Here is a 135735-nt window from a genome sequence, read left to right as displayed (position 1 = left end):
TAAGATGAGGGTACACCAGATTTTGGTTCTGTTCTATTGACAGTGCATAAAAACAGGTGAATTCAGACTTGAATCGCTGTAGTTTCTTGAATTGAAAGCTTGTGCAATTTGTCTCTCTCTTAAAATAAGAAAAAAAATCTTGTTCGCCTGCCGGGATTTCATGTATACCATTGTTGTAGCATATTACTAGTAATTCTAGCTCAATATTAGCTGTAGTATCTTATTGAGAAAATGTTAGATATGTTTTCATAAAATAAGAATAATTTTCTAGAACAAAACTTGCTTGTCAAGATTATTTGATTTTTTTTAGACAAAAAATAAGAACACTATCCCTGAAATAAGATTTTTTTTTTTTTACTTTCTTAGAAATCCTGTTTTGCAGTGTCAGTGCGTGTCTTCAGGAGGGCCTGACTGTAAACCTGAGACGCTCTGGATGCAGATCCCTTTTTTCTGCGGACACGTTTCAGAGTGCTGGTGAGAGAGCGGGACTGACTGCTCATGGCTGCTTCCTGATTGCTTTGTGAAGGTTCACTGGACACTGAATGACACTCGTAACCACAATCTTAAACACCCTCTGATCTTATTGTTTCTGTCCATTTTCTGTGGTAAAATATGCTTAATTTCATTTTAAGAAATTCACGATGATTGTTATATGTCATACAATGCATAACATAGTTAATATAAAAAGAGACATTTACTGTGAAAGGTAATTTTGGCTTCCACTACACAATATGTTATTTTGATACTGCCTGCATGTACGTTGACATCAGATTGCAGCTGGAGATGATGGAAGCAACACAGTCTTTTGTGAAATCGTTGTAGTTACCATCCTCCTCAAACATGGGACAACACAGCAGACAAATACACAGAAACACAACAGTAACGTCCCTACAGTGGACAAAACCTTGATCATCAGACCTTGCCATCCTCACTCCCAGCCTCGTGGCTCATTCAGTCCCCAGTTTCTGGGGGCTCGTCCGGTTATGATTAAAGCTACACAAGCAGTTTTACAAGCCAGATTATATGCATTCATATTATAGTACATATCCACTAGACTATATGTAAGCAGAATCGCGAGGAGATGGCCGACAAAATCCAGAAGATCTCCGGCCAGACGCAGCACTGAGGGCCGAGCTCAAGAGTCTGAGGGACGTCTGCGGCGAGGAGACGGAGAAAGCCCAGGTACCGGCGGCCTCCCGCAGCAGCAGCAGGCCACTTCCTGTTCCCACGCTGACGCCTTCCTCCTGTCCCCTCCAGGCCATCTACAACACCCTGTCCGCTGCCATGGACAAGCTCCACCAGCGCATCGAGGCTCACTCCAGAGACCTGAAGCTCGCCGCCGCCAAGATGTCTGCAAACATCTGAGCCTGTTCACTGTTCTCATTGTTCTCACTTTCAGAGCCTGATCAGACGAGGGGGCTTCCACAGTCTGACAGCTCATCTCTTTAATGCTGTTTTGTGTTCTGTCTAATGATTAATAAAGACAAACCAAGTCAACCATGTGTTGGGAAAAATTCTTTATCATTTGTGTTCATATTTTTCTCATGAAAAGTTTGTCGACATGCCGACTCTTCTGTTTTCCTGATCAGCCCAGCCTCTTTGGACTTCAATCTAGAAACACATTTCCACTCTGATTTCACTGTAAAGCTGATGCTGCTGCATGACGATGGAGAGAAAAGAACTGAGGCGAGCTGACGGGGTCAGAGGTCGTCCTCATTCGGCCCCCCGCTGCTCCTTGATCCGAGGCGGGCCGGAGCCTGCTGGACCTTTTGAACGTGGAGACCTGAGTCTTGTAGTCCTTGATCTGGGTCCTGGCCAGACGCAGCTGGTTGATTTCGCCGATCAGAGTCGTGTTCTGCTGGACAGACGGCCGTCACATGTCAGGAGATGAAACTCCAGCGTTTAAAGGTGCAGTACATCACATTTTCAGTCAAAAAAAAAAAAAAAAAAGAAACAACGTAAAACTATGTAAATGCATAGCTTGTCTTTTTTTGTCTATTTACAGATGTGACGTAAATACATCAGCTTAACTCCTGGGACAACACACAGGTTCAAGTTTTGCTTTTACAAGCGCTCAAAACTTGTTCAGTAATTTAATTTCCACAACTACAAATGGTGCTTCCACAGGTGCTCAAACCTTAAAAGTGTTCAAGTAGAAAGGAACACTTATCCACCTCAGCTACAGTGTCCGCCGCGCTGAAACTCTCCCAAGAAGACGCTTGGACATGCTGAGGACACCCAGGTCGCTCGCTCACATGCTGCACTGCTCACTGGGAAGGCTCTGGCTATCTTGCACAGACGGAAAAGCTCCTGGAAAACATATTGTGTCACATATTTTAAATTGATTTTGTATTAAGATTTTCTATGTTTAGGTCTGGGGTTTTCACACACACAGACACACACACACACACACACACACACACACACACACACACACACACACACACACACACACACACACACACATACACACACACTGGAGAACTTCAGTCCTGCTTCACCACACCTGATCGCAGCGAGGAGTCTGATTCTGGGCCTCCCGGGAGCTTCTCAGTAGATCCAGGCAGACATCTCCCAGGGGGGTCCGCTTCTGCCATGTACCATGAGACAAACATCAATTCAACTTTTTACTGACATGATTAACAGCTAACTGGCAAGTAGTGATATAGGGGGAGGCGGTTCATGAATAATAACCTTCCTGCTAAATTTGTTATCACTTCAAAACGCTAGTCACAACTTTAAAGGATAAAGGATGCTGTCGTCAAAATGTTGAAGCTCTGAGTCTTCTTGTACTGAGTCGTGGTCTTTGAGGCCCAGATGCTGGGGAGGGGAAGGGCTCCCACTTGAAGCAGGGCTCCAGGACTCCAGGGTTCCAGGGTTCCAACCAGAGCCAAGCTGTTCCTGGTCTTGGTCTTGTTTAATCCCACCACAGAAAACACACTGCATCTGCATTGGAGTGGGGCAGGACCAGGACCATCCCTGTGATGGGGGCAAACTTCTGGGACAGGTTTAGCCCCTTCATCTATGAAGACTGGACAAAGAACAGAGGGAATCAGCTCTTAAATGTGACTGTTTTCTTGTTTTCCTTTCACTGAATCAGCAAACAACAAAGCTGTTCTTGTTCTGTCGTCCTGAGGCTCTGCTGATCTTGATAAAACCTGTTCCCTCTTTCCTCCTGCCACTGGCCCTGTCTTATCAAACCTCATGTTGGTTTATTTAACCTACAGGAGTGGACCAGTGACTGTCTCCTAACAGGTTAATATCACAAACAAGTGTGTTGCAATCCCCCTTTTTTAACATGTGAAAACAAATCGTTAACAAGTGACCATAAAACTGTTCTTAAGTTCTACACATAAGACATGAATTACTGAATGCATAGTAACTGTAGAGATATGTCTGTCTAGTTTTATTTGACCACATTTCAGCTTGCAAACGAACTCACAAGAACAACAGCTGTATCCCAAAACTGATAAACAATAGTGAATCCTGCTCTGGAGTCCCTGATTGATCAGCATCGATACAGACCAGATGGTAGCAAGGAGCAGGCTGGGAGGACGGAGTGAAGCAGCTTCACTGATGAAGCATGGAACCCTCCGAAGAGTGTCCACAAAGCGCTCAAAATGCCTTAAAATGTTCTCACAACACACATAAACGAATTAGAAAATGTAATTATAACTTTAAGAGCATAAATACTGAAAACACACATACCTGACGGCGTTAGTTCATCTCTTCACGGCCTCTGAGACAAAACTAAACGATCGCGAGTTCACAGGCTGAACAGGTAGATCACAGATCACTTTTGAGCCGAAATCTAAAACAAAGTCCCTGAAAAGACATTTCAGCGGGAGAAATGGAGGATGTGGCGTGGGAGCGTGTGAATCCGGCCAATTCGTGACAGTTGGCAGCAATTAAAATATATATTTTTATATTTAATTACCACCGCAGAGTGTCGTAAAATACACCCACTTCTGCGCATGCGCGGGGCGTTGACGCATGCGCAGAGGCGTCTGGTACGGATCGTGTTCCGGTACCGACAGGGTCTGCAAGCAGTGGGAAAGGCGTCTAAAAAGGCGATGGTCAGCGGGTCGCAGACACGGATCGACCCACTAGTTGCAGTGGGAAGTTTCTCTGTCACGAGGACAGCCGGGACGCGAACCCGGACCTCTCGGCTGAGAGGCAGATGCTCTACCACTAGACTATCGCTCCAATTGTAAACAAAGGACGCTTAAGATGAGGGTACACCAGATTTTGGTTCTGTTCTATTGACAGTGCATAAAAACAGGTGAATTCAGACTTGAATCGCTGTAGTTTCTTGAATTGAAAGCTTGTGCAATTTCTCTCTCTCTTAAAATAAGAAAAAAAATCTTGTTCTCCTGCCGGGATTTCATGTATACCATTGTTGTAGCATATTACTAGTAATTCTAGCTCAATATTAGCTGTAGTATCTTATTGAGAAAATGTTAGATATGTTTTCATAAAATAAGAATAATTTTCTAGAACAAAACTTGCTTGTCAAGATTATTTGATTTTTTTTTAGACAAAAAATAAGACCACTATCCCTGAAATAAGATTTTTTTTTTACTTTCTTAGAAATCCTGTTTTGCAGTGTCAGTGCGTGTCTTCAGGAGGGCCTGACTGTGAACCTGAGACGCTCTGGATGCAGATCCCTTTTTTCTTCGGACACGTTTCAGAGTGCTGGTGAGAGAGCGGGACTGACTGCTCATGGCTGCTTCCTGATTGCTTTGTGAAGGTTCACTGGACACTGAATGACACTCGTAACCACAATCTTAAACACCCTCTGATCTTATTGTTTCTGTCCATTTTCTGTGGTAAAATATGCTTAATTTCGTTTTAAGACATTGACGATGATTGTTATATGTTATACAATGCATAACATAGTTAATATAAAAAGAGACATTTACTGTGAAAGGTAATTTTGGCTTCCACTACACAATATGTTATTTTGATACTGCCTGCATGTACGTTGACATCAGATTGCAGCTGGAGATGATGGAAGCAACACAGTCTTTTGTGAAATCGTTGTAGTTACCATCCTCCTCAAACATGGGACAACACAGCAGACAAATACACAGAAACACAACAGTAACGTCCCTACAGTGGACAAAACCTTGATCATCAGACCTTGCCATCCTCACTCCCAGCCTCGTGGCTCATTCAGTCCCCAGTTTCTGGGGGCTCGTCCGGTTATGATTAAAGCTACACAAGCAGTTTTACAAGCCAGATTATATGCATTCATATTATAGTACATATCCACTAGACTATATGTAAGCAGAATCGCGAGGAGATGGCCGACAAGATCCAGAAGATCTCCGGCCGGACGCAGCACTGAGGGCCGAGCTCAAGAGTCTGAGGGACGTCTGCGGCGAGGAGACGGAGAAAGCCCAGGTACCGGCGGCCTCCCGCAGCAGCAGCAGGCCACTTCCTGTTCCCACGCTGACGCCTTCCTCCTGTCCCCTCCAGGCCATCTACAACACCCTGTCCGCTGCCATGGACAAGCTCCACCAGCGCATCGAGGCTCACTCCAGAGACCTGAAGCTCGCCGCCGCCAAGATGTCTGCAAACATCTGAGCCTGTTCACTGTTCTCATTGTTCTCACTTTCAGAGCCTGATCAGACGAGGGGGCTTCCACAGTCTGACAGCTCATCTGTTTAATGCTGTTTTGTGTTCTGTCTAATGATTAATAAAGACAAACCAAGTCAACCATGTGTTGGGAAAAATTCTTTATCACTTGTGTTCATATTTTTCTTATGAAAAGTTTGTCGACATGCCGACTCTTCTGTTTTCCTGATCAGCCCAGCCTCTTTGGACTTCAATCTAGAAACACATTTCCACTCTGGTTTTACTGTAAAGCTGATGCTGCTGCATGACGACGAAGAGAAAATAACTGAGGCTGGTTCTTCAGCCGATCCCCGAGCTGACGGGGTCAGAGGTCGTCCTCATTCGGCCCCCCGCTGCTCCTTGATCCGAGGCGGGCCGGAGCCTGCTGGACCTTTTGAACGTGGAGACCTGAGTCTTGTAGTCCTTGATCTGGGTCCTGGCCAGATGCAGCTGGTTGATTTCGCCGATCAGAGTCATGTTCTGCTGGACAGACGGCCGTCACATGTCAGGAGATGAAACTCCAGCGTTTAAAGGTGCAGTACATCACATTTTCAGTCAGAAAAAAAAAAAAAAAAGAAACAACGTAAAACTATGTAAATGCATAGCTTGTCTTTTTTTGTCTATTTACAGATGTGATGTAAATACATCAGCTTAACTCCTGGGACAACACACAGGTTCAAGTTTTGCTTTTACAAGCGCTCAAAACTTGTTCAGTAATTTAATTTCCACAACTACAAATGGTGCTTCCACAGGTGCTCAAACCTTAAAAGTGTTCAAGTAGAAAGGAACACTTATCCACCTCAGCTACAGTGTCCGCCGCGCTGAAACTCTCCCAAGAAGACGCTTGGACATGCTGAGGACACCCAGGTCGCTCGCTCACATGCTGCACTGCTCACTGGGAAGGCTCTGGCTATCTTGCACAGACGGAAAAGCTCCTGGAAAACATATTGTGTCACATATTTTAAATTGATTTTGTATTAAGATTTTCTATGTTTAGGTCTGGGGTTTTCACACACACACACACACACACACACACACACACACACAGACACAGACACACACACACACACACACAGACACACACACACACACACACACTGGAGAACTTCAGTCCTGCTTCACCACACCTGATCGCAGCGAGGAGTCTGATTCTGGGCCTCCCGGGAGCTTCTCAGTAGATCCAGGCAGACATCTCCCAGGGGGGTCCGCTTCTGCCATGTACCATGAGACAAACATCAATTCAACTTTTTACTGACATGATTAACAGCTAACTGGCAAGTAGTGATATAGGGGGAGGCGGTTCATGAATAATAACCTTCCTGCTAAATTTGTTATCACTTCAAAACGCTAGTCACAACTTTAAAGGATAAAGGATGCTGTCGTCAAAATGTTGAAGCTCTGAGTCTTCTTGTACTGAGTCGTGGTCTTTGAGGCCCAGATGCTGGGGAGGGGAAGGGCTCCCACTTGAAGCAGGGCTCCAGGACTCCAGGGTTCCAGGGTTCCAACCAGAGCCAAGCTGTTCCTGGTCTTGGTCTTGTTTAATCCCACCACAGAAAACAAACTGCATCTGCATTGGAGTGGGGCAGGACCAGGACCATCCCTGTGATGGGGGCAAACTTCTGGGACAGGTTTAGCCCCATCATCTATGAAGACTGGACAAAGAACAGAGGGAATCAGCTCTTAAATGTTACTGTTTTCTTGTTTTCCTTTCACTGAATCAACAAACAACACAGCTGTTCTTGTTCTGTCGTCCTGAGGCTCTGCTGATCTTGATAAAACCTGTTCCCTCTTTCCTCCTGCCACTGGCCCTGTCTTATCAAACCTCATGTTGGTTTATTTAACCTACAGGAGTGAACCAGTGACTGTCTCCTAACAGGTTAATATCACAAACAAGTGTGTTGCAATCCCCCTTTTTTAACATGTGAAAACAAATCGTTAACAAGTGACCATAAAACTGTTCTTAAGTTCTACACATAAGACATGAATTACTGAATGCATAGTAACTGTAGACATATGTCTGTCTAGTTTTATTTGACCACATTTCAGCTTGCAAACGAACTCACAAAAACAACAGCTGTATCCCAAAACTAATAAACAATAGTGAATCCTGCTCTGGAGTCCCTGATTGATCAGCATCGATACAGACCAGATGGTAGCAAGGAGCAGGCTGGGAGGACGGAGTGAAGCAGCTTCACTGATGAAGCATGGAACCCTCCGAAGAGTGTCCACAAAGCGCTCAAAATGCCTTAAAATGTTCTCACAACACACATAAACGAATTAGAAAATGTAATTATAACTTTAAGAGCATAAATACTGAAAACACATACCTGACGGCGTTAGTTCATCTCTTCACGGCCTCTGAGACAAAACTAAACGATCGCGAGTTCACAGGCTGAACAGGTAGATCACAGATCACTTTTGAGCCGAAATCTAAAACAAAGTCCCTGAAAAGACATTTCAGCGGGAGAAATGGAGGATGTGGCGTGGGAGCGTGTGAATCCGGCCAATTCGTGACAGTTGGCAGCAATTAAAATATATATTTTTATATTTAATTACCACCGCAGAGTGTCGTAAAATACACCCACTTCTGCGCATGCGCGGGGTGTTGACGCATGCGCAGAGGCGTCTGGTACGGATCGTGTTCCGGTACCGACAGGGTCTGCAAGCAGTGGGAAAGGCGTCTAAAAAGGCGAAGGTTAGCGGGTCGCAGACACGGATCGACCCACTAGTTGCAGTGGGAAGTTTCTCTGTCACGAGGACAGCCGGGACGCGAACCCGGACCTCTCGGCTGAGAGGCAGATGCTCTACCACTAGACTATCGCTCCAATTGTAAACAAAGGACGCTTAAGATGAGGGTACACCAGATTTTGGTTCTGTTCTATTGACAGTGCATAAAAACAGGTGAATTCAGACTTGAATCGCTGTAGTTTCTTGAATTGAAAGCTTGTGCAATTTGTCTCTCTCTTAAAATAAGAAAAAAAAATCTTGTTCGCCTGCCGGGATTTCATGTATACCATTGTTGTAGCATATTACTAGTAATTCTAGCTCAATATTAGCTGTAGTATCTTATTGAGAAAATGTTAGATATGTTTTCATAAAATAAGAATAATTTTCTAGAACAAAACTTGCTTGTCAAGATTATTTGATTTTTTTTTAGACAAGAAATCCTGTTTTGCAGTGTGAGTGCGTGTCTTCAGGAGGGCCTGACTGTGAACCTGAGACGCTCTGGATGCAGATCCCTTTTTTCTGCGGACACGTTTCAGAGTGCTGGTGAGAGAGCGGGACTGACTGCTCATGGCTGCTTCCTGATTGCTTTGTGAAGGTTCACTGGACACTGAATGACACTCGTAACCACAATCTTAAACACCCTCTGATCTTATTGTTTCTGTCCATTTTCTGTGGTAAAATATGCTTAATTTCGTTTTAAGACATTGACGATGATTGTTATATGTTATACAATGCATAACATAGTTAATATAAAAAGAGACATTTACTGTGAAAGGTAATTTTGGCTTCCACTACACAATATGTTATTTTGATACTGCCTGCATGTACGTTGACATCAGATTGCAGCTGGAGATGATGGAAGCAACACAGTCTTTTGTGAAATTGTTGTAGTTACCATCCTCCTCAAACATGGGACAACACAGCAGACAAATACACAGAAACACAACAGTAACGTCCCTACAGTGGACAAAACCTCTAGCATCAGACCTTGCCATCCTCACTCCCAGCCTCGTGGCTCAGTCAGTCCCCAGTTTCTGGGGGCTCGTCCGGTTATGATTAAAGTTACACAAGCAGTTTTACAAGCCAGATTATGTGCAATCATATTATAGTACATATCCACTAGACTATATGTAAGCAAGCAAGCAAGCACTCAAATAAAATGTAAGATTTCCCACAAATCCCCCTCTTGGCCAAAAACAGATTTTAGGACAACAAAATTAACATTCCTGCAAAACATACATTTCTGCATGGTCTGCAAGCATGTCTCCAAGTACATAAATTAATTAATAAATAAAGCAATGTTCAGACAAGCAACAGCTTAAGACAAAATGGTGTGATGAGTGTTGATACTCAACTGCCTCGGTGGACACCTGACTTCCCACAGTCCTCTCTTCAGGTTAGGAGGCCGGTGTGTCCTCTCCTCCAGCTATGGAGCTCTTCAACCTAGAGAGGCGAGTGTGACAGATGTGATACCACTTGGGTGCTTTCTCCTTCAGTCAGACAGCATGGGTCGTCCGGGCTGTCACTTGGAACGCTCCGTCCCAACAGGCCTCTGTCCACCCCCTCTTGGGTCAGCGCAGGTCCACAAATCCTAGATTCACGTCCTACTCCAGGTGGTCATTGCGATCAGGACCAGCCTCCTGGTCCTGGAAATGGTCTTCCGGTCTCTGGTTCCAACAGGGTTAGGAAGGATAGTTAAACTGAAACACACACGCAGGCGTGTGAGCGTGGCTCTTTTCTCAGCTTTCTTTGAAGGAAATTAGTTTCTTATGTTTATCAGTTTTGTGTGTGTGTGTGTAGCTGCAGAAGGAGCTGAAGAACCTGTGTGTGGAGGAGGGCCAGCTGAAGCGAGCTCTGGACATGAAGCTGAACATCCGGCGGCAGAAGAAGGAGGTGAAGGAGGTGCTCGGGTACGGGCCTGCTCCTCCTCCGCACCGCACGCCGTCCACCGCGCTCACACCCCCGCTGACCTGAGCCGCTCTTTCAGCCAGTGCACCCACATCCACCAGAGGCGCGAGGACATGGCCGACAAGATCCAGAAGATCTCCGGCCAGACGCAGCAGCAGCAGGCCACTTCCTGTTCCCGCGCTGACGCCTTCCTCCTGTCCCCTCCAGGCCATCTACAACACCCTGTCCGCTGCCATGGACAAGCTCCACCAGCGCATCGAGGCTCACTCCAGAGACCTGAAGCTCACCGCCGCCAAGATGTCTGAGCCTGTTCACTGTTCTCATATGTTCCCACTTTCAGAGCCTGATCAGACGAGGGGGCTTCCACAGTCTGACAGCTCATCTGTTTAATGCTGTTTTGTGTTCTGTCTAATGATTAATAAAGACAAACCAAGTCAACCATGTGTTGGGAAAAAAATTCTTTATCACTTGTGTTCATATTTTTCTCATGAAAAGTTTGTCGACATGCCGACTCTTCTGTTTTCCTGATCAGCCCAGCCTCTTTGGACTTCAATCTAGAAACACATTTCCACTCTGGTTTTACTGTAAAGCTGATGCTGCTGCATGACGACGGAGAGAAAAGAACTGAGGCTGGTTCTTCAGCCGATCCCCGAGCTGACGGGGTCAGAGGTCGTCCTCCTTCGGCCCTAGCCTCCTCTGTTATACAGGCGCTCAGCTCCGCAGTTGCCGAGAAAATGCTAGGTAGCTATGCTAAGCGACCCCCGATGGACAATAAATGCATAACTTGGACTACATACGGCCAAATGTGCAGGTAAGAGGCAATTTTTTTTTGTTTTTTTTTTACCGCAGTTTGAAAAAGCGATCTTGCTGTTGGCTGTTCTGTGGCATTTTGTGGCGGACTCTGTGGTTTTAGAGGGCTTTGAGTGCTGTGGTTGTAATCAGCGGAGTCTCAGCTTTCATATGAGAGGCTGTTTGTGTGAATTGTATCATGTTTTATAGCGCTATAATCAATATTTCGGCGAGTGGGTTGACACGGTCACGAATATAGTTCATAATTCATTTAGCTCGTGTTTGAGCTGTGTTTGGGGTGTGTAATAATGGCTGATATATTCGGTTAGCCCAGGTTCTGCTGTTTAATTTGAGGGTAAGCATCATGACATTCTGTCAGAAATAATGCATATTATTAGACAATCTCTGAAATGTTTGCTGTCAGGCCCCCAATTGGGGGCCGCTCGGGCTTAAGGGGTTTTAAAAGGGATATTTCTGTGTACATTTAGGTTCAAGCATTAACAAGTGCAGTATTGAGCTTTTTGTGAGTTGGGACTGTCTGTTTTCTCCCTTGAATCCATGTTTGGAGCTGAGCAGAAGGCTGAAAAGACTGTAGAAGCAGTTTGAAAGTTCCTTCACTCGTCTGGGCTTGATGTGAAAATATGAAGCAATGAATGATCTGTGCCTGTAGAGGGCAGCAGTACGCTTCGAGAGGAAGAAGAAGAAGAAACGGACACAGGACAGTGCAACGGCTGGTGAAGAAGGTTGTTTGAGCGTATTTTGTCCCTTTTTTCCATGCTGTGTGATGGAAAGTGAAGGGAAAAGCCCTGGTTTGTGATGCTTATATCTCTGCTCCGTATTGAATGGTGTGAGGTTGGGTTAAAGTTTGGAAGACTTGGTTGAAGGGTTTGTTGAAAAAGTTAGGTGTGGGGCTCTTAGGGACCCTACCCCCCACCATCCGCCCAAGAGCTTTATCCCACACCCAGTTCAGCAGCCCCCTTGCCACCAAGGGTAAGACAAGCTGTCTAGTTGCCGCATACAATGCCAGACACGCGGTCTGACACTTGTATGAAACAGGCTAACAACCAGACCGGACTGCTGGACAACCTGGCAATGTGACTGAGCGCTATTTAACTAGCATGTAATGGAGATGGCTCTGACTCCCGGTGGGACCACGTCCAAAAGTTGGTGAAAACCCCACCAACCGAGTCCTGTCAGGTCGCTGAGAGGATTGTGACAGAGATTTCACATCATCTGGCACACCTGCTCCGGTTCCGGTCACACCGCGACCCATTCTTTCGCACGTGTTCAGGTGCATGACGGGAAAGATTGACGTCAGAGAAAGCTGATTGGACGATTGAAAAAAAATCGCTTCCTGCTTTTCACCGCACCTTCTAGTGTTTTCTTTATCATTATCATTTCGATTGAAGGCACAGGCAGTCGGAGGATTTCTGCGTGATGGAGCAGGAGTCCACACCTGGTCCTTGGACATGTCCTTGGTGGACATTCCGTCCAGCACTGCACAGGACTGGGAGCTCGTCTGGGAGAAAGAAACGGCCCACGCGTCGTACTGACTTGACATGATGACTCTGGAGAGTTTTCTCATTCATTCCTCTTATGCATGCTTGTTGTTTTGATTCTGATATTTCGATGCTTAATTGTTCATTTCACTTCAGAATAAGTAGAGTTTTTTCAGCTGTCTTAGCTATTTCAAGTGCTGTTTTTGTTGTAATTGTTACCACAGTCACGTGAGTATTGTTTAATTATGTAATATCTGTTTAAAGGCGCCTTAAGGAGTTTGCACGTTTTATGCGAAACAGCGCCCCCTGCAGGCCTTGGGCGTAATGCAGCTTAGTGAAAAACTCGTCCCTGTGACTCGCGTGCACAGAAGAGGGGGACTCCGTCTTCGCTCGTTTAGTAGCGCTCAAGTAAGATTTAAGTTTCTTTTACCTGGAGGAGTCTGTGTGGAGCTGTGGCAGTGCTAGAAGCCAGTCTGTTCTTACTTTCTGGAAGCTCCTGCTCAGTTGTTGCTCACTCAGCATCTGGCGGAGTAATGGCGGACATAATGAAATCTCACCAGCTGGAGCGCGCATTACGTCATTCCTTTCAAATTCTCCCCCAAAAAAAGCTGCAACTTTCAAGTGACAATTTAGCGCTGTTAGAGGTACTTGTAATGAATTTGTCAGGGCACATTGTACACATCATTAAAAATGTGTAACATATTTATGGTGGAAAATAAGTATTTTTAAGGTTGTAAAACTCCTTAATGCACCTTTAATTATGCAATATCCAATTAAGTTAAACCATTTATTTTATATATTACATTTTCTGAGAGCTTCTCTGAGCTCCAGAGCTGCAGCTACAGCTTTATTGTGCTGTCTTATTAGCAAAAATATCAACTGAGAAATTTCATTGAAAATCTTTTATTAATTTGCAGTGTCACCACAGCAAAGCCCCCCCCCCCCCCCCAAAAAAAGAAAAAACACAATGCATTAAAGGCATAATATACATACAACATAATAGAATTTGTTCTTTTTAAACGTATGTACCTTCAAATAATAATGACAGTAATTTAACACATATTAGTAATAGTTATTTCTTAATTAGGTACAAACTTTGGCTGGACTTTTTGGTGTGATGTGCATTTATGCCTCGGTTAATGGGTTAATGGCTTCCAAACAGAAGAGGCACAGAGCCATGGGGGATGAGGAGTGGGTTTCTCGCCTGCCAAGGTTTGCTGCTTCCAGCGTTTGGCCCTCTGAGGCAGGAAACAGTGCAGCAGCACGCCAAAAAAGTGGCATGATCTTTACGTGAAGGTAAAGTTGGACAGAATAATCAGCATTCAGTGTGCATTTGTTAAGAATAAACTTAATTAAACAAAAAGTGTGAGGCATTATAAGATAGATTCAAATTGTATTCTGGATTGAGAAATGCCTGATGCAGCTGAGGGGACAATCATCTTTGTTTGGCCAGGTGTAAACATGTAGCTGCAGTTTCCATGAAAAGAAGGTATTGTTAGTATCTCATGAAATGAATGTGTGCAGGTGTTTTACTGTGTATGAATGAATTCCTTTTCCTTCCCTGTGCTCTTGCAGCCTTCCAGCAGTGTCCCGGTCACATCCCCCAGCGCTCCAGATCATCCAGCTCCATCAGCAGCATCATCTGGACAGACTGCTCCCTGGCCCTCTTTGACTTCGGCATCGGTGAATATTAATGATATTACAGGTGTTGGTAATGTGAAAACTCATTAATGTTGCTTTACTGCGTGATGAAAGAGGGAACAGGAAACGGGAGCTGATTGAGGAGAAAAACCGAAGCACAAGGCAGTTTGTCTGCCATATAAAAGTGGCTATGTCTTTAGGCCACTGCTTCATGGAGGTGAAAATAACTACACAGCATACAGTCAGTGAAAGAGGATGAGTTATACTAGCAGTTTGCCTGTGAGTTTTTGTCAGTTTTTTGGTTATGTTGATGGCAGGTTACTGTAACTTTTGGACAGCATTGTTCTGAGTTTTTTCTCCCGTTCAGAACAGTGTGGACCAGAGCAGTCTGGAGAGAGGAGACGATGGAGATGGAGGAGGTGATTCCATCACATGGGATTCAGGCTGGTGGAGTATTGTGGGCTCCACACGGAGCTGCGAAGGCTTTGGAAGCCTACAAAGAGCCAGAAGACTTATGGGCAAGGTTCCTATTAGTGAAAGTGAAGATTCAATCAGGCATGTGTTTTGTAAGGCAAAGACTTGCCGTTCATGAATGTAAGGCCAATTTCTAAATATCAGTGTGAACATTTTTTAAATGTTTGTGTTCTACGTGAACTTTTAAGTATTTCTATCTGTCTCTTTTGTTTGTTTGGTCATTTCTAGTCTGCTATAATGTCAGTTTTGCTTGTGTGTTTTTTCAGGAGACAACCATAAAATGAACTCAATGTCAGAAGAAGCACAACACAGACTTATCCAGGAAAACACAACAAAAAATAATAGGACTGTGCATCTATACTGGTCTCTAAAATCAATTGATTCATTTGCCTTTGATTCAATTCAGTGACACATCACTGCAGACCTGCCAAACTGGACACATTTTGCATGACGGGTGTGCAGATTCATATCAAAATACGCTGGTATGATTTATCTCTCTTTAAACTTCACAAAAAGCCAGCGACATCTGTGATTTCAGCTGTACACCTGATGTAATAATGTCTGTAATCAGCATACATCGGTGGATGTGGCAGAACAACTTGAACCAATCAAACTGGAACCAGCGGAGAATCCCATGTCAAACGGTGTTAGCCCATCAGCCCCGCAGGTGGAGCTTTCCCAACTCCATTCCTCTACTCAGGGTGCGTGTTCCAAGTGGTAAATTGTGTTTGTGTGTCACGTCATGGGTCACAGTTGCTCTACAAGTTGTAGCCCTTGCAACCTTTTTTTTTTCATTTCTTCCTCACCTTTAAACAGGGGGAGGAGTGAGGCAGAAGTAGGCAGGTTACAAAATCTTACATCAGTATTGACATTAAATGTACTCAGCAGCCTTGAAAAACATGGGACAGGAGGAAGACAATGGTTGAGTCCTGCCCCTTCCTCACAAAATCATATCATCATCAATAGAAAAACAATTTTGTTATTCAATAGCCTGGGTTTTTTTGTTGACTGTTGACGTGCAAGATGATATCCCCTCACATAAAAATGATAGTTATTTTATCACAGCCAAAACCTGCTTTTTCTCAGCTGCTGTTGTATATCAGGACTTACTCATGTGTATGCACTTCACCTTTTCTGTATGTACTTTCAGATTAAGAATGAATGCGAGAAGTACAACTTCACAACAACTGCTGAACTGAGTGGCTCTGAGGAGGAACTACCAACAAAGAGGAAGGCAAAAACAACAACAACAACAACAACAACAACAACAACAAAGATTTCCTGAATACCAATTGAGTATGCTGCGCAACTTTACAGCTCACAACTTTCATTTCATCCACAAGTTTAACCTTTTTTGAGGCCGCCTTCTTTTTGATCCACGTGACAGACTCCATCCCAGCACTCTGGCCAGCTGCATTTTACATTTAATAAGCAACGTTTCCAAAATGATGTCCTTTTACATGGCAATGGCAGAAAATTCTGGAAACAGTGTAGTTCTCCTGCAGGGCCACTCGTTGCTGTTGATTGGTTTTGAATTGAAACCGAACAGATGAAGATGATTGCTTGTCTTGAGAAAAATACTTCTTGGTAAGGAATCCTTTGCGGAGCAGGTGGTCCTGTGGCTGACTGAGGAGCTGCACCATACGCCTCATCTGTAGACAGAATCCACACACACCTCACACATCTCAGCTGAGGTTCTTGGTTCCCACCAGCTTTGGGATATTGTGCTGGAAGAAGCAGACCTACCATCTGATATTCACAGTTGTTAACAAGGGTAGAGGAAGACAGCGATGCAGTTGGATAGATGGTGAAAGCACACACCAGTCGTTCTTCAGGAGGGGCACAGGTAATGGAGACACATTAGAACAGAGATGTGAGAGAGACACTGACACTGCTAATGTGCATCCATGTGTCCTTTGCTATGAAAAATATTGCAGATGATTCAACTGACCCTGATGCATCTGTTTTATAAATAGTGTCAGTGAATCTAACAGCTAGTGAGCTACAGGTTCAGTGAACAGCCTCTTCATTGGATGAGGTTCTTCAATTGGATTCATAGTTCTTCCCTGAAACCAGAAGAGGGCGCCACGACACCTTATAGTGAATCCATACTGTCTGACAGCTAGCAACATCCTGCCTGCTATGAGGTTTGGAGGGTTGTTAAGAGACCGACATGTAACAAACGCACCAAATATAGCAACTGGTCAATAATGCAACAAGATGCTGAGCACAAAATGTAGAAACATTTTGCGTTATAGGGCAGACAAAATGTTTTCCCATAACACGGTCAAAATTTTATCACATCACAAAGTGAGTCAATAATGTATAGATTAAATGAGAGGGAGAGAGAGACAGACAGAGCTTTTTTTCTTTTTGGTATTACCCAATCACAAAGCCATTAAAAGTGTTTGCAAATATTGACTGATTGTTTCAAAATCACAAGACCAAATATAAGGAAATGTTAGAGAGGACACAGTTATTGAAAAGAGCATTTTTGTTGTTTCTGCAGTTAATTTGTATTTTTATTTATTGTATTTTTTTTTGTTTAGTTCCGTTTATTTTTCTAGATAGTGACAACTAGTTAGTTAAACCTTTATCTAGAATATTTTTCTTGATATTGTGGAAAGCAGCTTAAAATGTTCCTAAATGGACCAACGCGCTTTGTTTGGTTGGTTATTTGTTTGTTGTGTTTTATTTGAAAAAACATTCAGTCTTACAATTTTACCTGAGGTGAAGCCAGCCATGACTCCTCTACACCGTTAGAGGGCGGCAGTAAGCGTAGCTGTCTTCCGCCTGCCAGTGAGTTAACCGAAGAAGAAATACTGCTCTTTGATTGGCCCTTTACTCTCGGTGTTTGTCACGTGACGTTCAAAATGGCCGCCAGTGGCCCTGGTAGAAGTCACATAGAGCTAAAATTTAAAGTTTTCATTAATTAATTCATCTTGGAGCAAATTTCCGTAAAGTTTGTATTCGTTATTAATCCCACCTTGTGTTCAGGGTTTCACAGTATATGTGTTGTCGATACTTGTAGGCAGCAGTTGGCTGATCTGGTTCTCTCTTTCTCCATCAACTCTGCTGCAAACTCGGAAACCACTTAACATTATGATACTGATGTTTGAAATCTATTTATAGAGTGCGTACAGCACTTACGTAGAGTAAGTACTGTATGTAAGATAGACCCCCTTAGGGCTTTCAGATCTACCTGGGTTGTTTATACGAAATGAGCGTGTAATTATATCTGTGAATGTGCCATGTTTTTTGTCTGTGTGAGTTTGTAAAAACATACAAAATGCATAAGAAAAAGGAGATTGTTTTTAGTCATCTTTCTGGTATTTTGTACCTGAAAGCCATTAAAATTGGTCTCATATAGATATTGTAGTAATTTTCTGTCATAATTATTTGTTTTGGGAAAAATGATTTTTTCATCATGTACATGCTGCACCACGACAAATAAAATCTTTAAAGTTCAAATTTTAAGGTTATTATAGCACTTTATTACAGGTCCAACCCACTCAGGATGAAATTGGACAGTATGTGGCAGACAAAATTAAATGTATTTGACACATCTGCCTCTAGCAGTTCAACCCAATTTCAAAGATCTACATTTATTCCCTCTTCAAGCATGTTTTTGAAATGCACTGTGGAAAACAGTTGTAAAGGAGCAAATGAAATGCCTACAGTTTAAGTGCTTGGGAGAACTTTCTCATGAACAACATCACAATTTCGACACAATCTGAGTATAAGAACATTTTAATATTTATTCACATTAGATTTACAACTTATAGTGTATGCTGACAGTTACTTATAAACAGGACTGGCAATTCAACTTATTTTGTACATCATTTTACAGTATCAAATGGATGTTGTAGTAGCATCTTTAGCTTTGCCTCATACTTATCGGATTTTCTCGGGGAATATTGGCATTACTGATCAGGAAAAACAAACATCCATCTTTACTCTAAGGCTACAAAAGCCATTTTTTGCATACACAAGTGCTTTAGCTCAACGTCAGTGATGACAAAATGAACACTGGCTGTCAGTGATAGTACATATAAAATGCATATATTTTCTGCATACACTGTACACAATTTGACACATGATGATGTTGACCATGATGTAGAAATTGATATAAACATGGGCCTTGAAAAAGTTCTGTCTTATCCTACATTACTGGACTTTTTTGTCTTTGTCAGCCACCACTTCAGACAGGTCCTCTGGTTGTATAGATTTCACTTTGCTCTCCATTTCCGTCACCCTCTGCTTCATCCTCATCTGACTGGAGGTAAATTCAGCCATTAGTTGCGCAAACTTGCCCTGCATGACATCGAGGTTGCCCTGCAGTTTGGTGATCTTTTCCTCGAGGTCTTTGGGGTCAGCGCCAGCATTCGCGACTGCCTCATCGATCAGGTTGTCTTTCATCAGGATGGCTTTCCCCTTCTCCTCTAGAGCCTTTTTGGCTTCTGGATACTCAGTGAGGGCTTCCATCAGATCATCTTTGGACAGGGCAAAGAGGTCAGAGTAACCCACACTTCGGATGTTGGCTGTTCTTCTGTTGCCGGCTTTACTGCCCTTGATTCCTAAGATACTGATTTCCCCAAAGTATGCGCCATCACTGAGGACTACAAACTGAGTTACCCCATCATCGGCCACCACAGCCAGCTTCCCTTCTTTGATGATGTACATCTCCCGGCCAATATCTCCCTTCTTACAGATGTAATCTCCAGGACTGAACACTTGAGGTTGAAGCTTGAGCACCAATTCAATCAAAAGACCAGCCTCACAGTCCTGGAAAATTCGCACTTTCTTCAGTGTATCCAGATGGACGTTGATGGCGATCTCAGCCCTTAGCTTGTCGGGAAGGTTTTTCAGCACTTCCTTCTCATCACAGGTCTTCTTCTCAGTCCACAGGTAGTCAAACCACTTGATGACTCTGGCCTCTAGGTCTTTGGTGACCTTTCGAAACTGCATGTACTGCTTTATGGAGTCGATCTTGGCCTGGAACTCTGCACGGGAGGCATTCATGTTCGAAATCATGGCACCGACGTTACCGACGATACTAGCAAAAATCAGCACACCTGTGAGGAAGTCAGCAATTACAAAGAGAAACTCAACATCTCTCACTGGTGGAGGGGTCTCTCCGATGGTGGTGAGAGTCAGTGTGGACCAGTATAAGGAGTAGATGTACTTTCTTGCCAGGCGGCCATGCTCTGGGTGGCTGATATTGGGGTATACCCAGGTGTCTGTCCCAAAACCAATGGTTTTTGAAATAGCAAAAAACATACAAGCATTCCAGTGAATAATAACCAGGATATAAAGTACAAGATTACTGATACGAAACATGTTGGGGAAGCTTGTTCTGGTTTCAGTCCGCTCAAAGAATTCAAAAAGCCTTGATATTTTGCAGAGACGATTGAATCTGAACTCCGGATTGTTGAATCCATATCTGAGAAACAGCAGATCGGTGGGAATCATTGAAATCATATCGTATTTGAACTGAGATGTCGTCCGGTATTTAGCTCTCAGTTTTGATGACTCTTTTACCAGCAGGCCTTGTTCCAAGTAACCTGAGGAACAAAGACAAAAATTAAAAGACAAATTCCAATCAGCCATGTACAGATAATGATAAACAGATGTTTTCAACAATCTGACCTGTTCTTGATCGGACAAACGTGTCTCCATAGTAGATGAGGTCTGAAGTGTAGTCTAAAACTATCCAGAGTTTTGTGTACTTGTCCTGGAGTTCATTAAAGCAGGCCCTAGAAGAATGCAAGACACAAAACAATAGTAACTCTACAACATGTCAAGTCGATAAAACTTAATGAGTGAAAGGAGATATTACCTTGTTACAATCATCATCAGGTTATAAAACACTGGACCTGCAATGACTGTCAGCCATCTGTAGTACTGGTCTGTGGCTGGATCCATAATCCACACCTCTTTCCTGCAAGCAAACCAACGTGAAATAATGTTGCTACAAGTGTACGTTAGATTTTGCAGAACACAGGAGAGTCAAGGGTTTCTTTCTGTAGCTGAGTTTTACCAGCAGCCATAGATCTCATGAAGTACTCACGGGGGCTCCTCTTTCTTTTTATCATCTTTCTTATCATCTTTCTTGTCGTCTTTCTTCTCGTCCTTCTTCTCGTCTTTCTTCTCATCTTTCTTTTCGTCTTTCTTCTCATCTTTCTTCTCATCCTTCTCATCTTTCTTCTCTTCTTCCTTCTTGTCCTCGTCTTTCTTCTCGTCTTTTTTCTCATCCTTTTTGTCATCTTTTTGAATCTCTTTTTTGTCCTCCTTTTTGCTACGGATAACAAGTTTAGTTTTGAAGGAGTTGCAAAGGACGACGGTGGTCTACGAGGGACTGTTGGGGGGCTACCAGTCTACACGAAGAGGTGAAGGAGGGAGCTATTTTATAGTTTTTCTCTTTTTCAGCTTTGTTGGAAGGTCTGATGCAGGTTAACATCTGTCCAGCAGATGGTGACATGCTACAAGTATATCAGCCGCATGGAGGACATTTGTGTACTTTGTCTCTTAAGAGCCCACATCACAGCTTACAACAGCAATAATACGAAACGAACAACCTTTAAGAAAACCAAGCAAAAGGGATATTTCTGTCTAATGTAGGAGCCAAGTGGGATTAAATGGCAGGGAATCTGGTGCTAATAGTTTTTCTTTAGTTTTCAAAAGACACCACTATTGTCATAGTCAAGTGTTATTTTTCTAAATAATAACAGTCTACATTTCTATTTTTCTACTTTTTGACAGAAACGTACACATACACACTTACTCGTCTGTGTTGTTGCAATTGTTCATGTTGTACATGGCTAGTGGCCATTTATTGGCAAGACTTGGGGAAGAAACAAAGGCATATTTTACAGGTTAAATTGTTGACCATTTTGATGTTCCAGTTCCAAAATCCAAACTTATATTTCAGTGTTTGATTTTCAATCCCTAGTTAAAGTTCATTCCTGACAATTTATCATGAACAGTGCCCAATATTTAAGTATTTAAGAGACAGGGAGTATATCCCTACACCAAAGCAAATGACGAGACCTCGTTGATTTTTTTAGATCCTTTCAGCCAAAGATTTAGTTTTAATAAGCACAGGGAAAATTTCGACTTGATTTCTCAGGTCAGTGCCGGTGCAGCTGCACTGTGCTTACTTTCTCTTACGGAGTGTGTCGTTGTTGTCCACAGACGGGGCATTGCTGTGTCGACTGGACGTGACTTTGAGCTCAGGGCCTCTGAAACGCTCGAGGAAAGAGTCATGTCTCTCTTCTTCAGGTTTCATTCTGTGAGACGCCCAATTCCGCAGCATGAAGAAGAAGTAAGACAGTCTAGAGGGTCAGAGGAGGCAAAGCAGCACAAAGTGACACCTATCTAAACTACACACAGTACAAGGTCGTATTACAGAACATCAAATGCAAGCCTGTCAAAGTCATTTCAGCACAGTCACGTGCCGCATGCAGCCTATTTTGAATGTAAGCAAATCAGACCAACAAAATTCTGGCATACTAATCTTATACATTAAGAATTTATATTCTTTGCCCTTGTTTCAGTTATAAAGCTATCCTTAAAAAAAGACATGTAATTATATTTCTTTTTACAAGACCTTAGAAAGTTTAATCTTTTAAAGAAAAATAAGTGTAGTTTCAACAATATGACATTTGTGAATGATGTCTGCTGATGCAAAAGGCAACTAAATGTCTCCAATGTTCCACATTTTGCACTATTGACTATGGGTTGTTATGCATATTCTCATTTGTCCAGGCATAAAGTATCGTAAAGCAAACCTAATCAGGTCAGGATGGTTTTGATGTTTATGCTACGTTCGGAGGACCATTTGTTGATCCATCCCTGATCTTTGAGCTCGGCTCATTAGTATCATATTCTGTCTGCTACACTGAAATCATAAATATATACATCACAAACAGAAGTAACTTTGTGAAAGCATTTCTGTTCGGCACCCAGCCTGTATGCTGGACAACTCTGATCTAAGTACTGGTAGATGTTCGTGTTTACAATGTGACTGTGAATAAACCACGTAATCAAAGGTTGTAAACATAGAGGCTGATCGAATTGAAGAAAGTCTATCATTGATTAAATGGATCAAAAGATAACATTATTGTAAGAAAACATTAAATAACAAGCATTTAATTGCATTAATTTTTCCATAATGTTCACAAGACAGAAACACTGTCTTTTTTAATCTCTTCATCACTCCAGCATTTTTCTTCCTATTCAAAACATTTTAGCTTCATTTTTCAAAGCCCTAACCCTAACCACCAGATCAAACATTTACATATGTGACAAAATACTTATGAAAAACAAAAAACTCTGGGATCATTTGGGAACATAATCACAAAAGTATGACTAACAATAACAAAATCATACAGTTCCTTTGAGTTGTTCAGAAACGCAACAACTGTAATTATTTAAGTCATAAACTAAAGGATGCTTTTCTTAACTTCAGTCTCAGTGAAGTCTTTTTTCTAAACAGGTTGCTGTGGTTAATCTGTGTTTTTCACTATATCTTTTGAGCTAAAAGTCATCGTCTGGTCCAAAACTTGATTCAGTCTGAATCAATCAACAATTTTTTCAGTCTCTATTTGCTAAATGCACATTGAGGTATACAGCTTTTGTCTCAACTAATTCCCCCAATGATTGAACATCTGTAAACATTAATCTCAACAAATCCATCAGGAGCTAAAAAGCAATTTTGTAGAATTGGTTATTTTCTGCCAGACCTCTCTTTTGAGGAAAAAAAGTTCATCAAAAAGTAACAATATGATCTCTGTTTCCTTCTATCTATTATGATGAAAACAGGGAAGAAAAGGTGGCCTTCCATCCTCTCAACATTTTTAAGCTGTTGGGCAGTAAATCCTTAAAGCCTCATCATGAAAAGTACTGTCACCCAAGACATGGTGTTTCCCTGTATATAGCCAAGTGGTGAAATCCTTCAGCCTTTACAAACTGTTATTTCTGCAACAAAAACTACATCACGCAATTGCTAATGCAAACATGAAGGTGTGTTACACCCTTTGCTTGTACTCTCAGCTGTCTCATACATGCTGGGCTGAGGTCTGACACTGGTATGTGTAGTTGAAGGAACGTCAAACCGATTTAGAGGATGTTCATCACCTAACATTTAAAAAAAAATCAAATGCAACTATTATGGGAATTATTTCACTACTTAAGTAGTCCGCTACTGATCAACAGTGCTACAGATGCCTACCTGGCCATGGCTCCGGCACCAGCAAATGAGTCTCTGTGAGACATTGCAACTTCAGAGTTGTCCTCACAAAATGAGTGATTCCTGCAAAGCAGCACATGTAGAAACATTTACAGTGACCAGATCTGGCAATACTGCCAGTCAGGCAAAATTCAGAACACAACAACAGTCAGAAAGTGGTAAAAACAGACAACGCTGTGATGGTTTGGGAGAATTTGTAGCTCCTGCTAGTGTTGCTGGAAATCTCAGACCTGCTGTCCCCATTTTCGATGACAGCTAGCTCATCATCGGACGTGTTGTTGGACAGCCGCTGTCTGGACAAACGGGAGGTTTCACTGCAGACTTTTGCCATCTCGTCCAGCCTGGCTCTGCTGGCCCTGAGATCACCGATACAGAGGAATCAGTCAGACTGAAATATCAAGGCACAAAAACTTATGTTTTCTGTTAGTCTGACTGCAAAAGATCTTCCCCCCTGTAATCAAATCCATCAATGATGACCAGTGCTTTTATTGCATTGTCTTTGTTCAAAAGTTTCAATTTAATCGAACATGCAAACCCAGTAATGCAATAATATTATCAAATCTTACCAATGGATCCTAAATCACCATATTTAATATGAAGCATGTTTTTATCGTCATGTCATAGCACATTAATCTATTTACATCGGACTTGTGTTTATCTACCTCTTTTATTTAAGCATTTTTTCCATTAATATATAATGATGATGTTTGAATGGTGACATGCATCTCATGCTAAGTTAAGGTATGGTTACACCATTGAATCAAATCTTTTTTCTTTAAAAAAAAGGCCTGACTCAGGAGAGTCTTGGTGTGTTTACTGAGCGCCACTTTTCCCAGTCTGTCTGAGAGTAGCACCTAAAAATAAACCCTGATTATGTCCTTAAACTCTAAACAAGATCAGTGCTCTCTCTCTGTGAACCATCAGCTGGCTCTAAAATAACTAATCTTGCAGTGCTAGAGTGTACTGTACCTGCTATGTTGGGTGATGTATGCAGCAGGTTAAGTCTATTAGGACACCTCATTAGGAGCAGGTACAGGTACGTGGCTGAGGAGGGACAGTCTGGAGAAACATGCAGATCTGCTGCCTCAGGAAAAAAACAGCTTTGACTGAAAAAAACTACTGTGAGGCAGTTTTTAAATATTTATGGTGCTTTTCCGAGCGCTGATGTCCGAATACCGTTTTCGTGTGTCGAGACAGTTAAAGTTATTAATGTCGCGTATTTATTCATTTATCTATGTGTTTGGTCTGGTCTAGTGGTAAATAATGACTCGCTGATCTCTGGGAAGCACCGATGGTTGTAACACGTGCACTCCTCCAGATTAGTGCTAATACCAGGGAGTTAAGCAACCCCCACTAAATCAAATCACTCTGGCAGAACTGCCAAGAAGCTGATTGCTTGAAGGGTGACAAAAGGTAAAAGCCAGTGTGTGTGTGTGTGTGTGTGTGTGAGTGTGTGTGTGTGCACCAAACACATTACATCATCATCATCATCATCATCATCATCATCAAGCTGCAGACCCTGACCATCAGCACTTGTTAGTAAAAGTTAACACTTTATAGACACTCCTTGGAATACACTTAAATTGACTGTTTTCACTCTTGCCTGATGTTTGTGGCACTTTTAACACTTGCTTTATTGTACTTTTGTGATATTTTAAACTAAACATGAATTGCATTCATACATGCTGTTTATATAGAATAAAAAATATTTTGGTCAAGCTGAGTAAAAGGACAAAGTATTTCAAGATTATAGTTTTAAAAAGTCTCACTCTGTGTTTCCTTTAAAAGCTCTCACATCCTGTTGTCTCATGATAAGCACTACGTGGTACTACTGTCCTGCATAAAATGTGCTGTTTTGCAGAAATACATTCTGCAATTTTTATCAAGGTTCATTCGAAAAGAACAAGAATAAAATACAAACTTTACTCTACTAGTGGTGTGATGTTGGTATCTGCTGGTGCATCTTAAACAATTATGAATTGTTTTGTCATTTCCTAAACATATACAATACAAACATTTTAGGCACTTTTTTATTTTTTGGTGTTAACCTCTTAACTTGAATAAAAGTCTGATTTCATGATATCAAATATTTTGAGCTACTATATATTGGGTTTACACCTCTTACAAGGTACACTTAATAATTTAAAGTAATACATTTAAAAGTTTCCAATTTGAAAATTAAGTCCACAATATTTGCAAGTTTCACACCTGCTTTGGGAAAATTAGTTTTCTATTATATTCTAAAACAACTGTACCTCTATGTTCTGTTATTTTCAAGCTTAGTAGCTTTTGTTTCTATTAAACTGCATTTTTGTGAAGAAACTTTTTGGGAAGGCTGTCACTGCACAGCATAGTGTTATTTCACAGTGCAAGGAGGAGATGAAACAAAGGTCCTTCAGCAAACGTACTGGATACTACAGTGTCTGTGCAGGAAAACTCTGATTTGAATGTAGTGAGGGAGAAATTGAAGGAAAACACTATATGAGTTATCAGCTGACGGTAAATCTTTAAAAATGTATGGTCTCTGTAGTTGTTACGGTATTGTTTCTTCTGTTTGATGGACTTTTTCCCCCTTGAGATTAGCTCTCTGTGGCACACATGGCTCAAGGCTGACTAAGAGATTTATGTCTTGGGGTCAGGTCTCTATATGTCTCCCTATGAGTGTCCTGTCATTAGTATTTTTTTTAAATGAAATATAAAAAAACACAACAACTAACAAATCTCTTCTTAAATCAAACAGGTATAAACTTAATAGGATAGCACTATAATTGAAAGCAGCTCGATGCAAACTGTACACACAGGCATCCTGGAGTTTTGTTAGATGTTTTAAGTTAAACCTGAATAAAACTGTCATTGAGTTGAGTGTTTCTGCTATGTCCTGCCTCACTGTAGCCACATATCCTTAAAAAACCAGATTTTTTCCAATAAATTCAATCTTCCCTTCAAACTACAGTAAAACTGTCTGATAGAAGAATGAAAGCAGTCACCTGTTTGAAGCCTTATTCAGTTTTTCAAGCTGATCAAAGCATCAATCCATCCATCACTCCTGCGATACAATCCCATTTTTCAAAATACAAAAAAACAAAAAAAACAAAAAACAAAAAAATCAAGTCAAGTAGTTTCTCAGTATTTTGTGGTCGGTGGTATTTGATCCAGCAGTGTAATATCCCCTCTTATTCCCAGTGTGCAGTCACCCGAAGAGTCGGTGCTTTCTGTCCATGATTGTCTCAGGAGTCTGTGCAGCGTGAAGACGGAGCTCAGGGAGCTCTGAGGAGCAGATCAGACTCAGAGGAGGGGGAGGAGTTCTGCCCATGGCTTCACCTGCCCTCACTCTGGTCATATCAGCACTCATCAAATCACTGCATGCTTCCTCACACACGTGCATGTGCATCTCACTGGATGTTTCATAGGTATGGAGGGTGTGTTTGAAATGAGGTCCATGCCTCGCACCATTTAACAACTATGCAACGAAACTCACACTGACTGAGTATTTAGAAAGCGTTCAATGATGAAGGCCGGCTTGCTCGAACTCAGTTTCATTTCTGAAGCGCCAGAAAGCAAGACCGTCATCTAAAGACACCTTTACAAAGGAAAACCCAACAACTGACCACCTGAGCAACCATGAGCAGCAGTGGAAAGAAATAAATCTATTTCAACAGGAAGAAGCCTGCAGAACTAAACTCATAGTAGACTTTCTGCAGAACCAGACTCAGAGGAGACTTTCTGTAGAACCAGACTCAGATGAGGACACTTGCTCTTCCGTTTGGGGTTCTGGATTAGAAAGAGAGGAAAGGACAGAACAGAGACAGTTGGATTGTGGGTAAGGGTGACACAAACAAAAACCAACAGATTGTCAAAGTCATAGATTCACTCGCTGCTGACATGATGGAGGCAGGAGCTTCAGAAAAATTAAAGCTAGGGTTGGCGATTTGAATGAGATGCATTTTTTTAAATACTGGTTAAAATGATCTTTATGACCCGATGGGAAGCAATTCATAGCGTGTGTTTAAAGTGGTTTGGAAAATATCCGCTATCTACAGCAGGAGTAAAACAGGAAAAACAGCAACCAATAGTCTTGAGGGGACACCTTTTTTTAAACCAATCAAATCCCTTCGCCGTTCGACCTGCCCCCTGCGCGTACATGTACCCGTGCACTGACCCTGGTTCAGTGCGCGCGTAGAAGGACGGAGCGTCGTTGCAGAATGGCGGAGAAGAATGTTTGGGGGTTTACTTGCCGTTGAGTGCGCCATAACTTGGCGTAGTGCAAATAAAGAAAAACGAAGAAACGAAGCGCCGAGGACAGGTTATGCCAGGAACGCACTGGACACGGAAGCGCTGCGCGCACCGCGCACACCGCGAACGTCTCCGTGTCTCCGCTCCCAATGGGAGCTCCTCCAATGGGGTGGGAGCTGGGCGGAGCTAGCTAGGCGGAGCCTTGGGGAGATGCTACATGCTAACACTAGTTTTCCAAGATCGCCAACCCGAGCTTTAATTTATATCACTATGATTAAAAAATCCTGACATCATAATTCATTTCATCAAAGAGAATCAACCTTGCAAACTGTACAAATTACACTCATCTTGTTCATCTCTGTTACCCTTTTATCCAGTTCAGGGTCAGAGGTCACTTCCGCCAATCCCATCTAACAACGAGCAAAAACAGGGTCCACTCTGGACAGGTCGCCAGAGACACAGTCACAATCACACCCACAACGGACTCACATTAACCTCACGTGCATGCTGGAGAAAAGCCATGCATGCATTGGAATAACATGCAAACTCCACATAGAATGTCCCAGATTAGGGTGGAATATGAAGAAGGTAGCCACTACACCACCACGCTGCCTAAACATGTAATTATTAAGAATGCACCAGGTCTGAACTGTTTCAGTAACAAACAGGACAACACTGTGAGACTCCAGTCCAGGCATTGCTCATCAGGAGCCTCTGTGACATTGCTTAGTAGAAGCTGACCGGTGAACACAGGTTTGCAGGTTCAAATCCTGCAGCTGACAGATCCTTGACCTCAGTGGCTCCCAGGGTGCCCCATAGTGGTTGCTCACTGTTATATAAGGACTTTTCTCTACATGATGAATTTTGGTACAGATGCTGTTTCCTTTTCGGTGTGCATGTTGCTTTATACTTACTTTGTGTTGCTGTTTTTAATCTTCCTCTGTTACTGTCTGTTAGCTATTACTGTTCAAAACTTCAGTTTCTCCATAGTGGGATGAATAAAGTCTATCTTGTCTTATTCTGTGCATCTTCCTTTGTTCTGCTTCATCAGGTTAAAGCATCTTAGGTCTAAAAGAAATACTGATTTCATATGTACTTTTCCTGCTCGGTACGTTGAAGAAAAAGCTTTTCCATTTAGTCCTGAAACTGTGTGAACTGGGAAGGTTAAACAGCTCATCCAGACATCATGTGGCTTTGGACTATGGTACCTGAATGGCCATGTTATAGTGAATTCAGCCACTGGATGAGCGGTGAGAAAGAGAGAAGCATCATTGGCTCACCGTACAACCTCAGCGCCCCCCGCCCCTCTGCACATCACCTGCAGCCATAAGGTTAAAAGAGAAATCCCTCGGCAGTATATGGAGCTGCGCCACTAATCCCAGCTTTGACTTGAGTGCCTATTTCAGCCAACTAATGCCCCCTCACTTAAAGCAGTAGAACATTTTCCCTTTTGTGCTGTTATCACATTAAATTAATGCTCAGTTAGACACAGTCTTCTCTGCTGTCATTTCAGCATGAAGTATGCGACTACCTCCATATGCACTTAGATATGTATGTTTTTATTAGATTGTTGATACAGATTCATGTAATATTAGATTTGAACAATGCAGCTGCTGAACCTGCTGATGTTTCTTTTGTTGTGGATCTATTGTCATAATAAACCGAAGGGAGTAAGCTCAGGTAATGGACTTTAGGATTGTCCTTGCTGAGAGTGGGTTTAGGGCAATCCAGATATACAGAAAAGGTGCTTATGCTGTGCACAGTGAGCTGCTGGATAGTGGCCTTATTAGTCAAACCAACTGTCACAGACAACACCAAATACGCACGAAAGCTTCATTCAAAGCCAGTATAGATAATAAAGAATTGATTATTATTCTTTTCACCATCTGTTAAAAATAATAATAACACAAACACGTTAGAATCAGTCCCGCAGAACAGTGATCTGTTGAATCTGTCTTCATACATCTGCCAGAAAGCACGAGGGTTTTACTGCATCCCATCAACCCAACTTACCCTTCGGTGCATTTATATCATGCATGTTAGATTGCCTTTGTCAACCAGTGAGCCTCTTATCCTCGTAATTCATTATTCTCAGCCGTTCAGCAGGGAGGTGAAGGCCTGACCAGCTGGCTTTCTCTGAGATGGAACAAAAGAAGAAGTAGGAGAAGAAGGTGAGGATAGTGCTGAAAGATGAGAGACGTTCAGAGTTATTGCAAAGCAGCTAATTTTGATTAAATTTGGATACAATTGGAATTTACTTTTGTGAAAGCATACTTCACAAATACAGACAGACAGAGTGAGTAGAAAGGTGGACACATGCACACACAGGTAGACGATATTTTATGGAAGACCTGCACTTTGAAAGAAAAGTTTTATTGACTTAGCAACATCATGAATGTCTGGATGTCAGCAGCAGGAAAAGATAGCAGAGGCATGAATCGAAGAAAGAAGGAAGAATGTTGTGAGGATGTTTATGAAATAGCTTCATCTGAAAATACAATCTTTAAGAGTTGTCTGCTGATCTTTTCTAATTATTGGAGGTACTTTACGGTCTTTTCACAGACACACCGGAAACCGTGGCTGGATGGATGCATCGCTGTTGAAGAAAAATACAATGTTTTGGGGTCAGCAATTTCTTTTTTATTTTACTTATGGCTCAAAATGAATGCAGTGGACAGGTGAGAACGTAGTAGCATGAAACTGCCAGACAAAGCTGCTCCCCAGGCCCACAGCCAAAGCAAGCTCTCAGCCAGGACAATGGGACAGTGTGAGCAGGTTGTGTGTACATGCGGAATTAACGAGCCACACTGCAGACTCACCCCGATAATCAAACAGGATTGTTATTCTGTTTTCAGCTCATTGTCTGCAATCAACTGCTGAAGTGCTTGTGGGAGGGTCAGTGCGTGGGGAGGAGTTTCAAAAAAAGACTCAAAGAGAAGGAAATTGCTGCCTCCAGCAGCTAAATAAAGCACCGCTAAAATAAAGCACAACAACGGCAAAAATCAAATGATGTGCAAAGCTGAGCAATGGGCATGCCTTAGAGATAGCACTATATTTATATTACTGAGACTTTCAAACATCCAGTATCCAACCTGAGGCCTGAGCAGCCTGTAAGGAGGATGCAGAGATCACAGCTGTCAAACTCAGGACAAAGAACACTATAATAAGATGGTGTTTTAGCATCTTCAAAATGAAGGTCACTGCTTTTTTTTTTTTTATCCATTTACAAGGGTTTTTGTGTCTAACAGCGTTTGGCTTCACTGTAATGTTCTGCTTTTATCTGTTTTTGTAAAGTGATCAACCCTGTGTCGCACAGGTGTGTGAGGGATTAATTAATTGCTGCCATGTTGGTGATATTCCATGAGATGTTATATTGCTGCTCATCCTTTCAGCAAGCAGAGCTATTGTGTCTGCATGGTGGCTAATGTGTGTGCACACCACTTCACGGTGTTGCTGCACAGATGGCGTTATCCTGAGACGTTCCTTGGAAGTCCAGAGTCCAGACTGCACTGGTCTATTAGTGCTGCATTTTTTCACAGTGAAGACGAAGCTCAAAGCATGAAAGCATAAAGAAGGGCTCAGACTCAGACTTGTGTCTCATCTACGGTCCAAAACAGACCAATAACGTGTTTAACAGCAAAAACCCTGGAGGATATCATGAGCATTCCTGTGATTTAAATTAGAGCACAAGCGCCGTAATGAGCAAGCCCTCAGATGCGTCTGGGCAGCCAGCGTCAGCTTAAGTGTGTGTGGTCCCGCTGTGAGTCCTCTTGAGCTGATGAGCTGCGCCCTGTCGGATGATTGCTTGTGCCTCATCACCCTTATATTCCAAACGGCGATGGAGATGATTTCTCATACGCCAAACACTCACCCCGAGTTGCCATAACAACCTCAAGGACAAAATTGTGAGTCTTTGCCAGAGTCAGAGGGGGGAGGGGGGCGAGCATCTTTAATGAAAGCCTACTTGTTGCTTCCCATTGATTTGTTTCTGTGTTTGTTTCCTAGTCCTCTAAAAAAGTAGTCGTTTTGCCTGCAGGATAATCAATAATCAGTCTCTCGTCAGCAGCAGTGGCTGAGCACAAGCACCAGTCTCTATCACATTTGACATTCATTTGTAAATGTTGTGATTTGTGCTGCATGTGATTGGCTGATCAATCCTTTTATCAGAGACCTACACAGAAAACTAACTCAGGTTCACCTGGAAAACTTGAGAACGGAGAGGGTGCTTTATCAGAAAGAAAACACAGGCATTGTCAGGCGTTAGTAATGTTCATCAGCCTTAATATTGTAATCATTGTCAGATAAAGTGAAAAACACTGGGTTTTTTTCCTACAGAGGCACAAAGAGCCAATAAAATGATTAAGTTGGTTAAAATAAGGAAAGTCTTCACTGAATAAGACTTTAGGTCTTTAAAACGGCTATGTGGGACATTTTTTTTCAACTGGAGAGTTTCTCAAATTCTTGAAATGTTTAATGGGCATTGATTCATTCTCACTGGTGGTTTGCACACTGCTCCATTCATATCATCACACTGAAAATACAAGAAGATCTGCAGTTTCTAAAACAGAAGAGTTGCTTGTTATCATTTCATAATTACTTCTTTTTTTAATTTCTACGCTAAGACTTGACATGAGAGCCTATTTATTATTTAATTTGAGAGGCTTTAAAGTTACTAGTTTCTACTGATTGTCAGAGATTATTTATTGGTTGTTCTTATGCTTGTTTTTCCTCTGTACAGGCTTTCTTGAAATGACTGTGATGCATTTTCCACTATAGAAATCAATTGAATTGTTTAGCCCAAAGGATATTTATCTGAAAATGTGCATTTGGTTCAGAAGATGTGTTGAATTTTGTACCCATGAAGGAGGTGAATTTCCAGGGTCATTTGAGTACATTGAGGACGTAATAGAAGTAATAAGTTTTCATAGTCTTGATGTATCACTTTTTTTTTCTTTTTTTTTTTTTTTACTTCAGCAACATAACACTCACAAAATGTTGTATAACTGCATAAAATGAGGTTGCGCTGCGGCATTGTATCTTTCATTAGATTTAGAGTGGGGACTGCTAAGATTCTCTCCTCTGAGGATCAAAATCAGGACCAGTCTGCCCTCTGCAGAACATTTAGGAGATTACACTTCCTGGCCCAACAATGGCTTTCCTGCAACTATATGGCTTTTTTTTTCTTCTGTTTTCTGTCTCATACAAAGCTAAGGATATCTATGCATAGCAGTATTGATTCGTGAGTGTTGTGTCTACCTAATGTAATTATCAAAAATACAGAAAAAAAAATCAGTACCAAGTCCAAATATCAGGAACCTTACTGTCAGGATCCCTTTTGTTTGATCCCAAAAACAATGCTTTCTTGTCAGATTTTAATTCATTTTTTTAAACCAGATGCTGCTCAGTAAAGGTTTGTTGGTCTACCACACAATAACATCTGTACTAACAGTACATTATAATGTTAAAACCACTCAGCGGTAAATGCAATGTAAAAAGTGCATCTATTGCTACCGATCGCAGAGTGCAAATTAATCACACCGCAAGAAAATGTTCAGTCAGTATTACTTTATAAGCTAATCTATATATAATGTAGGCTGTTAAATTTGGAAATCGCTCAGAACGTGCACTGTGTGAGTGTGTCAGTCCAAGCTTGTTTCAGACTCATTGGCTCAAACAGAAGCACGTGTTGAACACACACATCAGCAAAATAACCCCGGTCTTCAGTCTAGAACTGTCTCATATTCACTTCATCCCATTAACAACAAGAAAAAAGCAGCTGACATTAATACTGACTTGGTAATAAAGTTAGATGGATTTGCAGAGCAGATCTTGGTCTCTGGAGGTCTGGAAGACAGAAGGTCTTTGGTCTGTCGTTCACTTCCTGGATCGTAATGGTTGTCTCTCATCACATGAGGAATTTAGCCTCAAATATAACATTTATCAGTCCTAATCCATTTAAATCTGTAGCCAAAGCAATCCCCAGACCCATCATGTGATTAGTCAAAGACATTTGATCTAACTGTCCTGTCATTCATTTTCCTGAGCTCCAAAAGCAGAAGCAATACTTTCACATCTTAAATGACGTGAACCCATCAAGTGCCTGAAAACTGAGCTCTGGTGTCAAAACAAAGCAGTTTGACTGGATGGTCATGATTGGCTCTTTCCACAGATTCCTCCAATAATCTCCATCCTTTTTGGACTAATGATAGACTGTAAGAGTAATGACTCCCTGGGTGATTAGAACTAACCTTTGGTCAATGTTTAATTCATGAATCAATATTCCTGAATGGAAAACATAGTTTTACTGCTTGATGATGAATTTCCTTCATATATGAAACCTTCTGTCATGGAAAATGAAATGTAATGAAATGACTTGGCAGGATTGAGAACTATGACTGAGAAAATAAAGCTGGCTTTTTTATTTTTTGGTAAATATGAGACTTAGAAAAGCGCTTTTATTGCACGTGTCACCTGACAACAATACATTTTCAATTGCTCAATCACACTTCCAGGGCAAACTTGTGTATTTTTCTGTGAAAGAAGCTGAATAATATCCAGTGAGAAGGAGCTGCTGACATATATATGCGTGGTGAGTGGGGTGTGGTGCCAAAAAGTGATTCCCTGCCATAAAGTGATTTCCGGTCCACGGACAGCTGAAAAGCGCAGCTTCTGTGGCTCTGCGGCAGTCTTAATCGGGCTCAAACAAGTTTGTTTCTGATCATCCAATGATGTTTATTTGTGTTTGCGGCCCTCTGAGGCAGGAAACAGAGCAGCACCACGCCAAAAAAGTGGCATGATCTTTATGTGAAGGTAACGTTGGACAGAATAATCAGCATTCAGTGTGCATTTATTAAGAATAAACTTAATTAAACAAAAAGTGTGAGGTATTATAAGATAGATTCAAATTGTATTCTAGATTGAGAAATGCCCGATGCAGCTGAGGGGACAATCATCTTTGTTTGGCCAGACGCAAACACGTAGCTGCGGTTTCCATGAAAAGAAGGTATTGTTAGTATCTCATGAAATGAACGTGTGCAGGTGTTTTACTGTGTATGAATGAATTCCTTTTCCTTCCCTGTGCTCTTGCAGCCTTCCAGCAGTGTCCCGGTCACATCCCCCAGCGCTCCAGATCATCCAGGTCCGTCAGCAGCAGCATCTGGACAGACTGCTCCCCGGCCCTCTTTGACTTTGGCATCGGTGAATATTAATGATATTACAGGTGTTCATCGGCTCAAACAGAAGCACATGTTGTCTCACAGAAACCTGACAGTGGACATTCCTGCATGATGTAAGGTGATATGCGCTGTCAAAAATGTGTTCCTGGATGTTAGTGGAGATGTTGCCTCTCGCTCAGCCTGTTTCCACTATGGCTTAATTTATCTGTCACCCAGGCAAATATCATAAACGTAAGTAAACATCCTCAGGGGTACAACCATTGAAGTTCTCATTCAAGCAATAATCTCATCAACCAGTCTCAATTCATCCATCAAGTACAGAGTGAAACTATCTCAAACGACCACGAGTTACAACAAATGTCTCTATTTCATTTATATAGCATCAATTCAAATCAGTTAACTTGCTTATAGAGTAAAAAAGAAAAAAAAAAAGAAAAAGCAACAACAAGAACTACATGAAAACAGCATTGTTCATTACCGTGCACAAAATCATCTAATTTATCCCTGTAAGTCATTTTCAGAGTAATCATAAGAAAAATCTGCAAAACTAGAATGAACTGCCGATGCTCTGTGAGCAAGTATTGACAGGGGGCTGATAATGGCAGCAGGTGTTGCAGCCAGCAGAAAACAACCAACCTTTGTCTTCTTTATCAAACAACTCTGTTTACTTTTCTTATCTCACAAGTGTTCTTCAGTAATATAGACTTACAGACTCTTGTTTATCTTTCTTCACCCTTCAAAAACCTGTAAAATTAAGTTTTTGCTAACAAGCTTGTCTCTCTTCTTTTTTGTGACATGACCCAAAAACTGAAACTTGCACCTCAGGGTTGAAGTGGATGACTTCTTCTTCTTCTTTTTTTTTTTTTTTTTTGTGAACCACAAACAGAGCAGGAAGTCAAAGACAGGAAGAAATTCAACCATCCTAAATAACAGCAGATTTTATCATCCTCTATAGGGTCCCCAGTCTGCTCTTATCTTAGTTCATCCTCTCTTTTGTGCATGAACACCGCTCCTCAGTCAACCATTAACTATTACTCTACTTTCATTTTACTACAAATGCATGCTGTGCTGTTAATTCTCAACAGCTTTTTGCAATATACAGCAAAATGGTGCAGACATTGTTAAATGCAATACTTATCGAAGGCTGCAATCAACATCTAATGCTGCTTGTGATCATACTGAATATTCTCTGTAGTGAATGGGACAAGAGGAAACACGGCTGTGACCCTGGATAAGGGTAATCAGTATAAAAACAAGTGATTTGCATTGAATTAATTACTTCTCTAATTGTACATATTGTAGCTTTACTTTTAACATTTTAATTCTGACTGTCACTGTGTCTACACCTCAGTGTGTAGAGTTTGCTAACAAGCATGTGTGTTTGCAGGTGTGGGTTTTGCCCAGGTCTGTGTCCTGTTGTCAAAAAGCATGAGGGCGACGTTACTGGTAGCTTGAAATTGACTTTATATTCAACCATTTTTTAAAAGTTTCATTGCCTTTTTCAACTTTGTTTAGACCAATTTCACCACTTCTTTCGTCATTTTTTTGACAAGTGAGGATGTGACACAAGTTTGAGTGGACAAACTATGGAACTTTTATTGAAGACGTACATTTGTCACCACAAAATGGGAGATGATAAAGATGAGCAATGATGAGATAACATGTTTTTCGTCTAAATAAGTAGTTGATAGAAAGACCTGGAAGAAGGGCCTACGTGCAGCACGTTCTCCAGAGGGAGGGATTACAGACCCCCATGAGGTTAATATGTGACTTTTTTGTTTTAAAATATGCAAGCCTGTGTGTGTGTGTGTGTGTGTGTGTGTGTGTGTGTGTGTGTGTGTGTGTGTGTGTGTGTGTGTGTGTGTGTGTTCTCGTATTTCTATCCTCGTTGGGGCCAAATGTCCCCACAAGGATAGCAAAACGTGGAACGACGTGCCTTGTGGGGACCTTTTTCCGGTCCTAAGTAGGAGAAACAGTGTTTTCTTGACCATGTTGTTGTTACTGAAAAAAGTAAAAGTGCAAAAACATTTCTTTAGGGTTAGGCTTTGTTGTGGTGTGGGTTAGGGTTAGGGTAAGGGTCAGGGTTAGGGGCTAGACATGAATGGGAGTCAATGGAAGGTCCCCACAAGGATAGAAATACAAGACTGAGCGTGTGTGTGTGTGTGCCCTGTCCAGCCATGTCCTGTCTTCTCCATGGCCATCACCCTGCAACTCAACATTGTGTTTATAAAATCTAAAAACACTTCATTTACAGGAATCGCTGCCTTTTTCTCATCGTATCAAACCATTTTGACCTTCTAGCAGTTTCATTTGTTGCATTTCGTTTGTCACTTGAACTTTTCGTCGTTCGGTGACGTGTTTCGGATGCCATGCAAAATTTTGGTGAAATTTTTCACCTCATAATGGAAAATAACAGATGTGAACAATAGTAAAGGTGACATAAACTATTGAGTGAATGAGAGGCTGATCGGGAGCCGCTGCAGAAGGGCCGACGTGCAGCACGTTGTCAGCAGTGATGGCTTCCAGGCCGTTTGTTTGTGTTATAAATGTCAAACCAGAGGCAGATCCTTAGGTAAAGACATTCATTGGTGACTGAAGGAGTTTTATGTGCATGTGTTAGACTGACTGTTTGCTCTTTGATGAACTGATGACTATTTCAGAATTTAAAGTGGCTTTTTCCAGTTGTCACCTTTTTGCCTTTGCACTACCAGCACAGAAGACTGATGAATTAAATGAATTTCATGATCAGCAAAGAATAACTGAAACATCATAGCTGACAATTAAAAGGTTTAACTTATTTCAGGATTCATTTGATTTGCATTATAGCTTGGTTCTTAAATGACCCTCCAGAAATGCATAATCGTGTTAAAATGAATGTCGTCGCTGTGAATTGAGTTAATAGCGATTAATTAATGTAAAGAAAAGAAATAGAACTCAGACAGTTCTGAATCTCACATGAGTGCAGTTTTTTTTCTTTCATTTCATTTTGCTTTCATTGAGAGATTGTTTTTTCAGCTCTGTTTAGTTTAGGTGAATCATGAGGATCAGATGCTTCATTCGAAGCTTGAACATGTCACAGATGTCGTCTGGTGGCTGTTGTTTTGGACGGTTCTGCTAGTCAGAAGTGAAGAATAAGTTCCTCGTCAGTGTTACAGATCCCCTGCTAACTGTTATTTAAAGTTTGGATGAGTATGATTGGTTTTCAATGGTGCTATTATTGATTTTTGAAGTAACAGAGTGTCACTGTCTACATCAAAGACAGTTTTCAAACTGAAAAAAGTCACGTAGAGCCACTTCTCTGCTTTAAAAATACACCTTAAACCAAATACTCCAACAGTGTGCTGAAGAAACCAGGACTTAGAGGGAAGAAACAACGTCCAAATATAAGGAAGAATAAAGTAACTTAATGATGCTTAGAGAGATTCAATGTCTCCATGATATTAAGTTGGTCTGCATGGCACTTTTTCTTTTAAGGCAAAACAGAGAGTAAATTTTTTCTTTTTGCTAATTTCATTCCCAATTAAGACACTCTGGTAAGGAATGCTTTACTATATGGGCTTAAATCTGCCTTGAAATGCAAAATAACAGAATTTTAATCAAGCAATTCAAAATCCATTTAATCACAATTAACTATGGAAATGTGATTAATCACAATGCAAAAAAGAAATCATTTTTAGACAGCTCTAGTTACAGTTCCATTCAAATGCATATGAAGAATCTGAATTAACGGTTCATGAAATAAACAAATTCTGCATATTTGGAAAATGTTTGAAGCAGAGCTGTAAAACAGAACCATCCTGCCAGGGGATCCAGTCCGGCTCACAGCTATTTACTAAGTTTCGTCAAGTTAATTTAATGATACCGGCACTTTTGCACCTTGAAGAATACGATTCTGTGAAATGGAATACTGACTGAGACAGTGAAAAATGCACATTTGAAATATCAGTCAGCAGCTTCAGGACATTAAGATTGGCTTATTGTTCCTAAACTGCCAATACTTTGATGTACTTTTATATGAGTGCATTTTCTACATGTACAAGTCAGCGGAGTAACTTAACTTGGTTCCTTATATCTCCTATTTCAGTTTGTATTGTGGTCAAAGACGGTTCAGCCGGGCTGGATGTTCACATCCATAGCCAGCACCCTACAGTCCGAGATCAGGTTTATAAAATTTAAACACGCCATTTAGGAATGTGTGACTTTTTCTTATTGTATTTAATCGTCATTTTCTGTTTAAGCAATTTAGCAGTTGCAATAGTGGAATTTCTTCTTAGCAGTTTTTGTCATTTTCACCTTTGCTTTGTTTTGTTCTATGACATGTTAGGAAGTAAAATTTCACTGATGTTTTTTCAATAGTAAAGATTACATAAAACGCTTATTGTTAAAGTAAGTAGTTGGCTGAAAGCCACTGAAGAGGGGCCTACGTGCAGCACGTTCTCCAGAGGGGTGGAATACAGATCCCCATATGGTTAATGGGTGACGATTTGTTTGTAGGTATGTCTGTTTGAGTGAGTGTGAGAGAGGGCTACAGACTCTATAAGGTTAATGTGTGATTTATGTGTGTGTGTATGTGTGTGTGTTTAGATATGTTTTTCTCTTTCTCTCTCCCAACATGTGCATGTGTGTGTGTGTTTGTGTGTGTGTGTCTTGTGGGTTACAGATCCCTATAGGGTTAATTTGTGACTTATAGTCTGTAACCCATTACTCACAGAGAGCAAAAAAGTTAAACGTGACTGCTTCCATTTATGTTTGTGTATGTGTGTGTGTGTGTGCGCATGTGCATGTGCATGTGGGCATGTGTGTGCATGTACGTGCATCCCGTTGTGATGGACTGCTAATCTTAGCCTGTGTTCGAGAAGCCAGAGGAGCAGGGCAGTCTGGAATCACATGTAGAAACCTTTGTAAATGTAATATCATTTCTAGGAGTTATTGAAGTCATGATGTAGAGTATTACATCATTCAGTTCCAGATAACTGTAAAGAATGTGTTTGTGCCTTTGTAGATCCACTATGATCTATAACTTGTAATGCACATGTGTAAATGACGCATGAACATGTGTAAACATTGCTGAAATGTGAAATGTGAATGTTTTGCTTTAAAGTGCTGTTTTTCAACAATAACAATTTTACATGACCAGTTTTAGTACAACAGAACAAGTATAAAATAAAGACAAAAAGCAGAAAGCAAGAAAAGCGACATTTCATGCTCTGGGTTTTCAATACATTCAGTAATCATGTTTGTTTTTGAGAAAATGTAGTGCTTGAAGTCATTATGATAAGCAAAAAGCCAGCTTTTTCCAGTGTTTGCAACATTGAGTGCCATACTTTGACATCAGGAATAAAATATTTATCAGGCAGGTAGAACTGATTATTTGCATACATTTAACAGATAGTCAGAATAACACATTCTCCCCAAAAAAGATTAATTCATACCCATTGATTCAGGGCATTCATTACAGACACTATTTCACGTCAATATCTTTCTTAAGCCTGAACTTTAGCAGAATATATTTTCTAGATCAGTTTAAAACACATTTGTTAACTTCAAACAAATACCTCTTCTTTATGGAGGAGTCAACCCCCCTTTCCACAAATCTAATATGAACCAACAGAGCGAAGCTCTAACCTCTTTTTGGAACATGACTCTCAGACAGAGTGATTGGACACTCAGAGTTCCCCTGCAGATGTTTCTGTTATAATTTAACAGGTTAGTTTGTAGACATCAAGCCTCTTTTGGCATTTAAAAAGCAGAATTACACTCCAAACATGGCCCCAAACACTCTAGTATACTATTCAGGAGATACAGGAACATTGAGCCTTTTAACAAATTCTTTATATGGGAACAAAATAATACTAAAAAGTTGATCAATCCATGTGGTGCTGCTTCGAAACCAATTTTCCATGTCAATAGATTGGCGTTTGTACAAAATACAGTTGTTTTTCCAAATCCTTAAAAAAACAAAACAAACAAATAATTAATTTCAGACGTGACGGACCAATACAAATACACACACTTTCAAAAACTACAACTAAAATAAATTATCAAAGCATTGGCTGGCTAATCGATGAGTTCAGTGAATCGGTTGACCAGGCCACGCCCCCTGTTCGGAACGAGCCGCAGCGGCCACGCCCACTGACGCGTCACCTCGCGAGCGGAAGAGGAAGGTTAAAAGACGGAGCGAGGCCGCCGTCCTGCTCGGTAGTTAGCTGCCGCTGCCCCTCAGCTGAGCGTTTCTTCACGGATATGATTGACAGAGTCAGCAGAGGTGCACACGGGCATGTCGGCGCACTCTCTCGGTTGTTATCGTAACGGGAAGAACCGCAGCATGGTCAGCGGAGAAAGAGTTTGTCACCGTCCGCACACGACAGCGAGGATGTCGTGTGCGGGATTATTGAGGATGTTATTTATTGCTTTCATTCACACGACGCGGGCAAACAAACAAGGTTTGTAACTTAGCTCGGCTGCGTTAGCCGGCGCTAACTTCCGTAGTAGACGTTTCCACGAAGTGCTGGCAGAGGGTTAGCCTTGCTTTCAGAGGAGCTTCAACTTTTACTCGGGCTAAGTCCGCTAGCGTGTCTGGGCTGAACTGTGACCGTGTGGAAGGTTTCCGAGCTCGGGGCGGGAGCCGCAGGTACTTAGCCCCCGCTGTATAATGTGGCCTCAACGGCTGACAGCGGCTGTTGGCTCCGTCCGTAGCTTGTTGTCATGTAGTCCATGTAAGGCTGAGTTGAGCTAACACTCCGAGAACCGGGAGCCGTTAATAGCGAGGCACAGCCGCTGGTTAGCATTACAGATGTGGGCTCCCGAGCCGCACTTCCTCAAACTCGGGCTCATTGTGAGGTTTGGTAAACGTGGCTGGGTCCCTTTTAATTTTCAACCCGGGCTGTTTATCCTGCGGTGTGGTGATCGTGTCAGGTCACGGTGACAAGCGGACAGTCTGCCTGTCATCCCCGTCCAGGGTAAACCCTGTCGGCTCCCAGCCGGAGCGCCTCTCCTGCTCCCTGGGACTTGTTTACTTTAGCTGCCTGCAACACGCTCCCAAACCCTGGACGAGTTCACTCCCGGTGTTCTGTACCTGCAGAACAAACTTAGTCCCTCTGCAGCAAACCCTCACAGGCCTGCATCAGCACAACTGACAGGCGTGCTCCAGAATTCACACACAAACTGGTTTTCTCAAATGCCAAAATGCATCAGGATTATGTACTTATGCATTTTGTAAACTATTGGGATGTGTTATATTTTTCAAGTAAAATGTCCTAATAAAATCTATTCAATAGTCGACTGACGTAAGTTTTTTTTTAGCTTTATTATCTGTATTTGGAGGAAAATACTGATAGAGCATCATTCTGGTGTGTGCTGATCAGGACAAACACGGCATCTTGCATCTTAGCCGTTGGGGAACTGTGATAAATACTCTATTTTCCAGTTGTTTAACCTCCAAATAGCCACCTGTTCAATGCAGAACATAAACAGATACTAACCCTCATTAGTTGAGAGGGCATAACTGCTGCTTTGTTGAAAAATGTTTGTTTTCTTGCTAAAAAAGGATCATCTTTGAATGTGTTGACTTTCTCTTTGTCTACAGAGCTTGAGTACATTGCTACTTTCACTATGTGTTGTCTGTTTGCTGGTGTATTGATGTGGAGTGGGAGGGAGACTTTGTTTTGTCTCTTGCTCTGGTCTTGGTGGGTTAGGGATGATAGTAGCTCTGTGTAGTCCCAATAGATATGGGGAAAGAAGCTAGCAGCAGTACATACCGTGTACCAATGTTTTTCCTTCAAGCTTGAGAGAGGAAAAAAAGTGGAAACACTGTTTTGTCTTCTGTACTCTCAGAAAAGCTACTTAGTGTGAGGAAAAAGTAAACTTTGTTTCCAGTTCTGTTTCTCATCCCTGCTAATCGTGTTCCTTGTGACTGATTTCTGTGTTGATTAAACAAAAAGTTTGATTTGCAGCTGACTAGTATGAGTGTGAAATCACTCTAAAGGCTAAATTCAGCACAATTTATATATAGTTTTTGTAAACATTGTTCCTGAAAATAGTGCCTTTAGAAGCCCTTTGAAGCCTTTAATCACACTCTTTTAACAAAAAAAAAGCAGGAGGGGGGTTAGATGCTGTTGAAGAACTCTGAAGTTTAGTATTTCAAAGCATGCATGGTGTAATCAGTCATGTCCCTTTTACTTGTCACAGCCTTTACTTAGCAGATTTTTTTGGGGGGTAATTGTTGTGATGAACTGTGTTATATATTCAGACGGGGTGGGATCAGTGTCTCCAGGTAAAACATGTGTCATTAGCCTGCTCGTGGCTCACTTCACTGTTCGCAGCAGCGTTCATGGTGGCTTTCAGATCAATATTCAAATTCCTGAGTTTAATGGTGTTGTGCATTGCTTCAACAGAGTCATTATATGTCATTGTTTTCTGACAGTCTACAGGCTATTTTGTTCTCATTTACTAGATCAATATACTGACTGATTGCACTGGTTTTAACTTGAGGTCTGCCACGGGCAGGGGGATTGGAGTGTTGTGGCTCTCTTTTTCCCCCCACTAGTGGGTTTTGGCTGCATTAGAGGTAAACAGTGCCATTTACATAGGAGAAAAGAAAACCCACTAATGTTTCTTGCTCCAAATAGCAAGGAGGCAAACGTTTTTGCAGACTACATCTTCACTCATTTTATGAAATGGGTCTATTAATGGGAATTGTGTTGCTGCTGGAAATCTGCTCGAGTCCTTCTTTTTAATGACATCTCATTCAGTGGCTGTACAAGCTTTTGAGACTCATAGTTAGTGTGAATCACATTGCTGTTTTAGCACTGGACATCCGATAACTCTGATGCTGTCATTACTGAAGATATGCAGTTCTGTCACAGGCCGACAACTTTTGACATCCTGAAATCGGCGTGTACACAGCAGCAGGTTGGCCAACGAGGTTACTCTGTGGGTGCTTAAACCTCTGACTTTTTTCACCAAAAGTATAGCAGAGGCTGGACACCGATCTCAGGTGCTCTGTCTGTGGTCTGCTGCAAGGGTCCAAAAGATTAAAGTTCAGAAAGGCAGTTATCTTTTGTAAGTTATATTACTGTGTGGTTCGGGAAGATATACAAACTGCTAACTGATGAGTTCTGCTTTAGAAGATTTGGGAGATGTCTTGAGCAAAAAAACAAAACAAAAAAAAAATTAACATTAAAAACATCCCACTGAGCTGTGGTTTTAACTGTTTCAAATTGAGCTACAGCACAATTAGCTGCTGTGTTAATGAGTGCAGTACATAATGTCGGTCTGTGACCTTTCTGGTGCCTCAAAAGACACTTTGCGTTGCAAATCAATAGAAGTAGGTTAACTTTGTTTGCGCAATCCCCACCCTGCAAATGAGTTTTCCTTTGGTTTGAATTTTGTCAGCTTTTTGTTAGTTACAGCTTTGAAGTTATTGTTTTGAGAACTGATAGAAATTTGACTCATGCTCCTCTTTTTGTGTTTGCAGCATTCATTCAGTCAGACACAATCCTAGAAGTTCTACATTTCGGTGAGGGAAGCCTTCTACAGGTAAGGATTTTTTTTATTGTGGCCACTGAAATGGTCTCATGACTCACCATGAACACTTACACCATCAGAGTGAGATAAAGATTAAACAAGGCTGATTACAAGTGTGTGTATAACGGTTGTGATCGACTGATGATTCATCAGTTGAAGTTTTAATTATGACTAAGTCTGTCACTTCTCTTTGCAGGCAGAATCTGACATCGACTTTAGTTTATATCATCAACAGAGGTAGGAAATGTCTTATATTTCCCCAACAATTGTTTAATATCGAATAATGTATTTGTTGCATTCTTTTTTACTGCTGTCCTTCTAAAATGAGCAACTTTGCCATGGAGAGCAGAAAACTCCAAACATGTTGTGGCTCCAGCCATGGGACCAAACGGAAGGGACTACTTTGTTGAGGTTAACATAACCGGACAGGAATTTTTACAAAGCGTCAGTTAGAATGTGTGTCTCTGAGTTGGACGCAGAGACAGTCGTGGCTTGAACTCGATGGGCTCTCTGAATGGCACTCACGTTTTCCTAGCCCTCGTAAAACATGCTGTAAGCCACAAGAGTTGTCAGGGAAACTGTTCTGTCACCTGTTGTTGGGCCAAGCCACAGCGCACCCTGCCCCCTTTGCTCGCTCCTATCTCAAAGATGTCCGCTTCGACAGTGAGAGTATTGAGCAGACGGAATAGTCTTGACGCCTGGAGTGCAGACACTCACTTGGCTCACCTGACTGGTAAAGTTGTGTTGAAAAGAAATAGATTTTGTTTTCCGCCCACCTCTACACATACAATCTTTTTTTAAATGGGGCTTACAGTAGATGGACCCTTGTCACCCATGTTTTCATATATAAAATGAAATGAACAGTCATTTTGAAGAGTGTTTACATACAGTTCTCTCAAGATAAAAGCCACTGGAGTCAAATCTCCGGGTTCAGATTAGGTTCAGAAGGTCAGAATCTGGCCAAGGAGTGACAGGTGCACCTGTCCTATTTAAACCCCTGACATTTAGGCTCCACATCTCTCTTTATCCGAGTGTGTGGGGTCATCATACTGAGGTTTAAAGACCCCTCTAAAAGCAGGTTGTGAATCTTTCAATCTGGCAATGGATGAGAAAGTTTCTGAAATGACTTGTAAATAATGACTCCAGTGAGAAGCAAAGTCTTCTGCAACCAGAACTGCTACCAAAATAACACTTTATTGGGACCTTTAGTTGACGTTTTAAGCATTTTTAAAGTTAGCCTATATAACTGATTATGTGCATAGGTCACAAAGAAATTGTTTTAATTTGACCTGCTTTTTTTTAGTGTATCATCATAGAATGTTGGATAATATCCATATATATCCATAATACAAGATGTTCAGCTGAGTTCAGCCAGTGCAGCTTTACATCATTTTGATAGCAGATAAAATAAACATTTTCTGATAATCTATTAAATGGCTAAGCTTCACTGTGGATTAAGTGCTTGATGCTGAACACATTGTATGCTGGTGAAGGCTGTTTCTTTTGGTTTCACTTAGTCCAGCAGAATATTTTCTCAGCAGGGTGATTAGTCAGTGTTTTCAGAGACCACTGTTGGACTGTGTCCATTGGGTGGAACAGCTCAACCAGGTAGGCATAGTGACCATGGTGTCAAGACTCATGAAACTTTTTGTTTTTAAAATAGTGTTTTCTATGTTTTTTTGTTTCCTGGGGGCAGACCTCTGTTTGTACAGCCAGTTCTAATCCCTGAAAGGGTTATCTGGCTAGGGCATGAAGTAACCACTCCCTCAGCGAGGTGGGTGAGGAGAGTTTGGGGGGGTTGATTTGCAGTTTGATTATTTTGTTTTCTGCTTTGGCTTTCTCTCTCTCTCTCTCTCTCTCTCTCTCTCTCTCTCTCTCTCTCTCTCTCTCTCTCTCTCTCGAGCATTTTAAGGCTTTTCAGAGCCTCTTCGCTCGTCACCTTGGGGTTTACCTCATGACGATGTGCGTGTGTTGACGACCCTCCCCCTTCCCAACTCTGAGATACTCCAATTACACACCGACATTCAACACATTAGCTCTGAAGTACAGAATGAAAAGTGTTGCAGAGTTCACAGCCAGGATCCATCTGAATCCTTAATCCCAGAAGAATTTTGTCAGTAGTTGTTATATTAATGAGAGTAGCAAGACGGGCCGAGAGATGACGGATTAAACCGCGTGAGTGAACACTGAGCGCACCCCAGGGGAAAGAAACCTATCCTATCTCTTGCAACTTCGGCTATTGGAGCGCAGAGCCGTGGCTATTGTCTGCTAGCTGTAGACGTAGGCTTGGTAGTAAATGGGTGAAATTGATCTGTCAAATTGTTTGACTCCAGGGTGTAGTTACATGTGAGGAATGGCATCAGAACAGGGACGGGGAAACAAATAATAAAAACAAAAACTCATTGTGGGATATATATTTTTGCTTTGTGTACCACATCTCACAGTGTTTCTGTATATTCGTGATAAAATGAGCATGCAACTTTCAGATGCCACTAAAGGAAGTCGGTGCCGTGTCGCATTTTTATTGGTGATGAACTTCCCTGTTGAAGGGATTTACATAAAGGCTCTCATTACACCGCTCTGTTGTGCATTACCTTCAACAATGAGGCAAGTTGAGGACAACCCCTTTTATTAAGATACCCATGTGGCCAGACAGGTTTGGTAAGATATGTGAGCATGCGGGTTGAAGATCATCATTTCGCAAAAGTTACTGGACGGATCGCTGTATTGTGTCGTCCTTTCTTCTTCTCCTCCTCTCCTCTGTCTATGGATTTTCATGAAGAGTTTACATATGGAAATACTGAGCTGTACGCGGGAGTGGTCCCCCCGGCAGTCTGACACGCTGAGAAAAAACCCTGGAATTAGACAGCTCTGTCTTCTTTTGTGTGTTTAACCTCTCCGGTTGTTTGAAATACACACAAACATGGGTAGTATTTTTTACTGGCTGCTTCTGCTGCTGTCACACCTGCCTGTCTCCTGCAGCGCGTCCCCACACCGTGGGAACTGCCGGCCTATACGATTCGAACCTCCGATGTTGGACTTTCACGAACAGTGAGTGTCATACTCCTACATTTCTTTAGGTGACGTGTGGTCTTGTTTTGGACGCTGAGCCACTCGGTGAAGTTTTTGTTCTGCATGACTTTCCTCTTTGAAGTTCCCAGTGGATCATGCAATTTGTAGTACTGTTCACGCAAAGAAAAACTTCCTCTGAGGCTACAGATGTCAAGACGTTTCAGCATTCTATGTAATGTAAAAGCAGGTCCTTGCTTCACCTGTACCAGATTTATTAGACCACATTCCAGGCTGCTACAGGGTGCACACCCAGCTTTATGGCCCATTACCAGGGTACAGATTTTGGCGTATAGGGTTGAGCTGCTGTATCATAGCTATCTCAGCTTGCTCCACAATAAACAATTCACTTTATCAGCTCTGGATGCTTTGAGGGCATGAAAATAAAACCTTGAGAAGTTGTCACCCCGTCGCTAATGTGACAGGAATGATGGGTGAGAAATAAATTGCTCTTCTCTTTAAATGAGCCCACATATAGACGCTCAGCTTCACACATGAATGGTGTTAATGATATTTAAATTGGCGTCCAAACTTTTGTTCCCCTCTCACACTGAACACGCAGTAGCATTTGTGGTTGAGCCAAGCAGACTTCCCTATTGTATTTCATGACTTTGTGGCAGAGGGGATTGTGTCAGCCCTGTTCCAGTGTATCTTCATATAACGCTGTAAAACACAGTCACCTAAGAGCTGGAGAATGAAAAGAGTTGCTTTAGGCTTTGATGAACAGTATTTAAGTAAAAGTATTGTCATTTTCATTTTGTATTAAAAACTTTGGCAGTGAAACGATCCCATTAAGCTGAGGTTTACGCTAAACCTGTTGATCAACCTTTACGACTCAGCCCATCCCCTGTTTGATATGAATCATTTTCCAGGGTTGAGTTTAATTTTTTGTTGAGTGATAGAACTGGTAATGTGCAACATCACACGCCCATAATGTCAGACCAGCTTCATGCAGAAAGTAGATTTCAAGCAGATCCGAAATGACGTTATGGTGCTGGGTTTACTCTGGTCACACCGGACATGAACATTCAACATGCTATATGTCAGAAAACGCAAACACTGTAGCAACACGTTGAAAGTTCTCTTCAATGTACTGTTGCTGTCTTTTCAAAGTGTCATCTTCCTCCTTCACAGGCCTGTCGGAATGCCAAAAATGGAGAAAGTTTATTTACATAATCCCAGCGCGGAAGAAATTAGTTTGATATCTATATCTGCAACAACAGCGCACTTCCATGCATCGTTTTTCCAGAATAGGGTAAGTACCAGTCAGTTGAAGTCTGCTCATATTAAAAAATGTGGCACCACCTTTTTTTTCTCTCCTTTTTAAACGGGTAAATGAAACGGGTCTTGATCTTGGATCATATGGCTGTGTGCTGATCTCGCCTTGTCACCAGATGTGTGTGCCTCACGCTCAGTTCTTAAAAGTCAGTGTTTTCACTCCACCAGTTGTTGTAAACACTCCCGCTAATCGGAAAACACAGAGCATTCTTTTTTTTTTTTTGTGCCATCATAGAACAAGAAACCGTCTGCATATAGACGCTGACAACCCGGGATGTGTCACCGCAGTGCCTAATCTCTGTCTAGCTGCAGTCCTGCAGCTAAATGAACAGAAAGTGTCAGGATACATTTCTGATAGATGAATTCAGCACAAGTTTGTTGCAATAGAGATGTGTCTGCAGAGTCTGTTTGGCACAGAGTGTTAGAATTCCAAAAGTGGGAGAGTAGGGGGTAACTTGTGATAGCCAGCTTGGATAAGTATCAAAACGAGTTCGGCTGCTGGTGGGTGGATGTTTCCCACAGTCTCCAGGTGCACGTAGCCAGCCTGTCCTTGGCCCTGCGCATCCCTTGCTTATCAGACGCTGTGTGATTACAATTAGTCCCGAATATCTGAAATCATTTGCCACCGAGTACAAAAAATTGCTTTTGCAGCAAATGATGAATATTTATCTCTCTCGAAACAGAAGTTACAATGAAATAAATTAAAATGGTCAACATGACGTTTCCAGGAGATGGAAATAACAAGTACGAAAGGAAATGGTTTGATTTTGAACTCATAAAGCTCTTTAACATTTTGACAGTAAAAGAGCAAACCATGTACAAAGAATGTAAACTGTGGGGAAAAATAGGGCTTTTTTTTTATCTGCAAGTTTTTAACTGGTAAATATTGGTCTGATCTAAGTTTGTCATTGTTTTCTGAGAGCGATGGGTGTGTGTTTGTCTGAAGTTGTGTCTGCTACTAATTGTGTTTGTATAATATGGCTGACACATGGGCGAGTACCTTCTTTATTTCTCTTTGAGTGGGAAAGCCTATTCAGGGGCCGACTGAACTGACACACCATGTACTTGCTCAAGGGAACGTTTTCTGCAGGTTGTGTCTGTATGGTGTCGGGTCATGTGTTGAGAACAGCTCTGTGGTTGTGAAAACATGGACCAAGCAGCAATGCAGCGCGCAGAGTTACGGTTTTACTCTATTACTAACATTGTTGTGGACGTCTTATGAACACAAGCATATTTTATTAACTTGTGTATTTGGTGGAGCTGTTAGAGTGAATTTAATACTCATTAAGATAAATCATCTTATTTTCTCTTAACATATTGTCTGTTCTATATATCATAATACATCCTACGCTAAATCCTTTGAAATGTAGCGCTTAGTTTTAGAACAGACTACGGAGATTAACAAGGTTCAGGGAGCTATTGCACTTCCTTATACTTGTAAGTATTAGAATAACTACTCTGATGATGTGAGATTATGATCTGCACACACACTCTGTAGGATGGAAACTGCCGGTGTGGTTTTTGAGTTGACCTAAGGCTAGTTTGTCACAGGATGTGTGAAGAACAGCTTTCTTTTTTTTTAAATTTAATTAAGCATGCACAAGTTCCTATCTTCAGGGGAGATTTGTATTCTTATTACTGGCTAGTTTGTTTTTATATTTGGAAAAACAGAGAAAAGTTGTTTTTTTTCCCCTCAGTTTATTCTTTTGATATCTAAAACTATCAAGCTCCTGTTTTGAGGACTAAAGCTGCAAACTATATTATATGTTAAATCTGTTTGTGACGAATCGTCGTGTAATTTCTCATCCTCCAAACAGTTTTGCTATTATTTTGCTTAAAAATCATGTTCCAGCTGTGTGCTTGATGGTGAAATATTGAATTTTATGGGTTTTTTTTGTTCTGTTCTTCATCATTTATTCTGCCAGTGTATTGCCGTGCTTGCCAGTGTGGATGCACTGGTTGTGTGGGAACCCCAAAGTTCATGTCCAGGACTTTGAAAACAAAATTCGTCGAGCTCATTACTCAGTTTGCCCTTGTGTGATTTAGTTTGTGGCAGACGGAGCATGAAGGGAATGCCTGCTGATACGAAGTGTTTTCAAGTAGCAAGAAATAGATTATCTTGTAGTCTGATCAATAGTGAAACATTTGGTGTGAAAATGTGCAAACGCATGCGAATGTATTTCAACTTCTTCTTTCACTTGTGGAGCATAAAGTGTGACAGAATTATTTTATTTTGCAGAAAGTCCAACAGCTTGTGAAAAATGCACTTTAGAATTATGATTTCATGATCACAATTCTTATTCAGCGCTTGAATCGTCATGATACATGAGGGTGTACAGTACGGTGCTACCACAGACGAATGGTTTTGTCACACACAGACACATTTCAGACACAAACTATGTTGAATTTTCTGGGCACCTCAATGCAGTATTGTCAGTCATTACAACTTCAGTACCCACATTTTCTGACAGTGCTTGATTGAAAATTTTGACTTTTGTTTTGAAAAATCACTTTACCCATTGAATTGGATTCATGGATTTGAAGAAAGAGCACAGTCTCCTCTCTTCTCTCTCTTTTGTGCATTATGTAAGCGCGCTCTGCCTATAAGCATAAACTGTACATTTGCGAGCTTCTGCTTTTGTCGTATGCTCATGGAACTGTGAATGTTGCGGAAGTATTTTAGTGGAACGTGCTGCAAAAAAAAAAAAACTTTAAACAACCCCTGATTCAGACCACTGCCACCACCAAAATGTCAAAGCTGCCATGGAGCTGTGATGTTGTCACAGCAGAGGCCTCCTAGAGCCAGGTGATGAATGTAAGCGTTGAGATCGTTTTAGGTTATTATCCGAACCGTTTGTAGTTCAGGAAGTGCAACTAACCGCCGACATCTGCTCTGTTTGAAGTGTTTGCCGTACCACCTTTAACCCGTTTCATCTCCTCCCTTTTTTTTTTTTTTGAAATTCTTTTTAACAGATAATTCCACCAGGAGGGAACACGTCATTTGATGTTGTGTTTCTCGCACGAGTAGTTGGGAATGTAGAAAACACTTTATTTATTAATACATCACATCATGGAGTGTTTACGTACCAGGTACAGAACTTTTTTTTTCCTCCACGTGCAAGTCGAGTTTGTAATGGCCGCAAGATGTAGCTAAAATTGCTTTTCTTACCATGAAGGTTTTTGGGGTCGGCATTCCAAACCCATACAGACTGCGGCCCTTCATAGGAGCCCGAGTCCCAGTAAACAGCAGCTTCTCTCCTCTGATAAACATCCACAATCCCTTCAGTGAGCCACTGCAGGTACTGTGAGCGTCAGTCACACTCTTGACAGCTACTTCTGCATGTTGTAGGTTAATTTGTGTTCCATCTCCGTGCCACGACTCTAGGTTGTTGAGATGTACTCGAGCGGTGGGGATCTGCATCTGGAGCTTCCTACGGGCCAGCAAGGAGGCACTGGAAAGTTATGGGTAAGCTCTAGTCGGATTTTGTGAATAAAAGGGGCTTATTGTCCTTGAGGCATCCACATCGAATAATAAAAGCCCAATAAATCCCCTTTAAGTATTAAAATAGGCTTCCTGTTCACCCCTTTTGACCCTCCCTCTCCAGGAGATTCCTCCCTTTGAAACGAAGGGGGTGATGAGAGCCAGTTTCTCATCGAGAGATGTCGACAACCACACAGCTTTCATCAGAATCAAAACCAACGCTCCCAACGAGGACCAGTTCATCATCCTCCCGGTGGAGGTGGAGGTCACATCAGGTGTGCTGTCAAACCTCACCGATGCATATTCTCAACTGACCAGCTGACGTGATTCAATTGTTTTGAGACACTCAACCCTGGCAGCACATTTTGATTTTCCACTTTTCCAACACTCATGCTTGTTCACAGCTCCTGGCATATACTCGTCAACAGAGATGCTCGACTTCGGTACTCTTCGATCGCAAGGTAGGAAGTTTCAGAAGAAGAAGCCACATTTTGATGCCTTCAATGTCTGATACGTAATCCCTCTGGGCCTTGTTTTGATTCTCTCTCCCGTCTTCGCCACAGATCGTCCCAAGCTCCTGAATCTGCACCTTTTGAATTCTGGAATGAAAGACGTTCCAATTACGGTACGGAGAGTACGCTTGACTTTCAAATGCTAGCGTCACACAGTCGTCGCATAATATCGCGTCACTCTTTGTGCTGTTTTTCAGAGTGTACGCACAACACCATCAAATGAAGCAGTGACAGTAGACTTCAAAGCAGTTACACTCAAAGCCGGAGAGAGCAGATATACCAAAGTCGCAAGCATAAGTTTTGATGGTGAGTTTGTTTTTATAATTCTTGTGGTCTATTGTTCAATATTTACTAAACACAAAATTGTGCGAAATCTTGAAAGTATAAATGTTGTGGATTCTGTTGAGCAGTAACACATGGTTTGGATTTAAATTACATCTGCCTAAAGTGTCTAAGAGAAGCCATTTTGATTTGACAGAGTGAAGTGGTTTTCAAAAAGACTCCGTTTTTATACTTAAAAGATTTTAATCATGCTCATTCTCCTATTTTTATCCTGCGATGTCCTCAATGCTTGCTGTTTCACTATTGCACAACTTCCTGTTGCGGGGGGGCCTTGTGCCCTTTTGCAGCACTTTTATCTGATCTTTTCATCTTGTTTTTCTGCTGCAGCTTCAAAGGCAAGACGACCGTATCAGTTCTCTGGTAAAATAACAGTAAAGGCAAAAGAGAAGACGTATTCCAAGCTTGAAATCCCGTACCAGGCGGAGGTTTTGGAAGGGTGAGCGGTTGCATGGATGTGCATTGATTGACGGCTGCTCTTGTCTGAGACTGTATGGGGCTTGACTAATGTGCATAATTTTCTCTTGTGACAGCTACCTGGGCTTTGACCACACAGCAACCCTGTTTCACATCAGGGACAGTCCCGTGGACCCGGTGGACCGGCCCATCTTCCTCACCAACGCCTTCCACTTTGCCATCTGCATACACAACGTGTCGCTGCCAGAAGAGGCCAAAACGATGTTCAACGTGAGCAAACTGACGTTACCAGAGGTCAAGTTGAAGTCAAACACAGCCTGAAAGCAACAAAGTGACTGAGTTGAAGTTTGATTTTGTGTTTTAGGTGCAGAACTTCAGTACTCCCATCCTCATCCCTCCGCACGAGTCGCGCTACATCTTCTCCCTCCTCTTCCGGCCCGTCCGACCGTCCATTCACATCGACAGCAACATCCTGCTCATCACCAACGCATCCAAGTTCCACCTGCCGGTCCGTGCCTACACTGGCTTCTTGGAGGTACGGAGTGAGAACATCTTAAAACTGCTAACACTGAGCTGAGCTTATAGATTTTCACTGTTTATATCCTCAGGTAAAACCTCAGTATGGTTTTATTAACTCTAATTCTATATGGTTCGCGCATCAAATTTTTTTGCAATAATTATTTTTGGAAAAACAAGGTCGGTGTGGCTCTTCAGCCATTTTTACACACATTTAAGGATGGCAAATAAATTTGGCTAAAGACACTCACCAGTCTGTTGGTCTAAATGGTTAAACAAAGCAATGTGTATGACATTTTGCTCATGTTTTGGTTTTTAAAAGGAAAGCCCTTGTTTCAAGGTGAAATCACCCGAGTTTGAAGCACCGTGGAATACAGTCCTTGTTTATGACTTTCTGCTCTGGTAGAGACAGAACTCAGTCAAAACAACGTTTCATTTTGTAAAAACATAAGGAAAATCTCTCCAAAGTAGTAAATATTATCATTCTAACTGCATTTTAACAAGGTGTCCCAGGCTGATAGGCAGTAGTGGGCGAACTGGGTGTTTTTTGTTGAAGATGTCCGGCGTTGTACAAGAAGTTTCTAAGGACGAGCAGTTCACAGGCTGGAGAAGAATGATTGAAATTCCTGGCAGCACAAACACCATGACAATGAAGGAAATTTAATCTCCATTTGTAACAGAATGTTTTCAAACACATGAATTTATGTTTCTGGTTTTAATATTATTTTAAAAGTTACCAAGTCTGTTGTGTTTCACAATTTTATAGCAAGTTACAGGAATGAGGAATGTAGCATCTGTGCTCTGGTAGTAGATTTAATAGTTTAATTGGTGCACACCACAGCTAACAGCTAGTTAGTGTTTCAGAGTTGATCTGCGACTCAGGCTTGTTTCAGAATGGCGCTCACACAGTTGTCAGACCTATGGGGAAAAAAAAGAAAAGAAACACTTGGGTAGGTTTGGATAGTAATTCTGGTTTTGTGTTTTTCTTACAGCCCCTGGTCTTGCCTCCCAGTCTGAAGGAAAACCTCCTCGACTTCGGTGTCCGCAGTGCAACAGACACCAGCAACATCATATTTGTGGTGGTCAACAGTAACCCCATAGAGGTGAGAAGGCACGCCGGCTTTAAAACACGTGATGTTTTAAAGGTACAAACTTTATTGGTGATTTAGAAGAAAGTCCCTCAGCACAGATCACAATCGTGCACTCGTCACTGTTTTTTGTTTCCCAATATAGCACTCAACTAGTTGAGTAAGGTGTTGCTTACTCATTCCTTTGTCAGTGCTGACGTGTGCTTTTAAAACAGTTTGAGCACAGCTTAATCATAATGCAACTGAAGTTTTTTATTGTGCTGTATTTACTTATGATAGACTGGCTGAACATTGTGTGACTTCTACTATTACTTTATTCACAAAGCACAAAGACTGCTTGTCCTGGGGGAATGATACACTTTAGTGTTTTCTGTCCTCCAGCTGGAGATTAAGTCCTGGCTGGTCACTGGGGACAGTCTCTCCATGGAGCTGCTGAAGACAGAGAAAGGAAACACGACAGTCGCCCTGAGTCGCATGCGAGAACTGCAGAACACGTCAGCTTCCCATCACAAAACGGTAATATAGCCACGGCCTCTTGCCTGAGCTCACCGGGGGACACGTTTTATATTATTGTTCACAGTGTTATGATACGTAATGACAGAAACACAAAGCTGATTACCAACTGTCTTTCAGTGTTGACTGTGCGAAAAAGTTTATACTCAATTAGTCTGATCATTTCATTTCATTTACGATCAAATGTTAAGATAATTTCTTATGCTCTTTCTAGCTTTTGTTTTTATGCCTCATCCCAGGTTCAGCGTCATTCATTAGTGTCACTTTGTTGAGATTGCATTGCATATCCACACTTCAGTTGATGAGAGTGTATTTACTCTCTTTACAAGTTCAATCATGAAAGTGGATCATTGGATATCCTGAAGTTTTGTGTGAAGCATGGGAAACCGCTCTCTTCGTCATGTTTGTTTTACCAAAGAAAGCCATAAAGATAACTACTTAATTTAGGTCAATAATACCTATTTGTTATCTTGCTCGCTGCATTGCTCTAGAGGTTAAGTCATTGTCTGAACGGAGACTTGAAATGGCCACAGAGATCAGCGGCAGCTTTCAACCTCTCCAAACAAAAAGCTGCTGTCAAACATTGAACAAGTGATTCGACGCTGGGCTGGGTGCTGCTTCGGCTCATTACCCGTTTCCCACCTAACTAAACACCCAGCCCGCGTGAAGTAGGTCACGCATGTGTTTGTGAGTGACTTTAAAAGTTAATAATTGCAGCGGATAGTTGGTGTGAGGACTTTTGAAGTTAAGAGAGGGGAGTTGAATGGACCAACACCCTCATAAAAGCCTGGTCAAAAGGTTCGTCTCCTGCCAACATAGCCTTGTTTAGCTCAGTAATAGTACGTGAAGATTTTTATTAGAAGTGTCATAATGAACCTGAAGTTTGGTTTATTGTTGGACTGATTTGTATTTATTGTTTTGTTTAAACATGATTTTTTTTTATTATGTTTTTAAGTGTTTTATCACTGAGGTTCTTTCATGCTGCTGTTATGCAATAGTGTCCATAAAAGTTTAGTGCAGGAACTGTAGACAGAGATTGAGGCCTTAACTCAGCACATTTTAATTATCTCTGTTGTTGTTTTATTCATGTCAGCAGAAATGGCCATTTAAAAAAAAACAGTAATACTCTGAGAAAACTCAGAAATGTTTGCGAAAACCTTTGGAAATTATTAGTTGTAAAATATGTTCTTTAATTGGTTTTAATGTTTTGTGGACTTGCAGCGCACTGGGAGCACTGTGTGGTTTAGTGAGAGACCTGCTGTAAAACCCAGGCTGTAGCTCCTCCATAAACACTCAGGCCGCCCCGCGGCGTGACAGGAAGGGCTCCAATACAGCGCCACATATTAAAGATTCACTAAACTAGAATTGTTTGCACGTGAAAGAAGGTGCTACATCAAAGCTTTTCTTGAGGTTTTGGTTGACAATATGAAATGAAGATTTTCCCTAATAAATAAAACAAGTAGTTGACTTTCATCCAGATATTTGTTCTGCATCAGAGCTATTTTTAATGTGCATATGCCTCTGTATGATGCAGACTGCAGCAGAAGTACAACGTGCTGCAGATTAGATAACTGAGCTCTGTGTTTTGAGAACATTTAAAAGTGAATAACAAACCTTGGTTGGTTGTTTTCTAATTGAAATGTGTTTGACCATGAAACCAGCTATTTAAGCTCACTGGCCTGTCTCGGGATGCAGCAGAGGCTCTGTGTGTTCGTGGGGATAATTCTCTTACGTCCTTGTTGCGTTGAATTAGGCTCTTTGGAGCTGCAGCATCGGATGCTTTCCTCAGTTAGTGATTCTGTTGCTTAAACAAATCAGCAGTAAACATCAGTGAGAGAGAACTCATGTATATCATGAATATAAAAACCTTGTTCCAGGTTCGTGGAATTGATGGCAGCAATGTTACAATGGCTATACTTCAGTTATCTGCAGGTTTCCTGTGACCTCTGTGCTCTGAGCAGGAGCGAAGCCAGTTTTCATTCACGCTTGTGCTTCGCACCCACAGGTGATTTTAGGGTCGGGTTATTATGCAGCCTTCAGAGTGACGCTGGTGGCCAAAGCGCTGGAGGGCATGTACGACGGAGCCATACATATCACCACCGATTACGAGGTCGGTATCGTCCGGTTTTAGACAGGAGCCGCCAAACTGCTTCAAGTCTAATGTTGGTTTCTCTCTAACTTCCAGATACTGACGATCCCAGTGAACGCTCTGATCGCAGTGGGGACTTTAAACAGCTCTCCCAAGCACATCGTATTGCCACCTTCGTTTCCGGTACGTAACCTCAACCCAGAAACATAATTTCACACCAGTTCTGCCCCGTGGTAGAGGAAGTGAAGTTTCTGAGGAACTTCCTGTAACAAACCTGAGGTGTTATATTTCACTGCCAGTCTTTATGTGTGTATATATTTTCTTCTTCTTCTTCAGGGGAAAGTCGTTCACCAAAGTTTCAGCATCCAGAGCTCCTTCACACAGAAAGTGAGGCTCCAGCAAATCCGCTCGCTCACAGAGGACATTCGGTTCTATTACAAACGGCTCCGCAACAACAAGGATGAGCTGGAGCCTCGTCGTAAATCAAAAGTAGGAAGTCTTCATGAGGGGGAGGAGGGGAAAAAAAAAAAATTTGTTCTTAGGGACGCACACTTAATTTTATTTCTCCATGTTTTCCAGGTGGCAAATATTTATTTTGACGCCGGTTTGCAGTGTGGTGATCACTGCTACGTGGGCCTGCCATTTGTGCTTAAATGTAAGTGTATTTGGTTTATTCTGTTTTTGTGCTTGTGACATTCAGGTGTCGCCTGACTGAAGCCCCATTCTGACTGGATTGATCTGCCTCCAGAGAATGACTCTGAATCACATATCACACAGAATATTACAGACCTGGCTTATTTCAACCCCCAGTAGAGTGGCGATTACTGCTGATACCATTTGCTTGTTGTTAAAACTGACCCCACTCACTGGACCATGACATTCCAATAATATTTACTATTACAGAACACAGAACTGCAACAATTACTCCCACTGGGACCATTCTGATGACATGTCCAGGACAAAACTGAAACCTTGTTTGTTGGCTGATACTGGACTTTCAGTTTTAAGATGAGTTCATCTGAAACCAATAACATACTGAAAACCCAAAGACAGCTTTAAGACAAACTCTGCCATCTGTTGGTTCTTGTCATTTCCTGCCACCGTGGAACGAGTGTTATTACTGGAAAGCCTTAATTGTTCTTTGCCTGACGGTGAAAATGCCTTTGGTGACTTCAACACACCTGGTCTACCGCAGATTAATTCAGGCAGCAATCAGTTAAATCTTAGTACAGCCCAGTTGATAGTTCGCTCCCGACCATTCCTTGTACTGTTAGTTCCATCCGAATGGGGTTTGCATGTCAGAATTGGTGCATTAAATATGCTCCTTTGTAATCCCCAGCGGAGTCCAAACCTCACGGGCTGGCGTTACAGGAGGACATCTGGGATGCTGACGTAGACCTTCACCAAAAACTCCTCAGACGATGGAAAGAGCTGAATCATCTCTCAGGACATAAGTGAGCCCCGCAGAAATTAGTCGAGCTGTTTGTTTCCCATTGTCTGACCCTCTGCAGGACCTGACCAGATTTCGTCTCGCTGCAGGGTTGAAGCAGTCTTTGAAGTCAACACAGACCTACAGAAAAATGTGCAAGCTCAAGTAACGGCGCACTTGATGTGGCCTTCTTTGGTCAACTCTTCCCAGCGAATCACATTTCCTCTAACCAACACTAACAGCTCTTCGGTGAGTAGGAAGCGTCTATTTGTCCCGTTAACATCGTCACAATCACCTCGGTTTGAGCTCTTCAGCACCGAGACAAACCTGGGCACTTGTTGACGTGAAGTTGGGACTGTAGTAAACATGGTGCCGACAGTACTGTTACAACAGAAGCAACCATTTTCTCAGGCTGGCAATCTTAAGAATCATGAAAGTGCAGCATTTAATGTGACATGGAAATGGGAAATCACAGCACATAGCTGGTCTCTGTTAGTCCGTCTACAACACTCATGGTTTTATTCACACAGCTGCTGGTTGAAATGTGATAGTAAGCATCCCAGTATAATCACATTTAAACAATATACTTTACATTGAATGCATTAATTTTACAATGCAGTTTATTTTTATTGATGTAGAATGTGTGAATATATTTGCTATAAAGTAGTAAATGTATACATTTCACTGTTCAACTTGCACACATGCTATAATCTATGGAGAAATCGCAGCAGTTGTCCACTCTAACTGGCTGTGGTGTGATTGTAGGATGAGGAGGTAGTTCTTCAGAACCCCGCAGACGTCCCGGTCTACGTCCAGGTTCTCCCCCTGGCTCTTTTGCCCAATCCTTCGGTCTTTTCTGGAAAGCTAGCTGACAGGTGGGGAATCGGAGCATGTTCATTTCTCTGCTTTCCGTCTTAACTTACTTCCACTGAATCTACCTGTTCTGATCTCTCAGGTTGCCATTGGGAAATTTGTCAAATATCAACATTGACCCAGCCACACTGGAGTTCCAGGTCCACAGAAATCAGGTGAGTGAATCGCAATTGATGTCAGTCGCTTGGGAATTCAGGGAATTGGTGCTGATCTAATCGGTCCTCCTGCTCGTGATTGAGGCAGCACGATGTGGAAGCTGTTTGTGTCTGACAGAGCCTCCTATTGTTTGGCAGACAACTCTGTTAAAGACCAGCGCAGGTTTCACAGAGGGTTCAACCAGACCTTTTGTGTACAACCTCCTCCTGCTGCCAGGAGAGGTCAAGTCCTTCAGCGTGCGCTTCACTCCTGTCAGCAACCACAGCGTCTCCTCCCTCCTCATCGTCAGGTAGCCCCACCGTCCAGCTCTTCCAACGCAGCAGTCCCCACCTGAAATATGCATGTGTTTGCTGAAACTCCGTGCTTTTTATGTGTGAAGAAATAACCTGACGGTGATCGACACCATCGTGCTTCACGGTCGAGGTACGACCGAGAGTCTGAAGGTGGCCGGGAAGCCGCCGGGACAAGGCAGCTCTCTGAGGTTCAAGATGACTGAGGCCCTGCTGAAAGACTGCGCAGAGAGTGAGTCTGCCACTGGATCACATTTTCAAGCCCTCTCACTCAACTTGCATTCTTAGCATGCGCTAGAATTCGTTTTGTTATTCCACAACCTGGAAAGAAACTCGAATATCTGGAGCGACCCGCAAATCAGGTCCCACCAACATGGAGTAGCACAGTTTGTTCACAATGCACCTGAAGTATTGTGGGATTAGTTTATTTATTCACTTTACTGAAGGAAAAATAGCTCTCATAGATTTGTGACAATGTCATTTTTTATTCAAGAAAAGTAGCGATAAGAAGCATGTGAAAAGTGGGAGAGGGTCACATATTTGTAGGATATTACTGACGTGAGGCCGTTTCTTTCCAGCACATGCAGTATCTTGTGATACAAAGTATTGTTTGGTGAACAGACCTTGACTTTGCCAACTACACTAGAAGAACAACGGAAAACCAAGTCCCATGCACTTCCGTTTGTAATTATTTTCAGTGCCTGTGTTCTCGGGGTTAGTGACAGGGTGAGAGTAATACAAGAAAGGTAATGACTGGCTGATTGTCCAGCCAGTGAGATGCTGAATTCTTATATGCTTTTGAAAACAGATATAGAAAGTAAGAATGATGCTGCCTAAAGCAGAAGGATCCAATTCTATAATTATGTATAACACAATGAAGTCAAACACACTTCCGTTCTGAAATGACTTCGTACAGGGTTCATTTCAACATTTGTTTTTACATGCATTCCAATGTCTCCCGCCAAAACCGTCAGTTGAGATTCTAACCTGAAGTTATCATTCCATGTCTTTCAGAAACAAAAGTCAAAGAGCCAAACTTCACCCTCAAAAGGACCTTCAGAGTGGAGAACACGGGGCTGCTTCCCATCACCATTAAATCAGCAGAAATCAACGGGCAGCCGTGTGAAGGATACGGATTCAAAGTTCTCAACTGTCAAGAATTTGCACTTAAGCCAAACACTTCGAAAGACCTCATCATACTGTAAGCAAACCAACTCCCGCTTTTCTTCATCCTTGAGCGAGGAACTGCGTTGCGTGTGTGTGCGCTTGCGTGTGCTCATGTGTGTTAGTTCTCCCCATCACCCCACAGCTTCTATTAATACTTGCTCTGGGCCCCTCAGACTGAGGAAGCCTTCAGTCAGAAGATGAATCGCCTCTCTGTCTCTGCAGCTTCTGCTCCTTGGTCTCTGCTTTCTTTTCTTTTCTTTTTTTTTTTTTCAGCCTGATCTGAACGTTTTAATCACCTCTTCTGCTTCGAACATGCACATATGCCCTCTCAGTGCACTTACTGACTCATTTCAGGCAGTAGTAAAGGTTTACGTCAATGTTTTGCTGCAGTCAAGTTTTACTCACAAGTCCCTGGAAATGAAATGACTGAAATTCTGTCTCCTCCCTTGTGGATCAGCGCGTTGTCATGACTGTCGTTGCATATCCCAGCCACACAGACCTCACTCACTGGCTGCACAGGTGTCCATTGACTCCTTAAAGTTGTGAATTCACTTGTTGGCCTTATAAGCGGGGCTGTGTAACTTCGGAAGGGAGAACGTAACCTCTTTGTTCACCTACTGTTTAAATGCACGCCAGTGTATTACGCGGCTGTTAATGTTGATATCTCTAGTGTCGACTCGGTTGCAGCATTGCATGCAGCCCAGTCGACCTTTGACCACAGGTGAGATTAAAAGCAGTGGCTCAGGGAACTCCTTTGAACCCTCGGCGGAGTGAGTTCAGGAGAATCTCATTTTATGTAGAGCCTTTTGTGTTATGTTATGTGGCTTTCCCTGTAAAACCGTGTTCTATTAGGACACTGTCGTTTTATCAGGAACATTACCAGAAACACACAAGCTTCAAGCCTCTGTCTTAAGGAAACAGTGGAAACCAGTTCTCCTCTAAATGCATTTCAGTCAGATTGGTTCACTGGGTGCACGGTTCAGGAAGCTGTGCATGTGTCCTCCTGCAGCTTTGGGACCAAAGTGGAGCTCTCACCTAAGTTTAGTGCAAATTTATTCTGGTAATTGAAGGAATATACTTTTATTTATTCTGTAGAGCAACAGCAACTCTAAAATTAAAGCCCGGTCTTTTTTGTAAATCAAATTTAGTGGAAAAAAATGTAGTGAATAAAAAATAAACGCACAAAAATGACAAAAATTTCTTGGTAATTGTGAGCAACACGCCTAAAATAACCTTAAGCTCAAATAACAAAGATTGCAGCTAAAATAATAAACTGAATTTAATGACTCCTGCTTTAAAAAAAAAAAACTGTCACACTGGTGCTTTTCTTACCAAGACAGATGAAGTGAGAAACCTCACAGCCTGATTTGAAAACCAGCAGCGAGTAGCTGAGAAAACGTGTGTGTGAGTGTGGCTCAGACACACTCGGAGCCACACCCGGCTGCACTGACACAACTCCCGCTCTGGATGAGCTCACCTGCTGCAAACAGCTGGCAGTTCAGGTTGAAAGGCTGCATGCTAGTGGAAAATCACAACATGCCAACCAACGAGAGCAGGGAGCTGATTCAGGTGTGTGTGTGTGTGTGTGCGTGTGCGTGTGCGTGCGTGTGGGGTTTTTTTTCTCCCTGTCATGGAGGTGTGGCGTAGTTATGCCACGTTGCTTTACTCATTCACTTGGCCAATGGCTGCCCGCTTCAGGAGAGGAATGAGGTTTGACGATGTGGGCTGTCGCCACACAGAAGCAGCGCCGGGTCATGCTAATAAAATGTGACTTTTTTTTAGCTGCTGCTGCCGCCATGCTAACTTCCCAGCTTTTCTACCAAACTGTGTTTAGCGTCTTCATCGATGCTACTGTCTCCAGTTCAAAGGAAGGTGGAGGGAGCTGTCGGAACAGCCTGTGATGGTTTTGTTTTGTTTAGCCAGTCTGCACAGTAAACACACCCAACAAGTGACACACCGGAAAAGAATGAGCCTGCATACTATCAGATCCAACTTTTTTCAAAGTCTACATCAAGTATGTGTGTTTGTGCCGTGTAACACAGCAAGATATATTTGGGGGGTTTTTTTGTACTCGTAGCCTGCAGCAAGAGGACTTTTGCTTCATAAATAGCAATTAGACAATCAATCAGTCTTCATCCCAGACAAAAGGCCTTTGAAAACAACCACACCTTGTCTTTTTTTTTTTTTAAACTAAATACGTATTGTGGTGCATCAAACAGCAGGTAGACTGTGACAGTAGAGCGTGACGACTCCCAGATACCGCAGCAGCTTCGTCCCTCGGCTCCGCATCCACCAAAGTGTCTCTTGTCTCATCCCTGCCGTCAGGTTTACACCCGACTTCACCTCGTCTCGAGTGATCCGGGAGCTGAAGCTGGTGACATGCGGGGGCTCTGAGTTCGTCTTCGTCCTGAACGCCTCCTTGCCCTACCACATGTTGGCCACGTGTGCAGAGATCCTGCCCAGGCCGAGCTGGGAGCTGCAGCTCTACATCGTCGTGTCTCTCATCATGAGGTGAGCATTGCTCTGCACACAACATGCAGTCAGGCCTCCCTTTGGCAACTGGTTCGTGTCTGACGTTTTTATTTTTTTCTTGCAGTTCCATGTTTCTGTTGGTGATCGCCACAGCCTACCTGGAGGCTCAGAGCATATGGGAGCCTTTCAAGAGGAGAGTTTCTGTGGAATCCAATTCAACGCTGGAGACTGGGAGACCCTTTAATCTCAGGGACATTGGGCAAATTCACAGTGACTCCAAGTAAGTGGCCAGACAGACATACACAGCCGTAATGAAAAATCTCATCAGCGTGAAATGAATTTTTAATGACTAATATCTAGAGTGATAAAAATTTAAACAGCAGTTGTGACCTGTGCAGCTGGAGCTTCCCTTTAAAGTCAATAATTAGTCAGAGTTTCCACCCTTTTTGCTGGACGGTTTGAGCAACAAGTCACGCAGGAGTCTTTGTTGACTCTTTGCTTCGAGTGTCCTCACATTCTCAGGTCACACACAAACGTTTCTGTAGGCCAATGAAAAGGATTGACTTTGTTTCTTTATAGCTGCACTCATGGGGGGTTAAAGATGCTTATGATTGTTTTCCTGGTGGTAGAAGCCAAACTCCTTTCAGACTCGATAATGTGTGCGTGCGGATCTGCTCACATGCAGTGGTGTTCATACATTCACAACGTCTTAGAAGGAAGAGGCAGGTTTTCTCTGACCTTGCTTTGAGCTAGCTACTTTCCTGCTTCTTTGTATTCCTCGCTAGTTTTTTATTTTGAATTCCATTTGGATGCCTTTTTAGTAATTAAAATGGAATACTGTGTTTTAGTCAACTTTCAGTGATTTGACAGGTGTAATTTAGTAATAAATTGGAGCAATCACATCACTGACAGCAGCTATAATGATTTCCTCGTGGTGGCAAAAACAAAAGAGCAGGAGTTTGGGGCAAAATTAGACTGAATAATGACTGAATGTATGAGATGGAGAGATTCGGAAAGAGAAGCTGAGCCGACTTCTCCATTCACACTCAGGTTGAACGACTACAGCGACTCGCAGCAGAGCTCCAGAGGGTTATACACGTCCAACAACGGAGCGGCGCGCGGCGGTGGGCGACAGAACAACAGCCGCACCCTCTCAGACCCCGACGGCCACGACAAGAGGTCCAGGATCGGCTTCGGCCGCCCATCTATGCAAGCGACCTCCTCTCCGCTGACCAAAGGAAGTTTGAACTCGGGCCCCGACGGTCTCTCCGGCGCCTGCCAGTTGACCAACCGAAAAGCTCGCAACCACAGCAAACAGCAGCTGGACCTCCAGAGTCCAGCTTTAGCGGGGCCGTCGGCCCCTCAGAGAAACCTGTGTGCCGAGGATGCCGAGTATAACAGCCTGGTAGGAGCCATGGACAATGACCTGGACCGTCCAGACTCACTCAGCACTGAAACTGTACAGGAGCCTAGCTCTCAGTCCATACAACACAAAGGTAAGCCAGCACGGGTTTTCATCAGCGCAGGGGGTGTGAGACAGGGCCGTTAGGAGAGTTTTACATGTTTGGTATGGTTTGCAGTGTTGGAGTCCAAAGGGAAGCTGCGGGGCAAAACAAAAGCCCAGAGAAAGAAGGAAGAAAAAGAGAAAAAGTTAACTGTGAAGACTCAGGGAGACGAGCTCAGAGACACCCTGGTTGATAATGACGACAGCTCCTCCACCACCACAGAGACCTCCAACCCGGATGTGGAAACAAACATCAAAGAGGTACGGAGAAGTCAGCTTGTCCAGTTCACAACTCTTTGTCTTTCTGCATCTTCTAAAGACACTTTTTTTTTCTTTTTTCCAGGAACCCGTAAAAAAGAAAGGGAGGACAGCAGCCAGCGGAAAGGTTAAAGAAGAAACTTCAAATTTCCTCAACAAACCCAAACCTAAGAAACAAGTGGCCACAAAGAAAGAGAGCCCAGCAGAGAAATCCAGGTTTTAAAAATCTGCTTTTTAAAATTGTTCTTTTAAATTTTTTTATTGTCCATTCTCTGCTTGACAACCCTTCCTTGTTCCCAGTTCTCTGGAGCTGCCATATGTAACGCCGCTGGAGAACAAACAGCGCAAGAGCTTCACGCCCAAAGCTCTGCACACACTCACCAACATCCCAAAGACCAGACCCCTTCCCAAGCAGAGACGTGAGTCTCCTCAAGCGCCGTCCCTTCCCCTGTCGTCGGACGCGGCGCGTGACGAGCTTTGCTTTGTTTTAGCTGCGGAGGGGAAGCAGGAGGAGGGCCGCCCCTCTCATTTTGCCAAGCCGCTGTCCAGCGGCAGCTCCGTGCCGGAGCTCGGCCACAGCAGCAGCTCCGAAGGCGAAAAGGAGTTTGCTTCTCCAGAGTGGGACGTCCCCATATCCAAAAACAGCATCCGTGAGTTCAGCCCCAAAGCCGTTGTGCGCCGTGCTTTAGTGCTATGGACCGTCCAACGAGACTCCTCTCTCTCCTGTTCCTCACACACCAGCTGACAGTCTGCAGCAGATCTCTATCCAGACCATGAATGCAGATCCATTCCTGAAGAGATCGGTGTCAGCCGGGACCTACTCCCCCCCTCCGACCTCCCCCAGTTTACTGACCCGGGGAACTTACAGCAGCGTGCTGAACAGCAGCAGGTATTCTGATATTCTCAAATATAACTCTGCGTTTGTGCACTAAACTCCCCAAGGTTGTGATGAACCAGGAAACTTCAACATCTTAGAAATTGAGAATTCTTTCATGTACTTAGCTTCACCTTTTTCTGTCACATGCCCGGTTATTTTATTAAACTTTGCTAAGTTGGAGGGTGTAAACTAATACATCTGAACAAACTGAATAGTGACACTCAAACTAGTAGTAATGGAAAAAAGGAAACTTAAGATACTCCTTTTGTTCAGCTAAATATTATCAATGGTTGGTGAATCATGGTGTTCCTCAGAGCACTGTTCTAGAGGCCCAATATTTCCTGTCTTTATTAATCATCCCTTTTTTATTTCAAACAGAAAGCTTTCGATATCTAAATAATCCAGCAAACAGGAGCAGATATGACAGATTACATAACTGTGGTTGAAAAGAGGAGGAGGGACTTCTTACAGTCATATTGCCATGTTGTAACTCTTTAACATATTGAGGTAAATAGTAACACAAAGGCAGACTTGACAGACCAGAAATGATTGCTGAAAGGTTGTAGTTGGTTTCTGATGAAAGGAAATATTTTCTCTTGTTTTGGGTGAGACTTCACTCTTGGCGTTCCTCAAGGCTCTGCCCACTATATTTGCTTTCACCAGTTCAACAGTCATACCTATCCACAATGTCAGTTTATTTGTTATGTATCAGGTGAAGTAGGTTTTAGCTCTGAGGAATGCTGGTTTTTGTACTGATCGGAAGTGTTTTTTACAGTGAGGGACTCCAGAAGAAAGCTCCTGGTAACAAGCTTCCCTCACCTTCTCCACTCCCGGGTAAAAATGGAAACCCCACCTTTGCTGCAGTTGCTGCTGGTTATGACAAAAGCCCAGGTAAATATGCCACAAGCAGGAGCAGCAGCTTCGTTACGGCGGTCTTTTCACAGTTTGTGTTTGGTCCTCAGGGGGCTCCGGCCCAGGTAAAAGTGACAGCCAAGGAAAGAGTCTGGCACACATGACCTCAGTGGAAAGTGACAGCTCCGACAGGTAATGTGGGAAAATAGCTCTGATCTACACACCAGGTGACAGTTTACCCGTCCCCACTGACTGAATCCCAGCGTGGGTTTGTTCTCTTCCAGCTCTGGATTGTGGAGTCCGCTCGACACAGCCAGTAGTCCCAGCTACCACTCTGTCAACTCCTTCTCCGCGTTCGGGCCAAACAACTCCTTCAACCTGACGGGAGGTAATTTATCACTGCGGCTCGGGGTCTGGACCGGGCGGCGACAAAATGCAGGAAATAACTGCTGCGGCAGGCTTCTCGTCGACTAAACGCCACGTCTCGGTTCAGTTTTCAGCGGAATGAATCAGCCGAAGACGTCGGAGCCTCAGCAGAGCTGGTCTGAGTTCACCTCGGTTACCAGCTCCTCCATCTGGGACATGCAGAGCAGTGACCCGCTGCACTCCTGGCCCAGCAGCTCCAGCTCGCCTACTGCCCAAACTGCAGTAAGACCCGCACCGCACCGCACCGCACCGCACCGCACCGCACCGCACCGCACCGCACCGCACCGCACCGGCCAAAACACACCGTCAGTGAGATGTACATGAATGTAACTTTACCGCCCAACCTGAACAGAATTAGGTTTGTTTAAGCAGCTCTCCAATCAGTTAACAGCCGAGCTCTGACACTGCGCCAGAAAATCCTCCTCAAACTGCTGCACGTGGAACATTTAACTACACAAAGCTAACACGACAACAAACATGTTTAAAAATAGTTAATTTTCAGACCCGAGCCTCGAACAGCAAGCAGTGAGCTCTAGGTGTCGTCAACATGACCTGCGAATAAGAGTCACCGTTGAATGGTTGCAGTATTTGTTTTTGGTAAATTTCAAATTGACACATGAAATTTTACATCTTTTTTTTTCTCAAACTCATTTTGTTTCACTATTTAATTTCATGTTTTTAAACTTGCAGACAGCTCATCTTCCCCTTGTTTTTATTTCTCTAAAGAAAACTGAAATTACAGTGAATAATATACCGTAATATTGATTTATCAAAAGTCAAAGGATCAAGAATAAATCAAATCAAGAATCACTCAGATCAGTAAGGTTTTTAATGTGCCCAAATTGAAAAAGGCACAGAGATGACGGTTTTATTTTTTTAAAACATTAATCTCAGAGGTGTAATAGTGAAGCTAAAGTTTCAGCTGAATTTCAGTTAAAATTCCAGAAATTAAGCTGAATTTTTGAATAGTATGTAATAGTAAATAGAAAAAGATGAAACCGATATTCTGAAGAAAGCAAAGACGTCGTCGTCGTCGTGATTCTGCTGGCGGCCGTCCTCGCCGCTGTGCCGTCAACATGTGTCTCTGTGTTCTTGCAGTCACTCCTGGGGAACGCCTCCAGCCCGTGGTCCACCACCACGCCCTTCGGCAGCTCCATCTGGTCAACAAGTGCAGATTCGGCCTTAAACCCCTTCTCTCCGACGACCAGCTCGGCGGGGCTGACCGACCTGGTGGGCGGGTCCGCCCAGCCGCCGCCGTCCCCGTCCGCGGAGATGGGTCGTCCGTACATCCCGTGGAACATGTGGCGCCACCCGTGGAGCAGGCGCAGCTCCGAACCCTGGCCCAGCTCCTCCGACAACGGCAACTAGAACGATGCCCTGCGGAAACCGCGCGTGCCCTCCCAATCAAATTGTTTTCAAATGAGAGAATCCCAACAGGAATTGACCCACGGCGTTGAATTACCAACCCTGCATTTTGATCTCTCCAGCTTATTATCCTTTAATGGTTGAAGAAATGCTTTTTTTTTTTTTTTTAAATCTGTTTTAGCAGATTCCTCTAAATTCAAAATGTTGTTAGCATGTTCTATGCTAAGACCAGTGCAGTTTGTCACTGTACAAAATGTTCATCTTCATGGCCTTCTGAGTCAAAGTTCAGTGTTGATGTTGAAAACACAAACTAATTCGAGCTATGATTCCCTGTTTTTCATAATTTTGATTCCTTTTATTGACGTTAAAAAAGAAACAAAAAACTAAATGCTTTGAAAATTCACACCCGAAACCATTGTACCAGGTTTTTATGTAGCATCTGACTTGACTTGCGATTTTTTTCTTTTTTTTTTTTTTTTTTTGTTGCTTCACAGCAAAATTTCCCAAAAGCTTTCAGAATTGGTCTTGGTGTTTAATTTTTCCTTTTCATATTATTTCATAAAGTGACCCTACACTTATTAAAAAGCCTTTTGAGGCAATGATTCGGTTGAACAATCAGAAAAGTCATTTTGAGGTTGGTATTGGATGCCTCTGTTTGTCTGCAAATTTAAATAAAAATAAAAATGAGCAGAATGTCTGGATGTGTGCTTTGTTCACCTCTCGGTAAGCTGGAGGAGCGTCCAGCGTTTCTTCTGTCCAGCTGTTTTGAAGCAATGAACTCAAAGTATCGCCGCTGTCGCTGGTTTATCCACCACTCACTTTCAGTGAGAGACCGGTGATGCTGCTCGCCTCAACACTTCATCAGCATCAAGTACACTAAAAAATACTGAAAAACATGCTGGAGGAAGACGACTGTTGAGCAACATTTCGTTTGGAATTGTGTTTATTTGTTAAACACAACTTCACACTTGACATACAACTGAGCTGACATTTACAAGACGTGCCAGGCTGGTTGTTAGTTTTCTACAACTCTGAGACCTCAGTGGAGGGCTGTTGTGCTCACCGCCCCCTCATGATGGCTAATGTTACCGTTTTGCTGCCCCCTTGTGGCTCAGGGAAAGACCAACCTTTTCCTCCGGTCACCAAACTTTACTTGGTGCAGGGCTGTCTGAGGGACGCCATGAGCAGCTGGCTGAACTTGGCCACGTCACATTTAGTCAGGACGGACACGCTGTGACTCTTGTTGAGCACGTTGGTGCGGTCCAGCGCCATCATGCCGCGGCCGATGGCGCCCTGCAGCTCCACGCGGACGGGACACGAGATGCTCTCCGTGACCAGGCCGCCGTCGATGCAGGCCGCCATGGCGTAGGCGTCGTAGGAGACGAAGAGGGGTCCGAAGAACACGTCTCTTTTGTTCTTCAGGGAGGTTTGGGAGTAGGCCGAGCACTGGGACGTGATCGTCTTCATGAAGCGCGCCGCAGGAGCGTCCTGGTTGATCAGCTCCTCGAAGAACTCCTGCCAATCAGGGATGCCGGTGTGAAGCGACACCCTCATGGTGCGTGGTCGTATGGTCGTTTGGAAGGCTTCACCTTACCCACGGAAGTCCGTTTCTGCAGGAGAATTCCCATGATGCAACGTAAGTGGGGCAGAGGTATTCTTCCAGAACGACGTAGGCAGACTCTGGATCCATTGCGAAGTTGAACTCGGCACAAAGGGTCACGTTCCCTTTCCCTGCGGCGACACGACGGCGCGTTACTCAGAGTGTGAGAGCAAACCCTCGCTGTCGCCTGCAGCTGTTACCTTCCATGTTGCCACCCATGATGTACAGCTCCCTCAGCTTCTGGGGAAAACCCGGGTCCAGCCTGACAGCCAGGGCCAGATTGGTGAGCGGGCCGAGTGCCACCAGGGAGACCTACGAAAACCAGCAAATCCCGTCACACGCACAATAAGCTTGTACTGTCGACGAAATAGAAAAATGCTATAGTGATGACTGTTTTCTACTGGGAATAAGATCGGATCAGTGAGCTTTGCAGTCCATGGCGGGTCTGCAGCGAGTCCATTTATGACAATCTGCTCTGTGCTGTCTGTCTGTGTCTCTTCCTCTGTCCCCTAACCTCAGCTGGAACAGCAGAAAGTGTATGACATGTGAATACTTCTGACAGATTTCCAAGACATCAACCATTTAAAGTGTTTTTTTTTTTTTTTTTACCTGGTTCTGGTTCTCAGACACTAATCTGATCATTGCGTTGACTGCGTGCTCTTTCTGGATCTTCTTCTCCCACTCTGGATCTTTGTCTTGGAGTACATCCCCGAGTCCGTCGCCGCCAAAGTGGTCGCTGAATGGGTTGCCGGCTCCAACCAGAGGACCAGCAGAGCCACGAAACACTGGAATCTGCAAGGATCAGGACATTACAGCTGATGAGTTGGCCACAGCCAAGTCTTGGTGGTGTGCTCTCCTGTGAGTTCACATTTATTTCAGCCGGGCCAAAGCGTGGTGTAATGCCACACACCTCACTGCGCTCACAGACGGACAGCACCCTCAGGACGTTCTGACACACGTTGTCCAATGCTGCGTTCCCAAACGTGCAGGTGATTCCCAGGATCTCAACCTCTGGCGCCACCAAGGCCATCATTATAGCCTGAGCATCATCAATCCCGCAGTCTGTGTCGATGATCACCAGCTTCTTTCCCATGATGCTCTGCAAAACACTGGACAGTCAGCTTGCATCACAGCAAACCTCTGCTGATTGTTATGTTTGACCTGTTAACCTTTCTTTCACTGAAGCAGTGAGACTGTAGACCCATACCCGACTGAGCGCAAACACCCAAAAAGTTAGATAAGCACTGTCAATGTACAAGAAGTAAAGGATACCTCCTGGAAAGAGACACTCAAGAACCATAACGGGACGCAGATGAGACACATAATGGCCACAAAGACACAAACCAGCAAAAGCAAGATGCAGAAAATAACTGAAGTACGGCACAGAAAGTTGACCGATTGACAACCAGCAGCATGAGAGAGACCACAGACCTGAGCAGAAATCCAAAAACACAATGAAATCAGAACAGAAAAGACGACGAATCTCTATTCAGCTCCTGATAACATTCACTCTAACTGGAGGGTCACTTCAGACGCTTTCAGCCAGTCTGACATTAACTGGGATTGACCGTTGCACCCTGGTGAGATCTTAGGGCTCCTTTATTGACAAAGAATGTTTACTTGTGAAAGGCGGGTGGGTGTGGAGGGACAGGGGCTATATTATTATCTCCCCTTAAGACTCAAGTAAATGTTGCTTGTTAAATGCAAAAAAAAAAAAAAAAAAAAAACTGGGTAAAGCTGCTAAAAGTTAGAAGTTCTCCAAAAGATGTTTTGGTGCTTAGTTGAGCTTCTACAACCATCTGGGAGTGTCAGGTTTTTCTTATTGGCTCATTGTTTTATTAATAATGAATATTATTATTGTGGTTACAATGAAAATCGTGAACATGTTTTCATGCGGGGTTGTATATAAACTCACTGACATAATCCCTAAAAGGCTGACTTGCTCGCAGCTCTTCTACTTTCACAAATATGAAAATAATATTAGACAAATGACTGAACAGGACTATGTCTGTTTAGCTGCTTTTAACAGAAACTGAAGAAAAAAACTCCCAATCAACTGATTGCATGAAGGCTGCACACTACACAACACATTTATCATATTTATATTATCATTTGGTATGAACATGCACAATATACTCCAGACTAAGCTACAATGCTTTATGTTTTAGTGCATTATGCATACTCAAAAAATTCCAAATGAAAGAATTTTAATTATTAAAGAAAAGTGTGATCAACTACAACAATTTTAAGTTTTTCAATGAACTTTTCAAAACACGCAGCCCAGTATCAAGATGGAAATAAACTGTATAGATAATCTATACTATGTAGTGTGATTTAAAACAAAAATATTGTGACATCTGCTGTTTCACTGAAAGCTCAATGCACAAAATACATCAGTGCACAAATCACAATACATTAACCACAAATCATTTTTGGTAAGGCTGGATTTTCTCGGTTATTCAACAATATATCATATTTCTCCCGTAAGACTTGTAAAGAGAATTAATGATAACTATCCCCCCAAAAAAATATTTGCAATAATTATATTACTAAGACGTTTGAGGTTTTTTTTTGGTATCATTTATATCACTGATTGTCAACAAATACAGAATTAGTTATGTGATATATGTTGATATATATTCAAATTAATATACGTTTTTCTTTTGTATCTGTCTTGGTTTTTCATCCTTTCTATACTTTGTACGTGTTTTGAGATGTCTGGAATGAAATAAACTATAATGAAATAAGTGATAAAAATACTTTTTAATAAAGTTATCTCAAACTGAGGCGTGAAACAAGACGTTGAATCATATTTAAATGTGTGCCTTTGGTCATAGAAAGAGATATCTGACTTTCTATTCACAAAAATAGAGACTATGCAATCACACTAGGTATGTTTCGTGAACGCGTCATGTGATTCCGTTGTCTGCATAAATGTCCACACCAGAAACCACCCCGAGTTCACCATAGCAGGTGGCTTTTTATCGCTGTTCATGCATTTGATTTGCATTGAAGAAGTTTAGAGGAGTGTATCTGTTGATTGTCTTCAGTAAAGAGAAAAGTAGGATCGCCTCACCTTCCGCCAGAGGGGTAAAGTTTATATACGAAGCGCGGCCCCCGCTGTGACTGGCTACACTACCCGACACGGGTGAGACACGCCGATTACAATTAATCAAGTTCATATAAATTCATGATTTCAGTGAATTTGAATACAAACAATAGATACACTGTGTATTTATTTTTGTGTATTCGCCGTTTTACTTTTTTAAAAATTCTGTCTGAGTAACAATGTTCACGTCCATGTTTTTTTCGCCCCCCTGGTGGAGAATGAGAATGGTTCAGTCCAGTCAGGAAGAAGATGCAGGTCAGGAGGACGACGTCTCTGGATTATTATTGGGATTGTTACTATCGCTCGCTTTCCCCCTAACATGCCCGAGGCTTCCCTTGCAGCGGCGCGGGGTTAGCTTTGTCCATCCCGGTGTGTGGAGGTGAGATGAGAAGCGTAACGCGGCGGGCGGCTGGGCGTGTGAGCATCGGCTGAGAAGAGCTGCAGCCTCCCAGGTGAAAGGATGGTCCACCTTCGGTTGAATCCCACGGCTAGGCGGCTAGCAGCAGCAGCAGCAGCAGCAGCAGCAGCATCCCCCCTCTCATATCACTTCACATCAGCTCTGAGAGCTACAGCAGGGACAGTCGAGGCTTTGACTTTGTGAGCCATTGGGGGGGTTTAAAGAGTGAGTGGTCCCAGGGCACAAACCTGGAAAAAGGCCCTCCTTATAATCTCATCCTGGTTTTTAAACAGAACACACAAGTGAAAGGCCATTTAATGGTGTTTTGTTTTTATTTGTCTATTAATGTTTTATAACACAATACATCTCAGTGTGGTCTCCTTGTGTATCTCTTTGGGTCGTTAATCCTTCGTTTTTATAGGATTTAGTGTGAATAATAACAATGATAATATTAAAATCATAATTGATGATGATGCACAATGCCAATAATGTGAGTCAGTAGTTTTTACAAAATACAAAGATATTGAACAATATATCAGTGAAACAACACTGAGAGGCATACTGTAATATTATAAAACTGTCAAACATTCTAAAATTCCTGTTTTGCAATGATAAAGCACCTAACAATGTACCCTATTAAGTATCCTATTATACCAGACTATAAGCTGCATTTGCTTATAAATCACACTGGTGAAAAAATGAGTAGGATAATATAACATTCACACATTGCACTGGTGTAGAGACAGTATTACGGTCCAGTAACATCTCTATTATTTTCCATCATTACTGTAACAGCTTACCATCTTTTCTCAGACCTAGTTAGCTATCTTTCTGCTTTGTCTTCCATTAATCTTCAGTTGAATTTTGCAGCATTGCATGTTTTCTTTTGGTGACATTTCATTTGATGCTGTAGCGACATTCAGCCGTCTAACAGTAACATCTATTGACGGTATTGATGCGTGCATTTTGCCATCTCAGCCTCTTCTTAATAAAAGTGACACGAGGAGGCAAAGTGGACTTGTACTCTGTAAAATACAATACGATATTTAAGTGCAGAGTATACCAATTCTCAACATGAGAAATGATCCCAAATGAAACAGACCAGTTTAGTAAATATTTCCTTTCAAATTGAGATTGTCCACCATAAAAAAGATATTCAGTTTGTCGGTGCAGGTGACATCAGGAAACACAGTTTCCTGTCATTTCAGTGATCATGGCCAACATGTGGCACTGAGCATAGACTGGTGACTCCATAGAGAAGAATTAATTCATGTGTTTCTGTTTCCCTGCATCTCCAGAAAAGACGGCTAGCTCCTCCTCCTCCTCGTGTTCAGCCTCACCCGGTTCTGAAACCCGTCATCTCTGTGGCCGTCCGATGCCGAACACGTCGGAAGGTCAGGGAGCAAACCTGTCCGGGCCGGCGGGGCCGTCGGGCCTGCAGAGGCCCGCCGACGGGGAGGTGGAACATGGGCTTCTCAGCTCCCTTGCCCGGGACGCCGTGAGAATGAGGCGGGCTTCTAGTGCGGAGCTGCACCTGCCCTGGACCTGCCCCGTCACGCACTCACGGGAGAAGTTCTACACGGTGTGCTCCGACTACGCCCTGCTCAACCAGGCGGCCTCCGTGTACCGCCCCCCTAATGCAGCCAGGGACGCTTCCTCTGTGAAGAAGCAGGAAGACGGGCCTCCCAAACACAAGTCCAAACCTCCGGCCGACTTCGGCGCCTGTCAGACCGGAGGGGCCCACGTGGGATCAGACGTGGACTGTGACATGGAAGAAGTGACCTCTGGTCACCACAAGCCCATCCTGGCCTGGGAGATCGACACGACAGACTTCAACGCAGTGTTAACCAGAAAAATAAGAACAAGTAAGAAACGCCAGAGCCTCAAGCTGTCGTTAAGCTCTTTGATGTTGTTTTACACTTTAATCCTTCATCCAGTCTGTAATCATTTCCTCTTCTTGTTACTGAATAACACTACGTTTCAGGCAACGGTAAAAAAAGCAGCAGCAAGAAGATGAAGTCGTCCGACAGGCCCAGTCGCAACCTGCAGGACGTTCCCGCTCACGCCTCGCTGGAGGAGATCAAACAGAGGAAAGTGCTTGACCTCCGAAGATGGTAATTTAATATTTTAACTCACAATGAACTGACTGAGCCTCACATTGGACTGCGATCAACCACAGGCTGCGATCAATAACAGACTGTGATCAACCACGGCTGGTTTCCATCCGGGCGGATCGTGGGAACGCACATTAAGCTGGATCATCTGTGGAGCAGTCGCTGCTTTTCCATCTTGACTGATACACAATTTATTATGCCTTCTGTTGCATCTGTGATGCTCAGCTCAGCAAAATGTTGAGGCTATTTTGAATCAATATACTTTTGTAAGTCTTTAAAGGACGTCAAACGTAACAAGTATTGACACTTTGCAGCTTGATTAAAGTAAGAATGTATTTGCATTATCATGAAAAGCATGCAGGAAGCGTTGGTGTTGATGCTCTGTTGGACTAAAGGAGAGGTTCTGGCCTCGAATCGACACGCCACTCAGATGATTCTCGTTTCAGGTACTGCATCAGTCGGCCTCAGTACAAGACTTCCTGTGGCATCTCCTCCCTGGTGTCCTGCTGGAACTTCCTATACAGCACTCTGGGTGCGGGGAGGTGAGCGGATGCTGCCGCCTCAGATTTTGCTCATTAAATATTAAGATTAGGAGTGTTTTAATGTCTTTTAACACATGAATATAATTCCCCTGCCAGTCTCCCACCCATCTCTCAAGAGGAGGCGCTGCATATTCTGGGTTTCCAGCCGCCGTTTGAAGAAATCAAGTTTGGCCCCTTCACTGGAAACGCCACCCTGATGCGGTACAAATGCTGCTCCTTCTCGTGTTTTCAGATTGAAAAGAGGGTCTGTCTGCAGTCTGTGAATGTTTTCCTTTCAGGTGGTTCAGACAGATCAATGACAACTTCAGAGTGCGAGGCTGCTCCTACATTCTGTACAAGCCGCACGGGAAGCACAAAACTGCCGGAGAAACAGGCGAGTCTCTGAGCCGCGGCCTCTGCTCACAAAGACCCCGGGAACAAAGCCATGAGCTTCTTTTCTCCCTGCAGCCGAAGGAGCGTTGATGAAACTGACACACGGGCTGAAGGACGAGTCCATGGCCTACATCTACCACTGTCAGAACCACTACTTCTGCCCTGTGGGCTTCGAAGCCACGCCACTCAAAGCCGCAAAGGCTTACAGGTACGTCTCCGGAGTGCTTATTAACGTGGTCGTCATCCTTTCCTGTCCAGGGGTCTGCGCTCTGCGGCTCTGCAGCCACATGTGGGTCTTCAGTCAATCTGTAGCGGCTCCGTGAAGCTTTCACAATATGAATCTATCATGCGTAAACATTTGAATACTTTCACTAAAGAATTGTCACTCTCGATTCAAAAGGGATTAAAAAAAAGGTACAAGTGAAACTAAAACCACAAAAAACGGGGGGGGGGGGGATTTTAGTGAATGGCTTAAAAAAAACAAATGTTTAGAATTTCTAAAAGAAGAAAATGCAGACAAAACTACTTGAAAAGAGGTAAAATGGTTAAAATTGCTAAACTTGAAAATTGTCTATGAAAAATGCTTAAAAAGAGGAACGAAACTGTTAAAAGGTAGAAAAATGGGTCAGATTGTTAGAAAATGTTCATTATCATGAACTGAAGTTAAAAAAACCTCAAATAAATCATTAGATGTACTTTTTGTTTGTGCATCAAAACTATTATGAAACTTCCTGAGCAGCATTGGCCTCATTTTAAAGGTTCAATGTGCTTTGTGGCTCCACATCAACTTGATTTGTGCTTAAAGTCATGAAAATGGCTCTTTTGATCGTAAAGGTTGTAGAACCCTGGTCTAGAAGTGATGCTATCTTTTGCACATTTCACAAGAAACCTTTGTAACCACTCAAGACATTCCTCTTCAAATTATAAGAAACAAATTCAAGCAGTAAAAATTGAGGTCGGTGAACTAACAGCATGTTTCTCTGGTTTACTGATTGTTCTTGTGTATTCAGGGGTCCTCTACCCACAAATGAAATGGAGTACTGGATCTTAATCGGAGAACCCAGCAGAAAACACCCGGCGATACACTGCAAAAAGTAGGCTGCTGTTCTGAGTTCGTTTCTTTCTGCCGTCTGGTGTCTTGAGCCGTTATGCAGAAAGTTCTCCGTTTAGGTGGCTGGACATCGTGACTGACCTGAACACACAGAACCCGGAGTACCTGGACATCCGCCACACGGAGAGGGGGATCCAACGACGCAAGACCAAAAAGGTTCCTCTTTGTGCCCGTCGTCCTTCCCGCGCCGTCAGGCCGTCGCGCCGCTAAGACGTGTTTTTGTCTGAAGGTCGGGGGGAACCTGCACTGCATCATGGCCTTCCAGAGGGTGAACTGGCAGAAGCTCGGGCCCTGGGCGCTGAACCTGGAGAACCTGCGGCACGACTACCACCACTCGGCCGCCGAGCGCGGCCACGGGAGCGCGGCGGAGGACGGCGAGGAGAGGGCCTCGTCCAAGCGGCTGGCCCACCTGGGACGGTCACAGAGCATGGGGAGTCAGAAGGACAGCAGCTGGAAACGCCTGTCCAACACCGCCGATTACAGACAGCGGAGCTCGCCGGACAGCGACCTGGAGGAGGACATGACAGACTGAAGCGGCCCGCCGCGTCAGCTCAGCGGAGAGACTCTTTTCCAGATGTGTTTGGTGTTTTTTCTGTCCGACAAATGTCCGGAAAATACCAAAACCTCCTTTTTGTTTTAGGCCAGAATTCAAAAACCTTCTGGTCACACACACACGGTTTTGGAGTGACGGGACACTGTAGTTCACTGTCGTCGGCGGAGTGTTTGTCGGGGACTGTTGTAATGAAGAAACATGCCAGCAGATTCTAGGACTTTTTTTTTTTCTCTTTTTGACGGCAAAAGTATCAGAAAACATCACTGCCCTGTTTTCAGATGGCGTCATGTTGGCTCGAGGCTCTTCAGTCCATTGCACCAAATGTTTGAGTTTGTCAGTCAGAATCTGTCCTGCAGCTTCTCGTTTACCCTTTTCTCCATCAGTAGCATCTGCAAACGTCACACCAGCCTCTCTGAGCTCTTACCGAGGCTCCTCAGTGCGCCGCGTCAAATCACTGCATGATGTAGCAGTGGGTGCAGCTTTAACGCAACTGTTCACATGACTTTAGATACATGTCCATCCAATGAAGTAGATATCTCAACTTGTATATTGGAGGGCAACAACAATCTTATTTTTATAACGTATGCACAAAACAACAACAAAAAAAAATTTGATAGGTTTAGCAAACTTTAAATGAGGATAAAGTGCGGACGAATATCAGGCTGTGTTTGAATAATTCTTCAACCGAGAGCTCAGGAAGCCCGTTGCAGATGACAAGTTTAGACAAAGCTGTGGCCTCTAAGAAACAATTAAGGAGTCAGGTGTTGAATTACAGGCTCATTGTTCTTGAAAGAAAGATGTTTTATAAGGTGGCCTCTCACAATAAAAGCAGATTGCAGTGGAGACAAGCTAGTAACAGTGAACCAAGGGGGCTGCCATAGTTTTAAGATAATCACAGACTGAGAAAAGAAGCCTCTCGACTTCATGTAGCAAGCACAAAAACCATAAACCACTGGTACTTGGAGGGCATTGACAGCACTACCCTCAGACATGAACTCTGAACGACACGACGCGACCCCGCCTCTCTTTCGTTGTACAGGTACAGTCAGTGGGCTTGTTTCTTCGCCTGGCTAGTGGGTAGATCAGTGGCGATGCCGTGCAGTCAAAGTGTTGTAAAAGCAGCTGACATTTTATGCGTGCGTGTGTGTGTGTGTGTTTGCTTTGTGAATCCTCCAATAAAACAGGTGCCCAGATCAGTGTTTGCCACACCGGGTGGGCCACCAACAAACACACTGACGTTTCTACAAAAATCTGACCATCTGCTTGAATTTGGTGTTTTTGGAGAAGTAGAAAACATGTCAAGTCCAGTTTGTGTTTCGGCCCCACGTTCATTTCAAGCTTCTGAACCCAGATATGTAAACACACACTGCAGTCAATCAAAATGCTGATTGATGTTCCAAGGCGGGCGGTCGCCACACAATGACCACAGGAGTCAAACTTAGCTAGTTTCATTTATTTTCTCCCTCGCAGCATCATTGTAAACATCTGCAAAATTAAAAAAACCCTCCCAGCAGTGATAAAATAAAATAACTTAGCTTACAAACAACAGACACGGATCTTCAGGAGAAGAGATGACGGCAGGAGTTTCTTATTTAAAGAAATGGGCAATAAAAAAAAAATCCTTTTTGAAACTCAAATTGTTTCTTCTCGACCTAAACAGAACATTATTAAACCAAAGTCTCTCAAATGTAACCGTCCCTAATGTGACCTTTTCGATCTTCGACTCAAATACAAAGTCTTTTTTTTAGATTTTTAACTTGTTGATTCGGTTGTAGGGCAATCGTTTGGCTCACACTTCGCGTCATCACCTTTCAGGTGTTGCCTCAACCACGCAATGTCAGCTGGACGCACGAAGCAGCAGCCACCTGTCGGACAAACACACACTCTTCAGAGAAAAGGCTTTTCAGAGCAGAAGGACACTTGGAGAGCAGCGGGGTTTTACCTATCAGTCCAACACCCTGCTTGATCCACTTGTGGCTCAAGTCCGGTAACCACGCGGCTGGCTTTCCAGACAGCCACCTTTTGGAAAATGAAACAAAAAAGCTGAAAGGATAGCAAAAACGAGAGAGAAATATGCCCCTATCAGGCTCAGTGAGCTGCGATTAACTTCAGAAACGTAATATTCTTGTTTTACGACGCAGGTGCACATGTTGCTTCAGGTTTGATAGCAACAGATGTTTTTTATCTCCGTTTTTAATTCAAAATTAAAAAAACAAAAACAAACCAAGACGTCTCATATTCTCCGTAACTGCGGTGTCGAAGGTCAGCTGGGAATCATGAGAGAAAAGCACGTTCAGAGATGACTTGATTGTGCTCTAAAGTCTGTCACTATAGAGCACTTCCTCCCTGCTCAGTGGACACTTTAATCAAATTACTCCTGATTATGCTTACCGGCGTACAAAAGCCCACATTTCAAGGCTGACTCTACTTGTTTTCCCAGAAATGGAACAGAAATACAACATCAGGGTTGAACTTGCCTGGAACGTAGATGAAAAGGGTGAAGAAGCAGTAAATAACTTAAAAGAAAAGTTATTTTGATCCCTTTTTTTTTGAAGTACTGAACAAAGATTTAAATGTGTGATTTATCCTTCAACAAGAGAAATAAGCAGCTTGAGCAAACCAAACCAGAAACCTTCAGTTTTCTGTATGTACGATAGGTTATATCGTATCAACACTTCAACATTCAGGACAACCTTGATTACAAAAAAATGCAGGTCATGCTCACCCCAGCTTCGTGTCCCATGCATCCCATTTGTTGGGGTACGCCACCCAGGTCATCTCTGGGGGCAGCAGCGACTGGGCGGCGTCCAGCAGTGGCTCCACCACGTCGGGAGGACAGCAGTTGACTCCCACGGCCAGCAGCTGCTTGGATCTGCAGGCCATCTGCACGGCGTCTGTGAACAGGCTGCCGTCCGCTATCGTCTTGTGATCCTGGCGGCGACAGAGCCGTTGAGTGACGCAGTGCAGAGCGGGCAGGTAACCGGTCGTGCTGTTCACCGGTGGCAGTTACCCCGCAGGAGAAGGACATCCAGGCTTCGCTGCTCGGAAACTCTCGCAGCACCTCCACCAGAGCCTGGCACTCTTTGATGCTTGGGATCGTCTCGAAAGCGATAACGTCGGCTCCTGCGTCTACCAAGCACTCGATGTGCGGCCGATGAAAATCCTTCAGCCTCTTCGGAGAGGAAAGGAACAGATTACCACCAAAAATGTGACAGAGGCATACAGTAAATCCCCTTCTTTCACCGTAACAAGCGAAGGCAATATTCTGAAGTGAATTACAAGTGTTTCAAGTGAAATTTTTTTTTCCAGGTCTGATAGAGATGTCCTGCAATCAGCTGCTGTGTAACGGAGGCCGAGTCCAAAACTAAAACAAATCCATAAAAACATAATCAATTCAAGATATTACACATCCTGCAGATGTGTGGCACAAGCTTCAGTTAAACACATAATTTACCATACCTTCTCTTTTTACTCCATAACTATTGTAGGTTATTGACGTTTATGTCTTTTCTTGAACAGAATTATTGATATTCGGCTGTTTGGAGGCTCTGGGAGTTGTAGAAACTCCCAGAAACACCGTTTTTACATAGGGACAGTCACATTGTGTAAAACTGATAAAGGTTCACTTCATTTCTGAGCAATAAATGGAAAAACAGTCTTAAACCTGTGTGATTTTGTTAAACCTTAGAAGCTAAGGCGTTTTTTTTTTGTTGTTTTTGTTTTTGTTTTTTTTTTGGGGGGGGGGGGGGGAATTTAACAGTAGTTTCCTAATGTATTGGAATGGAAGGCTATTTCAAACTGCAGGCTTGAATACATACCTCCACAGGTTATCTCAAACTTGCAGCACTAGTTACACAGAGGTCTACAAAGCCCCTGTCTGACTGAGATGACACACAGGACTTTATACAACATCTCAGACCGTTCACAGGCTTCACTGCTTCCCCTCAGAAGTTGCAGGACTTTGCTGATTTTGGACTTGAATTTTGAACATTATGAAAAAAAGAAAAATTCAAATTAGCTTCATAGATTCAGCAGGATTTCCACGGCAGGTCTCAAACCTTGTCAGTGTGGTTTACGTACATTAGAAAGAGTAAGAAATGAGCCATCAGCAGAACTACTGTCATAAGGTTTGTGACGGCACTGAAAAACTCATCTGGGACTAGCACGGAGTTCAGCTAGTTTGGCTGTTTGCATTGAACGATCCATAAATGACATGAAAGCATAGAGGAGCAGACTGTATTCAGACTAGGCTGAAATGGAACACAGAACTGGCTAATGCAGGCTCGTATGAAAAGGCGTCCTTCAACGTCAGTGGCAGTACTGAGAAATGAATGGACAACATGGGAAGATGACGGGATGATGAGATTGTGACGTTTATTATTCTGAAGCTCTATGAAATAAAACTTTATTATGTGAAACTTCATAAATATGCTACGGCCTTTTTAATGTTTTCAATTTATAAGTTATAGTATACGTACTGGCAGCCCATTTCTCACACTCACTTCAACAGTCAACCTCGCTGCATACGTGCCCTTGTACTCTGAGCCGTTAGCCAGGTGGGCGCCATACGGTCCCACAGATCCCGCCACGAACGCAGACTTTCTCCATTCTAAGAAGACAGACAAACACAGGGAAGCAGCACTGCAGCATGCAGTCACACGAGCATCAAAAACAAACTCCAGGCAGAACTTACTCAAGTCAGACCTCTTCTCCGCCGCCTCTTTGGCCAGATAAACTCCAGACATCAACAGCTTTCTGCTATCGCCTACGCTCAGGCCCAGGTGGCTGACAAACCCCGGGATGCTGGCCTGGTACGTGGCTGTGGTGATAATGTCGGCTCCACTGATGATGAACCTGAGCATATGAAGCACATTTAAAAAATGACAATCACTGATAATGTTGATTTCTCTTAAAAGTCGTCCAATCCAATCTTTTGCAAAAGCTTACCTGTCGTGCATCTCTTTTATAAGGTCAGGATTCGAGAACAGAAACCTGGCGCTCCACAGCATGTCTCCCTACATTTGACACAGACACACACACAATCCGGGCCTGTCTGTGTGAAGTTTGCATGTTCTCCCCGTGTATGTCTGTGTGTTTCCTCCCACTGTCAAAAACATGCATGCAAGGTTAACCAGTGACCGATTTGTCCTTTGATGTGAATGTGCGTGTGTGTAACCACACACAGAAACACAGAGAGACAACCATTTTCTGGAGAGCTGAGAGACGGCTGTGGCTCATGTTGCAGGTTTGATTTCCCCTCTACCTACATATCAAAGTATCCTTGAGCAAGACACTCCACCTCAAATTCCCCGGATGCCTGAGTGCCTTGGATGCAGTTGCTTCCATTGATGTGTGAGTGTGTGCATAATTGGCTGAATGTGATTGACAATTGTAAAATGCTTAGAGGGTTGCCCAAGCACTGGAAATGCATTATATAAGTGAAATTGCAGAAATGCGGTCCTGCATGTCTGTCTGCTCCAGCACACCTCAATCTAAGGTTGATGCCATCTTCAGGCTTGTAAAAAAAACATAAAAGCCCAACGAGGAGCCCTTTATTTTATGACAGATCAACAAGCACATAATCAACCCAACAAGGCCAGCTCATTGCAATCAGTGTGGCAGCACAGTCACCAGCGACTTAAAAAAACTGAATTGCACTTACGATTTTAAAACTAGTTTTGCTTACGCTGAGGCGTGCCAATCGTTTATGGAGTTTCCTGCCTCTGATTTGTGCTTTACTCCTTTAGAACTTCAATGACATGCACTTACATACCATCACAATTAATTGTGCAACTGTTGTTGGAATAACAGTGTCACGTGAGCAAAAGAGCGCCCATAACACCTGTCACACTTTGCAGTGCAGGGCACGTGAACAACACAGAACATACAAAAAGAGAACTAGCGTTGAATTGTGAATCCTAGGAGTCAGGGTGAGACAGGTGACTGTTTATTTCACCTCCGCTCGGGGTTCTTCCGCTTCCAGCTCTGTTCCTAACCCGCCATCCAGAATCAGAGGCTGGTCCTCACGTAGGCGCTCTCTCAGGCAGGAAGCAGAACTCATTGTAAGGATGTTGCTCCTCTAGGTACTGCTTCTCCTACTCCTACTTCGGCTTGCTTGAATTTAAACACATGGCATTGTCACGTGACATAATTTTTCCGGGTGAAAAGAGGGTCAAATGGTGCGTTCAGGGCCACTCGGAAACATTTTCTTGTTTCGCTGAGTGGCCTCTGCAGTACCACTGGACCGCCACTAGATGGCATATTACACTGAACTACACCGTAACAGAAATCATGAAATATTGGCCAGTTTTAAATTGTGAAGACTGCAGTGAAATCAGCGTAAAACAAAATACCTGGAATCAATTCACACAAAAGCAAAAAAATAAAATAAAATTAATTAATTAATTAATTAATTAAGTTATGATTCGTGTGAAATGCGCAAATAATAAGTGTCATTGCATTGCTCTTTGGTTGATTTTGCTGTACTATTTAGAGTCCCTATCATTACAGTAAGAACTCATCTGTACAAAAGTCGTCAGTATAATTATAATTTGAGTTGAATTTATGCAAAACGAAAAGATGCCCAGATGACGCCCGTCCTTGAATGCACCCCGGCTTGAGACTCCAGTTACTATAGAAACCTAGCGCGGCTAACAGTGGATGCTAGCTGCTAGCGACTCCGGGTCCTGTAAAGTTATTCATTTGATTGAAAATGGTGAGTCAGAACCCCCGTTTGCTATTTAAGGTTGTAAATATCGTGTGGCAGCAGCTCGTGCTTCACCTGCCCTTTCAATAAGCCAGGCAGGTTAGTTTCACTATAGCATAGCATCTAATGTGTAACATAGCTGTACACGCGTGTGTTTAACTTTAGCTAGTTTCTAACCAAGACTGATTTTATATTAGAAAACAGAAGGTTGAAGTCGCAGTATGCATATAGTGCGTAGCATATAGACTGTAAATATGACCTAAACTTGATAGCTCTGTAGTTTCAGGAGAGCACTAAAGCTAGTCAACGAGTCTCATTCTTTACTGGATAATTATTTTAAAGTGTCTTTAAATCATTACTATACTCAATTAATATTTGTATGATCATATTCGAGCTTTATTTTTTGTAAAACAGCTTCCAAATCAAATGACGAATTACAGATGAACGTGTCCATGAGCCCTTATTTGTTGTGGTAGAATGCAAGGCTACGAGTCGACAAATATAGTAACGGAAAATTTTCAATATTTGGGTGCTATGAGTGGTTTTCACCCTCCTTCACCATACAGACAGGTAGGTGTCCAGAATAATCAGGACAGGAGGCAGGCGGCTCCCTGAAACAGCAAAAGTTTATTGGACTATGAACATGTTAACCCCAAACAGTAAGGGGATGATAGGCGCACAACTGGCTACACAGCAGTAGAGCTAAATGTGCAAAAGTGCACATGTGAGTCGTGGATAAAACAGCACACTAAACGAGGTAGGGATACCATCAAGTAACTGATAAGACCCAGCACACTCAAACACAATCCCATAAGGTCACAGCACACGTTAAAAATCACAAGTCAGCGGCCCACAACTCCCAATAGCTATTACTAAAAAACTGCACATTGTCTTGCACACACACACACACGCACACGCACACGCACACACAGAAAGAGAGAGACACTCACTCAAGTCAGCTGTCCTTGACAAACAATACAAGGTATCACTGTACCTACATTTTCACACAGGGCAGCTATGCAAGAGCAACTGATTTATCAACACACTACACATTGACTTACTTGGATTTGCTTCACTGTGTAGATAACCTCATTGTATCCTGTAGATATTGTGCAAAAGTTACAAAAATACATTAGGTGCAGTTTTCCAAGAAAAATATTCTTAGTATGTCCACTGTGAGTAACATAGTTTCTGTGAAATTAGCAGACCTAGCACAAGGCTGGGACCCACAATTGAACAGCTGGTTGCAGCAAGTTGTTGGAGTGAAAACAAGTTGTATGTTTACATCATCATCCAATAATTTCTGTGAAGATTAACTGAATGGATGACAAAACATACTTGTTGCAAATGTGACATTGTGAAGTCCCAGAAGTGGAAATTGTTCTCAGTATTTATCTTATTATTATTATTATTATTATTATTATTATTATTATTATTATTATTATTATTATTATTGGCTCTTTGGATGACTCCTTGGGAGTCGGGGTCATCTTTTGTGCACATGCAAGAGGGTGCATAATGACTCTATAATGAAACTTTGTCTAATCAATGCTAAAAATGTTTTGCTTCTGAACAAACTTATCCACTCTGGGGAGTCAGAAGCAGAAAACCCAGATTAGTAAGCAGAATTATGAAACACCTTACCCAGTAGCCTTGTGTTAATGTGGCTGCCATCTTTACTCACCAACTTGTTACACAGACTGTCTTTTACGATACGACTGTGTGTGAAATATGGAGAGTGAATTATAATAAAATTCTCTCAAACTATATTCCCCTTTTCCATAAATAGTTTTGTATCGTTTCAGTTTTGTGTATGGTTCCTTTGTCTTTGAGTCAAACATGTTGTTGCCCCGACTGCACATACTTACAATTGAATGATGAGACTCCTGATATGAACTACAACTGCACAATATATCGTTTGAGCATCGCCATTGCAGTATACCTGTGCGAAATAGTCGTATCGCAGGTCACTGCAATGCTGAAGGCAATTGAACTCAACGTTCCTGACAAGGGTAATTCTGGTGTGTGTGCATCTTGGTGGTAACGCAGTGGTGGTGGTGGCCCTGGTGGCCTTGGCTGTGGTGTCTGATTTTCACATCGTTACACCTCTAGTGTCTGTACTGCATGTGCGTGTGAGAGTGGGCGGAGAGGTGGAGGGGTCGTACTGCCCTGACCTCGGGCCTCTGGCTCCCCGTCTGGGTCTGGGTGGGACCCGGGCCCTGCAGATCTTGGCCTGGCAGCGTGTGCCTGGTGTCCCCTCCCCTTCTTCCCCTCCTCCTCCAGGGGTAGTCTTCCCTGTGCCCTCCCTCTGGCGCCCCCTGGGCTGGGGGTGTGGCCCTGCGTGGGGCAGTTTTCCTTGTGGTCGTTTCGGGGTACTGGGCATGTGGGCAGTGTGGCTCGTGCCCTGGGGATTTTGCTGCAAGCCCCTGCCACCAAATCTAGGTCCATACATACCCAGTGTGCAAAGCACGCACACCCACACCCACACACACATCCACCCACACACACACACACACACACACACACACACACACACACACACACACTCCTGTCCTTGCATCAGAAATGTCACTGTCCACGATGCGCATCTGTTGCTTACTTGGTGGCCGGGAGATGTTTGGATATTTGTGAAAAATAAAATTGTGATATGCTGAGTAACGAACTCAGTAACACACATTTGACATGAAATTCTTCAAAGCTATATTACTTGCTTGTGTTATCAGAAAATTAAAGTTTTTTTGTTAGGACTGGTGTTGCATTCCAGTCGTGGAACTTGAAACTGCTGGACAGATGGTGTAATTGAGATGTTGGTGAGTTTTAAGATGTGCTCCAGAGGAACCACACAAATAACCACAATGCTGAGCTGACTGACTGATGTTTGTTGTTGGGTAAATATGTGTCTTTTGCAATATGAAATAATGGATCATTATTGCGAGACCACGATTGAATTTCTTTACCCAACTAGTTGCATTTAAAGTAGTGAAGTAAAGTAATGTGTGTGTGTTTTTTATATATATATATATATATATATATATATATACAAAGAGGCATCCTGAACAGTTTGCCCTTCACAATCATCCTCATACCTGTGGTTACGACAGAGTCCTCCGTCAACCTGACTTGTGTGACTTTGTACCGAGGGAGAAAATGAAGACTCCTGTGGTGACCATCTGCATGGAAAATGCTGGAGGCCAAGTGATGACTCATATTTCCACGATACAACAGAGCAAACAAATGACCGCCGGTGTCCACTGCAGCTAATTGTTTTTAGTTGTTGAGGTAAATCCGACTAGTGAATCAGTCATTCCTCTGGTGCCAGTTGATTATGACGAGCTATAAACTATTCACTGAGATTTTCAGGCGTCTCTTGAAGCCTCGGAGTAACCTGCAGAAACTGGAGTCTTACTTAGATGAGGCAACAAAACAACTGTGCTTACAGTTAAGGTGTAATCAGTATGGCGTGATTGAGTCCGCACCTCATCACTCTGCAAAGCTGACACCACTCCGACAAAAACAAGTGCATATCTGACATTCATTAAACTGTATTGCCTAACTGGAGAATATTTCAAGTTGCTGCATGTTGATTTCACAATCAGAGCTGACATGAAGTTATGAAGGCACATTTGAAGGAAAAAAAAAATTACTATTGAAGATGTCATTTCATCAGAATTGCACATGCGAATTTTAATCAGCCTTTTCGTTGTTCTTTTAATGATAGTTATGAAGTAATTCGTGATTAAATCTGTCTTTAATAAATATCCTTTATATTCTGTCTCTATAATTAGTTGAGATGAACTTGAATGCCTCATAGCTCCAGGCAGCGTTGTGATATCCCACTGTCCTTTTCAAAACTCAGTGGTTGTTATGTGGCACAAATCTTCGTTGGATTCTTTCAGGAGGATCGCTATGCTTTCCTTGCCGAGTGGTACGACCCAACTGCAGCGCTCCTGCGGCGCTTCCAACTGTTCTTCTACCCAAAAGATGGCTCAGTGGAAATGGTGAGCGCTGGCTACAGCAATTAATCTTCCTCAGTATGACCTCTGTAGAAAAAAACAAATTAAGCTGTTAGATAAATTAAGTACAGAATGATGTGTCCTGCATGTTTTAGGTCTCTCGCTGCTTCAGCATGCCTCCATATGATGTTGAGCTCTTCATCAAGCTTGTAACCAAGCCCAATAATGAACTCCCATTGCAGTGACGTGTGCTGCAACTGGAAGCGCTCCACAGGACGCTGTTCTCTGAGGACCAAGTTTGGGCCCTCTCTGTATTAGATATATTGACATGTGTGTTCTGATTCCCAGTTTGATGTGAAGAACCAGCGAGTATTTTTGCGGAGGACCAAATACGACAACATCCACCAGGAGGACCTATTCATGGGGAACCGAGTGAACGTTTTCTCACGACAGCTAAATCTGATTGAGTACGGGGATCAGTACACAGCAAACAAACTCGGCAGCAAGAAAGAAAGGTGTGATCGCTGAGAATATGCCGTAATTGTTACTTTGCTTTCCCTCCTGTTTGAGTTTTTAATCCGTTCTGTTCTCGATGAGCCATAAACCCACATACCAGACACAGTGGGTTTTTGCAGCGCAAACCTGAGGAGCAGTTGTGCGTCAGTGGCCTTGCTCACAGCACTCGCAAGCAGTGGGAGTCAAACCTGTGAACGCACTGTCATAAGGTCACTTCTCTGACCACGAGGCCACCACACCAGTGCAATTGCATTAACAAGGCATGTGTCATCAGCTTGACGGTAATTCACACACAGGAGCACAAAAAACACATGCAAGTTCTTGTGTTTTTTTTATGCAACATGAAGACATTAAAGCTGACTGGAGGAAAAACATTTCATTCATTTCATTCCCTCTACATATCACAAACAAACCTGAAAGCATTGTTTTTCCCTTAAGTCTTTATGTCTGCCCTTGTTCAGTTACCTCTGGTTGTCTCTGATATCTGATGCCGTCCAGTTTTCTCCCTCCTGTCTTCCCAGAACTCTGGCTCTGATAAAACCAGATGTAGTCACCAAGATCGGAGACATCCTGGAACTGATATACTCCTCCAACCTGATCGTGACCAAAGCCAAAATGACGAAGCTGTCGTGGTAAAACCTGCGCTCTCTACTCAGACACTGCGATCGTCACCCTGTGCTGTCAGACAGAAACTCTTTTCAAGGAGCGAGACAGTGGCTTTTGGTGCCAGCATCCTAATTTAAACAGAAGGGACAGCTCAGCTTTCTCACACATTTGGAACATATGGTATACCGAGGGGCAAACAACGCTGGCTTTTAATTAACTGTAAACTGTTTTATCAGGTGCTCCACTCAGGGTGTAATCATGTTACCAACACAAACTCCACTCCAGATTTATTGTGAGAAATATTTGATCTGTGAGTCTGAAGAGGAACTTACTGACGCTGAAAAACTTAAAAAGGTTTCAGTTTTCATTAGTTTTTAAGTCCTGCACTATTCGTGTTTTCTTCAACTACAATTGATTGAAGAAGGCTAAATTCTACATTAGCGTACGAGTCAATGGATGTTTCTGTAAACACTATCCTTAATGAAACGCTTCAGAGGCTGAAACATCGATGACTGATGCACACTTGAAAATGTCAGATGGTTTTTCTGCTGATGAACTCAGTTGATTGGTTTTCTTACATTACAGGAGCCAAGCAGCAGACTTTTACATGGAACATCAGTCAAAGCCGTTCTTCAAGTGAGTGTCTTTGTCGGGGATTGACTTGGTGCTGGGATTTCTGATAAACTGTCTGCCACCTCCCGAGATGTTGTGATGCTGATAATGTCGAGCCGAGCACATTTCAGGGCATCCTCCCTGAGCTTTACGTCAGCGTTGCTCCTTCTTGCAGTAACCTGGTGCAGTTTGTGTCCTCTGGCCCTGTGGTTGCCATGGAGCTGATGGGTGATGAGGCCATGTCTATCTGGAGGAAGCTCTTGGGACCTGCAGACGGTGCTGTGGTGCGGAGGGAGGTGCCGCGCAGCATTCGTGCCCAGTTTGGAACAGATGGCATCAAAAATGTTGCACATGGCTCTGATTCACTTGCTGCAGCGGCAAGAGTGAGGAGATTAAGCTAACCTCTTCAGGCTTCAATGATGTGAAAATGCATGCTCACAGCTCAGTCTGTATTGTTTTTTTTCCCCCGTTTGTCTTATAGGAGCTTGAATTTTTTTTCCCCTCCACAATTGGCCACTGTCCCTCTAACACAGCCGTCTTTACAGACTGCACATGCTGCATTATCAAGCCTCATGCCGTATCAGAAGGTAAGGACCACATAACATACTCACACCGTGAAACTAAGAACTTTCAGCACTGGCTGAAAGTTTGGTTTAATTTCAATTCATAATAAAAGAAAAGATAAAGATGCAGAGGCATTCAATACCAGCAAACCCCAGATCAATCTGTATTTGTTATTACATTTTTTAGAGGAAGATCTAATTCGTTCTCTTGGGATACCATGTAAAAACTTTCAGTAGGCTTAGACACAAGTTCAACATGTCTCTGCTTTTCCAGTTTTCTGTGTTTTGGATTGATCTGGTTTCAGTCCATGTCTTCTTTCTTATCGACAGAGTTCACTTTAGTGTTTTTTGTTCCACCCTTGTATCTCCTTCTATGATCCCTCAATGCCATTGATTACCCTTGATTGCAGTCCGCTCAGTGTGCATATTCCTGATTTCTCAAGCTTTGTCAGTTCCTGTTCAGTTTGGTTGTAATTCCTGTTTGTTGGCCCTCATATTTCTCCTTGCTAAATATGAGAATTTTTTTGAAGGTAGCATTTATGCTTCACTTGAAAGCCTCGATTGACTTTATTACATGGCCACTTTATATTATAATGCCCCCACTTTTATTTTAGCGCGATGAGCCGCAGCACTTCATGTTGTGTGTGGCTCGCTTAGTCGTTTTTCATGCCCATTGCTCTTTAGAAATCCAGACAACTTTGGTCTGGCCCTTTCACGCCTTCCATCCTGCTTCACTTAGGAGGACATCTCTCATATGTTAATGCACCACAACGCACTCCCATCAATGCTAACGCACAGCGTAGAGCCGAGGGAACAGTAGTGGGGATGATGGTGGGACCTAACACGGTTGAGTTATGCACACACCACCCGCACTCAGGCAGATCAAGGACCACCACACCGGCCACACACACCCGACTGCCTGAAGCTTCTTGATTCACTCCTCCACTGTAATACCTTCAAAGTCTTGTAAGTGTACAGGAGTTCTTTCTAAGTGCAGGATTTCAGCTCTGTCCAAAGGTTATGAGTCGGGATTCCTTTCAGGATTTAGTGTTCTGCCTTTGTTTTGCAACATTTTTGTGCTGCCTGATGTGAGATCTGGATCATCCTGCTCAAAGAGATCAAGATCTCCACCTTGAAGTTGATCTTCTGACACTAGCGCACACATTTCTCTGCAAAGTACTTTGTGATCTTCATGTATCGTCGTTTGACTCTCAAATGCTGCAGCATGGTGCACAGTTGACGGGGTGGTCTCGACAGTCTGTAAACAAGCAGATGTTTTGCATTTCCAGGAGCTCTACTTTTGTTTTATATGTGATACATCATTATCTCAGAAAGACTGGGTAGCGCCTGTGATATTACTGCCTCTGTGTGCCTTTCTCTCAGTAGTGTTGTCCTCCTTGGCTGCGGTCCTTGGAGTCCAGCTTGGTTAATTGTTTGGTGTATTGTCGAGGCTGAAAACAGCACTCCTCAATTTCCAGCTCAGCCCTTTTCCGTGTCCTGCTGCAGTTTTCAGTCCTTTTACACGTATATCATTGAGTTTCTTGTTCGCTCCACATCTCACAAGGATCTAGACATTTTCTTTTATCACATTAAAGTGGAAATAAGGATTTGAAGGCAGTTGATAGTTAAATTGTGTTCTTAGTGATTTGAAATTGCAGTTAACGCACTCTCTTTTGGTAACAAAGTTATTCCAGTTAATTCTGATAATGTTGATACAGGAAATTAAACACAGATGTGTTTCAAATTGAACATTCATTAAAATCACACAAAAATATGTCAAGCATACTTTTAAAATCAGCTTTTCCACCTTAACAGTGACTCAGACCAGGATCATGCATGTCTATTGTGTACTTTATATGTTCACTGATTTGTTTTGACTGTCGATAATGTCTGCAACTATGCACTGTCCAGCATATTGCCTCCCTCCTGCCGCTTTTAATGTCCCTGTGTCACACAATAGCACTACATAGCAACCAAATTTGTCTTTGGATTTTTCCAAATCCCTCCCCTGATCCCTGTTGGTGGAGCATGCCGCTGGAGCTCTGACCTGTGAAATGTGAAATTCTCAGGACAGGACTGAAGTATGCACACAGAAGGTTGTTGACTGAAGAGAGGCTGGACGCGTAAGCCTCGGCACAGCACATTAGAATAAACAAGCTCCCCGGGGCCCCACAGAAATGGATGTCATTTCTTTCTCCTGATTAGATCTTGAAGTGCTTGTCCTCAGCGGTCATTTGTTTGGTGTCCGATTTGGACCAGGCTGTCTTTTATCTTTGCTATTTATAGGAACAGAAATGTCACTCTGACTGCAGTGATCCTTTGACCTTTCCTCTAGCGCCTCCACCTCCTGAAAGTTTCAATTATTTTATTTCCACTAAAGTAATTAAGTTCTCATTTGAAACAGTTGACGGGCTGCAGACTCCGCTCCTATTCACAGACACCCACATAATACCTTAGAATAAAATCCAACAATCGTTCTAGAGCATTAGGAGTTGGAATAAAATCAAAGAGCTGTAGAACTGATACCTTGAAACATATTAATTTATTGAAAGAGGGATCATGATTGTGTGTGTGCTTGCATGCGTACGTGCATGCTAGGTCTCTGGCAGCCTGCTCGCCAGCATGATGTCCTGCCACACCTAAATGGATTAGAGCCATAATTAATGTTAGTAACACCTGAAGCTCTCCTGTCTCCACACGTCTCCCGATATTTGCCATGAGAAAATTTTCAGAGAGAGCGTACGCGTGAAAAATAATAAAAATCCCATGGGTATGGACTTGCTTTGACTGCCTGCTGGGCGTTGTAAAGGCAGCAATCAGCTGTCACAATGAATTCCTTCCAGTATTAATTATGCAGTAGCGTAGTGTTTACTGTGCGCCACTGACAGCCGTCATTTCTCTGTGAGAGTCCTGGATCATTTAAATCTCGTTCACGAGCAGCGTTGTTTTGATGGCACTACCCACTCAGGCGGGGTTTCCCCCTGGAGACCTGCAGTTTTACAGATAATCTGACACAGTCTGGATCTCAGACTTTTATAGATCCACTCCACGCTCTGTCACCACCTCTACCTCAAAAACCTGTGGCGCTTATTTTCAGGTAAAACGTCACCAAACGGTAACGTCACGTTCAGAAATAGGAGGAACATTCAGACTTCTTGATAAATTTCATTGTACGCCCCACGGCAACCAACGAAGTAGTGAGGCTGGTGTCAAATTACAAGTTTTTAATACTGAGTGGGAGTGAACAGCAGAACTTGAAATACAGGTTTTCGCAGCCAACCAGAAGAATGGTGGATGCATGAAGAGCGAGCCGTTCTTCTAGTCTTTTTTATGCATAAAGTTCTATTTCTGATCGTATGTCAAACATCAGGCCAGTGAATTGAAATTAGCAGTGAGTTTAGTCACATTTAACAATCGATTATTTTGAAGTGTGTTCGTATCGTAGTATTTCTACTGTATAGCTTTGGCAAAAGGCGCAACCCAGCAAGTTCAAACTGCAAATATTTGTTTGGCTGACAGCTCAGTCGCTGGCTTGTGTGCTTTGTCAGCTGCACACTTCATAGTGGAGGCGGCGGTTTACTCTTTGTCTTCTGATGCTCAAGTTGTAAACACTTTTCAGCGATGTCGATTATCTTCATCTCTGTGATGCCGTACCTCTTTTTTTTTTCAGAGTTTTCTTGGCCTGCAGGTAGTCTGCAGGTTAACAGGTGGAGTTGTGTGAATATAAAAACTCCCTGAAAGCACAGTACAGCTACAGTTTCAGTGTCACCCCGCGGTGTTTACCTTTGGACGTGATGTGACATATTTGGTCTGAGCCATAAATAGTCAGGCCGTCTGAACGGTTTGCCCGGCTGAGGCCAAACCTGGAACCGTGAGTCAGTTCAAAGACAGACCGCACCGAATAGCTCGCTGTGATTTCCCCCGAGGGTCACTTAAGAAGCTGATTTACGTGCCCGCTACGTGTACAGGACGCAGCCAATCACCGCCATAATAAAGGAAGTTGTGGCTGAAAATGCACTCAGACATGACTGGAATAGAGAAGCCACTGTTGCCAGGCACCCAGAATAGTATCTCCTAGCAACAGCACCAGCTGCTTTGGGGAGCCGCGTCGAGTGTGCGCCTGTCCTCGGCATGCTGCTGCCTCGGGAGGGCGCGGAGCAGGAGGAGGTTCCTCCACCTAATGCAACATTGCCAGGCTGTGGCCGAGGCACGGAGAGATCCGCAGACGCCTGCTGCGTCACCTGGTCCAAAATGAAAGTCACGATCGCACGCGGCGGCAGCGAGAATTAGCGGAAAGCGCCCCGTCTGACGAGCACGCGGGTTGCTTTTTATCAGGATGACAGACCGAGATTACCGAGGCTGGCGCCCCCGTTCAATTATGTGTCTGCTGCAGTCTGACCTTCACTGTCACTTTTGCACCTTTGTCCCTGCAGCTGTGCCATTTTTACAATAATGCATGGCCACGGTGACAAGAGGTGCCGCTCCGCATCCCCGCTCGTCTGGACAGAAATAATGTCTCCTCTAATAGACAGGACATCTGTAAGACAATCACTGTACTGTCCCCAAAGGACACTCTGAGGTCGCTGCTCTGTAGGATAACATGTATCCCAGCACTGACGAAACAGGGCCGTTCATATGGCTTTCATGTCATTTTAGCCGATTTGTCAGGTTCGGCTCAACTAATTACAGCCGAGGTTATTTGATTTGGACAGCACTCCGGAGTTTATCGTAACACTAAACAGCTCACTTTTCAGTGTGTGTAAACTTGAAAAGAAAGCTCATAAAAACCTTCCAGATATGAGCAGCAGTTTGTCGTGTTCACAGGACTGACGGGGAAGATCCTGAACTCCATATCAGAGGCTGGATTTCAAATCTCAGCTCTACAGATGGTAAAGATTTCTTCTTTTTTATTTTTTTTTTTTTTTGCTGTATTATTACTGTTTTCTCTTCCTGAAATCATGGCACAGAAAGTATTGTGACATATCTCAACAGCGTAATGCTGACACACACACACACACACACACACACACACACACACACACACACACACTCCAGATCCTGCGAGTCTGACTCATCAGTGGTGACAATTTTTCCAGTTCTTTCTCGCTTCGCTGTCAAGCTACTTGAATCAAAGTGGAATAAAAGCTTTTTAAGAGGCAGCTAGCAGGTTCCAGCCCCCAACACCTAAATGAGCCTCACCAAGCAAGAAGGAGTTTTTTTTGTGTTTTTTTTTTTTATTTAAAATGCAAACACGCACTCATTTCACTGATTATGTAGATTGGTCATCATGCTGACTGGTAAACAATATTATCTTTTAAAAAAAAAGTTCATTAGACAATAATTGTGTTTTCCTATATCAGCTGTACACCTGAAATGAGACTAGACACCTCATATGATACGTGCGCTGCATTGGCTTCCTGTGATTTTCCCCGGCCTCGTGATTGAAGGCAGCGTCGGTGACGCAGGCAGTGACCCTCGCTGCTCGTTTGTGAGGACCCCATCGTGTGATGGTACAGGACTAAACTCATCATTCATGCAAAGCATGTTATGCAGTGAAAAACCTCATATTAGGATTTGCATCATGATGTGACTCAGTGTCCGTTAGTCGTTACATTTTCCCTACTGAGATCACATGCACGAGGTCAAAGAGTGAAGTTTGAGTCAGCAACATTCTGTGGTCCTGTTGTCTTTTCATTTCTAGGGTTTCACATTTTTAAATTCATTTTTGCAGATTTCCTCAAGCAGTGTTTTCTGTCTCTCAGTTCAGCGTGGAGCTGGCGAATGCTGAAGAATTCTACGAAGTGTACAAGGGCGTCGTGCCAGAGTACTCTGTGAGTGTAAACACCGCGCTGTTGTGCCATCACCGCATCAATGCTACTTCTGATTATACAAAAACAAATGCTGCGCGAGACACAAACTGAAGATGAAAGCCCCTGGCTAAGTGACAAAAGATATCACAAACTCTGTTTGAAGCTGGCTGTTGATAAGTTCACCTATCAGCATGTTTTGTTATCTGCGGATCTATTTCAGTACCTCGGTTCTTCACGTACTTTTCCTCTCTTCAGAGCATGGTGAATGAACTGTCTTCTGGACCCTGCATGGTGCTAGAGATCCATGGGACAGACGTTTCCAAGACCTTCAGAGAGTTCTGCGGGCCGTCTGACCCAGTGAGTATTTCCTCAGTGCGTTTCTTCGTATTGTCGTGGCAGTGGTTACTGTGAAATGTGGGACAGGCTTCCTCTGCGGGGGAACAAAGAGCTTCACTGGGTCGGAACAATCCTGGGTTAAGCTTTCACCAACATTTTTTGTTGTACATTCGGGAAGTAATCACATTGAAAACAAAACTATGTTCATGCTTTGGTTTTTCGTATGTCTAAGATGCAGATTATGTTTGAGATTTTGAGAAAGACTTGAACCTTTTGATGTGTTTTGTGTATTTTGCTGATCATGCAACATGGCAAGAAGGTAAAATAAGACGCTAGATATGTAACGAGCTTCTTCTGGTACATACCATCTGGTGTGAATAGATGGCACTGTGGGACTCTGTGCTTCCACAGTGCTGCAGAAAAACCTCTGTTACTGCTGCAAGGCTGCCAAAAAGAAAATATTACTCGACAAAATTCAAACTAAAAATTAGAAAATTATTCACAGCAGCTGAAAATAAATGCCTCAGTGCTACTTAGATATGATATTTTCCACTTTATGAACCATGATTTGACGGATGCGATTTATCCTCGGGTGCAACTTGTAAAATAAAGCTTTTGGAATTAATTTTTATTACTAACAGTCATATCATAAATATGAAAATACTGTTATTGACAAAATTTTCAGAGGAATGTCAGTATCACTGTTTGGATGTGGGAACCGAGAGACCGACCGTGCCGGTCTTCCTCATGGGACTGTTCAAACATTATTCATTGAAATTCAAGGGGAAGACATGAAGGTTAGGCAGCGCGTATGTATGGTCAAGGTTAGGACAAGTCATGAGGGAATTAATCTAACTCAATGTCAGCGTACCCTCAACTCATAGAAGCACACCTGTGTGAATGTGTGTGTGTGTGTGTTGCTGAGCGCTGTGGAGCCAGAGCTGCAGGGCTGTGCTCCTGCGTGATGTGAAACCTAATGACATGAGGATCTGCTCGGTTACCATAAGAATGAGCTATTACACACCTGCGCTGCCCCCTCCACCCCCCCTGCAAATATGGCGGTTCCCAGTGACTCAGCTGTGAGTCTTGCTTTGTGGTAACATCGCAGGTTGAGCTCGCGTTTGCGTCTCGCTGTCTTCTGCTTTGTCACAGTCGGTGTTTAACCAACAGGCCACCGGGCCGCAGTCAAACCGTTAGTGGAGCGGCGGCGACCAGGCGGGAAAAACAGGCGGATAATTAGCCAATGATTTCCAGATCACATGTAACTACATGCACGGCTCGCCGAGGTCGTGACAACCGCCCTCTTCATTTATTTGTTACCTTATTCACATCAGCCTCTGGTGCGATTCCTTCCAGGCTCGGCTCAGACAGGCAGTGTACAAAATGTGCTGGAGATTGTATCTCCTTTCAGATTATCCAACCAGCCTCCCACCCCTGTCTGTTTGTTTTATTTAACTCAGGGCTGCAGAGCGAAGCCGCAGCTCACTACGCTCTGGACAGGTTAACAGTCCCTCTCAGGACAAACGCACACAGACACGCAGCACGAGGGGAAACTTAGACGTGCACATGGAGAACATGCAAACGCCACCGGGGATGCCGTGGCGGTCCATGCTTGCTGTGGTGACGGTGCTGACCGCTGCATTAAAAACGATGCATTGTAGATAGAATAGACACAGAAGTCCCATTCCTTTTGTCCACACCTCATTTCTCTTCTTCGGTGCCTTCAAAGTGTTTGTACAACTGCCATCTATTAAACCAAAAGAAACTAAACTAATAATAATAATAATAATAATAATAATAATAATAAATTTTATTTGGAGTGCACTTTACCTTTCAACAATCTCAAAGTTCTACAGAGCAGGAGAAGTAAAAGTTTAAATAGTTGGAATATTTTATAAAATGTACAAACTGTACAGAAGTTCAACGTTCAGAAGTATTTGTGAACCATTCCTTGATTATATTAATGTAAAGATTTTTACGATTGTCTACCACATTTGAATAATTTGTTCTTTTCTGTCCACAATGTAAGTCTTATATGTACATTCACAGATGTGTATTGAGAAAAGCTGCTGTGTGGTGTATCTGTAATGCACTCTGCAGTTCTGAATTTGTGACACTCACGGTAGTCCATTTCTTAAGTTGTTGTCATTTCCTCTCAGCCGTCATTCTCCACTCAGATCTCTTTAACCCTCCTGGTTACTTAAGACTTCACTGACTAACCGGGAGGTCAAGCGGGTTCATAACTTCCCGCCTGCAGCCTTGACCCCCGGTGTTATCTGACCAGTCGTTAGTTTGGCCGCTCCGGAGCGGCGTTTAGCTTTTCCAGATGAGCACACAGGAGCGTACGGCCAGCCCAGAGAAGGAGACGGTGTGGAAGAGGCCGGCCCGCTGATATGATCGTCCACGGACCGTGTCGTACTCTGCTCAGCATTGTTTTGGGAAGGAACAAAGTACGGTACATTTTCTTGCCGAATGTGGGAGTCGTGAGTGTGTGAAGGCTGAGCCGATTATCAGGATGACGGAGTGGCCCACACAAACACCACAACTTCAAAGTGCACAAAGCCACGCGGTCAGAATGGCTGGGATCTGCTCAACAAAGGCTCCGGCTCACGTCAAGAAGACACGTTTCACGTGTTTTATAGAAAGTACAAATTATTAAGAAGCTCTTTTGTGTTGCTGGACTGTCACTGGTTTCTCAAGCGAGACTCTTAACACACTGAATGTAAGTATAAATCATAGGTGTGTGTTTCAGAACTAAATGTCAGTGCAACACTTTAAATTATTCTTATCTTACTGTGGCCATTTCTTATTCGTTGTATTTTATTTGATTTATGGTTATTAAATGAGTTCACAGGTATAGTAGTAAAGCATTATAATTAACTTACCTTTATTGTCATAACGTGTTATTGTTTGTATTTATTATTCATATGTACATTATAGTTATTATTAGGACAGATAAGATAATTATTGTCATTACTCTGAACTGTACAATCACAGCAGCATGCAGATAAAAGCTGGGACTTTTTTATGAAAACCGATTTGTCGATGGAGAATCAATATCGATTAAATTATTAAATATACACACACTCACACCCATTTCATATTTTATTTCATTTATGAAAAATGAAAGTGTGAAATGGAATGAACATGTAACGGGTGTTCACTCTCCATAAATAACAGAACCTGTCCAAAATCAAAACAAAAGTGTAGCTGGACTGTGTATGAATTGTTGTAAAGAGCGAGTGTTCGTGAAAGTCACAGGAACAAAACAGCTCCTCTAACATGAATTTTCTTCAGTTTTCTCCTCAAAACAGGTCATTGAAATGCAAATACGATCACACTTCAGATTGTTCCTTGAAGGAAATCAGAGCGATTGTTTGAGTCTGAGTTACAACTATATCCTCGTCCCTTTTCTTAGTTGTGAAGCCAGAAACAATTCTGAGTTAGCAGCGTCTTTATTTTGATCTGAAAACGCAGAAAAGGGCGAGTTGTTTGTGGTAAGAATAGAATATTGATTTTTCCCAGCTGACTGATCTATAAACAGCACAGGTCTAGTGTGAATGAGCACATGATGGCACAGTTGGAGCCGCTGACCTCAAACTCGGTTCACACTTTGACAGTGAAATCAATTAAAATCTGCTGCCTCTCTCATCCTGAAACGACACGTGAACGTGCGGGGCGGGACGCCCGGCGCCGTCAACCGGCCGCTCCTCTTACCATCAGGACCCGAGCGGGATCACACCTCCGCGCCCCCGGCCGCCTTGCACCGCACGCCGGTCGCTCGGTCATGAGATTGCTCTCTGTCTTGTGATGTGTCCTGATAGCGGAGTGGACAGAGACAACGGTCCTCTGTGAGCCGGCCCTGACCCGGCCTTCACTCGCCTCCGCAGAGCTCCGCTTCCCTTTAAAGTCCTCTCGACGGGAGCATCTGCTACACATTAGCGGTGCGTTATGGTTACGCACCCGCTCTGTGCCACTGCAGCATTTTGTTTACGTAAGGTGAAGCGAATCAGCCACAGCTTCCTGTCAGTTTCATATATGAGTATATTCTGTTATGTGAGATTTTATTATTTTGCGTCAAAACACGCGGGAGGCCTTCTGCGTTCAATGTGTGTGAAGTTCAGGTGGGCCCAGTCCATCGCCCCGACTCTGGGATTTTCAGAAACACGCTGCTGGATTATGTGAAGAATGCGGTTTATCAGTGAGCGCACATCACGGTCGATTCGCATCAATTGATTCCTCTTGTCTCCTGGACGCATTTTACTTCCAGCGGAGCCAAAAGCAGGAGACACTCAGGTCAGACGGCCGATTCAGAGGAGGGGATCAATATTGATGCTCAGCCATGTTTGCAGGTTTTGGAGCAACGCGTCTCTGAGCTCTGGCGCTCTCAATAAAAGCTCTGTCTGTTTTGTACCAAGACGACACCTGACATGATCCAGCACCGCTCTCCAGTACAGGAGTCTGGCTACTACAGTGAACTACGACCCAGACCTTTAAACAGCTATCAAAGAAAAAGCCGGAGAGGCTGAAACACAGTGTCACAAACCTTATTTTCTGTCATTTGCAGTATTGACACAGTGTAAACTGCTGGCTTTTCTTTGAAATCACTGACACGTGATTGCATTCTCTTTCTCTGTTTATTTATTTATTTATTTTTTTAATTGCCACTTTTCTCAACGTGTGGACTTTGGCGGAAGTGCGGTCATGGAGGAGAACACGGGGCGTGACGTCCACGCACAGTCCCAGCCTCTCCCTCACCTCGGCGGGGCGGGAGGGTAAACGGCGCGTGAAGGATCAGACATTTCTGGACAGTCACGTGGCCAGCAGGTCACTGTGTTCCAGCCATTATCGTCCACAAAAGCCAGCAGTCATTACACGAACATCGGCCCCGTAACACTATGGGACTCCTTAAAATCAAATTAAACACTGACAGCAGGTCACTCATGGGTAGCTAATGTAATTACCAGAGAGCAGCGCTTTGCAAGGAATTCTTTTATCGCTAAGTAAATCTCCCCCCCTAATTTCCCCTTTGCCGTTTCTGGCTTCAGTCTCATGTGGCACGGGACACAGGATCGGGCTGCTGCCAGCCTTCCGCGCTGGACCTGGTACTTTGCTTCCTCTCATAGTAAGAACTGAAATTGCAGTGACTGGCTGTATCAGGAGAGCTGCCACAGTTACTTTCTTTCATCCTCCTCCCTCTTGATTAAACCTAATTGATGCTTCCAGTTATGTGAGCTCGCCAAATAATGGCTTTGAGTCATCACAGTTAAAAATAACTCGATTAAGGCGTTTGTGAATGACTTCTTCAGTGTTTTTGGTGAATTTTTGCAGCTGGAATCATGCTTGTAAAGCGAACGCTGTTGCTAAACATCGGTTCTTCACTTTAAAACACGTGTTTTTTGTAGCTAGCCAACTACATAGAAGACCTTGTTGAATAATTTTACTTTAACTGTAATCACACTGGTTTATTATGAAATACTTTTTGCACAGACTTTACACAACTCCTAGTGGGAATTTCCCAGTTCCTTTCCACACTGACCAGTCACTGAAGTCACAGTGACGGAGTCTGCGACCAACACAAAGGCATCAAACCCTCACTAGACGCTTTGTAGGACCGCTTCTGAGTTCTTTTATTTTACAGCACAGTGCTTCTACAGACTGCAAGGACGAAAGCGTTGTCCAACTCAAACTATATCAGCCTTTTTTTTTCAGAAAACATAACCCCCGACTTGAGCAGTCAGAACATAATCAGTCTGAAACACGGCACACCATTAGCATTGAGCGATTGTAATTTGCATAATGTGGACAGTCACAGCTCAGTTTGTAAATAGTGCTCCACATGTATGTAAGCTGTTCTAATGCTGCTGAAAGAATTAGGAGCAGTACAATCTCAAAACGCCGGTGGTTCTGTGAAGACGGGGATAAAACACCACATTTTACAAAGCTCCTGCAGTTCCTGTGGCCCTCGATCACTCAGCCTTTTCCTGCAGTCCTGTATTGTAGTTGTATCAACAAGAAGGCGTGAGACATGGATTTTTGTTTTATAAGACAATGAAGAGCTTTGAGGAGGGCTCTAATCAGATTTATGACCCTCAGACCTGTTCCTGCCCTTTGTGTGCAGGCTCATAAACCACCGGAGGATAAACAGCTCGTCCGAGGAAGCATTCGCCTGCGATCCCATCTGAGGAGAAACAAACGTGCACGTTTTTTCCCCCCCTCGTTGTAAACATCGCCGTCGCACAATTAGCCTTTCCCAGCCTGTCCCGGCATTACCACAGGTTACTCAACACTCGTGCAGCTCCGGAGTAAACAGTCGTCTTGGCGACTGAATTATTCACATGCCGCCCCTCCTTCATGGTGGGGCAGCTCCTGTGGGAGGGTGAAATTTCCTGGATACACGGAGGGCACCAGAGCCCGGCTTTGACCTTGGGAGCGTGATGTTCTAACAAAACAAGACCGCCTCTGCAAGCCAGCCACGCGCTGTACATGAACAATACCACATTAAAACAAAAAAAAAGTAATGTTAGTACTGATGAAAACACAAACATAAAGAAACTGGATTTAAATAGTTAGGTTTTTTTTTAAATAGTATATCTCTTAACATAAATAGAACTGCTTTTTTCAGCTGTATTAAGTTTAAATAGAAATTTACTTCTTTTTTAAATGTTAAATGCGGTTTGCAGCCACTGACACCAGGATGAAGCAAGTTTTGGTTCAAAATCTTCTCCAACGCTTCCATTATAGGACTCTAATATTTCCCTTCTGTCAGCTTTACTGCTCCAACTAAACCAGCTGAAAAGCACCAATATCTTAAGTAGCACTTGAAAGTAATCGGTAGAAGAAATCAGCAGGCCGACAGCATGTTTGCAGAAGGTAAAAAAGTCCATAGTATATGGACTTTTGCCAGACTTTAATTCACAAAAGGAAACGTGCAAGTGTTTGCCAAACTCTCAATGACTTGTTTTTTTTTTTTTTTCTTCCCAATATTCAAGCACCTATTAGTGCAAATTCAAACACAGAAAGCTCTCCGGTTCTCCTCACACAATGAAAGCAAATATTTATTAGGTTAACCAGTGACTAGGTGTTCTCACTGTGATGGACAAAGCAAATAAAGCCTTTTTTACCGAGTTTGGGAGGAAATCAATCTCCAGATAGTTTGGTCTCTTTGTCGGCTTCTGCTTCATTCTGAAGTCATTGTGATTTAAACCATCACAGCGTGAAGTGGAAAATGTGTCCTTTGGCCCATCTAAAATCAAACATCGAATGTCAAAGAGTGAATCTGCAGTAGTAATAATGTTTCTCTCCCTACAGTACCAGCGTTGTGTTACTTCCTCCACAGGGTCACATGTTGGTTTGCTGAGTAATCGCTCCGTCTGAGAAAGACACAGCAGAACAGGATGTTCGCTTACCCCCCGCCCCCCAATCTCCGCTCCGATACGTGCGGTTTAAAGCTCCACAGCTGATGGCTGACCGGACAACACGTCCGTGTTTTTTGCCGGCGAGGATCTAACGCCTCAGTGTTTCCCTTCAACAGGACATCGCGCGGCACCTCCGTCCCGCCACGCTGCGCGCGCTCTACGGCAGCACCAAAGTGAAAAACGCCGTCCACTGCACAGACCTCCCCGAGGACGGCGTCCTGGAGGTGGGCGACGCACACACACACAAACATGATTTCAACTGTGTGGCTCCTCTCATCCTGCAAACAGGTTTCCTCATTGTCTTAGGGCCCCATGCATAAATAACTACCTTGCGTTCAGCCAAGAACAAAAGAAGAAAGAAACGGCGGCGGCGGAGTGTTGCGTAGCGGCATCTTTACCCGGTCTCATGACTCCGCTCTGTAGGCCGGGGCCGCCTTAGATCACACTGGGTTTGAAGAGAACAAGAGTGGCAGGAGGAATTTGAAACAAAACCATTGTTTTCCAGGGAGTGGGTCTGACCCATCGAGCGTCATTGTTCAGGAAAACTCCTGATCTCCAGCCCCTGGACAAATGCCTCCTTGTTAAACATTAGCCTGTGACTGACTGAGCTGCCATTTTCCCAAGACTGACTGGAACACGGTGGCCAAGAATGAGGCTTGAGCAGAGGAGGATTTACTGTGTGAACTTTTTGATCGTGATATCAGCCTACTAAATAACTTTTTAAAAGAGAGAGAGAGTGACAGTTTACTCTCTCGCCAAACAGAGGCAGATGTCAGATTTTATAAAGTCCTGTTAATAAACCGAGTGTTGATTTTGCTTTTCTACTTCCAGGTGCAGTATTTCTTCAAGATCTTGGACGGATGAGAAGTTGACAGCGCACATACAAAGACTTGACAGTTGTCTCATTTTCATGTTTATTGTTTCAGCCTTTTGCAGATTAAATAAAGTGACAAGAGCAGACTCCTGACAAGTGTTTTGATCTTCAACATTGAATTAAGTATTTTTCACACCAACTAAACATGTCATTACAACGGGATACTGCATTGCCTCTGATGTTCTCTAACTTTTTGACCAGCGACTTTGGTATTGAATTCAAACATTACACTTTGAAAAAAAAATGTACAACTGCATAAATATAAAATTCTTCCACCATGAACATGGCTAAAACATTCAATAGTAAGTTGCATCACGTCACGTGATGTCTCCAGCAAAAACAGATTTCAAAGCACTGAGTTGCCACTGTTTCCATGGAGGTGACAGTCTTCTAGGCTGGACCCACAAAGCGCTACACTAATGAATTAAGAATGAACAGATGTAAGAGTATCAAACAGAAATGTCATCAAACCAACTCTAAACAGCTAAAAGGTGAACAAAACGTGTACAAATGTATCCTTCCGCAGCCGACTCGGATAACGAAACACGCACGCGCGCACACAAAAAACAGAAAAAAAAAAAGGTAAATCCATGGAGCGCAGTCTTTTTTTTTTTTTCTTTTCTTTTCTTTTTTAACTACCTAAACATGGGCCTTAAAGGTTCAGAGTACCATGCTAGTATTTCAGTTAGTCAGAGCACATTGACACACACTCCACGCGCACTCACATGGACTAACACGCCTGCACACGGACACGAGCGCACGCACACACACCTTGGACCACTGAAGCTGACATAAGACAAAAGAGGTTACAACAGGACTGGACTACAGCACTGGACACTCCAAAAATATATAGAAACCACGTGAGGGCGAAATACCTTGGGGCGGGGACAGAAACACAACTCGCTACGCGTCAGTAGTGGAATTGCAGTTTTACAGTAATAGATGAACACATCCCATGGCTCAAGGAATATTTTCATTTACAGTAGAATAAATATTTGCTATTGCTACTCTTGCATTTTACATTCTAACCCTCGACAAACACACAGAAAAGCTAGTGTAAAGCACACGGATTAAGTGTAGGTCCTGTAATATCATGAATGTTCAAAGACTAGTGGTGTTTTATCTGAACTCTTGTATTCTCTCTCTACATTTTGTGTTTGTCTTCTTTTTCAAAATGAGAGCGCTTCACTTGGCGGCTGAGGTCACGAGGTCACTGTGATCTTAACGTCAAAACGTCCCTGATAGCGGTCTTTCTCGCTGTACTTGATGTTGTCGCCGTACACTTTGCACTCGATGCGGAGCTCCGTGTTGAGGGTCAGGTTGGTGAACTGGATGGCCACCAGGGGCTGCAGGTAGTCGGGGTGGAGCAGCTTCCCGTAGTACGGGTAGTACTGGAGGGGGAAGCCGGCGCCGTTGCTGTGCCCGAAGTACTTGATCTCTCCGATCTTGCCTTCGTCCTCGTCTTTCTGCGAATATCAGCGAGAACGCGCGGCGTTACTGACCGAGCTCCTGACGGCTGACGGCGGGGCGGTCTGCGACGCCTACCTTATTTTTGCAGTAGATGGGGATGAGGTTGGGGTTTGATTTGGCCTGCAGAGCTTCTGGGAGTGTCTGGTTGCTGGAAGGAGCCTAAAAAGTCACAGAAACAGGGCAGCTGAGGAAACATGTCGATCGGGGGGGGGGGGGGGGGGGGGGGGGGGGGCGTGTTCGGACTGTCTGGCCGCAGAAACACACACACGTTCTAATAAAGTTAAACCAGATGAGTGCAGTCGATGCAAGTTCAAGCCAAATATAGATAAACTGTTTAAATTTAACCAAAATTTAAACAGGTCACCAAACTAGCGAGTTTTCTTTATAGTTTTAATGTTCGAAGTAACTCGTTACTTTCAGGATGGGCGATGCCTTGAGAGTTGTTGGTGTGGTATTGATAAAATATTGCCATAAATGGTCACTGCATGGTTATTACACACAAAGTAACGACGCTTCGTTCATTTTGAACATTATCAGGCTGCTTAGTGTCCCAGTTTCAGAAAAAGGTTCGCAGCTTGTAGCAGATTTACTAGAAAAGGTCAGCATCACACCAAATGAATCAGGTGTCAAATTACAGCTGAAGGGACCTTGAAGGAGGAGGAGATTCAGACTGAACAACCTGAGGGGGGCAGCATCAAAGACCAGTGAGGGCGAAACCAGCTTGGCTTGAGCTGCATGACATCTGCCACAGCTGGTAGTTTCAACATGATGGAAACACTTTAAAGATGGCGGCACAGTGTTGGATGTTACATATTTTCATTAGAATGCGATTTGTATTTAGTTTAGTGTATTTTGAACTCACCTTTGGTCTGAAGTTGACAATCCTGTTCAACTTGACAATCAGGCATGGCTTTCCTTCTGGGAAGCCAAAGTCATTGTTGGATTCTCCAGAGCAGGTGTCCAGCCACGATCTGAAGAACCGGCAAGCTTTCCTCTTTTCTTTCTCGTTATCCAGGAGGTTGCCGCGATCCTTGTAAGGCCGAGCGTCATCTGCAGACGCACAGTAAAACACAACACTCAAAAACAAGCTGGACGAAAATCATCACCGCCATTTTAATTCGAGAGAAAAGTGACCGTTCTCGTTCCTTGGTGTAATTTACAGTTGCATCTATGACGTTAACTGAGAACCAGCGGAATCACGAAGGTCCACCGGCCAACACTTGCCTCCACAGTCCTCGAATTTCTTTATGTCCCCCTGTTCAGTGTCGTTGTACTTGTCCAGGAACTTCTTCATGCTCACCACATACTTGTCATATGACTTTGGATCCGACTTGTTGAAAGAAATTTCAGATTTTTCTGAGCATGGCGTGTGCGAAAGACCTGCAAAACAAATAACCTCGGTCAGACTATGCAAAGTAAAGTAGGAATCGAGTCCAACACAAACACACACACACACACAAACACACACACAGATGATTCACAACAGTTTCGCAGCACCACATGTCACAGACGCCATTGTGAGCGTCTGCTCTATTATCTTAGGACAATGTGGGGTGCTGGGGATTTCCTCAAATGCTCTCTGTCGGTTCTTAACAGTTGTAATTTTCCACAGACGCTGTGCACGAGCGAGGCGTGGCAAAGTGAATGAGATGGGTAGCAGGGGGGGAGAGGAAGCACGGGCTTCACCAAAAACTTCTCAGGCCTCTCTTCTCAATTTCCAAATTGTTATTATTATGATTATGATAATTATTGCTGCGACGGGGGACGGACTGGAGCCGCCGCCGCCGCCGCCGGCAGACGCCAGTGCCATTTGAATTTCAGTGAAGGCTCGTGAAAGTTCACCAATCCCCTGCCCCCACCCATCCACTCTCACGTGTGTCTCTCTCACAATGGAAACTTTTAGTCCGAGAGTGGGAGGCGGGCTTCAGCTCAGAGAGGGCGAGAGCTGAGGAGAAAAAAAAAAAAAAAAAAAGAAGAAGGAAAAAAAACCTGACTACTCTCTGCTTCCTTGATCATGCCACTACTGGAAACTTGCTCCGGTCTGAACTCCACACACTCGCTTTGTTGCTCCGTTGCTCGGGCTAATCTCAAGATTTGCAGCCGTGAAACACAACGGCGAGGCAACATGACCGCCGTGCACATAGACTTCCACGCCGCGTTCTAAAAATACCGCCAAGGCCAGAGCATGTGCTGCGCAAACAAGCACTGGCACAACGACACGAAGTGCTGCGAGCTCCTGAAAAAAAGAAATCTGCCTCCAAGCTTGTTGGAAAAAAGAAAAACAAAAAAAAAAAAAAGTCTGAGGCTTTGAAGAGTTCTCACAAGATTACAGATTAGAATTTTTTTTCTCTAGAACGGAGGAAACGGAAAAGAAAAGGGCTTAAAAGTGTCTTAACTGTGAAACAACAACAAAAAAAAAACTAAGTAAATCTTTTGCAAACAATGAACAGCAAACTCTGGCCACACTTGTGCTTGTAAACATGTTGGCCGTGACGCATAATCATAGCACACATGAATCGTTTTAGTTCCCCCGCAGCCCGAGGGGGGAACATTGACTGACTGAGAGGAGTGAAGGACAAAATGGCTGAGCCGTTTTAAGGTCAGAAAGACTCCCTGATAGAGAAGCCGCTCGCAGGCACACCCCAACAGTCAACCACATCAGCTGCTCGCAGGAGGCGATACTGATTTCCTCCGTTTGGGGAAGATGAAGTCTTCTCTCATAAAGACGGTCGTGAAAGGACAGGGGGGGAAAAATAAACAAGAAGTGTTTACCTGGGGGGGCCACTCTGTCCTGATAGGTGGGTTTGTAGTTGCTTAATGTAAGCAGCATAGCCTGAATGGTCCCGACGAAAATCCCAGCCAAGCACCCGTAGAATATCACGTAGAACAAGAAGATTTTAACTGCGGGGAGGGAGAAAAAAAGACAGCATTAGTGTGACGGAACCATCCATTAAACCTCCGTCACTTCTGACTGTAACAACAGAGTCTCATGACGGTGAACAGATTAAATTCAGAAGGACCAGCTAAAGAGTTCAACGGCAGGCCGTCAGAGGTTTCAGTTCAAGCCTTTATTTGACGTGAGAAAGTGTGTTGTTCCTCGTTTTGTCTGTCGTGGACAGCTGGTGGCCGGGAGCCACAGCGTGAGCCCCTCTTCGCCGAGCACCGGGAGCTTCTCTCTCTCCCTCTCTCTCTCTCTCTCTCTCTTCCCCCCTCCGTCTGATTTAAAATTTACCCTAATTACTCAAACGGCAGGAGGGTAACATTTCCAGTGCAACAGGATGAGTCAGTCCTGATCTCCCCCCCACTTTCCCCCACTGTGTCACTTACAACAGGTTCGCTGAGAAAACACTTGTTGCTATCCGTCGAACAGAAGAATGAATACGGAGGAGGAAACAAAAGCTTCATGTTTGTGTTGTTCAGAGTCGGGAACTAGTTGGCTTTGCGTCCGTTGACATGTGGACACTATAAAGTTGTGCTCTGTGTAGAATTGTGAGCAGAAATTCAGCATGAATGACTTTCTGGTTTGCATTCAACAATGCTGCGACTCTACGAGCATAGAGACGTTTTCACCAAGTCAAAATCCTGCAGCAAAATACAACTTTAAAATTAATTCAGCAGTAGCTACACACATTTTCACAGCTTAATGTTGTCTATAGTCACTTGAAGAAGAACATAACATCAAATTAAAGTTTAAACCTTTCAGCACCTGAGTCTGACTCTAAGTTTTGCTATATTTTTTTAGTTGTTATAAAATAACCAAGCACAGCTGGATCGGCACTCCCAGGCCTGATGTGTTTGCCGTTGTGGCGCCTTCCGAAGATTATCTCCCGCTGCCAAGATCACGTCCAAATCAGATGCTGCACAACCAGTTCGGTGAGTCGAGAGCAGTGTGAACACCTCTGTATCCTGCTGTTCAGTTACGTTCAGTTTCAAAGCAGATTCAGGTGGTTCGCTCAGCCAACTGTAGTCCGTCAATGACCACACACACACACACACACACACACCAGCAGCACTGGTGTCACTCTGACTCCATTTCAACTGCGAGAACACACTAATGTGCGATCAAGCGTATGCATTGGAGTCACTTCCCTTTCCTCCAGCAGCTGCATTGTCAGTGATCATGTGAGGGCGGACATGCCAGCTCCAGCGACACCCAGCCAGGAAAACCTCCTCAACTTTCTCTCTGGAACTCTGAAAAGGGGCGAACAGAAGAGGGCCACGAACAGGCTTCCCTGTTTTCCGGAGCGACTAACAGGCTGCCCGCCTGCCACTTGTTGCAAATCCGAATGCGCGCAGAGTTTTTTCCCCCCCCCAGCCGCGGGAGGATCACACCATGATGCACCTGTTCGCAGGCGGACTCGTGTAGGATTACAATCAAGTGCGACGACTCCTTTATAGAAGGCGATCTCTGAAATGAACGTATTTAGCAGTTGCCAGGGGGGGCTGGGAGGGGGGTTCGGTCACATTTGCAAAACAAATAAGTGTCCTTGTGAGGGCAGGTGAAGGTCGGACTCGGGGGCACACGAAGCGAGTAAATCCCGGAGATGATCCCTGTATTGTTGGGTGGCCGGAGCAGCCATGTGGCTTTTCATTTTGGAGTTACTGTATTCCAGCGTGCAGAGTCCCCCTCCTCTCCCTCCCTCGGCATGTTTGTATTTATAGCCGTTTACGTGAGAGTGAGTTTGAATGAGGTGACACGTGTAGAAATGGTCTTTTGAAAAGGCCACATATGTAAACAGCAGAGGAAAGTGTCCTGGGAGTGTTGTTGAGAGGCAGAGTTTGAATGAGAGCACCTCCCCCACCTCCTCCTCCTCCTCCTCTGCAGCGTGCCGTTGAAGGGACCTTCCCCACTTCACGGATGTCTCTACACTTCTTTTTTTTTCTCCTCTTTTCTTTACTGTTACAAGCGCCCATTTCCTCTCAATAAGGTGCTCTAACCACAGAGGCTGCCGCTGCCGCTGCACACTTCCTGAATTTCAGCACTTCGTGGCAGAAACACAAAGTTAAATGTGTGCTGAGAGCGGCCGCCGGGGCTCCCACCCTCCATGTTGCTGTCTGAGAGCAACAGGAGGGCTTACCTGTTGCTGTCCGCCTCAGCTCGCTGGGGAGTTATTATTTTTTTTACTGAGTGCGACAGAAGCCTCCCCCTGACTCTGATTCAGGACCGCAGACCTGATCCGGCACACGGGGATTTTTCACTCGATCCAACCACAGCCGCTACAAGTTCGCCATTACGAGCCGAGGCTCCTCATCCTCTCACTCCATCCATCTTTTCACTCCAAGGGTTAAAAACACGCGAGTCGTGATCCGACCACAGAGCCGAGGCAGAGTCTGGAACCGAACCCGGGCACCAGCGGAGGGGCAAGGGGGGAAAACACACACACACACACACACACGAAATCCACTAATTCACTCTAACCAGCTTAACCAGCGCTGTTTAATGGCGACTAGTTATCCCATCAGCTCTGCCAGCGCCGCCGGCCGTCTTAATCCAGCCGCTTCGACACCGCTGAAACGATTACATCCAATAATCTGAGGGCTGAGTGGCCGGCCGGACACAGATTAACCCCGGATCGTTACTGATGGAACAGCAGCAGCAATAATCTGAGGAATAGACCGTCCTCAGAGGAGGGGGGGGGGGGGGGGGGGGGTTTGAGCACCTGAGTGGGGAGACCTGGCCCACCACTCACACCGTCCTTCAACATGACCTTTTCCCTACGAGACAAGTCCTGGTCCATCCGAAGACGCCCGGTCCGGGTCCCGGTCTGGCGCCTCCCCAGATGTTACACCGGGGGGGGGGACACTGCTCTCCGCCGGCAGGACGGGGGTTAATGGGGTTAAGGCTACGGCCGGGGATCGAGCGGTCTGAGCGGAACTCCTGCGGACCTGTAGCGGCTGGAGCCAGCGGCCAGAGCCTCCACGGAGCGCAGTCACGACTCGGGCGGGGAGCGACCCCGCCGGGCTCTAACAGGTGCTGTCAGGAAATGGAGGAGACGCAGCGGCTCTCCCCGAAATAAAATCACTCCCTGCCTGCCGGGCGGGTTCAGCACGAGCCGGTAACACGGTCGGACCCGGGTACTCACACCAACTGCCGCCCGTTCGACCCAGAAACTCCTTTTTCTCCGAATTCCACAGAAAGCTCCTCCAGCCGCCGTCGCTGTCTTTATTCCCGGACATGGTTGGGCCGTCCCCGGGGCTGTGCTGTCGGTCTGCCTGGCTCGTCGCGGTGGGTGCTGGGGGCACTGGGAGCTGCTCGCTGTCCCTCACAGGAAACGCGAAAGGACAGTTTCGTACCCGACTCCGCGAATTGTACCACACACCATTTATCTCTCCGGGAGCCCGGCCCCGCCCGCTCACTCTCCGAATAAGTGGCCCCCGAAGAGGGAGGGCTGCGCCCAGCGAATCACAGGCTTCGCCCTGCTTTTTGCGTAAGAGACGGAGCGAGAAGGAGGCGGTGGAGGTGGAGGTGGGGAGGGGAGGAGAGGGGGGGGGTCTGCTACAGGCGTCACGGCGCAGGGCCGCACTCAGGGCCTGGGGGGGCCCGGGGGCCCCGCACGGCACGCCACCCTCAAACCAGAACTACACACTTTTCCTCTTTTTTTTTGTTGTTGTTGCCTTCTTCACAAACTGGCTCAGTGCAGCTCGGAAGTGTTCTGTAATTGTTTATAGAATTGACATTAATTGGGATTAGTCACAGGCTGCAAAGCTTTGACTCATCACTGCATCTTAGATGTCAGAGTTCAGCATCCCTCCCTGAAATAATCCTCCATCCTTACTCTGCTCCACTGTTTCCTTTGTGGGCACGTTTAACCCAGTAATTATCGTCTGCGCTGAAATGACACCCTATTTTTGACTGTCCCCGAGGTTCACACTAAACTTCTGTTGTCTGCCACTGCATAATGAAACAACCTGCAGGCTGAACAGCGGCGACAAGGACGGATCCCGATGAGGGATTTTAAAAACACGCTGACTCACATATGGATGCAGATTCTGTTGTGTAAGTGCTTTCCTTCCCAGACAATTTATGATGTTTAGGCCTTCCCCTGGGAAGCTATATATTTGTAATAATGCATATGTTTGTCATGTTCTAATGCTTTTAAATTGTAATTGTAACCTGGTGTTGCCACCGTTTTGGCCAGGGCTCCCCAGAAAAAGAAATCCCGTAATCTGAGAGGGATTCACCTGGTTGATTATCGGTTAAATTAATTTAAAAACATTTTTTAAATATAAAACAGTGACAGATTTAATGCTTCATCAGTCACGGGGCGAGGCTGGAGACGGCTGGTTGCCATGGCAGCAGCATCCCGGTGTTGTGTCTGGAAACACGTGTCCAGACCAAACGCAATGTTGTTTCATGATGAGGCTGCAAAACCTGCAGAAAAATTATTGTGACCACAATTTATTTCTAAGCGAATCATACTTTATTAATTTCCTTTTGCAAATTACTCTTCGAATCGACCCATCGATGGGCCCCCACATCATGGCACTACGGGGAGCTGCTGGGGTCAAAGGTCTTGCTTCGGGACGCACCGCTGTTACTCATCCACTTCAGTAACCGAGCCTGTGAGCTCCTGATCCAGTCCCCTCCAGTCCACCTCTGCCCCAACCAATGGAGTTCTGTGAGGAGCTCTGTCCATCCACCAGGAACAACCTGAGAAATCTGTTGTGGGAATCAAACCTATGACCTTTCAGTCATAGGACAAACCACTCTATGAACCAACACAGCCAGTCCAATTTATTATTTAATGCCCACAAATTCACATTTTGCAGTGAAACATTTGTATTTTCAAGCCTCACAATTACAGTTTGTAGCCACAAAATAATACTTTGTAGCCTCCATTCAGTATTTCATAGCTAAAAATCAGTATTTAAGAATCACAAAAAACTCCTTTGTGGCCTCAAATTAGTATTTTGTGGGAAGAAAATCATGTTTCATAGCCTGAAATTACTATTTTGTGGCCTAAAATAAGTTTTGATTCCAAAAATTCATACTTTATGGAATCAAATTAGTAATTAATAACCTCAAATTATTATTTTGTGGATTCAAATTAGGATTTTATTTTCTCAAATTAGTATTTCATGGTCATTATATAGTATTTAATAGCTTCAAATTTGTACTTTGTGGTCACAAATTAATATTGTGTGGCCTGAAATCAACATTCCATGGTCTAAAATTAGTATACAAATCAATATTTTGTCATCTTGAAATACTGTTTTGTGGTCACAAAATATTAATTTGAGGCCACAATTTTTAAAGCAGCATTTCAGATGTCATATAGGTTGGTCATTTACAAAAACAAGCATGATATTGTCCTGATTTTTATTTCTCAGTCTGAACCATCCTGTTTACTTGGCCTTAACTTCACATACTTTGAGCACTGGGCTGCTAAAGTGCCAGACTTTGTGTAGAAACATCAAAATCACTCAGCGACGTGAAACAAAGTGTGCTGCACAGTGATAAGATGTCCCTCTGTGTTATTCATTGTAATTTAGCCTGACACAAATGTCACTACTCTCGCCACTTTAAAGGTTTACAGGTTGGTCAGTTCTGAGAGGGTTGTGCTGAAGAGCTTTGCTACAGCTCAACTCCATCGCCATCGTGCTCGGACAGTGGTCGCCCGTTGGCAGTGGGATTGAAACCTGCAGCCTCAGTTCTTGAGGCTCCAGGCCACCCAAAGAGCTGCTTTTAATGAAGTGTGTTGGAAAGTGTCGCAATGTTCGTGTTTTATGGATTACTTTATCCTGAAGCAAATGAGGGTACACTTGCCAAAAAAATCGTATCCATCGTCTACATGGCTTTATCGAGTTCAGGGTTGGGGGTGCTGGAGCCGATCCCAGCTGACAATGTTTGAAAGCAGAATAAACCCTGGTAAGGTCTCCCATCCAACACAGGACAAACAGAGATACAGGCAATCACACACTCACACCCACAACCCTGGATAACCCACCAATCAGCACAGTCTGGACTGTGGGAAGAAACTGGAGTTCATGGAGGGAAAAACAACACAGACACAGGGAGAACATGCAAACTTCACAGGGAAAGAACCCTCCAGTCTGGATTCAAATCCCCGACATTCTTATATAAAAACATGGTGATTGGCATCACAGAGGGTTGCCTCACAAAACAGATGATCGACACTTTATTTGTCAACAGATACTAAAGATGGATCAATAAACGTGTTGGCTGTGACTCGTGAAAACACTCTATTATTTGATCACTTCATCAAACACTGCTCAGTGAGTCTTCCAATGCCAACGATTAACTGTCAGTGTGTGACTTACAAAGTGTCAACTTCTTATTGGAGGAAATGTGCTGAAGTGCAGTGTGATCTGCTGTGAGCTGAACAATTCAGACACATTTTTTCAGTGGTATTAAAATTCCAATTGACACAAGTTGATATAATATTTCAGGATAGACCGTTGTGCCATTTTCACATTGAAACTCAGCTGACAAACAGGCCATATGACAGACATTTGACAGATTTCACAGGAAATTCCACGGCCAAAAAGTTGCTGAAGTTGCTGAGTGAAAACAGCTTCAGAAGTCTGTCCCATGCTCGTCGCTCCTTGCCCGTGGCGGCGGGAAGACAGTGTCGGCGTGGGAGTGACCAACAGGCTATTTTGATTCTGTGGATAAGGCAGAGCCAGCTGTGCCCAGTGGACATCTCAGCGGACTAGCTCTGTCAGTAATCTGAGAATTTTCAAGAGTTATTTTAGCATTTCAACTTCCAGATGTTGGGTTGGTTTTTATAATGGCGCTGGGAAAATATTTGTGTTGTCCTGTATTATTATCTATACATAAACTACTAATATATGAATTATCTACAATAAACTAAAAAAAAAACCACAAAGTCAGAGAGAGTTACTTTATTATATGAGCCACATTAGAGGTACAGAGTGGGTCTAAACAGCACAGAACAAAAGATTTGTGTACAAAATGTCCTCTGGACATTTCTTTTATAGAAACTTGTCACGCACTTAAAACAGTTGGGTTAAAAAAATAACCTAATTTTAATCCAAATAAATAAATTTTACTGCTGGTTCATCCTGTTCTTTCCCAGCTACTTATCAGAACTATTTTAATTCCATTAAAAATACAATTACAATCAAGAAAAGCAAAAAATAAGAATGACAATTTTTACAAGAATTATGCATATGTAGTAACTTCACTTCTTCTTCTTCTTCTTCTTCTTCTTCTTCTTCTTCTTCTTCTTCTTCTTCTTCTTCTTCTTCTTCTTCTTCTTCTTCTTCTTCTTCTTCTAGGGTTCCAGGCCCGCTGCACTGTGTTGAAGCATTGCCCATCCCAGAAGATTTATTTTAAATGGTAGACAGCCATTTTTAAGATTATTATAACCACCAATATTGCCGTGTATGGTCATAGCAGTCATACAGCAGCATGTTTAAGGATTTACCTCTTCAAAAGGTAAAGGATGCATTTCATCTACATAAGATGTCTGATTATAAATTATGTTAATAAGATTACTCCATAACATACTCCCTTTAAAAAAACTTTAAAATAACAACAACAAAAAAACCCTCAAACCCAAAAATGTCTTGCTCTCTGAAAAACAACCCAAAAATGGTGAATAACCTCAAAAACCGAGAAATTGGGTTAAAATAATAGCCCTGCAACCCAGCAAATGGGTTACACTTTATAAAAAATAACCCAGAAATTTAACTCAAGTTTAGCAACACATAACTTGGTTGACCAAAATAACCCAACATTTTTTAGTGTGCTTGATATAAATGGCAGTTAATCCAACTATGTATTGTTAATCATACAGGTTTAGCTGAAACACATCTGCAAGTTCAAAGTTAAAATCACATTAGAATCTATTATTACTGTGTACAAAACAAACCAAACAGAGATGGGCTCTTCTGCAGCCTTTCCACTTGGTGCTGGAGTTTCCGGCTCTGTTTACACCACAGTGTTTCAAGTGAAAACATCGTTTTTGTTTCAGAAAAGTTTCACGTTTACATGCTAATGTTTTGAAAACAGCATGTGTTTAAATGGGAACAGCAGAAACACTGAAACACAATGCAGGTCTCATGAAAAAGCACTACTGGGTGCTGGTTGTTTTAGTGAAGAAACCACACACTTGTGGAGAGAACAAGATGCTACAAAAATTAACAATGGCGACATGTTTTCAGTATCATGAAATGAGAGAAAAGCCTTCAGAAGACTTGTCTCTGTGTTCGGGTGTATCTCTTCATACACATTAAAAAACACTGTTTCAATCGGCTATTGCTAAACAACAGCAGACGGACACACAGGGAGGATTTTAGGCACCGTGTTAGATTTGACACGTTGTCTCTGTGTTCAGTAGCCAGACTGTGTTGCTCACCAGGGGTTAATTTGTTCACAGGGAGACAGAATAGTCCAGAGAGCCACGGTGACCCCCTATTTAACATCCAGAGCAAATCTTTCATTATGTCCCACAGTGATATGGCTTCACAGAGTCCGCATACCTTTGTGGCCTGTTTAGATTAATGAAATGTAGGAGTGAGACTGTTCCATACGAACTTTACAAGGAAAAAAAATGTGTCATTATGAAGCACAACTGGAAACTGGTGTGAATGCTGTTAACAAGGACAGGAGAGGAAAACAGATCATCTGCCTTCTGTAGTTCTGAAAACGATTTGGAAAGGCCTGTTTAGACCTGGACGTCCAGCCCGCCGATCTAACTCGGTCACTCGCTCGTGAGTCACCAAATGATTGCACGGCGCTGACAAGTCAGAGCGCGAACCAACAATTGTGATCTTATCTTGCGGACTTTGTTGTGAATACTCCTGTTTGCACAAGATACAGGACGTAAGTAAACACGGCACCGCGTTTCATTATGTTTTCATTTATTGTCATCATGAACACGCACATCGGGATTAGCGCCACAGATAATACATTCAGCAACTTGTCCTTGCTGGAAGAGGGAGGCCAGTTCACTGAAACACAGCGAGGAGCAAGGGCTAATTATGGCGCCAAGCCAACTGTGTTTCCTATTGAACATTCATATGAACGCTTAAATCACTACAGCCTGAGTGCTGACAGCTTTTCTGTCTACCTAAAGTCATTTAACACCCTCTCATAAAAACTGATACACGTTACAATGAGGTGACAGATTATTTAGGTTGATATAACTTTGCGTGAAAGTCTTTCTTTAATTTTGCCCATATGCTCAATAACAGAAGCAGGTAATCTACACATTTCCACATCAACATATTTTTATGATTTGTTTCACGATCACCAGTTTAAATACACACACAAGCAAGACCTCCTTGTTGGTTAATGTTTGTTGCTTTGCATTATTGTTGATAAGAAATAATTTCATTTCTGTTGTCAGTGCTGTCACGGAGACCAGTTTAAATGATGTATGAATAAATGTTAGAGTACAGAGGTGAAGCAGCCAGAATGCCATGGCTTCAAACTGTGTAGAGTTTGCACATTCTGCCTGTGTGTGGACGGGTTTCCACCGGGTACACTGGTTTCCTCCCACAGTCCAAAATCCTGCATGTGCGGATAACTGTTGCCCCTACGAGTGAATATGTGTGTGTGTGTGTGTGTGTGTGTGTGTGTGTGTGTGTGTGTGTGTGTGTTTGTCCTGTGATGGACTGGGGACCTGTCCAGGGTGTATTCTGTCCTCACACACACTTAGCTGGGACTGGCTCCAGCCAACTGGACTGAGCTGTTTACAAAATAGATGGATGGAGGAGAAACTGTGCAGCCTATTGTAAGTAATGATGGTTTTTACAGTCAAAAATAATTTTTTTTACATCTTAAACACACGGTCCTGCTGACTGAATGTAAAAAAAAAAAAAATCACCTGTGCCACCCTAAACCAAACAAGACACTTTTGGGTTGCAGTGTCATTACAGTGAGTGTTTGTTGTTAGAGGAATACCAAAGGTAAAATCTATGCTTTCAGCCACACTCGTTCAAACAGGGCATCAATAACAGCCTATTGGACCAGCTAATCGTTGGAGGTATAAACTTAAATATGCACGAGAATCAATGCAGGTGTGTTGTATCGAGTGAAATCAAAAAGCAGTGTGTGTGTCTGTGTGTGTGTGTGTGTGTCACAGCAACGCCAAGTTTCTGGAAAGCTTAGCTTGTTAGAGGATATAGAGGAACCAGCAGTCACTAACAGCAGCTGTGGGAGAAAAACAGCATGAACAAAAATATCCATTCCACAGGAAGAAAGTCACAAGTAAGGTGTGAGTGTTCATATGACTCTGCTGAATTGCTCAGACGGCTTCAGGAAGCAGGTTCCAGAGCAACTCAGGAACAAACCTCCGACTTCTTGTCAGTGTCTGACTTAAAGGAACATGCTTCAGGGAGATAGAAAGACAGAAGGCACTGCCAAACTACGGTCCAATGGATCAGCTGGTGAAACTGAAGCAGAAGCACTTTAAACACCTTAAATATTTGGTCTTCACGTCTACAATCAGCAGTTCTGTTTGAAGGAGTCAAATAGCCTGCGTGATGTGCTGAAGTGTTTGAAAGTAAACAATGTAATGCACTCCTTTGTAAGACTATTGATTCTGCAGCGATAACATAGCAGCTCAGTGTTTACATAGATGAAGGGTTTGCCAAGATTACCAGGAGGTGCAGCATTCTGACACAGGTTGCGGATTGGATCTGGTATGCAGTGTGTGAGCTGGACTTGAGCTCATCAACAATACGGTGTCTATGTGGCCGGCCGCAGCCGAGGTGACTCTCAGACCGGATCTCTGACAGCACGGCGGACACGAGCTGATCCGGCGCTGGAAGACGGGGACACATGTTTAACCTACAGCTCAAAAAAGCTCCACTCTTCCACATGATTTATGGAATCACTTTGCGATGGATTTTGGTCTGCTTCATTAACCATATTCAGTTTTTATTGCTGTTACTCTGGAGGAAAACATTGCTCTTCTTGTCCAGCTACTGAGCATGTGCAGAACAACTGCTCAACAAAAAGTTGTGTCAATGAACTCAAAATGTTTTTCATTTTCTAAATGAAAAGAAGAGAAAATAATCAACGGACAACAAAATAACCAAGAAAAGTACAAAGACAAAGGACAAATACAACGTTTTCCTCTATTGCTGATCTGCTAAATAGCTTCCGAATCCACTGCTTAGTATTCTCCATGTTTCGTATAAGAAAGTCGATGCTTATTTTATTCGATGGCCACGGTCACTTTATGTTAGCGTCATAACGCAGGAAGCAGAGAGCACCTTCTGGAGACAGATGATTTATGGTGGCCCTGAATCATCGTACAAATTATGATGAATGCAGAGCGGAGCGCCAAGAAGTACACAGAAAGGAACAAAGTAAACATATATATCTATTGTTCAATATATTTATGAAGGCTTCTCCAAAGCTTCATAAGAAACAGAAAAAAAAAAAACATCAGATGAAACAACAAATCTCTATAAATGCTGTTTGTATCGTGGTGTTTCTGTAAACTGTGTCCTATGAGAGCTACTTTCTCTGGTGCAACTGGTGCTGTAATGTTGAAACATTCCTTTTTTTAATAAAACAGACATGCAGATGGAGGTGTGCTCCTCTCCCTCCTCTCCTGATATGACGCTGATAAGAACTGTAGGCCTTTATTCGTGCCGATGTCTGTTGAAATAAATATGTTTACAAATGATACAGTTCCACAAAACACATTATTATTAGTGATTCCTTTTTGCTTAGCCTCTTCAAAATGAAGAATTATTATGTCTTTGAGATATTAATAAAGATTTATATGACAATAAAAAAGAAGGGCTGACAGAGACTGCTGTGAAATGCATGTATCTATCCATCCATCCATCCATCCATCCATCCATCCATCCATCCATCCATCCATCTTCTCTCCAGACCTCTGTGTCCTCCACAGCTTCCCCCGGCTCTCCTGAGGGGACCCAGGCCACTCCCAGACCGGTCCAGAGACACCATCTCTGCAGAGTCCTGGGCCGACGCCGGGGCCTCCTCAGGCCGACCCGGCTGGTGAAGCTCTGAAGGGAGGCGACCAGGAGGCATCCTAATCAGACGAGTGTGCAGGAGCAGCAGCTTCGGGCGGCTGAACTCTTCACTCTATCACCAACAGAGACACCTTTCGCTATGTTTTTCTCAGTAATTAAGTGTCTTGATTGAGTAACAGCAAAGCAGTATTTCTTTTTCTTCAAGATGAATTCTTGTTTAATTTCAAATGTTTTGTTGACACTGAGACAGGCACATTCAGTCCAGTCTTTGTATACAGTCCACATGTTGTCAGAATGTCTTTATCCTAGTCAAAACATAATTAAGAAACTGAAACAAACACAAGGAGGAGGTTATCTTCTGTCTCTGTCTGTCTGTCCGGCTGTCCGGGCATTCGTCCAGACAATATAATTTTAGACTCCAGAGGCAGGGAACATCTGCAAATGTCTTGTTCTGCATTCTCTTTCCCCTTCCAGCATGTCTTAATAGTCTGACAACTCCAAAAAACATAACAATGCTTTGTACTTTATTTCCACATTATTCCTTCGATAGGCCTAAAGAGTCTTCATCACAGTGACTGATGTCTTATCAAGCTTTTCCAGCCTCTCCAATTCACTGAACTGCTACGTTTCCATTGAAATTGCCGTACGATTCCTCACTCTCGCTCTGACAGCCCATTTTTATTCTTTCATCTGCTCCCTGTTGCATTTTGACACATCACATGAGGTTGAGTCTTTCCAACTATTCATCTGAACCTGAATCAATCCTTTGATCTTTTTTAAAAAAAAAAAAAGATATGCGTTTACATTTTGTTCTGCTTTCAACAAAAAATGTAAGTAGGATTAAAAATGTTGAGTTTATAGTGAAAGTCTCAAAACGCGGTGAAGCTTCAATCTTTTAGTCATCAGCAGTGATGGCTTGTGTGGGAATGGAGGATATTGAACTATCACGAAGAACAGTTCAAGGAAAAATTCAGTTCAGTGTGAAGCAGAAGTACTTCTTAGACTTTCCCCTTCAGAAAGTTGGAAACTGTGGTCGTGACAGTGTTTTTGCAGCTCTACTGTTTTTCCCTTCCGTGCTCCCGGATCAGAGACAGCAAGGACACACGACAGAAATGCATCGTTTTTTGTTTTTTTCTCAGAACAGTTTTGTGTTTACACAGCAACATTTTTAAACGATGACTGTTTTTATGGAAACGGAAGAAATGCCATTTTCCCCCGGTGATCTGTGAGCTCTACAATGTGCAGGTTTAATATTTGTAAATACATTCATGACTATATCCATATGAATATAAATGCAAACACCAATGGTACAGTATTGTCTGTTTCTCATTTCAGAGTTTATTCTGGGATGAGCCTCCACATCCTCTCAAAAAACACGTGGCGCGTTGGAGGCGACTTGGATTGAGCTTTCCCTCCCTCCTCTCCCTCTGCGCTGACCTCCCTGTTATGCTGTGTCACAGGTGAATAAGCAGGCCTTGACATGCAATCACACTGTGCATGAAATGATCAACAACACACTAGACTTCAAAAAAAAAAAAAAACCAAAGAAACTCCCAACAGCTGAAACTTTTACAGAAACTGCCAGATATTTATTAATGCCCTAAAATACAAGCTTATAGCAGGTTGATACATGCCTTTAAGGAGAGGAGGAGGCTTTTTGATTGTTAAACTGGTCATTTTATCGAGCTCTCTGCTTTGCTTTTGGTCCTGAGCAGCAGGCTGTACCTGACAGGTTCACCTGGTCCAGATCCTCCTCCACCGCCACAGCCCAGGCGCCTTTGGGTTTTCTCCTGTCTGTTCTGACCATTCGCCGGCTCTCTGAACCATACAGAAGAACAGACTTGCCTCTGCTGCTCTATCATATCATATCATATCATCATTGTTTCAGGGCTGCATTTTCTGGACTTCTAGATAAGACGGAGTAAGAAAAAAAGAGAAGCAGGCCTGCCTCGCCCAGACTTGTGCTTATGTCTTTGGCAACTCCCTAAATGTACTGTTACAAGAGCAGCGACTCCTCTTTCTTTTGAAGATATTATCAGTAGCCTCTTTTTGTGTAAGTCAAACCCTGTGAATGACAGGCCTTTGCTTGTACTTTCCCTTCTAAAACGTATTTTCTCAATAGAATAAAGATTTTAGGTCACTGTCGGGTGGAAATGACGTCTCCTGTAGGCTTTGAGCTAAAACAATAGCGGCGAAAACATTAAGGTGAATCCCACGAAAGCTCCATATTCAGTTGTCAAAGACAGCAAAGAGCTTCCTCACTTGTGATGTGAGCAGCAGATATTAATAAATTCCTATCTAAGCCTCACTGAGCGCCTGGATTCAGGAATAGCTGGTGAATCCACGGGCTTCAGACCCCGAGCGGAGAAACGCCCTGCACACCGTATGACTGTCCCATACAGAATTACTCACAGCAGAATGAACAAAACACTAAACTGCCATTTGATGAGCGAGAATCTGTGTCGTTGCAGCAGAGACTGTATTTAATGACGGAGCGACTGAGGCCCAGTCGGAAGTGAGGCTCGTTTGCTGTGGAGCGGCCTGATGGAGAGTGTGCCCCGAAGGGCTGTCTGTGTTACACAGCAAAATCAATACGCTGCACGTCATATTATTTTCCATACAATGACCACAGTGAGAGATGATCCTCTCGACACATGCACTCTTCTTTTGAGGTCTATTTTTAGCCCAGGTGTCAGCATCAAGGTTAAATTCTGGCATGCCTCCGTCTGCGTCTGCCATAGATTGACTCATGACTCCCCACGACAAGCCGGAGCGGCTATTATTTCAGTATCGCCAATGGAGGAATGAAGGCAGCCCATGGTGATCACTCGTACATGATAGTCCATGTTTGAATCTCTTTAGGGATTAAAAGGAAAGCAAAAGAAATAGAACAGAGGAGAGGAAGTCAGCTCAGTTTCCTGATAAACTGACACCATGTGTGACACTGTGCGGTAAAAACAGAAGGGAAAGCCTCACGGCTTCTATTTAACCTTTTTATCAGCTCCGTCAACACGTGCAGTAATGTCAGTTTTTCCCCAGTTTATACCACATTACCTGCTAAAGTGCGAACAATCACAAAGCACATCGATCTTCAGAAAATAACATATTTTCAGGATTGTGAGAGATTTTTCTTAGGACATCCTGTTAGAACTTTATCCTATTTCAAGGCTTTTTTTAACATATAAATTGAGAAAAAAAGATACAGTGTAAAGTTTGGAGAGCTGTAAACAGCATCAAATGTTTGTTGATTAATTAATATTAATTTAATAATGTCGCAGAGCTCGAAAAATAGAAGGATAATGAAATAACCTTTAACATCTGACGAGTTAGAAATAGAGAACATTTCACGTGCTTTAAAAGATTTTGAATGAGTGCCGTAGAAATTCAACATATCGGCACGTGGCGGCGGCGGCGCCAGCACCCAGTGCCCCGAGTGCCCCCGCCTGCCAGCCCTGACCTGCGACTCCTCCCAGTGTGGACGGACCCAGTGGATGCTTAGTGCCATGCCATGACGAGAGAGAGACAGAGAGAGAGAGAGAGAGAGAGAGAGAGAGTGTGTGTGTGTGTGTGTGTGTGTGTGAGCATGTAGGTGTATTTGTGTGTGTAAATGAATAACGATTGATTGACTGACTGATAAACCTTTGTGTGTTATTAAGATTTGTTTCAGTGAAAGTATTAATCTTCAGGTAAGTTTGTCTAAGTTAAATCAAGATGGAACATATAGTGGTTTGCCCTTTAACCTCTCAAAAGCAAACCTGGTTCCAGTCCAGGCTTGTGAAAACTTTGTGTGTAATTTGCATGTTTGTCCCGTACGTGTGTGGCTCCGCCCACGGTCCGAAAACATGTGCTTGTGAATAATTCCATTTCGTTCAGTTCATTCACACATCGTCTTCATATGCAGTACATGTTTTCACACTGGCTGGATGTGTGAAGGGGTCACAGCTTGTGTCGAACAAGTGTGTGTGCGTGTGCGTGTGTGTGTGTGTGTGTGTGTGTGTGTGTGTGCGTGTGTGTGTGTGTGTGTGTGTGTGTGTTCGTATGTGTGTTCCCGTGTGCGTGTTGGTGTGACTGTCTGCGGCGCTCTATGTTTGACCTTTGAAGGACTGGCGCCCGGTCCAGGGCGTAGCCTGTCCTTGTCCAAGTCATCTGGGATAAACGCCGCCGCGCCACACTCATTCGGACAAAGTAGTTTAGGAGGTGCTCCAGCAGAAAATAAACCTACACAACAATATACGCAGTGACAAACTGTGTTCACAGACAGCGGTTTTCCCATGTGTCCTTCAGGCCATGCACTGGTTTCTACAGTTCCTGAAGAGCTTGACTATTCTTGACTGGGAGGAGCGGTGGCTGAGAGGTTAGAGAAGCAGACTCGGGATCAGAGGTTCCCGGGTTTCATTCCCATTGCTGACGGATTACCACTATGGTTCTCCGAGCAGGACCTTTGACCCTGAACGCCTCCCAGGAGCCACATCGTGGCTGCTCAGTGCTGCTGGTATGGATCGTTAGGAAAACTGTGAAAAGGATGGGTTGACTGCAGAGACACAATTACCTCTAATGGATTAATAAATGATTTGTTTATTTCTTTCAATTCCAATATTAGTGTTTTTGTTTCATCATTGAGATTTTTGGTAAACTGCAGATAAGATCAAACATTGGTGACCTTAGCCGATGTGTTTAGCTACTATTTATGTGTGTTTGTTTATGCCTTGTGTCACCCAGTTAGCATAGACCTGCGGCTAAAAGAGAGCCATTAAACTGCAGGATCTTTTCCTATTAAAGCCATTTCCTCTGTAACATCCTCGCTGTTAACATCAGACAGCGTGACTCAGTTGACATTGGCATTGAGGTCCAAACTTGAAACTCATCTTTTTTGCATTAGCGTTCGGTTAGCTGCAGCTAAGCTGAGGTTTCTCATCTGCTCCCATGAATCTCCTGATGAGTGTCTCAATCTAAATGAATTCATTGGCTGTACAACATGATGGAGCGGTCCTCCTTGTGCTGTGACAGAAGTTTTAATCTCTTCTCTGTAATCTGCTGGACCTTCAGCTGTTCTGCTTCGTCCTGCCGCTCTCGATGTTCTGGACCGTTTTCCGCTCGGCGATCCAGCTTCTGTCACTGTGGCGAATGACTTTTGGTCTTTGTGTGCTTTGTGCTCTTTCCAGTTCTTCGGGACTGAACCGTCGCCAGCTGTTCCCATTTCCCAGTCTTCGTGGTTTAACCCAGCTGAGTGTTTGTTGGCCTCACCTTGTTAGCCTGGTTTACGTTTTCAGGGAGCTGTGTGAAAGACTGAATTTAGGTTGAGCGTAGTTCCAGTGTAATTGCATTGTATTTTAAACAAATAAGAGTCTGTTTTTCCGTTTTTTTAACAAACAACTTTTTTTTTTTTTTACCCTGAAACCATTTACATTATCCAGGTATGCTAACCCAGCCAGCTGCCTCCAGCTGCACAGGTAAAGATTAGCATTATTTTTACTCACTGCATTCAGTGCAACTTAAATAATGATATGAGGTCCGATCCTACGTGCAATCCATGAATAGTAACTACTGTAACCTCAGCATTAACTATCAATACTGAAAATACAGTCGGGTTTAGAAAAACTTGACCTGAAGTAAATTTCCCAGGGATCAAAATGCAACTCAAGAAAAAATAAAAACACTTTCTAGTGTTACAGAAATTTTAATCGAGAATTATATTCACATAAATTAATTAGCACAACATAGCTCAATAATGTTGATTTCATGTAATCCTCAAAAAAAAGTGTTGAGTATTAAAATTTGCAGAACAAAAATATGAACAATTTCCCCCCAAGAATTTTGTAGTAATTACAAGTAAAATCAAAAATAAGAAAATCTCACTGGATGAGACAAACCTGTTTGTTGATAACTTTCAGGGTTTAGCGACCAGCGCACTGATGGCCAGCTGATGCATAACGTATCAGGCTCAGCTGAGATCCGTCAAGCTTCACCGACTTGAAGAAATTAAAGCAACACCTCGGTGCAAACGCATTAACTTTGTACCACCTGTACAGTTAAAGTGCGAGTGTCAAATCGGAATAGTTATAATGGATTGACAGACAAGCAAATGTAATTTTTATTTTTTTAAGGAAAGGCTTGAATTTTTGTTTCCACAGAAACCATCACGTTGCCAAACAGTGGCAGCTGCGATGACCTTCAGAGAGGTTTTTTTTTTCTTTTCTTTTGAAGTATTTTCCATCAAATGTAGTCTCTCCTGAGCTGCACACTAAGAAGACACAAAGATGAAGCCGTGCACGTTTGTTTCAGTAGACAGCAGAGGTCACCTCGATCTATCTACAAATTTAATAAGAGAATTTCTTGTCAGAGCACAAAGCACATCCTTTCAAGGTTTCTCGTGGGAGGGAGACGAAGCACATGCTCTCTGTACTGTGATACTACAACACGTTTGTTTGTCCTCGTGCATCTTCAGATACAGCGAACTGGGTCTGCGTCATACGCTTGTGTCTCGACTCTTTGACTCCGTGTTTACTTGGTATCTGTTCTGACGAGGAGTAAATCGCGTTTATCAGTTTCGGCACTGGGTTGTAGCAGCTGTGTTGACGTGAAGCTCCATCATTCAGTCTGCCTGCGTTCGCTGACCTACTTCTGCAAACCCGGTGGAGAAATAAACACAAAGTCTAAGTGTGTAATTTGGAAATGGAAAAGGTGAGGTGATGCAAATCAACAAATGTTTTGTAATGGAACAGAAATTGGCAGCACTCGGTCACACAAGCTGAAAGGAAATTGTGCGACATGAGGATGGCTCAGATTTTATTTCCTACACGAGAGGCAAGCTGGACCTCATATTGAGTGTTATTACTGGAAGAAGAAGAAAAAAACATTAAAAATGGCCTTGGATATGACTTGTTTCTGAGTTTGTTGGAGAAAAAAAACTCAGCCTGAGCTTCAGGAATAAAACTCTGAAGGGTGAAGAAGCGTCTGCGCTCTGATTTGTTCAAAGTGCTTGAATAACACCGTCCTCTGAAAAACAATACAGCATTATAGCTGGGCTGGTGTCGCTTTTCACGTTTTCCACTCTTCTGTGATTTATGAGCATTAGCAGCCTGGTGCGGATTGGATTACAGATGCCAGTCCCATTTGTGGAGACGCTCCGTCAAATCACATGAAGATCAGAGTTTAAAAGGAAGCACAAGACAAACTGAACACCTTAATTAAATAAATAAATAAATAAATAAATAAATAAATAAATAAATAAATAAATAAATAAATAAAAAGACATGCTGTCACACAGTGAAAACAGAAATTAAAGGCAAAAAATATTTAGGAGTTAATCAACTGTTTTGAAACTATGATGAGCTCTGTCTCCCAGTGAAGACCTGTCTGGCCCGGAGGTGTGGGAGGACGAGCCGCAGGCCGTCTTCACTCTACAACAAACTCAAAGCTTTTCATTTCTTTTGTTTTTTGTTTACATGACAACTGTCCTCAGAGCCATTGAATGCGACTTTTTAAAAACGACTTGAGAGGTGGAACTTATTGACAATGCTCCATCTCCGTCGAAACATCCGATTGGCGGAAGCGCCGCTACCACGCATCCGCACGGCGGCTGTAGTAAACTGTTGTTCTGCACATGCTCAGTAAGAACGGCGTTTTCCTCCAGAGCATCACGATTCCCAGTCCAGACTCTCCTGGTCCTGGTCCCAATCCCAGTCCAGACTCTCCTGGTCCTGGTCCCAGTCCCAGTCCAGACTCTCCTGGTCCTGGTCCCGGTTCCAGTGGCACTAGGAAAAAGCCATACCATTGTCCCTTTTTGTGGTTTTCTCCATTTTCTTTGTTCAAATCTCCTTTGAAATCCTCAGATCATGTGGAGCCTCTGGCCCCCCTCGAGATCTCTAGTGCTCCTTAAGGAGGTCTTGGACCCTAACCCCGCCCCCCCCCGCTGTAGAAAGTGTGCTTGGCATCAGTGTGGGGGTGTTGAGCCGCTGTTCTGAGTCTGTTCTTGGTCTGGCGGGCCGACTTTCCAGCCAGAGGAAATGAGTCCTGTTTAACGGTGCTGGTTTTCCAAGCAGAACTAATATATTCACTCAATTTGTGAGTGACAGTCAAAACATGAGACACGAATATGTGTGCTTGTGCCTCATGAGGAGGTTTTAACGACGCTAGCCGTTTGTGTGATATTTTATTAAAAACTGGAGATGGGGGCACCTCGCTCGTGAAAATGTTTTGGCCCCACGGATATCATCTCCGGGACGACCTTGAGGGCCTGACGGGGAGCGTTAGGGCATCGGTGTCACTAAATAAATGAGAACAGGGTATCATGCGCTTGAAATACTTTGGGCCGTGATTATTTTCTGGGCAATCATTCCGGCTCTCCTATTATCACCACTGTCAGTGAGGCTTATCTCTGCCCGCCTGCTTCGCCCGTCGAGGCTCGGAAACATCCTCCGAGCAACTGCGGCGCACTGTTCTAATGAGGTTACAGCCTGAAGCAAAGTGATTTGTTTTGTAGACGTTATTATGGTGGCCTTTTGGCTGGCCCCTTAATTTCATCAGTGAAGCACTATTAAACAGCAAAGGTCTTATGGGAAAACGGGCCATGCTGGGGGACCTTTTGACTTGCTCACTGCGGCGGTTGCGTAACCCTGCATACCAAAGATGGTTGTGTTTTCAGACGTGAGGTATCACTCTATCCATTCATGATTACAGCCTCAGATGTTGATTTCAATTAGAAGTGAGAGTCTGTTTTGTTAACATGAGCACATTGGAGTTAATGAAGTCGAGGGTATTAAATCCATGAAATATGGTGGATGTCAGTTAAACAACAACACAAAAAGTTTTAAATCATCAATATGTTCGTAGCTGAATCAGTCCTGATGTCTAACAGCCCAACAATTTGACTGTGATGATATCTCAGCTTACAATTTAGGCGCTAATGGATCTGTGAACGTTGGCTTTCGGTGATTTATTTACAACAGTCAAGGGGACATTGCCTGTTAATTACCACTCCACATCGTGGAATAATAAGCTCCGTGATCACAGTGGCTGATATTTGCATGACCTTTCCAGTGCGCCCAGTGGTGACTCATCAGGTTTTATGCTTTGCTTATTAATGCCCCTCGCTGGCATTCAGAGCGGTGGGCTTTCTTCACTCTCTTCAGGTTGTAACTGAAATTCAGCGCCATGCTTACATAACCTGGCCTCCATCCAGAAGAAGGAGTTAAAATACTGAGACTTTCCTCATGCCAGGTGAGTCTGAGAGAAGGAAAGAAAAATACAAAATCTCTGAAAATGAGACTATGAGTGAAAAATGCCAAGCAAGGAAGATGCCAGCGTGAAACGTAGTCCAGATGTTGTGGTTTATGGTGTGCTCCTCCAATATCCTGATACTATCTTTTACGGGACCTTCCATGGCTGGTGAAGAGTTTCTCCCACACCCTCAACCTCCCAAACAGGTTTTCTTATTCCTACTTCTCCCAACTGGTTTCAACAAGTTCCCCAAATCAAGGAGCCCGGGCAGCGTTGAGTGCCAGCGCCCTCCACACCAACACAGCAGGATGTTGTTTTGGACGCCCACAGTTACCGTGAACAGGCTGTTTGTGTGCAGTTTGGCTGGAACAGAATGACTCGGTTTGGGGATAAAAACTTGGATTATGTTCAGCATAGTAACTGGAAAAGACGACAACTTTGACTTTAAGCTAAAAAAACAAACAGCATTCTCCCATGTGAATGTTGATGTTTTCTTGTGTCATTCATCCTCTTCCCTCTCTGGTCCTGTAGTAACATCTATGATTCAGCATACATAAACTTAGAACATAAACCCACAACAAGTGAGTTTTAAAATATGAAAGACACAGCTGTATGACATTTAATAGACGGACAGTCTGAATTTGTATTTAAAAGAAGAACCTTCCAGATTTTTGGTTCATAAACGGATCAACACAGAACAAACCAGCCGCATGTCTAACTACCCACCCTCTGTATCTGGTTCATCCCAGTTACATCCTTTGCCTTCTTTCCAGTCTGTAAATAATCTTCAAATATGCTCTTATCCTTCAAGTTGAGGTGCCAAATGTGACGCTTTATCTGCATCACTCGCCCGCTGCCTTTCACTGCAGGTGATAAATGTTGAGTTTCCAACTCCCAGGAGCAAAACACCGAATAAATCCCCCGCAAAAAAGAAACACCTCAGCAGAAAATAACACACATTTCCTTAACTTCCAACAGTTTCATGTTTGACAGGTGCAGAGTGACTGACAACTGAAACGCTTTGACTTAAGTACTGAACAGCAATAAATAAATAAATAAATAAATAAATAAATAAATAATAATTCCTAAAAATGGCTGAAATGGCGAATCAGCCAAAATAGTAAGAAAACAAGTAAAACGCTAAAAGCGGTTCAGAATTATAGTTCTTAAATCACATAGATTCAACATAATCATCAGTTTTGCTAAATGCAACAAAACTTTCATACAACTTCTCGGGCAGTGCTGTCTTTCTGTGTCTGTTTGGTTAAACACGCTTTTGCAGCCCTAGGCACATTTTAGTCAGTGGAAACAGGGCAGAAGTTGTTCTTTCTGTCATGCAGGTCACACAAATCTGGCTGTTCCGGTATGAAAAATAACGACGACCACATTCTTTAAAAAAAAAAAGAAAAAAAGAAAAAAAAAAAACACCAAAATGACGTGAGTGTGCAATGTGAATTCATTTTACTGTAATGTTCCGCGGCATCCGAGACACAACATCTAGCAAAGCAAACAGAGACTGATAAATATTTTTTCAGCTGCACTATTAAAACAACGGCCCTTGCTTTGCTAAGACAACGGCAATTTGCTTTGAACAAAATTAAAAATGTCAATGCCTAATTTCACCAATGTTTTAGCTTAATACCAGTTTGTGGTTTCTACATTCTCTTTTGGAAATCTATAAAGAAATGTGTGTAAATCCTCCATTTGTCTGCAGTCAACACGGCTGTTATCAGGATGTCTGGCCTGGCTGGGTTTATGTGGGACTAATTAAATTGCTAATGCATTTGCTGGTGTTGCTTTAGAAGCACGTATAGTCTTTTCAACACGGGTTAAAGTTGTGCCCTGCAAGTGTTAGCGTGGGGCCAGGAGCATATGAACACTGGGGTTAGATATGATGAAAAGCAGATGTGCACCGCGGCTTCCAAATATTTACTTTAGAGAAGACTGGTATTCGTTTGCGCACATCTGACACGAAGATGTTGGTTTCATTCACTCACACATCATCTGAAAACAAATCTCCTCAATGTGGCAACACGGCGCTCAGGTGGAACGTTTCCTGAACCCCTGATTTGAAGCCAGTGACCCGAAATGACGATACAAGTCAGCCTGAGTTCAGGTGGTTATTGGAAGAAGGAGAGCTGGAGGAGACTTTCTGCCCCCCCCCCCCCCGGTGTGATCTGTGGCTCGGAAGAGCCCGTATGTCACAGTCTGATCAAAGTGTGGTGGATGAAGCCCTACATTCTCAAAGCACCACCACAACTGCTCTAAATAGAGATTTTTAAATAGACTGTAGTGTCTATAAATAGCTCACACCCCCAGATCTGCTCCATTTTGACTTTTGTGGAACTCCTCTCGCAGTGACTCACACACTATTCCTGAACGCATGCCTGGGGTTATTTTTAGGCGCTTTGAGGACGATGACCTCTCACACGGGATCAGATTCTCAGATTCACGCACACACACACACACACACACACACACACACACACACACACACACACACACACTGATTGAAGGATGTTTTTGCCATGTTTACATGAAGAAACACTCTTTACAATGATTAGAAATATAATCATAGAGCTGAATGCTGACTTTTATTTCTCAATCATAAATGATAAAAAGCACTGCAAAGATAAATCTTTGTTATGATGCCCTCGCCGGTGCTGTGAAGTACCTCCCTAGTAGCAGATTTGACCTTTTAAATGCTTTAATTCCTGCTGGGAGATTCAGCAAGGTGCTGAAAACATTGCTCAGAGATTTTGGTCCACACTGACATGAAAACGTCACTCAGTTGCTGCAGGTTTGTCAGCTGCACATCCAGCTGCTCTGTATCAGGTTTTGTTGCAGAAAGGTTGAGCGTTTACACAGCAGCGTTTTGAAAATGATCTGCGATGCAGCAGCGTTTCCTCCACTGACATGGAGACAGCCCGGAAACATTTCCTGTAGGAAAAAATTAACAAACTGCCTCAAAATCTTGTATAAACACCTTGATAAAAAGGCTTTAAAGACAAAATAAAATTGAGATTTAATGACTGATTCGCCGGACCAAACCGTTCTGTGTCACCATGAGAAATGTTTTGAACTCAAAGCCAAATGC

General features: G+C 43.3%; 7 protein-coding genes across 12 annotated transcripts; 3 read left to right on the top strand and 4 right to left on the bottom strand.

The window, feature by feature from the left end:
- Positions 1-18734: 18734 nt before the first annotated feature.
- On the bottom strand, positions 18735-23968 carry cnga3a (cyclic nucleotide gated channel subunit alpha 3a). 2 transcript variants are annotated; one of them, XM_030083795.1, is made up of 7 exons: positions 23890-23968; positions 21818-21991; positions 21442-21501; positions 20728-20955; positions 20497-20598; positions 20307-20413; positions 18735-20221 (listed from the first exon to the last, which is right to left on the bottom strand). In XM_030083795.1, exons 1-7 carry the CDS (start codon positions 23931-23933, stop codon positions 18825-18827), a joined length of 2112 nt encoding a protein of 703 aa, XP_029939655.1. In that variant the 5' UTR covers positions 23934-23968; the 3' UTR covers positions 18735-18824. The 2 variants fall into 2 exon arrangements, with proteins under 2 accessions (XP_029939655.1, XP_029939656.1); XM_030083796.1 differs by having other exon boundaries at positions 21818-21946.
- A 17515-nt stretch (positions 23969-41483) lies between these two features.
- On the top strand, positions 41484-70507 carry tmem131 (transmembrane protein 131). The gene is made up of 41 exons (XM_030082990.1): positions 41484-41758; positions 44791-44852; positions 45037-45077; positions 47823-47891; positions 49044-49164; positions 52161-52277; positions 52364-52486; positions 52573-52653; positions 52793-52943; positions 53073-53129; positions 53232-53293; positions 53378-53486; positions 53850-53958; positions 54053-54206; positions 54301-54471; positions 55445-55555; positions 55922-56056; positions 58059-58163; positions 58239-58325; positions 58479-58631; positions 58722-58797; positions 59482-59596; positions 59682-59820; positions 60337-60446; positions 60527-60599; positions 60738-60889; positions 60980-61122; positions 61905-62091; positions 64383-64568; positions 64654-64809; positions 65580-66025; positions 66110-66294; positions 66377-66507; positions 66592-66710; positions 66783-66941; positions 67033-67180; positions 67944-68059; positions 68131-68212; positions 68305-68408; positions 68514-68668; positions 69545-70507. The coding sequence occupies exons 1-41, from the start codon at positions 41593-41595 to the stop codon at positions 69812-69814; spliced, it is 5436 nt and encodes a 1811-aa protein (XP_029938850.1). The 5' UTR covers positions 41484-41592; the 3' UTR covers positions 69815-70507.
- A 210-nt stretch (positions 70508-70717) lies between these two features.
- On the bottom strand, positions 70718-74532 carry LOC115381530 (inosine-uridine preferring nucleoside hydrolase). 2 transcript variants are annotated; one of them, XM_030082991.1, is made up of 6 exons: positions 74488-74532; positions 72322-72510; positions 72021-72203; positions 71612-71723; positions 71406-71542; positions 70961-71326 (listed from the first exon to the last, which is right to left on the bottom strand). In XM_030082991.1, the coding sequence occupies exons 2-6, from the start codon at positions 72502-72504 to the stop codon at positions 70961-70963; spliced, it is 981 nt and encodes a 326-aa protein (XP_029938851.1). In that variant the 5' UTR covers positions 72505-72510; positions 74488-74532. The 2 variants fall into 2 exon arrangements, with proteins under 2 accessions (XP_029938852.1, XP_029938851.1); XM_030082992.1 differs by lacking the exon at positions 74488-74532 and having other exon boundaries at positions 70718-71326; positions 72322-72506.
- Positions 74533-74765: 233 nt separating this feature from the next.
- Positions 74766-81238, top strand: LOC115381343 (basic immunoglobulin-like variable motif-containing protein). The gene is made up of 10 exons (XM_030082640.1): positions 74766-74972; positions 76216-76782; positions 76902-77031; positions 77478-77573; positions 77670-77774; positions 77852-77946; positions 78021-78153; positions 78956-79039; positions 79116-79212; positions 79286-81238. The coding sequence occupies exons 2-10, from the start codon at positions 76293-76295 to the stop codon at positions 79586-79588; spliced, it is 1533 nt and encodes a 510-aa protein (XP_029938500.1). The 5' UTR covers positions 74766-74972; positions 76216-76292; the 3' UTR covers positions 79589-81238.
- A 117-nt stretch (positions 81239-81355) lies between these two features.
- LOC115381345 (homocysteine S-methyltransferase 1) lies at positions 81356-85741 on the bottom strand. 4 transcript variants are annotated; one of them, XR_003930417.1, is made up of 9 exons: positions 85566-85741; positions 84557-84624; positions 84303-84463; positions 84112-84218; positions 82620-82781; positions 82335-82540; positions 82001-82086; positions 81552-81876; positions 81403-81474 (listed from the first exon to the last, which is right to left on the bottom strand). XR_003930417.1 is itself a non-coding variant. In XM_030082642.1 (8 exons), exons 1-8 carry the CDS (start codon positions 85668-85670, stop codon positions 81362-81364), a joined length of 999 nt encoding a protein of 332 aa, XP_029938502.1. In that variant the 5' UTR covers positions 85671-85741; the 3' UTR covers positions 81356-81361. The 4 variants fall into 4 exon arrangements, 2 of the variants coding, with proteins under 2 accessions (XP_029938502.1, XP_029938503.1); XM_030082642.1 differs by lacking the exon at positions 82001-82086 and having other exon boundaries at positions 81356-81474; positions 81552-81628; XM_030082643.1 differs by lacking the exon at positions 82001-82086 and having other exon boundaries at positions 81356-81474; positions 81552-81628; positions 84557-84713; positions 85566-85697.
- A 502-nt stretch (positions 85742-86243) lies between these two features.
- Positions 86244-107343, top strand: nme7 (NME/NM23 family member 7). Its single transcript, XM_030082641.1, has 12 exons — positions 86244-86324; positions 90212-90313; positions 90617-90783; positions 91306-91416; positions 91976-92026; positions 92178-92385; positions 92484-92589; positions 97390-97454; positions 98328-98396; positions 98631-98732; positions 106246-106353; positions 106961-107343. Exons 1-12 carry the CDS (start codon positions 86322-86324, stop codon positions 106991-106993), a joined length of 1125 nt encoding a protein of 374 aa, XP_029938501.1. The 5' UTR covers positions 86244-86321; the 3' UTR covers positions 106994-107343.
- Positions 107344-107636: 293 nt separating this feature from the next.
- Positions 107637-114821, bottom strand: atp1b1a (ATPase Na+/K+ transporting subunit beta 1a). The gene is made up of 6 exons (XM_030082644.1): positions 114557-114821; positions 111246-111374; positions 109698-109853; positions 109336-109523; positions 108549-108632; positions 107637-108469 (listed from the first exon to the last, which is right to left on the bottom strand). Exons 1-6 carry the CDS (start codon positions 114648-114650, stop codon positions 108206-108208), a joined length of 915 nt encoding a protein of 304 aa, XP_029938504.1. The 5' UTR covers positions 114651-114821; the 3' UTR covers positions 107637-108205.
- Between the last annotated feature and the right edge of the window lie 20914 nt (positions 114822-135735).

Source organism: Salarias fasciatus, chromosome 23, assembly GCF_902148845.1.
Source record: "Salarias fasciatus chromosome 23, fSalaFa1.1, whole genome shotgun sequence".
In the NCBI taxonomy this organism is placed as follows: Eukaryota; Metazoa; Chordata; class Actinopteri; order Blenniiformes; family Blenniidae; genus Salarias; species Salarias fasciatus.
The sequence above is the reverse complement of the archived record's forward strand: the minus strand, read 5'-3'. Positions and strand labels throughout refer to the sequence as shown.

What these genes read in the sequence shown, in the direction of transcription:
- LOC115381530 (XM_030082991.1), bottom strand. Translation starts at nt 72,504, where the DNA reads ATGGGAAAGAAGCTGGTGATCATCGACACAGACTGCGGGATTGATGAT. An exon ending in CCGTCTGTGAGCGCAGTGAG is followed by an intron (nt 72,204 to 72,321) that starts GTGTGTGGCATT and finishes TGATCCTTGCAG; the next exon opens with ATTCCAGTGTTTCGTGGCTC. An exon ending in CATGGGTGGCAACATGGAAG is followed by an intron (nt 71,543 to 71,611) that starts GTAACAGCTGCA and finishes GTGTCGCCGCAG; the next exon opens with GGAAAGGGAACGTGACCCTT.
- LOC115381343 (XM_030082640.1), top strand. Translation starts at nt 76,293, where the DNA reads ATGCCGAACACGTCGGAAGGTCAGGGAGCAAACCTGTCCGGGCCGGCG. An exon ending in CAAAACTGCCGGAGAAACAG is followed by an intron (nt 77,947 to 78,020) that starts GCGAGTCTCTGA and finishes TTCTCCCTGCAG; the next exon opens with CCGAAGGAGCGTTGATGAAA. An exon ending in AAAGCCGCAAAGGCTTACAG is followed by an intron (nt 78,154 to 78,955) that starts GTACGTCTCCGG and finishes TTGTGTATTCAG; the next exon opens with GGGTCCTCTACCCACAAATG.
- atp1b1a (XM_030082644.1), bottom strand. Translation starts at nt 114,650, where the DNA reads ATGTCCGGGAATAAAGACAGCGACGGCGGCTGGAGGAGCTTTCTGTGG. An exon ending in GGACAGAGTGGCCCCCCCAG is followed by an intron (nt 109,854 to 111,245) that starts GTAAACACTTCT and finishes TTTGTTTTGCAG; the next exon opens with GTCTTTCGCACACGCCATGC. An exon ending in CCATCTACTGCAAAAATAAG is followed by an intron (nt 108,470 to 108,548) that starts GTAGGCGTCGCA and finishes TGATATTCGCAG; the next exon opens with AAAGACGAGGACGAAGGCAA.
- nme7 (XM_030082641.1), top strand. An exon ending in AAGATGGCTCAGTGGAAATG is followed by an intron (nt 90,314 to 90,616) that starts GTGAGCGCTGGC and finishes TCTGATTCCCAG; the next exon opens with TTTGATGTGAAGAACCAGCG. An exon ending in CACTTGCTGCAGCGGCAAGA is followed by an intron (nt 92,386 to 92,483) that starts GTGAGGAGATTA and finishes TTTGTCTTATAG; the next exon opens with GAGCTTGAATTTTTTTTCCC.
- cnga3a (XM_030083795.1), bottom strand. Translation starts at nt 23,933, where the DNA reads ATGTCTCACAGAGACTCATTTGCTGGTGCCGGAGCCATGGCCAG. An exon ending in GACACACTCCGTAAGAGAAA is followed by an intron (nt 21,502 to 21,817) that starts GTAAGCACAGTG and finishes TTCTTCCCCAAG; the next exon opens with TCTTGCCAATAAATGGCCAC. An exon ending in GTTTGTCCGATCAAGAACAG is followed by an intron (nt 20,222 to 20,306) that starts GTCAGATTGTTG and finishes TTTGTTCCTCAG; the next exon opens with GTTACTTGGAACAAGGCCTG.
- LOC115381345 (XM_030082642.1), bottom strand. Translation starts at nt 85,670, where the DNA reads ATGAGTTCTGCTTCCTGCCTGAGAGAGCGCCTACGTGAGGACCAGCCT. An exon ending in CGGAAGAACCCCGAGCGGAG is followed by an intron (nt 84,625 to 85,565) that starts GTGAAATAAACA and finishes TGTCAAATGTAG; the next exon opens with GGAGACATGCTGTGGAGCGC. An exon ending in ATAAAAGAGATGCACGACAG is followed by an intron (nt 84,464 to 84,556) that starts GTAAGCTTTTGC and finishes TCATATGCTCAG; the next exon opens with GTTCATCATCAGTGGAGCCG.
- tmem131 (XM_030082990.1), top strand. Translation starts at nt 41,593, where the DNA reads ATGTCGGCGCACTCTCTCGGTTGTTATCGTAACGGGAAGAACCGCAGC. An exon ending in GACGCGGGCAAACAAACAAG is followed by an intron (nt 41,759 to 44,790) that starts GTTTGTAACTTA and finishes TTGTGTTTGCAG; the next exon opens with CATTCATTCAGTCAGACACA. An exon ending in AGGCCAAAACGATGTTCAAC is followed by an intron (nt 54,207 to 54,300) that starts GTGAGCAAACTG and finishes TTTGTGTTTTAG; the next exon opens with GTGCAGAACTTCAGTACTCC.